This window comes from Notolabrus celidotus, chromosome 3, assembly GCF_009762535.1.
Source record: "Notolabrus celidotus isolate fNotCel1 chromosome 3, fNotCel1.pri, whole genome shotgun sequence".
In the NCBI taxonomy this organism is placed as follows: domain Eukaryota; kingdom Metazoa; phylum Chordata; class Actinopteri; order Labriformes; family Labridae; genus Notolabrus; species Notolabrus celidotus.
The window spans coordinates 36,112,848-36,257,026 of NC_048274.1; the positions used below are offsets into that span (position 1 = coordinate 36,112,848).

At 40.7% G+C, this 144,179-nt stretch overlaps 1 protein-coding gene across 1 annotated transcript; it reads left to right on the top strand.

Annotated features, from left to right (window-relative positions):
* The first annotated feature begins 4,175 nt into the window (after positions 1 to 4,175).
* Positions 4,176 to 117,527, top strand: mtss1lb (MTSS I-BAR domain containing 2b). Its single transcript, XM_034681033.1, has 16 exons — positions 4,176 to 4,484; positions 34,776 to 34,837; positions 35,750 to 35,823; positions 84,084 to 84,168; positions 88,500 to 88,591; positions 91,241 to 91,315; positions 92,331 to 92,339; positions 95,372 to 95,529; positions 95,780 to 95,887; positions 97,595 to 97,692; positions 99,416 to 99,698; positions 99,972 to 100,046; positions 103,739 to 103,894; positions 104,423 to 104,608; positions 105,017 to 105,179; positions 106,518 to 117,527. The coding sequence occupies exons 1-16, from the start codon at positions 4,398 to 4,400 to the stop codon at positions 107,402 to 107,404; spliced, it is 2,598 nt and encodes an 865-aa protein (XP_034536924.1). The 5' UTR covers positions 4,176 to 4,397; the 3' UTR covers positions 107,405 to 117,527.
* Positions 117,528 to 144,179: the final 26,652 nt, after the last annotated feature.

Below are 144,179 nucleotides of genomic sequence, written 5' to 3' on the forward strand. Positions count from 1 at the left end.
TGTTGCTGAAAAAGATGACATGTGGAAGTGCATGCAGGTGAACACGTCAGCACTTGCTCCTAACTAAACAAAGTAGTACATTCTTGTGTTATAAAATAACAACAAAAACAATAAAACAGTCTATCAATAATTAAACTTGAGTCCTCTCCGTCCTCCAAGTCAAAATGCAGACTATGCTTGAGTCCGAGACAAGTCTTGAGTCCTGAAATGTAGGACTTGAGATGGACTTGAGTCCAAGTTCTGGACTCCAGTACTAGTGTAGATGAGGAGCCGTATGTTTGTGCAGGAATGTGCAAGATGGTCATTAGTGCAAAAATCTAGCATGATAAAATGAGATACAGCATGTGATGTAAACACACATCAAGACATTTCTGATGGATTCATGTTCACCTTGAGGAATGTAGGTAAACAAAGTATAAATCAAAAGGCCTTTAGCTGTAGCTTTTCAACTTCTGTGGAAAATTCAGACACTATGTTAAGTGGCACTCTTTCTGAGGTTCTCTCAGGTCGACAAAGAGGCAGTTCCAATGAAAATAAAGCAGTAGTATGTCAACATGTTCTGAAGTCATCATGAGGTTATCATGTGACAACAACATCTCACTGCCTGAAACTGATACAAGGAGAAATATCCCAGCTGCTGCTCACTATGACTGTCACATTTCCAAGAACTAAGAGCAGGAATACCCAGGGAACTGTGACCTTTGACCTCTGAACCATAATTCTGGCTTCTTACAGTATCATGTTACTAATACAAGTACATCACAGTTTGCACAAGGACATAAAGTCATTGCTACTTTGTTCCATGCTTGTAAAAATATCAGTATTTCCTCTCCTTCACCCCCAACTTCAATTTATTTATTTAAAGCAGCTGCTTTGTTTATGTCAATGAAATAACTTTACAACATGCTCCCAAGGAAAGGATTTATACCCAAACAGGAAATGCCCCAGGAAACATTTTATGGTTAATTGTGGCATTAACAGAACTACAGAGCTGTACATTCATCAGTATATGTATGTATTTCTCCAGGATAAAGCACTACAGGAAGCAAGACCTAAAAGCATACATTAATGTAAACTGTCAAAGTTAATGTCATGTTTTTGTAGAGTGTCTTTGAGTCCATCACATAGAGTGTTAAATGAGGTAAAATAGTGAGCTGGTTGTTATAGTGGAATGGAACCCTTCCAGATGGAGACGGACCTGAACACACTGCAGAGGGTCCTGCCTACCCTGGAGGAGTTTGCTATACCAAATATTGATTTGGAAATATATTATTGGTTTAAAAATGTTAGTTATCTCTTCTGTTGAAAAGTCTTACAGTCTGATCTGCATCCACAACGCAGTTAAGTCTGCAGCCTTCCTAAATAGAGCCAACTTAGCTGTTGTTACATTTCACTGAACATTTCCACTGATGGTGAAGTAAATCAATGTGAACAGGACCGCATAAATCAGAGCAGCACCTGGATGAGTTTTTCTGCCTCATCACTGTCAGATGAACCCCAACACTGCTGTGTCCTACAATGTGTTCAGCGAAGTGTTTACTCCCTGCGTCATCTTCATAGTTGTAGATGTCTCTGTTGAAGCCTCCAGTTTTTAGGTCCTCACCTTTCTTTGCTGTTTCACTTTTCTCATCAACATCAAAGTAACCAGACTTCTTTCAATCAGTAAGTTGATTTGATTGCAGTTTTTCCTACCAGATTCTGTGTTTAAAGCCATATCTACAGCAACATACTGCTATTACAAAATAACAGACTGTTGGTTTGAAGTATTGACCAATCAGAATCAAGTATCAAAGAGGGATATATAATAAATCGTTTTGACACTGCAGGAAACTAGCTGTGTTGAGTTGAAATTGAACACTTTTCTTACATTAACAATGATCCTACTGACTCTTTTACCTCTTTTCGACCAATGCAAACCCGGTTGTATTTCCGGGCTGGTGCTCGCGCTGGCGAGCAACGGCAGCTTGTCTCCTCAGCTGACCACTGCTTTGCCTTGGAATCCATTAGTCTCTTTTATTTTTTCACTGCAGGGCAATGGCAGAAACACGTTTGGATTGTGTTTTTGATCTGGAACCCGTTTTCCCGGTCGGGAGCTGTTTCACTCAAAGTCAAAACACGAGAAACCGGTTCCCAATTGAGTGCCAGTTCCGAACCGGCCCTGAAACTGCCTCGGCCAAAAAGGGGTATCTTGTGAACCAGCCTCCATCAGCACTACTTTCACATTTAACAATAAAGGCTGATTTATACTTCTGCGTTGAATCAACGGCGTACCCTACGCCGGGGGTCTGCGTAGCTCCCGTACCTACGCCGAGGCCTACGCACGTAGCTGACGTGCACCTCCTCCAAAATGTAACTCCCCGTAGAGCCGACGCGGACCGCAAGCTCTGTGATTGGACCGCTCGGCGGCTTTGTCTTTCCCATATTTACAGCACTTCCGGGATCCCGGACATCGGCCGCAAATCGTCCGTGTATTTCATCTCCTCCTCTCTATTCTTCATGTAATCATGTCTGTATGATAAACAGCAACATGTATCAGCTGTAGATTAACATAACACGCTCTGAATCTCTGTGGAAGGGTAAACAGAGATCGTAACGGGACTGGAAGCAGGCAGTCGGCTATCAGAGAGACCACACTGCCCTCAGGCGTTTCGGCGGAGAATTGCTGCACGACACGGACACACCGACGCACAAGTATGTGGTGCTCATGTCTGCGTCAGCCCCTGCTGCGTAGGGGAGACGCAGAAGTATAAATCAGCCTTAACTCTCTCACAGTTACATTTGATTAACTAAGGATGAAAAACAAGAGGTAAAGGAAGCAATGCTAAAAAAAAAGTACCCGAAAGCAAGATTGTACAGTCATAGACACTGCATTGTTCGGAATGAAGGTGCATCTTCAAACTGATTCACCTAATGAACAATCACCTGATTACTATTCCCTCAAAATGTATATGAGGCTAGTTTGAGTTTTGGTTGTAGGAACAAAATTAAGTCGATGTCCAAAGACACATGAGTAATTTGTGGTAGAATTTCATGTTTCTCTGTGTCATGTTGAGAGACTGAACCAATCAGCACTCTGGTCACAGCGGGATTAGGAGTTTAACAGTCTGAGTTAAAAAATCATAAATTACAAATCATCATAATCCATCATGATGGCACAACTGACACTGTGGAACCATGTTTTATAACCATTTCTTAAAACTATAGATATCTGCCAAACCAGAGTCAACATTAGACACAGAATCACAATCATGAAGTGATTAATGACACAAAAGGCTCTCCTCGGTTTGCTGTTTACACCCTGACTGACTTGCATGTAACTGAAGTCATTCTTTCTTTATATAGAAAGGTCAATTTGATGCTCTATAATCAACAACACAACTCTGTTTTTAGCTTGTAATGTTACCTCAAATAACAGTCCTTGTAGATGACTCTCAGGGTCATTACAGTGATATTAAAAACAAAAGTGCTTATTCAGGGTCATTATTCAGGAAGGACGCGCGCGCACACACACACACACACACACACACACGCACACACACACACACACACACACACTGGTAGCTGAATGTTTTTGACATTTACCCCCTGCTCCCTGCTCATTCTTCCTCCGGTGGTCGACACTGTGTATGTATGGTATGCATGCATGTGTGTCTGGGCGCGCGTGTGGCCATGTGACAGGCCGTGCAGGGTTGTCCTGCCTCCTTTTTTTGACTCCCTTGCAGTTGCATGGATCGTATTACTGGCTTGCTCTCCCCGCACCGCTGAGCCCACCGCCTCTGCACCAATCACAGCCTGCCTTTACCTCCGCGCACATGCATGCACGTACGCACTGACAGACACTCATACACACAAACACACACAGCGAACCACCGCTCCGGTTCTCCGCTGCCTTCACATGCGTCCCCAACGACTCCGCGTAGCGCTGGCTGCGCCAAGATGAGCGGTGTCCCCGGAACCATCTGAACGACTCAGCGCCTGACCGACCCGGAGCAGCGGAGATAGAGAGAGAGACAGAGAGAGAAAGAGAGAGAGAGTGTGTGAAAAAGAGAGAGAGAGAGAAAGAGAGAGAGAGAGAGAGAGAAAGAGAGAGAGAGAGAGAGAGAGAGAGAGAGAGAGAGAGAGAGAGAGAGAGAGAGAGAGAGAGAGAGACCATCTTTCTTCTCTTTCAACGCATCTTCCGTTCGTTTGGAAGAGACCGCAGCGCGAGCCGTTTCTGTCTGCATCTTTCTTTTCTTCACCCCTCCTTATCTCGCTGCATCCATCCCTAAAAACCGCTCTCCAGGTTCAGAGGAGAAACCGGAGAGCAGGGTCGTGATTTTGTGGAAATACATTTTTGCATTTTTCCCTGCTGGGTGTTGGTAGCGCGCAGTTGGTGCGCGCTTTGTAAATTCCGGTGAATGGTGGATTTGGCAAACATGGAGACCGTGGAGAAGGAATGCGGGGCCCTCGGGGGTCTATTCCAGGCGATTGTCAACGACATGAAGGTAAATAAAAGCTAGATTTTTTTACGTTTCACTGGGCTGATCGTTATTCTAAACATGTGCTTCTCATCATCATGGAGCAGCAGTCTCGCTTTGAAATACGCGTTTTTAACGTCTACACGCATCTTCTCATAAGCTGAGGGTGATTTTTGGTTTGATTCTACATGGGAATGAAGTGATGTTTCACGGTTTCAATGACACTGGTGCGGCGGCCCGGTGGGTTGCCGGTGCGATACCCTCCTCATCATCCCTCACCCCTTGAATAGTGGCTGCGCATGTAAATGTCTCATGCATCCGTTCTCGGACATGCTTGAGATGATGCTCACCTACCTTCTCCCTGCATAAGTGGGGGAACAAAAAACAACAACAGCCCGCTGTGTTCTCACTGGTTCAGCAGTGCTTCTGGCAGATTCAGCGATGATACGCACTTTGGTTTGGATGGCCTGCACGCTTGGTACCCAAATTATCCAGCAACTACATTCATCTCCATGGGTTTATTATTCAGGCCTCTGAAATTAAAGCAGACTGTTTGTGTTAGGATCCATGCGCCACAGCTTTGATACATTCCGTTACATGGGCTTCACGTGAACCTTGCTGGATAAGTGCTTGGGAAGCTTCACCATCACCATCACCATCATCATGATGTTCGTCATCGTCTTAACTTGTCCCCACAGCTGTGAGAGGACATGCAGACATGACTGATGCACATTGAGCCTCGCTGTATTGTCCTCTTTCATGGTTACTGTGCGTCTCCATAAGAGTGCAGCGTCATTGATTTTCTGTCAGGCTCATCAGGCAGCAAAACATGAAGGCGTGAGAAGCCGAGCAGCCGTCAGACGCCCAGTCTCCCTGCCTGTCTGTCTGCCCCCTCCATCCGCCTGTCTGTCCGCCTGTATGTCTGTCAGTCAGTGTTTCTGCGGCTCGATTGCTCCAACAATGGCTTCTACCGGGGTTTAGTGGACCAGTATACCCACCCATGTTAAACGCAGTGTTCAGTCTGCTGCTGTGAGATGCTCTGGGTGTAAGCATCCATCAAATTCTCTCTGTCAATATGTCTGCCTGTCAGACGCCCATGTAGCTCTGCAGCCTCTCAGTCTGCTGGCCAGTCCTCTCCCTTTTCTCGTTCTCCATCCTGTTGTGCATACTGTATTTTGTGCCTTTTTTTAATCCATTATATCAATGCTATAACATGGGAAGCACCAGCTTGGGAGTGTTGTCGAAGAGTTCCCCTCTTTTCATAAAACATAACCTTTTACCTTTCAAACTGCATTATGTTTAATATCACCTGTGTGCAACTTTAGTGTGGAGGTCATTATCAGTGTTTTAAGCTTATTGTTTTCTAAAGACAGATTACTGGCTTTTTTGTTGTGACTGTGGGACTAGTGGGAGGAAGAGACAAGTATAATCCTAGACATTAAATTAATTCTAATCCAACACAAGACATGAGTCAAAGAATATTTCATGTATGGACAGAAATATACTGTATGGAGTAATTTCTGCTAAATGTAGCATTTAAGTTCATACAAGGGTTAGTGTAAAACAATAAAATTGAAGATTATGTCAATTTAGAGTTAAAGCTGTATTGTTTTGAAGACATCCTGACTGTAAGTCCTGGGTGACACTGAATCCTCCACTTCCCATAACACACCCTGATAACATCTTTTATCAGACCTCCACTGCCTGTAAAATGTCCTCATCTTTCAAACTCTACTGCTCCAGTTTATAAAACAGGCCTTCTGTTGGGTCTGCAACCCAAGGCCAAGATGTAATTATCGGATAAAACTGATGATAGACAATTTTTAGAAATGACTCAAGACATTAAAGTACTGTTCTTACAGGCTGGGTACAGATAAGTAAGATGTTCATCTCCATGTTTTAAGTTTACATGAAAGGGCAAAAATGTCAAGTTTAAATACAGAGTAATTAGACTTGAAAATACTTAGCGATGTATCATCATATCATAGGCTTATTCATAACACAGTTTTCTGGGTTCAGCTTCTAGTTCAGTTGATTTGCAGCTTTTCTCTGTCGTCTGTGACAATCAACAAAACATCTAGATTCTGTCTCACAGACACAGAAAGCAACTTCCCTCCTACATGTATATTTCATTCTTTTCTTCAGCTTTCCTGTCCTATGGTGACACAATAATCAAAATATGACATGAAATATAAGTTCAACTTAAATAAAACTAAATGAATGATTATTTTGGATTGGAACAAGTTCAACTCTCTGAGCTGGGAACTGAAGTGGCATGTGTGTCATACAAACTGTCAGTAGTGCATCAGGGCTTTGTATGCAATAATCTGGTCAGTCCCACTACACTGGTTATGAGTTAGTATAATGAAATAAACTGTGATACCATAAGCAAGGAGGTCTATAGAGTGTCTTTCTCTAGCTTAAGGATAAAAGACAGAGTATGAAGAAAGATCACACCCCTTCACGTCTGACCCTTAAACATCTTAACACCTCACACTGCATTGACTGATTGAAAGTCAGCATAAAGTGAACACACACAAGTTTCCTCATAGAACTGTATCATGAAATTATCCTGCCATGGAGATCACTTATCATGAGAAATCAGCATGCTAGCAAAGACAACCATTCTCTGTCAGTAACAGATTTATAAAAATGTCCATCCTTATGAACACCATTCAGGTTGGTTGCATAGCAACATCATCACCTACGACACAGCAGCTGCAAGGCACCTTAATGGAAAAAAGGATGAATGTGTAAGTTGAGGTAGACAGAGGTTCTGTGGCACTGTGAAAGGAGTTGTTCATACTACGTGTGTTTTGTCAAATGAAACATTCATACGAGACCTGGTATTAACTGTAGCAGTGGTTTAAGAGGAACAAAACGTTGCTGATTTGCCCACTGGACAGAATCATTGTCACAATATCCCCAAAGCTCCTGGACTGAGATTACATATTGTTATAAACATTTCAGTCTTCTACATGGTACTCTTCCTCATCTCTCTCTGGCATTGATGCTCAAATATAAACACTCAGTGAGCAGAATAAAATGTGGTAATCAGTTTCAGAGGAAAACCACTTTAAAGACAGCTCCCTGCATCTCCTTCTCTTACACTGTCTCTGTTTTCATCTATTATTCATGTAGTTTTTAATGGTCCTCATGTTTATGTTATCCAGCACTCTCTGATATATGTGGGTCACTACAACCTGGGCCAAAAAACACTACTGCCCTAGTCTGGGTGGATGAATTCCTGAGTCCCCGAGGAGGTCTTGAGTGAACGTCAGTGAGTGGATGAGACGCATTGAGTCATCCGCCTTAGAAAGACTCTTTGACTAAACAGGAAACAATGTGGCTTTAATCAGTGTTTATAGCTTACAAAGAAGAAGCCATTTGTCTGAAGAAACGAATGGATTAATAGTTTTTCTCTAATGGTTCTCAGAAACAGGCTGATAGCTTTGCTTATTAAGTGGTTGAAAGACCTTTGCAAACACAGTTAGTGCAGAGGAGACATCTTAAAAACACAAATACACAATTTCTGCACAACTGCTGCAGCTTTCATGACACATCTGAAATAATCTGTGCTCACAGCAAGGCTTCAAAATGAAAAGTGAAACCTATGAATGTTTGGTTCAAGTATACTAACCAATCCAGGATCAATTGAGGCATCGAAATAAAGAAACAAAACTGAACAATGGAGGTCTTACTTTTATATTTTCTTCAATTTAAGAATTTATCTAAAAATATGTCTAATTTCTTTCTAAATTGAATGCAAATAAAAAAAAACACTGATTATATTTTCAATGGCGAGTTTACTGGCAGAAGTGACACATTAAAAACAAAGTTTAAAAGGTCTCAATTTGGCCGCGCGGTTGCAGCACGTGTCCCACAGAGGCTACAGCTCTCTTCTGTTGTTGAATAATGCCTTTAAAGACACTGAACTGACTTCAAAATGTACACACTAAATACTTACACAAACACAACATTTCCTGTATTTTTATTTTCTTTTTTGTAAGAGTTAGAGCAACATCTATTTGTCTAAAGTAATGAGTAGTTTTGCTCTGTAAGGCATGGACTGGACTTGTTGGTATGTCTACCTTTTTCCATTTAGCTTTCAACAACCTCTGAAGACACCAGTGTTGGGCGAGTCACTGAAAATGTATAAGTACCAACAACTACTGTACATGTACTACTTTCAGTAAGTAACTGAATTACTAACTGAGTTATTGCAGTATGAATGTAATTACTTGGGAAAGTAACTTTAACGTTACTTCTCTCTGCTTCAGTACTCTGATATTGATGCACCCTGCACCTCATCTCATTGGTATTTTGCTAATGAGTTCTCTGAAAGCAGCTGACTTAACAGTTGATATGGGAAGCATGTCTTCAACAACATACCTTACAATCAGTCTGTTTAGTCCTCCCTGGTTTACAGATTATGGAGCTGCCAGTGATTTAAACTCAAGCCTTTGCTGTTTGTATGGAGTGGCTCCATGCTGAGCTAACATGAGCTGGACTTGGGTCACTGGTGTTTGCGGCACTGAGCTCTCTGGCAACCACCTTAGTAGAAGTGTAATGTTTGGTTAGGTGGTTCGTGAGGTTAGAAGTACCAGTCCTGGTGGTGGACAAAGTTTCCCTTCATGCACAATGACTGCAGGGAACATAATGCTGGTATTCCCAAGACAGAAAGCTCACTCCTGAGTGATCATCAGCAATTGTGTGTTTTCAATAGATATTCTTTCTCCATGGATGCTACTGTGTTGAAGTAGACTTAACCATGCTGAGTTGGATGATTAATCTTAGTTGTTGGCTATTTGACATACAATAACATGAACTGAGTCATCTTCTCGTGTATATCAATAATTCCAATGGTGTTATTGAATTTGAAAATAGCTAGATACACTAAAAGTTACTGCAAATAGTGGAGGAGTTAACACGTTATTCACAACACTGGTAGCCAACATGCTACCTTGCCATCATACATTTATTGCATGATCTCATCTGCACTGGTTGACACTGTTCTCGGTGGACTTAGGTGTCCTGCATGTCTGTGTTTCAAGGAAGAATAACGAAACTCTGCCGTCTGCCAGTGTCAGCAGATTGAATTCATGCTGTTTAGAAAGCACTTTTTCTTCCTCTTTCCCCATCATCTTCCCCCTGCTCCTCCCTTCCTCTTTCTCTCCTCTGAGCACCCTCCACAGAGTTCAACCCAGTGTGTCTGCTTCATGTGTGTGATCTGTATCTGAATCCGTGCACATTAAACACAGTTGTTAATAAGGGTCCACAGTGGGAGTTGCAAAAAAGGTCTAATAGCAATGATGGGAAGACATTGTTGTTGTGATTCTTCCTGCTGTTTTCATGAGTACGGATGTTTGATGCTTGAATAGATGTCCAGTATAAAATGCTCCCATATGCTCATACAATACTTAATGTGTGTGTGTGTGTGTGTGTGTGTGTGTGTGTGTGTGTGTGTGTGTGTGTGTGTGTGTGTGTGTGTCTGTGGGTGTATGTGTGTTTGTGTATTTGTGTATTTGTGTGTGTAAGTGTGCAGGCATTATGTAGTTGTCTGCCAATGTGTACCGCTGGAGGCTATGTCTCACTACTTTCTAGTGAATTACACACACCCACACACACACTCACAGGTCACTGAGGGGTAATATGAATAGACACAGAGGTCATGTTCACGGTCAGCTGGCTGTATGGACCAATGGTTTGTGTGTTGACAGCAGCAGTCAGATGGTTCAGAAGAATATGATTTCTGGTTTCTTGAACAGCAGCGAGAGAAAGGCTGTTATTTATTCTGATGATTCATGTTTTATCCCAGATAGAATAACAATCATTTTTATCTTCTACAAAAGAAGGTTATGTCATTAAAATCAAATGTGCAGTAATTATGCTCCAAACATTTGCTGTGTAAGATTTAGCTTTACATAAAGGGAAAAAAAAATAAAGACCAAAATATTGACATCATCTAGTGTGCATACACGTTTACTCTCAGAAGCATATTCCTTTATTATGTTGGTATGTTCCTTGCATGTATGGGTTTTCTCTAGGTACTCTGGCTTCCTCCCACAGTCCAAAAACATGATCGTCAGGTTGATCGGTGACTCTAAATCACCCGTAGGTGTGAGTGTGTGGTTGTTTGTCTCTACATGTTAGCCCTGTGATGGACTGGAAACCTGTCCAGGGGCTGTCCCTCTATCGCCCTTGACCCCCAATGGGATTAGTGGTGAAAGATAACGGATGGATGGATGGATGGATGGATGGATAGATTTTCTTAAAAATATGTTTGAATGCAAGGCCAGTTTAGGGGGTGGCTGTGGCTCTAAGGTAGAGTGGGTTGTCCCTCAATTGAAAGGTTGGCAGTTGGATCCCAGTACCTGCTGTCACAAGCTGTGTGTCCTTAGGCAAGACACTGAACCCTAAATTACTCCCAGTAACATGGATAGATGGATAGATGGATAGATGGATAGATGGATAGATGGATAGATGGATAGATGGATAGATGGATAGATGGATAGATGGATAGATGGATCTTTAATGTCCTTAGCAAGAAAATGTGTTAATGTGGTGCACGTGAGAATGTGACATGTAGCCTGTATTCTTTGACAAGTGAAGGCGCCATGTAAGTTGAGTCCATTTACCGTTTACCATGAAGCTGCCTCTGTTACAGTATTGAACAATTAGTTCTGGTTTGTGAGTCCTCTATAGCAACAGTCTGTTGTTTATAACACATTGTAGCTTTGAAGAACACAGGGTAGTAAGGGATGCAGCTCTGATTACAACTATGGCGGACCGACTGTGATGACATCAATCCTGCAAAAGAAGTTCAGATAACGGATACAGCAATGTTTAAGGTCCAGTAGATGGCAAAGAAGAAGTCCCAGAGCCTTACAGTGACGAGGCAGAAGTACTCAACCACGCGCTGCAGTGATTTCAGCTTGTTTTACGTCACTGTCAGTGGAAATATAACGTTTAATATGAGTAATAACAGCTGAGTAACCCAGTTTTAAGAAGGCTACACAGTTAGCTGTTCCAATGGACATGGCTCAAACTGTGAGTGAGACAGACTGGCATCAACAAAGACGTGTAACCATTTTCAGCCAATAAGGTCAAGGTTTCTAAATCAATATGTGGTGTGAAAAATGTTTATTCTTCAGTAATTAACCTTGAAAAAAAGAAATGATGTATAGCAGAAGAACTGCTCACCAGCGGCTGATGTATCTGCTACAAAAACCCACTTACTCTACATTATCCCTTACATATTAACTTGTGCTAAACTAGCTTGTGCTTAGCTAGTTTTGTGTTGCCGTATGTTTGGGTAAATGGGTAACAAAAAGTGTATGTGAAGAAATTGTATAACATTTCAATCCTGAGTAGTTCATTCAATAACCAGTTAGATTTTCCACATCTTGAACATTTCATAGAGTTTATATGCCAGGCACAATAAGTACATAAATAACAGTTTGGTATCAACATTGTTTGTCATGCCGACTAGTGGCTAAGACATCCTACCAGATCTTTTCAGGCTTACTGATAAAAATATCAAAAGTTGAGAATCAGTCACACTGTTTGAATTTGTAGATCCCTGTTCAGACTCAACACAAAGTGTAAGACATTATTTTTAGCTCCTGGAGTGATGCACATTTGGCATGAGTAGACTAGATCAGTGAATCATTTAAAAATAATCAGACGCAGCCCAGGTTTCAGGCATTACATGAGAATATTTTCAAAACTTACGGACAGAGAGGGTCTTCCAAGATCCAAAATCAACAGCTGAGTCTTTGCACAGGAGTCCAGAAGAATGACTGTATGATATTAGTCATGTTTATTCAGTGACTCATAGCAATGGCTGCTTCTTATGTATGCATTTGTGCTGAAACGCTGGCCAAGTATATGAAGCTGTCCCATCTGAGATCCAGGGAGAGAACACAGTTTGTGTTAGCCATTCACATGTGCTGTGCTTATACTCTCTGGCTATTTTAACTCTGTGTAACCTACTACCTAACACACACACAGCCTCATATATGCATGTCGGTTATTGTCCTCCCAGTTCCTCTGTGTCAGTGAATGTTTCATCTCGGCTAATGTTATCATGCAGATCACTGCTCTGTGGCGTTAAGACACTCATGCATGCTAAACGTTGGCTTTTCACCAGCTATACATGTGTTTTCTGTTTTACTGCTTCTGCTTTATGTATTATCATACATAATAATCATACATCTAATGTCTGCTTTCAAGCCAATACATATAATCTCAATGAATACAGAGTAGGATATGTCAGGTCAAGTCAAATCAAGTCAGCTTTATTTATATAGCACATTTAAAAACAACCAGTGTTGGCCAAAGTGGTAAAAAGCAGATGAAGACAACAATAAACAACACAACATATCAGGATATTAATGTCCTCTTCACGAGGAGAAGGCCAAAGAGAAGAGATGGGTCTTCAACAAAGATTTAAAACATTCAACAGTGGGGGCCGATCGTAAATGGAGTGGCAAGCCATTCCAGAGCTCGGGGGCCCCTCCTGCGAAGGCTTGATCGCCCCTGGTTTTAAGCTGAGTTTTAGGCACATCCAGGAGCAGCTGGTTTGTTGACCTCAGTGCTCGAGCTGGGTTGTGAACATACAGGATATAAGCCAAGTAGGATGGTGCCAATCCATTTAGGGCCTTGTGTGTTAAAAGTGCAATTTTAAAATCAATCCTGTGACAGATGGGGAGCCAGTGGCACACAGCACAGGTGTGATGTGCTCCCTCTTTTTCCTGCCAGTCAGGAGGGGAGCAGCAGCGTTTTGAGCAAGCTGCAGGTGCTGAAAAGACGACACGTCTAAGCCCACATACAAGGAATTACAATAGTCAAGCCTAGAAGTAATAAAGGCATGTACCACTCTCTAAATCTTTGGGAGGGAGATAGGCTTTTACCTTAGCTATAAGTCTCAGCTGGAAGAAGCTGGACTTGACAACAGAAGAGATTTGTTTTTCAAATTTAAAGGCACTGTCGAAATAAACACCAAGGCTCTTTACAGAGGAGTGAGTATTTGCTGTGAGAGGGCAGAGAGTGCTCCCATCGAACTGTTGGGGCTGTCCAAACACAATGACCTCAGTCTTTTTCTCATTTAGGTGCAGAAAGTTTAGGCTCAGCCATAACTTGACATCGTTCAAACAGTTGAACAAGGACTGCAGGGATCCGTTCCTTTTTAAGCTCAACGGCATATACATTTGCACATTATCAGCAAAACAATGAAATGACACGCCATATTTCTGGAAAATAGATCCCAGGGGCAGCATATAGAGAGAACAGGATAGGGCCCAAAACAGACCCCTGAGGAACACCACAAGTAAGAGGGGCTGTCTCAGAGAAAATGAGAAAATATGTTGTCTTCTTTAAAATTCTTGCGTCGTTTAATTTTCTGTATAAGTGAACTGATCGTTCATCTCTGCATTGCATTGAAATCTCAAGGTCTCATCAAAAGACAACTGAGGAATAAAGCTACTACTATGCCTCATGGTTACATTTTTCTAGGTTAGTACAGTGATTACTCAAACTCTTACTAATGAAAGCTGAGCAACAAAATAAAGGCTTAATGCCAAAATGTGCAGTTCATTAAGTGTCCAGTTGAGGCTGGCTCTAAAAGTGAGTCCTCCTTGTAGGTTAACATCCTCTTACCTGAGCTAGTTATGTGTTTTTGCTTAACCAGACACAGTCTACATACAACTTTATCTCTTTTATCTAGAGCTAAATACTGATAAACCGCCTTGTGCTGCAAGATGCGATCTTTCATCCTCTTCACATCTGGGTAGTGGAGCATTATAGCATTTTAGCAGTGCTATAGCCCCAGCTAGCTGCAGGTGGCTGTGCTACAGCTTAGAAACAAAGTATAACCAGACTTTCGAGCCAACAGTGATCAAAAATATGAATCATTTGTTTAATCTCCTTGTAATTCTGGTGCCGACTAGTGAGGAGAAAGACGTTTAATCGTTTAGTTGACTAAACCCACACATCCTTAATCCACAGATCAACAGAAGAAAGTTGGAATTGTAGGGATTTTCTTTCAAATTGGGAAGAATATACCAGGAAAATATATTAATTAGGTTCAGTGGAAACCCTGGAAGCTCTTCTGCCTCCTCATTAAAGCAGCAAACTGGAAAAATGACAACACCAACAAACCAAGAGACCTGGAAGTAAAGTGGTCAGTGTCCTCACAGAGACTGTCCATTGTTGTCCAGCCCTTTAAAGGCCTGAGACAATTATGTCCTCTGACTGTTGGCCATGCTGCAGAACTGGAGAAGCTCTGTGGGAGTGTTTCATTAGTCCACTCTATGGTGTGATTGTGTCTGTGTGGTCCAGGGGGCTTTCAACCACAACATTGTTGTTTTAAACAGAGGGAAGCCATGACCACAGCAGTGAGCCAGCATGCACAACACCAAGGCAGTAAAATGTAATCAAAGCATCTTTAGCTTTATTATGAGAACCTGCTCTTTCCCCATTGTGTTTATGACAGCTGATTCAATAGACACTTTTAGAGCCTAATAGAAAACATACTTTAAGATGCTTGTTCAAAGCTACTGTGAGGAACTTAAGTTGATGGATTGTGACATTTTGTATGCCATAGTGGCCTACTTTTTGCAGACGATGTGCTTCTGTTGGTTCCAAATAACTTTGACCCCACAGCAGGCCCTTGGGCAGTTTGGATGAGTGCTAGCACCTCCAAGTAAGAGGCCACGTATCTTTAACTGGAAACAGAGGATTACTTTCTTTTGTTTGTTAGTGAGTAACTGTTTCGGGTGATTAATTCAAAGTTTTTTGATGTGTAGATCAGAAGTTCTGGTGAACTGGATCATGAGATTAATGGATTGGTTGCTGCAGTGTCAGCAGTGAGGCCGGTGTTGAACTAGACCTTTGGTCATAATGCTTTAGATAGTGACAGACAGAGTGAGATTGTGAACTGAAGTGGCTTAATGAGTCTCCCCTGCAGGGTTGCCGGGCCCAGCCTCAAAGATAGGGGAAGATGGGTGTGTGAAATTGTCTAACCGCAAGAAGAAGTACACCCAGAGCTCTCTTAAGGAAATATTCATCTCCTGAGGCCTTAGGACACTTGGGATCCCCAGGTGGAGAGCGTTGCAGGGAAGTGGGACTGACTTGCTGCTGATGTGACACGACCCCAAATAAACATAAAAACATTAATGGATGTTGTAGTCATCTTGTTAGCACCAACTCTAATTTGAGTGTCTACTGTGAATACATATTATACCATCCAGTGATTGATGTCCTCTCTAAGGCCCAGACATATGTGTCCTCTAGAATGAAGATAGGTCAAGGCTTGGTTAGATTTTCAATCAAGTTTGCAGGTACTGTGGCTGACCGACTAACCAGTTACATGCTGACTTCCCAATTACATCCTTGATCTATTTAGAGTTTTTGATTAGTATTCACTTTTGTCAGATAACAGAGTATTTTCCGGCCGAGTAGCTTGAAGTCTTACAGACACCTGTATGTGGTTTCATGGTTGATATGATGGCTTCAGTCTCTGGCTTATTGTGTCCTCATTGTTGAACTTTGAGGCAGTTTGCAATGGTCAAAATTTCAGGCAATATCCATTAAATTTAACTTATTATAATTCTACCCCCTCAAGCACCAACATGCAGTGGCGGCGAGGCCCTATGGAGACCCTAAGGATTATTATTCTTTCTTGTATTTATAATATTTCTTAAAGTTTCTACAAACAAAATACTTTTTAGCCCGTTCATTTGAAGGTGAAAGTTGTATATAAATGTGCTAGACAAGGGGAAGAAGCAATCAAGTTTAGAGAGAAGGTGTTTTTTAAAAGTCAGTGAGCTGGGGGCAGGTTGTGTGTCTTACAGCTTAAGGGCAATTATCCTCATTGACATGCATGGTTTTGTTTTGAAAGGAATCAGAGGATTATGACCTTGAAACTTCTTCCTTACAAAAACAACCATGCAGAATCAGTTCAGCTCATGAGGAGAAGGTGCCAACGTGCCAGCTGAATCGTTGGACGCTTAAAGGAGTGCTCCCTCGTTAGAGCTCGTTAAAATCTTTGAGGTCGTCAGGGCCCCGGGGCTCGTTAGGGCCGGTAGTGATGAATGGGGAGGACCAGTGGTGGGAGGCGTGGAGGCTGCTGGGAGTGAGCCAAGACAGCCTCTCTCACTGAAGCTTTTGTCAGACCTGTCAAAGCCTTCTCATCACACTCAGCTGTTCACTGTAAAACACACTGATCATTATGAACAGGCCAGAGACACAGAATGACAATGAGTGTGGCAAATCAATATTCTCTTGTTCATCTCAAAAAGAAAGCTCTGAATAAGCAGAAAATTCTGTTCATGCTCTATATATCTTGATTGTAATAAGATTTCTTTGGATTGGATTTAACACTATGTGTCTACAGACAGAACAAGTGATAACTTATTATTATTATATGACAGTAAATACTTGTCTCTTCTTCCAGCAGAAGATGTAGAATTGAGGAGAATGGTACAGCTGTGGAGGAAAATAGATCACAATGCAGCATCTGCATTCAGCCATAAAGAAACCCCGCCCCTCCTCTCTATCACCACTGACAGCCTCTGTGCCTCACAGCAGAGCTACTGTGGAGCTTTGCAGCCTGCAGTGCTTCATGTCATGTGATTACATATCTTTAATTTAGCACATCTGCAAATTTGTACAGAGTGGTCAAGGTCATCCCAAAGATGAAAGTCAGGAAAGTTCATATTTTGATTATGAAACAGAACATTTTATAGAAAGGGGTTTTTGAAAAGTGCTCTAACCAGGCAGTATTAGATTTCTATAGCCTTATTGATAAGCAGGCCTATAATGTATACTGGTCAGCATGCTAAATGAGCAAAGCTGATATGACCCAAATAAATAGAATATGCTGACTGGAGTCAGCACTGAAGCGTCCTTCAGGCACCCTCAATGATTGAGTTTAAGACACAGTCTTTAAAGTAGGGCAAATCTTGTAAATAAAGAACTTTAAAGGTCCAGTGAGGGGGCACTGGTTGGCCGTGTGGTTTAGTTGTGTGCCCTATGCATGGTCTTCCTTGCAGTGGTTGCTGGCTCGACTGTCGGCCACAGTCCTTTGCTGCATGTCTTCCCCCACTCTCTTCTCCCTACATTTCCTGTCTCTCTTCAGCTGTCCTGTCATTAAAGGCAAACATGCCCAAAAATATAACTTCAGCATAGCATTGACAAGTATTTGACAGTCATTCATTGTGAATATTTCATGTGATGTATGTATTTAAAGGACTGTCTCCTCAGCTGCCCAGCTGACACCAACCCTCTAGCATTGGTTTCAGGCATTAACAATTGTTATGCAGAAATGATAAATCTTGTTGCTGATAGACATCATTGTTAACTTCAGCCAGTTTTATAACCAGCTAGAAACTCCTCACAGGATCTTAAAGTAGAGAAGAAAACAATGGCTGGGTTCTACTCACACTGGGCTCTTTTTTTGAGCATTGCTTGGAAGAGTTATTGAACTGTTGTTTTTACCATACCCCAGCTGGAGTTACCACTTAAATCCCCTTGAGCACCGAGTGTCTTCTGTTTCTTAGTTTTGAAGAAGAGTTATGAAGTTTTCCCATCTAACCTCGAACCCATGATGTTTTTACATGATGTCGGTGATTAGGTCAGATTTATTGTTCAAGCTGGATTAAACAATTGATTCGCAGTGCAAAGGCTAACAACACAAGATGAACACAAACCTTTCTCATAAGCTGTTATTGTTGATTACACTGTTAGGAAACGGATTACTTTCTACTCATTCAGTTGATTTGGAGCAACCTCAGTCATCATAGGTGTTGTGATCCTCATTGTGATGAATGTCAAGTCCAGTAGAGTCTCCTTTCAGCTCAGTTTGATCTTCCCATTATGTTCATTCAAAGCCAGGTTGTTTCAAATTTTGACTTTGCAGCTGCTTTACAGGAGCTGTGATGGAAACCAGCCTTAAAGAGTTGTTACTGAATCAAATTAGTTATGTTGCCACTTGATACCATAGACTGTATAATACATGAATGCAGTATCCATAACATTTCCCATTGGTTCTGAAACAGAGTTTTAAAGCCTATTGTCGCCATATTGAAAATGCTGACTCACCCTAACTTTCGGCAGGCTTTAAGCCTCTTCGCTAAAAGCTACAGTGCGCCTGCTTGTCAGTCAAGTCAGCCATGCCTCTGATTATGATAAACTCTACTTGCTTAATGCCAAAAGAGATAAAGTTGCTAGAATGCTCCATAGAGCTGAGGGGAACCGCAGTCTGATGACAGATTTGATCTATTGGTAACATTAAAACATTAAGGATCACAGCTTAATGTCAGAAATGCTTTGATGCCTTTGATTTAAGTAGCCTCTGGCCAATCTTTGGAGCTAATACCATCACCACTTAAGCCACAAGTTGATGATATTAGTCTCATAGTCTCGTAAAGTCTCAGATCTTACTTTTTTGAGTTGCTTTCCTTCTCATATGTTTGGGTTTCTTACAGCTCAAACTGAAGTTCCTCTTCTCCAGAGCTCTGCATACATTTTCCATAAGTGCTGGGGGTCACAGTAACAGTTGCCGTCACTTACTCTAAGTGGTCTGATGGACGCACCTTCAGGCTACATCAACACCCTTTCCCCGGATTGGAGGAGTGCAGATAATAACGACTTCAGCCCAGCAGACAAGAGGAAAGGAGCCGCTAAATGACACCTTTATACCTATAAAAGCCTCAATGATTGATGGCTGCTGGGAAACATAGCACCCAATGAAAGATTGCACTGATGGTCTCGCCTCAGTCTCATCTTTTATCTCTCTGCTGTCTGTTCAGTGTGTAAATCTCTCTCTATATGTTTCATAATTCATGACTGAATATTTATATTCATGTATGAAACAGTCCTTTGTCCTGAAATCAGCAGAGCTTCTTTGAATGGTGATCAGGCTTTTGGAAATTGTTCTTTGAGATAACAAACAATGATTTCTTAAGGTTGTCTAGCCCTGGAAAATTGAAGATGAAAGCCTGCCACACAAACCGGAGGCATTGGGTTTCAAATTTAAATTTATTTGGTATCACAGTTGGTCACAACATTCATTCATTTTGTGGTTGAACTCACCGGTCTGGATGGCTTTCTGTGGGCCTTGTGCAACAGATAACACCTCCATGGTTAACTTGGGGATCAGTTTATCTGCTCATGTTCCCTCAGAGCATTAAATTCACTGAACTCTTCTTTTCCACTGAGCTTCAGATAGTTTACAAACACTGAACTGTTTGCTCTCACATGCCTCACAGAAGGTAGACATTCATCAGTGACTGCAGAAGTGACTTGAAAGATTGTTTCTTTTTGTTGGACTTAGCTTGAACCAGAATCCTGTGTGAGATTAATTTTGTTCTCTTATGCTGAATACATACATGCGCTAAACTCCTGAAAAGTTCCCTGAAATTTCCGGGGTGATCGATACATGTACATGCTATACCCAACTTGAACCAGACTTTTTTTCTGCCGGCTCTCTAGTGACATCTCTGCAAAAATGTAAGAGTAGATGTGTTGATATCACAGGACCAGTGTGTGAGCAGTGATCTTCTCTGACTCTGACTCTTGGCCTGCCATTTTATCTTGTAAACACAAGGGAAACTTCAGGCTGTGAGGGATGTGTGGAAATCAACATTTCCTGAAAATGTTCAGGTGTGTGTGATAGCAAAAAGGTTTAAGTGTTTTCACTGATTGTTTTAATAAAACATCAAACACTCAGGGAACATACCACTTTTTTAAGCTGTGCCAAGATAGCATGATGCTTTTGATAATCATCCCCTATAATGATGTCACCCTAGATTTCATTGCATTATGTTTTTACTTTTAAAGTATAGGGAGAGGTGCAGCAGAACTCCTGCTTCTCCCTGACACTCACCAGGTTAACATACTATAAGCCTTAAACATAGAGGTTGTCCTCTGCTTCAGCTTTTGATCTGACTCATTATTTGTGTGAAGTGTCATACAATTCATCAGGAGTTTTTTTTTAAAGTTAATTAGGTTGTGCAATGGAAAGGATTTGAAATTAGGCAAAGAAATATACTTGAGATAAAAAGAAGTCCTCATCATTCCTGGGAGGAGTTTTGAGCTTGTTATGAAACAGACTAATATAAATGAAGAGTTCATTTGCAAAAACAGATAACTCTGTTTTTGTAAATGTTTAAAGAACCTATTTCTTTTTGACATAGATTCCTTATAAAGTTACATTTTCAAGATATCTCTGATTAGTAAAGACATTTTGACTTAGTCAAAGCCACCCAACCTCAATTGATTGATAATACCAAAAGCTAGTAATAGAAAAACTATGTTTTTTGAAACATATTATTAATCTTATAATAGTGAGTTAACTGTTTTTGCAAATGAACTCTTCAAATACTGTTGCCTTTTTAAGACCTACAAAAGCAATTCAGACTATCACTAATGGTATTTATTGTTTATATTAGGGCTGTCAAACTATACATTATTTGGATGGCGATTAATGGAATGATTGTCCATACTTAATGATTAATCAAAAATGAATATCCCATGTTTTATCTCTTCTGCATGAACCTTAATGGGATATTTTTCATGTTTGTATTACTCTTATCAACAAAGCAGTAGACAAATATGCTCACTTTCTTATATTAATTTGAATATTTGCATTGAAAATCTTGGCATCAGTAGTTTTGATGATGTATTTCAAGCTCATTAAAGCTGGGGTTGGTAATCAGATTTAGATACACTTTTTGTTATACTGGTTAAAATGATCTTTATGTCCTGATGGTAATCAATACATTATGTGTTCTTAAAAAAGAGTGAAAAAAAACTGCTATCTACAGCCGGAGTAAACCTGGGAAAACACCAACCAATCAGCGTTTTTTGGCTCCCCAAATTTTAAACCAATCAAATCCCGTCCAGCCGTTCTGCCCTCCTCCTGCGCGTTCATTTCCCCGGCGTGCACTCCTCCGAGTCCCCGTCTCCTGCCTCTACTTCCCCTGACTCTATTTACTGCCCCTCTCGCTCGTCCTCGGGCCTGTCCCCTCTGACCTGATGAGGTGCTTTGCTCAGGACTGTAGTCCGGATCAGAGTCTAAAAAGCTCTCACCAACAAGCAGAATAATTAATGACGTTCAGTAAGTCCTACAGAAAATATAGATTTATTGTAGTGTCTGTCCGGACGCTGTAGGGATGACGAGCTGATTCGTGAACACGTTGAGTTTTAATAACCGGTCACTGTCCGCCGTGATCACGCCAACCAACAAAACAACAATCAATGTTTGAATGAATGAAAAACTTCTCCTCTCCTCTCTCCCACTCGCACACTCTACACATCTCCTGATGCCTTCACTGACCGTCAACACTGTAGGAATTAAGAACATCTACACTGAACAGGTTTAACAAACAGTAGAGCTGTTACAGTATTATATATGTGTTATAACTTTTCTCCTGATATCGTGTCACCGGTACAACTGGATAATGCTAGCATGACAGTTGTGAGTACTAACAGCAGCCATGTTTGTTTGTGTTTTTAACTTTGACTATGATAATGTTTTGGTGAGGACCGGTTTTGAATCAGTCACGATCATATGGTCGAGAATCAGCGGCGCTCGTGCATGTGAGCGGGGGGGCGTCGTTTTGGAGGAGCTCCGAGGGAGGAGGGGAGGGGTTAGACGGAGTCATGAGGAAAAGCTACATTTAAATTCGTGCTGGTTTTCCGAGACTACCAACCCTAGCTTTAAAGTTCATGTTAGGAAGTTAAACAGATTGTATCTACTAATATCTCCTTCAAACAAACAGTATCATTCAAGTTTCTCTTGAAAACATGAATTATCATGTTGTTGACACAACATTTAAACGTATTATCCTGCCCCAAAATGTCTTTTTAAAAAACTTTGCATCAAAAATCTCCCTGAGAGTCAATTTGAATGGTAAAAGGAAGCAGACGGTGGTTCCGGTATGCATTTGCCCCATGTACAGAGTTCCTGGAGCAGGCCGCCCTGGTACGATTCCAGCTGGCAGCCCTTTGCTGCATTTTATTTCTTACTCACTCTGTCCAGTGTCATACTTTCATACACCCACTTTCCTATCCTCTGAATAAAAGGCATGTACTCCCAAAAAGAAACTTTTAAAAAATCTAAATATTTCACCCTGTCTGAAAGCAAATCTGCCATCCCTCCGTCTTCCCCTCTCATTTTCATACTCTTGCTGTGACTCAGTAGCATGAGATTCAATAACTCATTATCTCTGTCCATTAATTCCCAAGTCCATCATCTTACATGACATTAGAGTGTATTGCTTTTGCAGACATCCTACTAGGCAGATGTTTCACTGACAGTGAATCTATGATCCCTGGCCTTGCAGCTGTGTCTCGCGGCCGGGGCTGTTGTGTCTCGCAGCTCAGAGACAGCAACACACAGATGGTTTGATTTTTCCCCCCTCGTCACTTTGTTCAGATTGGAGTTATTTGCTACTCTTCATCAATTATGCAGCGCCGTAGCTTCTGTCTCCTCATCTGCATGCTTTCATATTCCCTTTGAAAAAAAGTGATTTACTCAGCATGATGGGGGAAATCACAAGTGCAGTTTCTTTGTGCTCCGTGAGGCTTTGTTTTATTATGTAAAACGTCCATATAAACCTACACAATAATGATAAAAGAGTATACAAAGCAAATTCCATCATGTTAATTTTTCTGTTGCACAAATCCTCTAATCAAAACCACAAAGAGCATATGCCCACGACAAACACATTGTTGTTCTGGAAGTCTTTCATCTATGACCTCTGTGGTCAAAGTTTGGGGACATTTAGGAAAGAGAAACTGCTTTGCTGAGGTTAGAGAAATATGTGGTCCTGGTCAGAGGAAACAAAAGTTGTGTTCAAGCCCTACCCAACCGCCTTCATATTAAGTTTTATCGAGGCTTCAATTTTTATGACTTTTGCTCTCTGCAAAGTGAACATCCATCCGTCCATTATCCATGCTGTTTATCTCATTTACAGTTGCAGGGGGCTTGACCCGATCTCAGCAGTCATTGGGCCAGAGGCAGGCTTCACCCTGAACAGGTCCCCAGCCTATCACAGGGCTGACACAAATGGACAAACAGGCAGTCACACTCACACTTTCACCCGAGGGCAATTTAGAGTCACCAATTAACTGAAATGTTTTTGGACTATAGACAGAGAACTCAATGAGAACCTCCAAATGCAAGAGAACATGCAAACATGAAATGGTCCCCAATCACGGCCGAGGATTCAAACTTTCCTGCCATGAGATAACGGCACTAACCACTGCAACACCATGCTGCCCCAAACTGGATATAGATTCATTAATAGCTAATGGATCACCTGTCTATCTGAACTAAAGAGACACTGAAACATCTCACCTGTGTAATGGAAATGGCATTACATGTCGAATATGGGGCCTTTTCTATGATATGGAGCACTGCTGCCATGTGTACATTAAGCTGAAAAAACAAATCAACCAGTCATTATTAGGGATGGGCATTTCATTATGTCATATTTATATATTCATATAATCATATATTTGAATTATTCAAATAATCCCCCCCTCCCCCAATCTTTCCCATTAACAGCCCGTTTGTGTGGCAGTCACGTTAACCAGCAGCAGGACGAGGTGCTGCTAGTAGTGGACACTGGCATCGTCTGTCCCAACCTTTATGTCAGTGTTTCTGTGATGCAACGTGGCGTGTGTGTTTACATGTTACAGCCATGCTCAGTCTCTGGAGATACGTGTTAGTAGTGTGAGATTCAGAAACGGTGATAATTGCCGCAACTGTCGCTCATGTTATCTTCTTTTGCTATTTAATGCAGTTAGAATTCTTCTTCTTCTGTAACTTAATGCAGTTAGCAAACAGCTTTAAGACGCTCTATAGCCACCGTCTGGTAGGAATACTGTATTACAACCAGGAACGGGTGAAAATGATGAAAAATTATACTTTTAAAATGAGAAAATATTCAAAGTAACTCTTTGATTTTTACTAAGTGAACGCATATTCGAATATTCGAAAATCATTGCCCATCCCTTGTCATTATCCATCTTGAAATCATAATCATAGCCTTTTGATGAATAACTGAGGGTAGCAGGTTTTAATAGTAGTCAAGCTGATTATATGTGACATAGCTGTGACACTAAATCTGTGACACTAAAATTAAAGATGTTTTAAATAAATGTTTCACTTCCTCGAACTGACTCTGATTCTTGAGAATTCAGCGTGAGGTTTTTGACTCGTGTTTTCAGGCAATACAGAGCACCAGTCCTGAGCTAACGTAGAGCTAACTGCTGTGTGTGTTCAACACAGTAGTGTGTAGAGCAGCTGACTGTATGTGTGTGTTAGGAACAGTGGATCACACATTGCATAACGTATGTGTTTAAACTATTTATATACAGCCAAATAAAACACTGCAACACAAAGTCTTTAGTTTATGGGTATTGAATCAGGCTCAGGTCAGGTGTGAACATGTTTCAATATCTACCGGGCTGAAGGGAAGCATGGCTAAATCAGTCCTACAGGTAACGTAGCAGTCACTCATTATCTGTCCAGCACCTGCAATCAAGCCAATGGGGGCATGAAGTAGGGCTGTCAACGAATATTCTAAATTCGAATATAAAAAAAAAAACGGAGATTCGATTGTGAAAATGAATATTCGACTGTGGAAAAAAACACATCAGCGGCTGCTTTGCGAGTGGGCGCACTGCATGACGGGTCAGGGACAGGTCACAGGAATCACACATGCACAGCGTGAAGCAGACGACAGAGAGAAATTCTTCCGTCCCCGGATCGTCAGTGCACTCTAAACGCGTCTTTTCCTCCGCTGGGAATACAGTGAATAAAAAGAGATCTGGCCTCTTCACATGTGGACTGTCTCGTGTTTTTGGCAAATAACCTGTCAGGCCTAAGACCCTACATTGACAGTGGACTAAAAGAGCCCGACAATCAGTGACACTGGGATAAAATGCAGTTTTTCCTCTCTTTTTTTTATACTAGCGCCAAGAATGTAAGTGGACTACTTTTTCGTTTTTAACTTCAATTAATGTGAATAATATTTGCTTCAATCACTGAATGAAGCCTGCCTATATTAGGGACAAGAGTGGGGACCTTTAATTGCTCGCACAAGTCTTGTTCAGCACTCACTCAGCGCATTACGCACAGAGTGGGGAGGGGGACGAGCGAGAGGTCTACGGTCTTAAAGGTGTTACGGTATAGACAATTAGGTCATTTAATTGTTTTTTAATGTGTAGGTATGTTTTAGGCATGTTATATCTTAAATAAAAACACATATACAAGTAGTTATGTCTCCTGGTATTAGTTTGTCCACCTGTTATTGACATAGTGCGCAAATATAGATATTCGAATGGTTCGAACCTATGGTTTTTTTTAGAGCGAATATTCAAACGTCATTTTGGAGCAATTTTGACAGCCCTAGCATGAAGGTGTCACTGCCCTAACCCTAACCCTAACCCTAACCCTAACCCTAGTGGGGGTAGGGTAGGGTTAGGGCAGTACTCTACAATGAGTAGATGGTTCTTCATTTTAAGTTAGGAAAATTAGTTCAACTGATTTTAAGGGGATGTTACTCTGCCAATTGGCGACCCAATAAAAACTGGCAGGTGGCCAATTTAGGTTGTGACCCTTAGTTTGGGAAAGGCTTTTTTTAAGGTATGTAATGTTTGTCTCAGAGGCTTTCTCAAAACTGGTCTTGGAATTTAAACAGCTTGTCACATCTTAAGTGACAGGACTAGTTCCATGTGTGAAACTGCAAAATTTCTCTATGTGAATCATTTTGACAAAGCCAGTTTGAAGGCCCAGCTCTGTGTATTTATCTCTTATGTGTCATTATTTAAAGCCAGTATGTACCAGGACAGTAAGCTCTACCTATGTACGTGAATGTGAATCATTGTCGCTGTGAAATTGACAACAGAGCAGACAATAGACAGCACCATTCTGCCTGTGTGAAGTGGAGACAGATAAAATAGCATTACTCTCTGAGGGTTATACATCCATCCTCCATGTTGATAAAAATGAGTTTGATCCTCTTTATGAAAACTTCAGTCCAGTCGATTACACATATGAAGCACTGTGAAATTAGCCCCTTTTGTTTGCTCCTTGCATTTCTCTTTTATCGTGTGAATTGGCTCGATTATACAACAAAAAAAATCGGGCTAATCCTCACATCCCTCCCTCCTGCCTCCACCCGTTCGCTCGCTCCCTCTGTCTCTCTTGCTGGATTTCCTCTGTTTTTCTGTCTTGCTGTGGGGGAAACAAAGGGAACAAAAGAGTGAGAGGAGACAGTAAGCTTCTCATCCACTGTAGTGAGTGCTGGAGAGCAGCTCCCAATGAAGTGCTAGACAGACTGGGTGGACTGGTGGTGCTCTGAGAACTGGGACAGAGGACTGTTGACAGTCACCCCGTGTCCAGAGTCAGGACCACATGAAACTGAGGATGACTGGAAGAAATAGAGTGGAAAAGAGGAAGAAAATACTCAATATATTTCTGGGTAGAAGTAATGAGGGATTATTATTGAAAGAGTAGTGGAAGATTGAAAGTTCACTGTACTCCACTGGATTAAAAACAGGATGGCAAAGCACAGTTTACCCACCACTTTGCAGGGCTGTCATAATATCAGATTTGCACCTCACAGTTATCGTTGCCAACATTATATTAGTATATTTATAGAAAACATAAGAAAAAAACAAAACATGCTATCAGTCAAATTGAGGGAAGTTCATGACCAGGGTGAAATGACATGTAACCTCATCAACTTTACAAATAAACTCATCCTCTTCTCATGTAATTCTGCATCCTTGTGCAAAAGCACCACGTCTTTTTCATGAGACTCACAAATTGGTGAGGAAACTTTTTTGAGTGTGCGTAGAGAACTTTGCTTTCGTCTGATAAATCCTCGATATGGGCTGCATAGGGATGGGTACCTTTCACATTTGAACCGGTATGGTACCGATACCCGGTACCTGGGAATCGGTACCGGTACCCAACGGTACCAATTTTTGGTACTTTTGTGTGTTTATGTGGTAATAAATGTTAATTTAAAAAAAAATTATAATCTCACATTTGTTTAATGTAGCATATTTATTTCATTTAACATGAAATGAACAGAAACAGGATTATATAGGTGATAATACATATTAGCTGACACGTGCTTGTGGCGTCTAATTGCTCTTTTGGGAGTTTGTCAATTAACGCACATGAATGTCTGCGGACGGGAAACAGTCAGTTCTCCGTCTCTTTATAATAACAGGACACACAACTTACTTGTTGGGCATTCACGCACACAGGAACGGTTATAAACAGGGCAGGTAGTCGGAGCAGGAGAGTCCTTCTCAACCATAGACTGTATAAAATAAACTGCGGTGAGTGCGCGCGCCCGTCAGCTGCAGGCTCCGTTTGGCGCGCTCCCGCGGAGATGCAGAGAGCAGAGAGCAGAGACGTCCACCCGATCAGTCTCTGACTTTATTACAGGGTGAAAGTATGGAAAATCGCCTCAACTTCCACTCCCTCACAGTCACAAGGATGCGTTCAGGTACCGAAACATGGTACCGTTTGATTTCATGTGAATCAGTACTCGGTAGTACCGATGGAATTCGGTCGGTACCTATAAAAGTACCGAATTCGGCACCCATCCCTAGGGCTGCAGTAGTAGCCCACACTGAATAAAGTCTAGCTAGCTGGTTACTGAGTCTTCTTCTTCTGCTGCTGCTGCTTCTTCTTTGGCCTCCCGTTGTTTTATGGGGTGTGACAACCATCCTTAAGAACCACTACCGTCCCCTACAATCAACCAATCACTGTATGCTTGCTTTTAGCACAATAACAATGTTCCTTCTTTTTTTTCAAAAGTTATCGTCAATACAGGTTTATTTCAGAAGCCTTTTTAAAACTGAAAAGGTTAACTTTTAAAGTGATTGACAAAAATGTCATTACATTACATTATACAGTATTTATACAAATTAATTATACACACAGATGGAAGACCAACAGCATCAAATCTGCTTTAAAATCTACTTTGATGCTGCTGGTGACTATCCTCGTAACACAGATCTCAAAAGTGATCCAATTGTTGTTTTCTGCACATCCTTTGCTTCTCTCCAAACACAAACTGACACAAGCAGACTGGTCTGCAGATGAATTCATCAAAATAGAAACAAATATAGGCAAAAACATGTTGATTCTGCTTCTTTATTTTACTCTGACACTTTGTTCATGTTATAAGATTTTTTGTTGTGGTAGGATGTTTATTTGTTGCCATTCTCCCTACACATCTCTGGGGAGTGATGCATTTTTTTTTATGGTTTTAGGGGTAATTGAATTAATTGGTTTTCACATGCTTGTCTCCTTAATTTTTGTAAATGATATGATATTTTTGTAACATAATATTTTTTCAATCTTGCGCATACTTGTTCTAAATATCTCCTGCCGTTCTCACTGATTTTGCTTGTGGGGGGTCATTTAATATCCTAACCTTATCAACCTTCTAATTTATGTACACAGCTAAGGAAAGATGGAGGTAGAGAGAGAGAGAAAGGATGGAGTAGTGGCGAGTCAAAAATGGGATGGAGGAACTGAAATAAAACATTGGAGATGTTACTGAGAGGAAGAAAGACTGAGAGGAGCTTTACCATAAACAGTTTCTGGAGTTAGGAGTTACAGCAGGACTGACAGTCGAATCTGCCAACCATAACAGTAACCATAGTGTTATTATTTTATTGTGATAGTGATCTAAATGTTATTATTAATTCCTTGTCCTAGCTGATACAATTTGACACACGTGTTTGCTTCATATTAGTCATCGTTCATCATAAAATACTTTTTCCCCTGAGTATAAATACCAACTTTCTCAAAATCCAAACAGCCTGAATATTTAATTTAATGCTTTTCATGCTACCAGTGCAGTTTTTAGGATCAAGTGAATTTTACAAATTAAGAGCATGTAAACAAATAAATGGTGCTTTGATTGAGCAATTTGATCAGTTAACAATGTTTACTCATCTCTTAAAAGTAGGCCACCTGCGAGCAATACATTGTTCTTCAGTGAATAAGACTGGGAGGGGGCAGCACTAGCTGGCCAGTGAGGATTTATACTGACTACAAAAGAAGGAGGAAGTAAGGGAGGGTGTGAAGGAAGTAGAAAAGGTGGGATATCAAGGTGAATAGTGCAAAGTTTACTAATTTTAGCTCCTAAATGGATGATGAAATGTTTTGAATTGGTAATTGTGATACACCACACTAGATGCTTGACTGATATTGAAATGAATAGGGTGTGTTTACACAGGGTTGCAGCAGTGGTTTGTGTGTTTGAATCTATATGTGTGTGTCTGTGTCTCAGTGTGTTAGAGGCGGTCATGCATGCCCTGCTGAGGTTTTCAGTGACACAGGAAGTGGTGATGTAATTGTACACAATCCAAAAGCTTTTTCACACACTCACTGTCTCCTGCTCCGTGTCTCTCACACAATGACGTCTCTGCCCCTCGGCCATCGTGATGTTCCCACTCCCACAATCATGTGAGCGCAGAGGTTATGGTCACGCTCTTTCAGCTGAAACACTCAAGCTATAGACACATTTTTTTGTGCAGCAAGATGCTTGCAGGCTGAGAGCTTTGTAACCTCTTTTACTGCACCATTTCAGTTTTCCAGTCGTGCCTTAAAGCAGCAGTTATCAAGCAGCAGACATGACTATTTAAGACAAGCTGTCCTTTTGTTAACGCTATTAAAGCTGCTAAAAGACGGCGGTCTGAGTCATCTGTCCAGAAGACCCCAGTTGACTCCCAGTTCATGAGTGCTTCACATTGATTTTTGCTGCGTCATCATTCACAGAGCAGTGCAGGGGAGCCAATGAGCTGGGCTGTTTGTATAAGGATTTTACAGTGACATGAATTATACACAGAGCTCTTCTCTTCTAAGAGAGAGAAAAAAATATATATAAAAATTTAAAAAAAAAAAAATCTGAACAAAGCATTTTTAACTTTGGGGGCTGAGCTGCTTCAAGCTTTAGCTCAGCATTCCGCTTTGATAACCTAAGATCCTGACATAGTTTCACCAGATTTCCTCCCTTGGTTAAATAATATTGTCAAAACAGTAGCATTGCCTGAAATAAAAAAGTAACCGCATGGACACAACTAGCTGTCATAGAAAGTGATAAGAGTGTGAAAGATGAAACTAAAACTGAAACTTTAGTGAGGTGCTAAATAGGGTTGCAAAATTCCGGGAATTTTCAAAGTTGGAAACTTTCCATGGGAATTAACGTGAATGTATGGGAATAAACGGGAATAAACCAGGACTTTACTAAATTGAAGGTTGGCTCTTAATATGGAACTTAAATATAGTTGGGGAAAATATATTTTAGCATAATCCTGAATAAACAACCAGATTTCATGCAAGTACAATTGAATATCTATGCTATTTCTCAATCACATGCACATAGCACACTGCTTACTGCAGGGCTATTGAAACCATGCCCCCTACATGCACTGTGCATTCCTCCATCACATGCACAGATGATTTCTAGAATGATTTCTAGCTTGAGGGAAGATGCCTTTTCATTTAACATTTTGAATGGGACTTTGTTGGGATTGCAAATATTTGTGCTTGGATATGATACCTTTCCATTAAAATACCCTCAATTCCCAGTTAATTCCCATAAATTCCCATGGAAAGTTTCCAATTTGGAATATTTCCAAAATTCCCCAGCTTAACTTCCCGTGGAAATTTACCGGAAATTTTCCACCCCTTTGCAACCCTAGTGCAAAACAGAAAGAAACAAATAGTTCAAGCTTTGTGTGAACAAGCCAAATCTGTGATTCCTGATTTCTCTAAATACCCTAATACTGAGAGCTAATGTCATGATGCTTGTTTCTTGACCTAGCTACCTTCATCCACTGACATCTGTAGCTAGGTGAAATTTATCAGTATCTACTTCACTATTAGTGATACTCTTTCTGCTTTAGTACTTTGTATGACACCCGGATTAATGATTTCATTTTATTGACTGATGTCATTTCACAACAAAGGCCATGTTATGTTGTATAGCTTGTAAGGTGTCGATTTGACCTACATTCCTTGTTTTCTAACTACTGGATATGTGAAAGTGCCTCAAAGGGTTGATGAACATAAGGGAGGCTGCGGCGGTTAGTGCAGTTGCCAACTGCAAGGTTCCTGGTTCCCAGCTGGAGCCTGTTTGTGTGGAGCTTGCATATGTGGGTTTTCTCTGGGCGGTAGGTTGTTGGACTACTCACCTAAGCCTACTCTGAACTGTCTGTAGGTGTGAGTGTGTCTGGTCATCTTTCTATACAGTATGTTGGCCATGTGTTTGGCTCCAGATTGTACCCTGCCTCTCGCCCAAAGACAGCTGGGACAGTCATTGTGATCCAAAACAAGATAACCATCATGAGTAAGGGGCATTTTTTTTGTCGGTGAGATAAAATATGTGATCAAATGTGCTTTTTGAGTTTTCTTGGTCGTTGTTACGAAGTTAGAGATGGGTGCAATTTACCTTTTGCAAGTCCAAATCAAGTTTCAAGTCTCTTAGGGGCAAGTCTCAAGTTTCTTATAGTTTCAGTTAATACCAAAAACAAACAAAAAACAGTCATAACATGGGGAGCACCCCTAGCTATCCCTTGATCCACTGTTGACACGTGCACCTCTGCACATCTCTTTTAGCGTGTCCTGCCAGCTTCCCCCTGTTCCTTTAACTTTGTCTGCTTTTTTGACTTATCAGCAGCACGTTTGATAAAGACGCCTTGATAAATATGTCATTGTTCAGATCACTCCTGATCCGTGTGTGAATGATGCTCTTGAATGCATGGTTTAAAACTAGTAGTGCAGCAACCAGCTACCCAACACTGTTGAAACAGGGTTATGATAAGCCTTATACTGAACACAAGACACTGACCTCAATCATTGCATTAACAGCAGCAATGTACTGAAAGATGATCTGAAAGAGGTGTCTTTCTGTCTCTTGGGTCACCTGCAATGTAGACATGATAAATCAGATTGAGCATCCTGCCCAGTTATGGTCTGTGAGTGGGAAACAATTTATTCTTGCAGCTACATGTGATGTGTTTGTCATCGTGTCAGCTGTGTCTGTTTGCATACCAGATGCAGAAGTTTACGCATCACAGAAGGGGATGATATTCAGCTCCTAACATTGATGAGACAGTCAGAGTCGAGTATCGAACCTTTAAGGATCAAGTCTAAGTTATGTTAGTGTGCAACTTTAGTGTGACTTGAGTCCAAGTCTGCACCGATAGTGTTCCCCACACATCGAGCAGACCTGAGTGGCCTGTTAAGGGTATTTGCTGATCATTTCAGTGTTTCTATTGTTTGTCCATATAAGATAGGTGTCTGCTATTAATAAGAACATTGATGATATTTCTCTCTCTCTATTCCTTACATACATTATAAAAGTGTAGTGTCTCTTCACCTGTTCTGGAGGCAACAGAGAAAGAGATACAACAGACAAAGTTAGGACAGCTTATGTCTCTTCAGTGCTAACTAGAAGTTGGAAAAAATATCCATACAGCAATATATCATTGTGAGACATGAGATATTGGATTTACATGTTTAATGTTATTACACCAATGTGTCTAAGATTTACATTTACATGTACAGCACATCCTGCAGGATTACTACCGTGTTCATCATGCTGTACATGTTCACACTCCTGCTCCATTTCCTTGGTTCTCCTTCATATGAAAGTGAGTTTGGTCAAAGGTTAAAATGTTTCAGGTCGTCCTTAGATGCCTAAGGTAATCCTCAGAGTGTGTGTGGGAACAGCCTGCATGGTTAGTATCATTTTTCACACACGCACTCACACCCTCAATCATCACTCGGTCACTTGCCACCAGCGTCTTTACTGGATTGAAATGCCTGAAATATGCTAATGAGATGCGGGGTGCTCATATTTTTCATTTCGTGGGTGTGTGTGAGTGTGTGTGTGTTGGGGGTGTGTGTGTACAAGGAGGAGGGTTGCACTTTGCGTTATCTCCTATCCACACTACTTAAGCTGCATGGGGCACTTCAAACAGCCTGCAAAGGAAGGGAGCAGGGTGAGAGCGCGAGTGTGTGTGTGTGTGTGTGTGTGTGGTGCGTGGTGGGGGTAGCTTTCTGTACCAAGGGGAAATGGGACTGTGATTTCAGACCAAATTAAACCACATCAAACAGGCCAGATCAAAGAGTGCACAGCCCTCACTGTCTGTGCCAGTCTGACATCACGACAGGATGCCCCACCCCCAGCACACACGCACAAAAACACACAGAACACACACATTTCCTTCTTTCTTGCCCCTGGTTTGCCTCCTTTAAAAACTCTTTGTGTTTCCTTAAGTCCCTCTTTCAGTATTTATTAGTAAAAATCAACTTCTGGTTGCTGTAGAAGATATTTTGGAGTCAAGATATTTTAGTCACTCACCCCCCCCCATACACACAATTATCAAGCATGTAACAGGGTTAAAAGTTAAACTGGATCAAGTGTAATGTAATATGAGTGAGGTGTGTGTGTGTGTGTGCTTGTGTGCATGTGTGTGTGTGTGTGTGTGTGTGGGATGAGATATATGAGTCTGTATAAAGGTGGGATGATGGGGGAGCAGCATCCATTAGAGACACAGATCTGAATTGTGTTCCTGGCTGCTCCAGTTGAACCCTTTGATGCTGCCTGATGCCAGCAGATGTCAAGTGTTCTGTATATACAGTATATGTGTGTGCGTGCGTGTGCGTGCGTGTGTGTGTGTGTGTGTGTTTTGGTAGATACAGTCAGCTTCATAAGGAGGAGAGGGGGTGCTGCAGTTTTGGGGGATAAGGGGAGAGGTTGAAAAAGGGTGATAAAGGAGGGTATGGGGTGTGAAGCAGGGAGTGGGATGAAGGGGTGTGTGGGTGGAGTTTAGTACAAAGAGAATTCTGAATTCATGACAGAAGTTGATAAAAGGTGGAGAGGTTCAGAGGAGGACAAAGAGTGTAGGGCTTGGTAAAATATTTGACTTTATTGTTTTTGGCATACCTTTATTGATAGGATAGGACAGAGGATGATGATGATGATGATGATGATGAGGAGGAGGAAGAGGAGGAGGAGGAGGAGGAGGAGGAGGAGGAGGAGGAGGAGGAGGAAACTGGCGAGAGAGGGTCAGATATGAGCCAGGGGTCTGCCTTCTCCGAGGGGCCTAGCCTCAGACTATATCTAAAAAAAACGCTTCCACTTCAAAGTCTGGAGTGAAGTTTGTTAGAATAGAATATACATTTTTGTTGAAATGTTGTATCAGTGAATGTGTTTTATCTGTCAGTACTAATGTGTATTGTTGTCTGTGTGTCCTCAGTGCTCCTATCCTGTGTGGGAGGACTTCAGCGCCAAGGCCACCAAGCTGCATTCCCAGCTCCGGTGAGTTTCTCTTACAACACCACATAAAAAAACAGTCAAACAAACAAGATGTATCAATATTCTTTTGATATTTTTTTCAGTTATGGGTAAAATAAACAGACAATATACTGTATAATGAAATATGACTTCAGACCTGCTGTACTGTTTTCTTTATTTCTCTTATACTGGTGACAGATTTTCTTTTTGTTCACAAGAACTCATTCTTTTACAGTGATTTGCATAAATGTACTTTAAAAATCATTCAGACTACTATTTGATGTCATGCACATTTAGTAATATCATTGGATATTAATCTTTACTTTAAATAATATCTGAATGGATGAATAAATGCCTCTGCTGTAAGGGTTTTAGCTTATTTCCAGTAAAAAAAATACCATCATCATGATATCAGCAACAAATAACTGACAAGTCCAATTAAACATACTTTTTCATGATGTTGTAAGCAAAAGTAAAGACCTGAATTACTTGTAGTGAGAAAGAAAACTAACCATGGTGTGAGCAAAATGTACATGTTCAGTTTTTTTGAGTTAAGACATCCTTCTTTTTTCAAGAACAGAAGATACTGAGTAGACTTTTCCAAGATCAGTTTATAGGAAACAGAACTGAACATTACAATTGTCTATGATTTTTAAGTATGTATGTATAAATAAAGCATGCTACTGTTTTTATGTAGCTGTGGACAGGGAGCATAAAGCTGTAGAGGTTGAAAATAATGGTATCACTTCAATACAGCATCACTTTTTTTTTTAATTCACCCCTATCAAAGTCATTGATTCAGTCACTAAATCAATATTATACTGGTGGTAAACCTGCCCACTGAACATACAAACCAGTCAGTAGTGGATGCTTATGAAGAAAACCTGAACCATCAGACTCTTGATGTGAAGTAATGAGTGTTTTCTGTTGACGTAGAACCACTGTGCTGGCTGCTGTGGCCTTCCTGGATGCCTTTCAGAAGGTGGCAGACATGGCTACTAATACTAGAGGTAAGGCAACACCTGTGTGTGTCTGTGTGTGTGTGTGTGTGTGTGTGCGTGTGTGTGTGTGTGTGTGTGTGTGTGTGTGTGTGTCAGAAAATATACACAGCTGTGTTCTCCGGTATTGCTCCTCTGGAGCAGCCTCCACATGGCGGCACTGTCAGGAATGTGGTTGCGATATCATCAAGCTGTCGACTAAATTCCCCGCTGACTGATGAAAGTGTTTCCAGCAGCCTCCAGATACACTTTGTTCACAAACTTCAAAGCATCCGCACTGCACTATTTACTCAGACAAACACGATGAAGAAGTCAACACAAGGAATCTCTGCAGTAGCAGGAGAAACATTTTTAGACTTCTTAATGCAATAGATCAGTTTGGGGTTCAAGTGGGTAGCGGACAGGATGAGTTTTTTGGATGGCGGGGCTTTTTGCTGGAAGATGTTGTTGTTGACAGTTTATGCAAGGTCATCATATCTGTTAATGAGACTAAACATCATGAGTGCAGTCATTTAGCAACACGTTCTCACGTCCAGTTCATCAATTTCAGAAGCTTTGTTCCCTGACACCTCAGTTTCAGATTTGCACGCACAGGACACCATCAAGACAGCAGTGATGGATATTCAACTTCCAGACTGCACCTTTTATGAGTTTTGGACTTGCAGCATTAACAAACACCCTGTGGGGTGCTGGTGCCATATATGAACATCCCTTTGGTAGCTGAAGGGCATGATGTAATTTAAATGTTATATCAAAGGAGAGTGAATGAATACTGATGCTCCTGACCTACAAAAGCAAACCAGACCATCAGCAACATGACTGAATATGCGGTCATTTTTAACGCTCGTGACTACAGCTGCTGGGTCAATGTCAGATGAAGTTTTAAACAGTATGATGCTGAATCAGCCTTTATTTATTATTACACTATCCACAGCAAAGATTCACTATGGCTTTGCTCAAAAACACTTACTACTCACCATACAGTGTGCTGTAAGGGGAATTTGCTAATTTGTGATGGTGTGTGAATTATGGGTCAACATAACTTTTCCCTACAGTGGACTCATTGTGTCCCACAATGCATAGTGAAAAGTATGGCCGATGGTCACTAACCTAGCAATATGTACCATCATGTGATCAAAGATTGTGAGGATCGCAGCCAGAAAAGTACATTTCTGTACGCATTTTGTCTGAAATGAAGCTGTTTTGCCACAGATGTGTCACTTTCTCCTTATGATGATGATGGTGATGATGATGATGATGATGATGATGATGAAAGGAGACTGTAATCAGCGTGCATGAGACGAATAAATGTGTTGTGGCCCAAAATCAGGGTTACGGTATATTTAAAAAATCTATTAATTCATAAGCTTAAATTATTTGTAAAATCCACTCAGTATTTTATAAGTGATCACTAAAGTTCATGCCATAGTTTTATTGATCTTGGACAGTGCTACTTTACTCCTTTCAATTATGTGATAGCAATGATGTCATTATCGGCGTCCAGAAAGATGGCAAGTGGTTTGTGAAAGTTGTTTGAGCTCACGAATTAGTCTACTACATGAAACTCAGCAGGAAGGTAGTGAGGAAAAGTGAGTGGCTTTGTGATTTCAGATATAGCCCAGGAGTTTAATGATTGACTGTTAATCAAGAGCAGGATGAAACTTTTTATCAGACAAACCCTTAGCACTGATCTTGCCCTGGACATGTGTAAGGACTGGAGTGTTGTCTGAAAACTGCTATAGCTCCCTAAGGAAACTTTCAGTTTGCATCAAATTTGGATCGGTCCACAGGCGATGCCGAATTTGATACAAACTGAAAGTTTCCTACAGGAGCTCTAGCATAATGAACGAATAATACACCAAAATAATGCACTTAGTTATATTCAAAAGACGTCATACTTTTATAAATGAAGTTGACACTGATAGGTTTACACCCAGGAATTCAACCCCATCCTGGGTACAAGCTTCATTTTTGTTTGACTCATCACTCCAGTCACCCCTAGCTGCCACTTTTCAGACTTCAGCCTTCTGCTGTTTAACCTGAGTTCAATATTTAATCATATCAGTAAACACTTTCATGTTTGAAAGTGTTGGACCACTAAATGAGCTGCTGGATTTGACTTGCTGGGAGTGAGAACGGGCTGCAGATGGATTGGATTTTCAGCTTTTTCTTGACGCTCTTGATATCCACTGTGTGGGCTTAAAGCTGGGCTCCGGTTCTGATGTGTGTGGGCTGAGAGCTGAGAAGGTCAGACAAACACTCTGCGCCCACTGAGGGCAATCTGAACGCTGTGGCAAACTGAGGGAAGAGACGGCTGAGGCTGTGATAGAGGGAACTTCTCCTCCTGTTGTATATTATTAGATGCAGCTGCCAGACAGTGTGTGTGTGTGTGTGCGTGTGTGCGTGTGTGTGTGTGTTTGCAGCCCCAGGTGGGATCTTACAGAGGAGGATGCAGGAAGAGACTCGTGCTGCTTTTACAGGCCAGACAGGAAATCACTGAGCTCTGTCAGCTCATTACATATGCTGCTACCCCTGCCACACACACACAGACACACGCACACACGCACACACACACACACACACACACACACACACACACACAGAGTCTAAAATAAAACATAAATGAAGTTTGCACGAAGATGCAGCGTGTGCATCAGAGGCTCTTTGTACTTTCTGTACTGATGAGTCACTCCTGCTCGAGTCCATTTGTCACATTGCTGCACAGTGCTCTGCTCTTTCTCAGTCTGTGATGTTCTCTAATAGATTCGTTAAATGGATGGAGGCAGAAGACGGCAGCAATAATGATGCTCTCTGTCTTCCTGCCATTCTCTATATCAATGTGCTACTTATTACAGCATGTGTGTGTGTGTGTGTGTGTGTGTGTGTGTGTGTGTGTGTGTGTGTAAGGCAAGCCCAAAGGGTACTGATGATCCTGCGCTCTGCTTTTGTACTGACTCTCCTCTTTATGTGCCTGTGCTGGCTGTTTCCATTTAGCGTGACAACCACATTTTATTTTCACTGAGGAATATTCATCAGCTGCGTAAACAAAATAAAAATAAAGCTTGCTGATGATCATACTCAGAACATTTCTGGGAGTCATAATGGCCACGCTTTTGAAGTCTAAAGGCATTGCAGAGCTATTAAATATATTGACACTGAATCAAGATGAACACTTTAAGTCTGTGGCTGATCTTTACAGAGACTTCTCTCAGGAGTCTGGTTGAGAGATTAGTTAGCAGGAATTATTATGCACTATGGAGAGTCACAGAAGTATTGGAAAGGCTGTTTCTGATATGAAACAAGTGTAAAAGTTGCTGTATAATATATAATGCAGAAGACTTTGCTATATTCTAACTGCTTAAGAAAGCAACCTTCTGAGAACCTCTACGTTTTCATTTTCTTATTAGTTCAGCTTTGAAGGAAGATCTGGGCTGAAATGATCCATCTACAATATTCACTCTATTAGCTGCCATATTGGTGATCAAATATGTCCCTCCAAAATTGACAACAGTCTAAAACATCGGATATCTGTCAGGATCTTCTCTTTGCTGTGGAGGCATTGCCCTTTAGATAGCACTGTTCATTTGTCCAGCATTTCTACAGAGACGGAAATACCAACACACCTGTCTTAGCTGATGCACCAACATGCTCTGGTTCTATCATTGAGGTCAACACTCTGGATGACAGAGCTTTTGTGGTGGCTGTTCCCATCCTGTGGAACACTCTAGCTTTTGACATTAGAACTGCACAGACCTTTGAGAACTTTGAATCTCTGTTACCTCTTTGTGTTGGCTTTTGACTCCAGTTGAGCTAGTCATCCTGACATAAATGTAACTATATTTTTCTCTAATCTATTGTTTATTTATTGTGTAAGTTATTGCACTTTTATTGTTCATGTTTACCCCAAAACTATTAACATGTATTATTTTATTTAATACTGTGGCAACTGGTTGCTCTAAATGTGCCGTATAAATAAACTTTGACTTGACTCGACTTGAAATATTGTGTGACTACAAATTCAATCAGATACAAGAGATTATTACAGATATTCTATAACCAAAACACTGATTGTATGAATCGTTTTCTGGCTCCATGAAAAGTTTTTTGTTCCCAATATTACTGCCATCTGTGTTTGAAATAGCAGCTGTCTTCTTCATATCAAAATGATCCAGTGGAGGTGGTTCTGGCATCTGAACCACCAAGGGATGTCTAGGTCTACTTGCTTAGCCTGTTGCCATTGTGACCCTGGATAAGTGGGATTAAAAGGATGGATGGATGGACTATGGAGTAAGAGACAAAGGCATGATCCTTGCAACCTAACAGACATACAGGAAATAACTTTCAGTAGGCCATCTCCTTGGAGTGACTCTGATTGTACATTGTAAACATGTTAGCATCATCATGTGAGGATATTAGCATCGTATTATTAGCATTTAGCTCAAAGCATTGCAGAGCTCAGTGAGGAGCTAGACTTGGTGCAACCTACAAACTTGCGCCAGCCTATTCTTTTTTACATTTTCTGAAAGGTCCTATGACGAAGTGGATCTGAGCAATGAAATAACATTTTCTGCAGAAGTTAGGAAACATGAGCTCCTTTGACTTTCAGAAAAAATACCCATGAGCTCCAGAAATGTTGGGAACAGGGAACGTAAATCTAGATTATCCACAGTCATGTGCCATGTAATTTTTAATACTCTATTTCTGTTGGATTATTTAAAATTCTTCACAGTAAAGGGACTTGTGTTTGTTCCTGCTGGATCAGAGCCAGGCCTTGTTTTCAGCTGATGTAAAGACACCAAGTACATTCAGTTTCCCTATAAAGCCGTTGAAGTTGGAAGAGGAAGTTAAGTGGGTGACAGAAACAGTTTTTCCTGTGAGTGATGGTGTGTGTGTGTGAAACACAGATTTAGCAAGTAGGTGAAATCCAGCAGGAGGAAATGTGTGAATGTGTGTGAGTCCCCTGGTGTGGGGTGAACCTGAGTTCACTCTCAGATGTGCTCTCCTCTCCCCTCATGTGACCCACACAGTCATTCTCCCCTGGGCACACAACTGCATGTGAGTGTGTGTGTGTGAGTGTGGTTAGTGTGTCCCATATTAATGACCTATTTATCTGTCGCTTTTTTTAACAACTCCTCTTCATCACTCTCTCAGTATAACACAGTCACAGATGTCCAGTCTAGACAAACAGTTTGTACTCAGTTTTAGGATTTTGAATATGACTGATTTTGTGTCTCTTTCCTCTTGGCTGGAAAAGTGTGACTTTTTTTTGGTAAAAATGCTGAAAATTAGCACATTGAAGATTGAGTGTCCAAATTCGGCTGCTCCTCCATCTGTGTTTTAAAGCTGCCAGGTTCATTGATCTCATTGGCCGTTCTGGTGCAGAGTTGGACCACAGACTCTGTCTCTCAGTACAGATAATGATAATACAACTGCTTAATACATGCACACTAACAAACAGAGACATTTACAACTTTTGTTTACTCACTTATCTTTTTAAGTATTTTGATCATTGAAGAACTCAGATCTGTGTGTGAGATCTTTTAGTGTCTCGTTTCTTTTCAAACCAGCCTCAGATTGTTTGAATTGAAGCTTCACATCTGTGATAAAACTAAAGTAGAGGGCCCATAAATAGATTGCTGCAGACTTAATTGCTGATAATTCATTTCTTAGATCATGCAGAAATATTTCCAGGAGAACCACACTTGGTGAAAACCCTTTTCTTTTTGAAGTAACTCTTTGTGAGATTTTGAATCTGTGCCTTTCTTGACTTTGTTGTGCATTCTTTTGTCTGATAATAGCCGCATCTTTGTGCCACTACTCTCGTCATAAACTGGTGCAATTTCAAATATATCCATCTAATTTACTAAAGATTTACTAAAATGTGTGAAATAAAAAAAATCACCACATTATAACACTTCACTTCAGTTGTACCATATTTTCACAAAACCCTTGAAGTGGACTCTTTATTCTAACATTCATCATCTAAATAGCACTCAAACATTTTTCATTTCCAGTGTGCACAAAGGTTAAATGGAAATAGTAGAAGAATATAATTTCAAAAGCTCTCATTTAAAGCTGGGGTTGGTAATCAGATTTAGATCCACTTTTTGTTATACTGGTTAAAATGATCTTTCTGTCCTGATGGTAATCAATACATAATGTGTTCTTAAAAAAAGAGGTAAAAAAAAGCTGCTATCTACAGCCGGAGTAAACCTGGGAAAACACCAACCAATCCCTGCCATCAGGAGCTAAATGATGAAACCAATCAAATCCCATCCTGCCGTTCTGCCCGCCTCCTGCGCATACATTACATGTTTGTTTGTGTTTTTAACTTTCACTATGAGAATGTTTTGGTGTTTTCTTACATGAGTTCGACGTAGTGCAAAACACAAACCATGTGCTGAGGACCGGTTTTGAATCAGTCACCATCATATGGTCGTGAATCAGTGGCGCTCGTGCATGTGAGCTGGGGCGCCGTTTTGGAGAAGCTCCAAGGGGAGGGGGGGAGGGGTTAGACTGAGTCCTGAGGAAATGCTACATTCAGATTCATGCTAGTTTTCCATGACTACCAACCTTTAAGAATACAAATTGTAATACTAAGACAGCATAATACACAGCTCTGTCTCTAAGGTCTTACTATCACTACCCGTTGATATATTTACATTGAACCCTATAATAATAATTGTGTCACATCATGTTACATTTCACATATCATTACAGTGTAGTGGAAGCATGAGAGGCACAAGACCTTGACAAACAGCACAATCCTCACATACAGACACACTTATCTACATACAAAGTACACAGCAGTGTTCTGTACTGGCAGCTCTGATGTTTAAAGTGACTGTTTCACCTTTCTGACTCACTGTGATGTCAATTCAGTGGCAGAATGACTTCACCCCTCCATCCCGCCTCCATGCGTTTTACATGACAGACAAAGCTTAACAGAGTTGTAGTAGACCCGTCTTGAACATGAAACCTTGTTGCTGTTAAGTAATGTTTTGGGAGACATAAAAATAAGTGTCTGAAAAACTCATGTAACTTGAGAGTTGGTCACTGGTGATTTGGCACATGACTCTGAGAAGTCTTTAACACTAAAGGGAAACAGTTGTGTACCTTTTTTCTATTTTTACTGTGTCTGTCTTTATTCTCCTGGTGGCATTAATATTTTTAGTGTGTGTGTCTGTCTGACTCTGTCTCCCTCTCTTTATATTCTGCACACTCTCTCTCTGCAGCAGCAGCAGCAGCAGCAGCAGTAAAACTGGGGTCATTCCCAGGACTCTCACTATGCACAGTTGGCACACGGAACAGCAGTAAAGTGCCACTGTGTGTGTGTGTGTGTGTGTGTGTGTGTGTGAGAGAGAGAGAGGGAGACAGAGACAGAGAGGGAGAGAGAGAGAGATGATGAGGATGATGATCTGATGGTACAGAATGTCTTGTGGTTTTATTGCCAGACTGCCTGCCTGCATCTTATTACAAGGTTTCGGAATGAATATCATAAATCTTATTAATACCCACACACATACACACACACACACACACACACACAAACACACACACATATATACACTTATAAGCATGCATGCTGTCATGCATGCAAATACAGAGCTGCATCCACTTCATCCTTCAGCCTGTGAAATAGTGAGATAACCAAGTCTGCACTCTGACATCAGGTTCAGCTGCATTTTCAATGTGGATTAACCGAAGTGTAATTTAAGGACCATATTTAGTACATGTTCAAAATATACTTAGACAAGAACACGACCATGACTGCTAAAATGAACCATCTCTTCATTTCTTGGATGTTCCCACATTAAGAAAGAAGAAGGTGGAGGCATGTTAAAGGCTTCATTCTGTTAGCTGTTTCTGTTGCTGTTCCAGCTCACGCCTTTTTTTCATAACACTTTATAGAAATGCTTGCTATTAAAAAAACTACATCACAGGTGACATGAAAGTGGATCTTCTTCTTTTCCTCCAAACAAATCAAGGAAATGAAGCAGCCATATGCTCAGCTCAGTTAAAGTACTTTAAATCATGCAAGCTTAAGGTGCCTCAAAACATCAAAAGACACAAGTCACAAGCTCTTTAGGTGCAGAGAGACTATAAGCTACAATCCTTCATTGAGACAGATGAATAAACACATAAAAATGACATTAGGGGGAAGATTAAAAAAACATGTATTTATATCTAGCTGTTGTTTTTCCATTAAAAGACAAAATAAAATGAAAAAAAGCTAAATATGTACTTCATACACTTAATGATGTTGCAATGATTTTAAAGGGCTCAGTCACACTATCTGTTAGCAAGATGCCCTGTAATGTTTATGAGATCACTACTCAATGATTGCTGAGTCATGTGGTTACAAGGTCAAGGTCAATAAGGTAAATTAAGAATCCCTTAACCTTCCACATGTATGTAGACATTCTTGAAAGCATAGTCTTTGCTTGTTGTTCTTCTGTCCTCATGTAAACAGATTAATTGAACTGAATATGGAGGTTTTGGGAAAACACCTTCCAAGGTGGCGATTTTTACAAACTCCTTTTTTGATATTCATGTGGAGAGCTGAAAAATGAGGTTTGTGGAATGCTGACTTTAATACATCATTGCACATGGCAGAATTTTCTATGTATTGTGCATGCACCATAAATCCAAGATAGAGGGCTACCAGATTGTTGATGTCTGCTTGGTACTGTTTGGTTTCATTGAATGTTTACATAGAAACCTAGCTGCTCTTAATCATTATACTGCAGCATGGAGGACTTTTAGAACCTCAATATGAAACGTTACCATGTGGCTGTCCATCTAAACATTTAAATCTCCTTTCTATTTCAATGTCACTCACGGCCAAATTCCACCAGATCCGTGTCCAGTCCGTCTCCGATCCGTCACAGCCCCGGATCTGATTGGTTTCTATTCTAGTCAATGCGTTAACTCCCACTTGATCCGCTCCGTTGCGTTCCGGCTGCGTGTCTGATCCGGCACGCCGTAAAGCAACGCTTCAGATACGCAAGACTTCTATTTTTGCTTAATGCCGGAGCACAATGCATCAATCTCAACAGAGCAGATGGAGTGGGACAGGAAGTCAGACACCAAAACAAAATGAAAACATCCGGTGAATTTTCAGAATAAAACACTCTGTGTTATCACCAGATCGTATTTCACTTAACTACAACAACAAACCGTCATGATGAGCGAAGCCAGGCCTGGAGTCAACAGGTCAGAGGTTTTCAGAGGACCAGAAAGACAACATGGATAAGGAGAGGAGGAGGAGAATCCTTGATTCAGTGATTACCCCGGGAAAACCTCGGTCACATGACTCCAGCTGTCCGGCGGTCCTGCTCCATGCTGCATTCTGAAAACCCAACCGGTGCGTGTTGACGTACGAGAGAGCACAGAGCCGGACCACAACGGATTGAACACAGATCTGGTTGAAGTCCTGTGTCACTCATTAATAAGCATGTGCACAATGTTCTTCACATCGTCGAGGGCAAACATGCTAGACTCCTGGGGAGTCCATGATTGTTGTTCACTTTGACACACTATGCAGCATAAAAGGGATTTCCGAGGCTGAAGGGTCCCCAAACCTTACATCTGCCAGATCGATCTATATACTTGTGTCAAAAACGTGTAGTCTGACCTTGGCATTACATGCACCCTCTTTGCTCAGTGTCTTAACAGCTTTCTGTCTGATGAACACTGCACTGATGCTTTTTTGACTACACCCCAGTCCCTTGATCATAGAAACGTTCTCCTTGTATAATAGGATGGATTGTATTCTACCAAAAAAGCAGTGTACAGAGACAGTGCTAAAGTTTATCCAGGGTGCAGATGGGGGAAAGTGGAGAAAAGAGGCTGGAGAACTCATTTCCAACATGTTTATCTTCCTCTGTAAAGCCAGAGGAAGTGAGCTGGGGGGCAGGAAGCTATGAAGTTTATGAGAAATGTGGTCTTGATTTTGGGAAAAACACTACCACTAATAATACCACTGGTGTGACATAGAGGCTGCTGGTGATCGTGAGCGTGCTCGCAGGCCTTCATGGTCATTTCACCAAGGTAGGAATGTAAATTTGAGGTTTATTGGTGTTTAAATCTGCAACAGAGAGCACATTTAAAACCTGGCACAAAGAAGAAGACCACATTGACTTGCTGTAAAAAGGAAACCCCAGATTCAAGGCACAGTGGCAGATTGTGGATGAGCTGTAGTAAAGGCTTTAAATGGTAATGAAATAATGCAGAGCAACAGTTGAGGATTGTTTAGGACCATAGAGGAATGGAGGGATGACTGTATGGAAAGACAGAGAGGTCCATGTTTGTGAGACTATGAAGTCAAACAAGTAATAAAGACATAAAATGGACAGAGGAGGGTTGTAGTGAACTGTGAGGAAGTGTTCAGCAGCAGCACAGCTAGAGCTGCGGCAGAGGACCCAAACTTCAGCACAGTTGAAGGCTCACAGCGGTACCACTATCAATGTCTTACTGCATTTAGCAAAAGCTGAATTTGAGGTCCTGGATGGATGATTCTGAGTCTGATTTACAAAGATGATAAGCAGATTTCTGGGTCTCACATCAATTGGTTCTTTTAATAAATTGTTGTTGCTTGTTTCATTTTTGTTATACATTTCCTTATTTGGGAATAAGGATTTAGTAACTAATTTAGTCACAAAAACAAGCTTTTATTTAACCTCATTAAGAGAATCTCAAATAGGGGAAAAAAGGCTTAGTTGTCTTAAATTGGGGTTTGCCATCATTTCACCGTACAACTGATGAGACACAACAGATATATAGTGGCTGCAATTGATAAATGCCTAATATTAGATGAAGACAAATTAGACCCTGAGAGAAAATTATCTGAGTGACCTTGTAGAGAGACAAACGACAGATAAAGTCCTTGTTGGTTTGCAGTAGAGGGCAAAAGATGCATCAAATGACTCAGCATATAAAAGATGACCACTGTAAGAGTCATCTGTGTCATCAGGTCATACTTGCCTTTTACCCACACATAAAACCTAAACCTGTTAAGATTCATGAAAAATGGGTCATATATCATTAACCATCCTCTCTAGCAATGGTCTGTTATTCATAGCAACAGATTGTTATCAAGGAATAACAAACCAGTGCTAAGATATGGTGCTTATAAAGTACTGATCTAGGTGCTCAAACAGGAAGTGTCTCTGTATGTGATCATTGAAATGAGAGAGAAGAAAATGCAGAAGTTGCTCTGACATATGTATATGCATTTCAATTGAAGAGATAAAAAAGTGGAGGGTATACAAATGTGACAGAAAGGTTGCAAAAAACACACAGCATTACCACAGTATCAGAAATGAAAGATGCTGCTTGTTTGGTTTTGCCTCATAACTCTTTTGCTAAATGTGTGTGCGTGGCTATGTGTGTGTGTGTGTACGTGCTCATTCAGTTTAATAAAAAGTACTCAGCACTCCCTCATTAACGAGCAGGCTGCCTGGCAGAGCACCCCATGCTGGCTGCACTGATGACTCCCTCTGTGGGAGGAAGAGCGGTTACACTCACATGTGAGGCCACTTAAGTTAATACAGCTACACACACACACACGTACACACTGTACATACAAATATACACTCACAAACACATGCAACTCAGCAAGAGTGGTTTCCCTTATTCAGCTTGCAGTGTGGCACCCCCCTGCAAAATCACCTGCTACTTAATTCCACTACTCCCACAAAACACACACACACACACACAGAGGCAATTCTGACATGCATATTAGCTCAAAGGCATGTGTGTGTAAACACGGAGGCCCTGAACAGAACATGCCAAGCAATTGTGACCACACATGCATAAACACACATGAATGGTTCATCATGTTGAGAAGACACGAAACGTGGACAGTGATCCGTGTTGTCACCTTAAAACAGCACGCACAAGATTAACTGTAACAAAAACTACCCCTAACATTTCAGTCCTCTGATATTCTTCATGCGTGTACCTCCTTTGTGTGTGTGGTCTGTGTGTCTGTGTGTTACATTTGTGTCTCCCCTTTTCCCTGCTCTGACTCTGACATGGATCTGCCTCCTCTTTAGCCAATCACAGGCAAGCGGGATCACATTTACGAGCATGGTTGCCTGGCAACAAGGGGAGAGAGAGAGTGTGTGAGAATGAGCTGGAAGTGGTGGCAGAGAAAAAATAGCCATGTTGTTGCCAAGAGGAGAGGAGAAATCTGAGCGAGATGGCTTAATTGTGTTTCACAGATAGCATGCTTTCACGGTCAGATGGAGATTCTTTTGATTCGACTCGGCTCATCGAGCAACCAGAGTGGTTAAACTGGGGTTTCTTACCATACATGACTGGGTTAGCACGAGGATTAGTCAGCTACTGACCTTACTTTAACCCCACAGAGCATGGTATGACCTATAATCACAATCCAATCATATGCCCATTAGTTAGAAGTTAGCTCCCATTGAAAATATGCAGTACACCTGTTCAATACAGATTATGTTTGTGGGTGTGCAGGATTTGAGTGTTTTCATGTGAGGTTGTAGGGCCATATGAAATCCATTTGGGATTATAAAATTCAGTTTTTTCCATTTTAAGATTTTAGAATTCAGTTTTTTCCCTTTATTTATTACCACTTATTCTACCACCATATAGTGTGTGCTTTTTGTGTCAGTGAATAAAATGGCTGTTAATGAAATGCAAAAATCCTTCCCTCCTTATTGATGCAACACATCATTGCACTATTTTGCCCAGTATTTCAAGTCAAAACATAATGTTGCAACATAACACTGGCTACGTTTACATGAGACTTTTAATTCCGAATTAAGATTAATTCCTCTTTAAAAAGATTTAAAATGACCATGTAAACACCTAATTCCGAATGAAAATGATAATTCCGAATTAAACTTAAATCCGATGTAAGTGTCGGGTTTATTCTGATTTTAAATCCGAATTGAATAATTCCTCTATCATGTATACGTTCATTCCGCTTTAAATTAATTCCGGTCGTTCTGCACATGCTCGTTCCCTTGTCCTGTCGCGATGACGCACATACTCCGCGCTGGCGGGCACATATTTCAGGCTGAGGTAGAGCAGCCGTTGCACTAACCAGCTTTGAATCGCCACAGTCCGGTCTTCCTCCTCCCTGCTCCGGTCGTCTATCTCTCTTCTCCTCTTCAGCTGACGAAAGTGAAGCAGTACGTTTGTGTCGAGCTGCTTTTTAACAACTATAGTCAAAATCAAAGCGACATTTGAACTTATTGTGTGGTCTTCCATGTTGTAACCAAAAATGAAAGAAGCAGGAACTGGAGTCTGTTTTCTTCCGGTAAACGTAAATACATCACGCCCGCCCCTGTCCAATCAGAACCCTTCCCAACCCCCAGACTTTTAGAGGAATTGAATACAAACAATTAAACGTGTTTTCCATGTAAACCTCAATTCGGAATTACTATTTCCATGTAAACACGAAGGAGAAAACTTTAATTCGGAATTATTTAATTCGGAATTATTTAATTCAGAATTAAAAAAACATCATGTAACCGTACCCAATGTACCAATAAGTGCTATAAGTACAAAGTGCTTATAATTTTACAGGGTTTCAAGTAAAAGCAATAACTGAATGTAAACACAAGTCCATTTCAGTTGTTTTTTTTAAAAAAAGAAAACACAAAGTGCTCAATAAGCTTTTTGTTTCTGTAAACACAGACTGTGAACACAACACTTCATTTAGTCTGTGTTTCTGGTGGACGCTTTGACATGTTGTTTATTTCGGGAGGGGGGCCGGTGAGTGTTTGTGAGGAAATGCACGGGTGGTGCCACGAATGAACGGTCCCCGGAGTCATTTCCCCAGACAAACGTTCCTTCTCATTCTCTGCATTTAACAGTAGATTCCGTTTTTATCTGTCAGTTCCAGGATGCCGTCCGTGATTCCGTGAACGTGGAAATCATGATCTCAAAGGTTGCATCTCTGTTTGTTTTTGTGTTTAATTGTTCAATTGATGACTCTAGTTTTCTGGCAAAGGTCTTTAAAGAAATGTGAAATTATGTTTTAAATTAACGACAGATGCATAGATTGTGCCGATTCATGAAGTAATAAACACCGGGCTGTTGTCTGCACTTACAAGGAGATGTCACCATCATCTTGTCGAAATTATCACACATTTTCCCCCATCCTTAAAGGGGACATATCACGCTTTTTTCATCAATATATATTGGTCTAAGAGGTCCCCAAAACATGTCTTTAAAGTTTATGCTCAAAAAAACACTTTGAAATCAGATTTTGGCATGCCTGAAAAGTCCTCTTCTTCAGTCCTCCTCAGAACACCCTGTTTTCCCTCTGACCACGCCCCCTCAGGAAGTGGACGTGCCTCGGCTGTCCAGCACGTTGATCTAATGTTTACATGATTGGTCATAGATTTAGTGTTTCTTGTTGTTTTATTTATCAGTATGTAGACGTGTGTCTTGGTACACAGCTACGAACATGTAGCTATGTGGCTATGCTAACTAGCGCTAGCACTTATCCATGATAAATAAAAATTATCCACTAGATCTTCAAATCTGCAGACGTGGGGAGTAAAACCGACCTCTGCCAGAAAGGCAGCAGGACCTTTTCTGAAGGATTGGTCACAGATTCTGTGTTTCTTGTTGTTTTATTTGTCAGTATGTCGACGTGTGTCTTGGTACACAGCTACAGCTACGACATGTAGCTATGTAGCTATGCTAACTAGCGCTAGCACTTATCCATGATAAATAAAAATCATCCACTAGATCTTCAAATCTGCAGACGTGGGGAGTAAAACCGACCTTTGTGTTTATTAAGACAGCCTACAACTAGCATGCCTCCCTCCTAAGCTCCTTGTTAGCACACATTTGTGCAGGTAATGAAAAACGGAGGAGGGATTCAGTATTATTTTATACAGTCTATGGGCTGAATAAGCTCCAAGCTCTGACTCCGTGACAGACCGGATATTGTTGTGACGTAACAAAAACACGGAAGTCTGAAACGGCTCGTTTCACACACATTTACAGAAAGGTGGAAAAATCAAAACAGGGGCAGAATGGATTTTTTTCATTCTCGGGGGGTTTGTAGACATGCCAGGGAAACATATTTCAGGTAAAGAACCATTAAAAAGTCAATTTTGCATGATATGTCACCTTTAATGAAAGCATATCAAATCTAGAACAATCACCAGCTTGTTTTCAACATAAAGTATGTTATGATGTAGGGAATAGTGAACTCTTACATTGGTCTTTTCATAAATATCAGTCATGTTCTGAAATCTAGAGCATTACCCAGTGTGTTTTATATTTTCCAGGAGTGACTGAATGATCTATCTAAAACCTGTTACTGTCTGAGATAACCATGTTTATGAGATCATAATGTGTGGTTCATGTTAGTAGTCAACCCGCAATACACTATTAAACTAGCCTTTTCTCATCAAACAGTCCTGAGATCCTCAGGTTACCTCCAACAATACACCACAGGAATACAAACATTTGAGAAGTTTTGGACGAATGTGTAAAGAATATTGACTTTTGGCCAAAGTTATAAAATAAACCTGTAACTTGGATTGTTTGATGTACATATTTAAAAAGAGGAACCATAAAAAAAATCTTAGAATGCATAGTTTGTCTGGATTAAATGGGGTTTACTGGTAATTCTGTTGATGACACACACATGATTGAATTACACCCAGTGATGATTATTGTGAAGTAATGGGCTTCATGTTGATGTTTTTTTTATTGTCTTCCTTTCTCTCTGTTTTTTTGATTCTCTTTCTTTTTCTTTCTTTTTTCTTTCTTTCAGTTATTATTTTATCTGCCTCTCTATCTGTCTTTCCCTTCTCTTTCTTCATTTTTTATTGTCTCTCTTTCTAGTTTTTCCTCCTTTGTCTTTCTTTTTGTATATCTCTGTCTTCTTTCTTGTCTATCTTTTTCCTAACCTCCTTCTCCTCCATTTCCCTCTGATTGTCGTATTTTCATCCTTTCCTTTTTTAATGCCTTTCATTGCCTATCTTTTTTGTCTCTTTGCTTTTTCTTACATCATCATCTCATTCCTTCCTCCTTTTCTTTTCTTGTCTTTATTAATTTCCCTATCGTAGATCCTTCCTTGTTTCTATTCCCTATTTTGTCTATTCTTTGTCCTTTATTCTTTCTTTTGGTGAATGTCTCTTTTTCCTTTTCCTCTTTTTTTAAGTTTTCCCACCCTCAGCTCCTCTCTAACTGGGCCAGGATCTGAGGGGCCTAATGTTGTGAAGGGATACAAACAACATTATTGTCTTTAATTAAGCCTCAGCCACAGTTTGCATTTTACCCTCCCTACAGACCCCCTCTCTCTCTCTCTCCTCTTCTTCCACCATAGAGCTTCCCTCTCAGTCCTCCAGCTCTTCAGCTCCTCCTCTCTCCTCATCACTCACCCTAATCGCTGCTCCTCTCCTCCCCCCTCTGCTCCTTCTCACCTCCCAACACGTTTCTCTCATCAGATCCTGCCTCCCATCATCCTCTCTGCTCCCTTGCTCTCCTCCTCCTCTCCATCCCTCTCTCCATCTCTGGCAGCTCTCTAAGGACATTTCCTGATGTCACAGTGCAGCATTGTCCCAGAGGTCAACAACACAGGACATGCTCTGTTGCACACACACCCGCACACACACACACAAACACACTCACACACACATGCAGTGCACACACTCAGTAAGCATGGGAAGCTGAGCTCGGAGTCCTGCTGCTCTGAGGCCAAGTCCTGTTTAATGAGACAAGAGGCTCGACCGAGGAGTGGTATGCAAGTAACAGTGTGTGTGTGTGCATGTGTGCGTGTGTGAGTGTGTTATGGTGGGCAGTTGAGGGTATCTTTCTGACTACAGAAGCTCCTTTTAAAGTTTAAATTAGGTATTTTCTGTACTTTTTTTAGGTCTGTCCAGAGACTTGTAAGTCTCTTGTAAATATTTCAGAATGTTAAAACAACCAGTGTTTATGAGTGTGTGCTTGTGAGTGCGTGTTTGGGAGGGGGGGGGGGGATTCTGTGTGCATGTAAGGGCCAGTGAGTTAGGTTAGGTGTTAATCCGCAGCATTAACAGCCATCAGCCAGGCGTGATGACTGGTGAGGCTGCTGCTGGCTCAGCTGTACACACACACACAAACACACACACACACACACGCACGCGCACACACACACACACACACACACACACACACACACACACACACACACACACACACACACACACACACACACATCCTTCCACTGCACGACTAACAGCAGCTGACTACAGAGACCTGATCAGACACAAATTGCTAATCTCATCCTTTTCTGCTTCCCAACATCTTTTCTGCTTGTTTCATGGATCCCTAACACTCATATGCTCCAAAGGAAAGTCATTTTGGGCTTTGTTGGTCAGTGCATGTTGTGTCAGGCACCTGAGAGAAAACTAATTACAACCCATGAAGTCCTGTTTGAGCAACACATTCACAAGTTTGAAAGTTAATGGTAAAATAAGGTTGAAAAGTTTTGGGGGATTTGTTGGTCTGGAAAATACTCTGATTTTACATAAGGACTGTGGTGAGGAGAGCAGTATTTCCCAGATACATGCACACTCTGGTGTTGGGCTGCATTGCTTACCACTGACCAAGCGGCAATCTCCGGTCTAAAAATATGAGTCCAATGTGGAAGTGCTAAAAACTGCAGTTCATCGAGGATCCGCTTGAGGCTGGCTCTGGAAGTACCAGAAGCCACATACACACCAATTCAAAGAAGCCGATCTTTACAGCAGAAATAAACATGTTTAAGATATAAGATATTCCGTTATTGGTTCAACAACAGGGAAATTGAAAGTGTTACAGCAGCAAAGATAGTGGAAAACAGTATAAAGTAAACAAGAGCATATATAGCAATTATTAAATAGTTATTAGCAATTAAAATTAGTGAGGACTTTTTATGCTTTACAAAGCATTCATTAATGAGATTTAAGACCAGCAGCACCTTAAAACACAGAATCCAAGTTATTGTTCAGTTTTGCAGCTGCATTTTAACTTGTGTTTACAAATGGTTTTATACAGCCAGAGTTTAAATGTTACTGTCTTTTTGTATATTTGATATGTCATATTTTATTTGAGTTTTTCCAAGGTGAGTACTTTAAGTTTGAGAGATTTTCTTTTTCAGTTGCAGAGTATTTTAAGTTCATATGAAGAGTTATTTTATAGACGCGGTTTTATACAGAAGTTGTTTCCTTTTAATAAACACAAGTTTAAGTCCATGTGTTGTGTCTGTTTCCTTATTCTGTTGAATCAATATCTGTGACTTTATCTGTGTTTTAAGGTGCTGCTGGTCTTAAATTTCATTAATGAATGCTTTGTAAAGCATAAAAAGTCCTCACTTTAGATCAGCTCACAAAACCATGAACAAGCAGCTTATAAGTCCTTTGTGACTACATTGATTAATCAGAATTTGCTATGTAATAAGGTGTTCACTAACCCTTACTAAATGTTAGAATCATAACCTGTAAATGTGTTTATAACTGGTTTATTATTACCATAATAGCTCATTTATAAAGTATGAACAAAGAGTTAGTTAACACATTATAGAGAGTCATATTCATGAATAATAAAACATTTATAACTGTGTTTGTACATGATATATAAATGAGTATTAATGTATGAACAATGCTTTACAGATGATGAGTTAAGTATTAATTAATGCTTAATAATGCTGAAAAGTGTGTAGTTAATATAAAGTGTTACCAAAATGGGAAACAAATGTAAGAAGAGAGGGATGAGTAATTACAGCCTGGTACAAAAGACGAGTGTAGTCTGGATAGCTCATGTTCTCGATCGGCACACACTGTACGGGGTGGGGGGGGTCGTTTTTTCTAAGGCTGCAATTTCGGAGCTATTGAGATTACATGTCTTCCAATGAGAGGCACAGCTGACTTGATTGACAGGCGGGAACACTGTAGCTGTTGGCTACATCACAATCATCACAATCGGCTGCTGTCGCAAAACAGCGCTTCAGGACCAGATGGGTGACGTCTATTCCTCTGTTTTTTGAAGTTGTCTGTCAAAGCAGTTCAAAGTTTCAACTGTCTCTGCAATTACAACTATAACTTTTGAATATTGTCCCCCCTTTGTGGACCAATCAAATGTCTTTTTGCAATGATAAGATAAGAAATTAAAGAAAACAATCTTACACAATCCCTGGAATCATATAGATAAACAGGATTGTTGTTCCTAACATCCACACAACTAAAGGTGAACCTGCATTTGAATGGAGAAGCATTAATTTGACATGTTAACAGTGTAATATCTCTCATATATGCAAAATATGCCACGGTGCTTCCCTCAGTCCTTCATGATGCACATGCACGTGCGTCTGTGTGTGTACAGTTAGGTTTGTTTTTGCTTCCCCTTGATCCATTCACTTTGTTTTCTACCCTTCATCACAATCTCTCTGCTCTGCGGCTTTGCCTCTGGGTGGGTTGCCATGGAAACAGTGGCACTCACTTACACACACATGAACACAGAAAGCAGTGTGAGTGTTTTGTTTTCGGGATCTCTGTCCTCTCTCTTACCCCCTCCCCCCCCTCCTCACACTTTCTTATATGTCCTTCACAACAGAAATGTTTGAGTCTTCTTGACATTGTGTGCAGCAGCATGTCCAGATCTGTGGTGTGGACCACCTTGAAATCTGATTGGCCACCCCTGGACCCAACCTAAAATGTTAAACTCTGATTGGCTTTTTGCCTTGTCAGAGGCGGTACTTGTGTTTGAATCAACTACTCATGCTAATAGGCTGCTTGTAGCTTCTTTGCACTTTGATGTAGTATTTTTTATTTTGTTAGCACTCTGAATTGTGACAAAGAACACACTATGCATCACAGTTTGCTGTGTATGGGGCTGTTTGGCTGCAGATAAGTCAGGGTGTCCATGCTTACACCTGTCCACTGCTGAAAGGGTCCACAATGAGCATGTGAGCATCAGAACTGCACCGTAGATCAATAGAAGAAGATGGCAGGGAGGAAGAAGAAGAAGAAGGAAGAAGAAACGTACTTTATTAATCCCCATGGGGGAAATTCAATTTCTCCACTCGTGTTTGTCATGCTACACACACAGTTTGGTATACAGTATACATACAGTTTTATGCACAAACATGCAGTGCACTTAGGGAGAGATGCCAGAGTGAGGATGCTGCCATCAACCAGCACACCCCGAGCAGTTGGGGGTTTGGTGCCTTGCTCAAGGGCACCTCGGCAGTGTCCAGGCAAGTGAACCAGTACCTCTCCAGCTACCAGTCCACTTGCCAAACTTCGTCCATGCTGGGACGAAGAACCGGCAACCCTCCGGTTTCCAAGCCAAGTCCCTATGGACTGAGCTACTGCCGCCCCAAACAATGAGTGTTGGTCGCCAGATTCCCCAGATCTCAATCCAGTCGAGCGTCTGTGGGATGTGCACCATCTCTAAACCTCTGGAACTTAAAGGATCTGCTGCTCACCTCTTGGTGCCAGATACCACCGCACACCTTTAGAGGTCTAGTACAGTCCATGCCTTCTCAGGTCAGGGATGTTTTGTCTGACCTGAGAAGAGAAAATAGTCTATACAATCTTAAGTATGTGGTCATAATGTAATGTTAAAACATGAAACATAGAAATACTTTAATGTTGGTAAAAGCACAAGTAAATTATTTTCATTTATGAGTGTATAGCCTCTGTCTGGCCACCCCGGTTAATAGAAAAAAAAGTCTGGACATGCCCCTGTTGGTGTGGCGAGAAACACTTCCCACAAGGTCATCTCTTAGTAAACAGTTAAAGGCTGAGAAAAAGGGGACTTGATTTATTATTACTTCTGATACAAACATCCTGCATGTAATCTCTGGTAGCTGTATCCTGTGCAGAAGCAAAGGCTCATTCATGGTAAAGCCAAATATGATGTTATTTGTTGCTCTGAGAGGTGCTGTATGCAAGGTGGAAGCATTGTGTGTGTGAGAGAGAGAGAGAGAGAGAGAGAGAGAGAGACATTTGCAGTTCTAGCAGAGAAATGTTGCCCACAGCTATCTCAGCACCAGCCAGTCAGACGGCAAAGGACGTGACTGTTCTTGGAGAAACACTGAAACACCCTCTGAAGTGTGTGTGAGTTAAGCACAGACAGAGGGCTGATATGACGTTTATCTGACTTCTCTCTCTCTCTCTGTGTTTGTATGCCAAACCACATGTCTTTAAAAACTGGAGGTACTACGTGAGGTGGATCCAGCATTCTCTCATTCTTCCTCTTCTCCTGCAGTCTGGTGCTCTGTAATGATTTATCACTGGGGGTCAGGAGTGCGCATGAAGGGAGAGGAGCATACATGATGCCCAGACTACATTACCCATAATGCTATATTTAGACCACTGCAGTGTGTGACTCAGCACAACCTAATGTAGCTCTGGTCTGACAGCACAGCTTTCACTGGTTATGTTGAGACACTACGTACATGTTTATGTTTATTCAATTCATTAACTTGGACGAAATGAAGGATAACATTGAAGAGAGGTTGCAGTAAGCTGTAATAACAGGTTTGTATCTACATGTACATCTAAATGATACACAGAAGGGCATAATGGTGTAAGATTAAACAGGTATTATAATAACACCGAAGGTTAACATTCACTCACAAGCATTTCTGTTATCATGACACAGATGCACAGACCTCCTCCCTGCCCTGAAGCAGCTCATATGATCCCTCCATGCAGATGGGATGCTGCATGTTACAGTGGATACCATCTGTACACGGCTACCATTGTGCATGTTAACATGCGAATGCTATTAGGACGGTGTGAGAATGTGTCCCATATTTTAAATGCATGTTAGCATCTTTAAATCTGCAGCTCACCCTGGAGGTTTGTAAGTGTGCTCTGTGTGTAATTGGTGCAAATGTGAAGTGAATTTCAAACACTTCTCCTTGCAGGGTTTGGCCATGTATGTTAGTCGTGTTTTCAGACCTCTCTATGTACTTTACATGCAAACCACTGTGTAAGGAAGCCATGATGAGCAGTCACCCTCAGGGCTGTGTGTGATGTGTGTTTCTCTCCTAGTTGCCCTTCACCTCACAGAGAGCTTGTTGAGAAAAACAGTTGACTTGACTGTTGCATCTTCATTCTTTCCCTCACAGCTATAACATTCTGTAAATACAATCATGTTTTTCTGTTAAAACAGAGTAAGCCATCCTGAAAAAGCATTGTCTCTGCTGACCAGCAGGTGGCGGCTTCAAACAAGTGGCAGCCTCCAATTTTGAAAAATGAAGCCAATGCAGAAGTGCTAAAAACTGCAGTTTCTTCAGCTTGAGAATGGCTGCAAAAGCACAGGAGAGCCCATTAACACCCATATACAATGCTCAGCAGAAATAAACATGTTTACTGCGTGGTGCAGAATGGTCTGAATGGGCCATTTCTCTATTCCTACACACTGCATGTTGGGTGAATTTTATTTACGTAGTCATTTTCATTCAATATAACTTTCATTCCTTCTGAAGATATTCAAGTTACAAGTATTAAAGGTGACATATCACGCTTTTTTCATCAATATGTATTGGTCTAAGAGGTCCCCAAAACATGTCTTTAAAGTTTATGCTCAAAAAAACACTTTGAAATCAGATTTTGGCATGCCTGAAAAGCCCTCTTCTTCAGTCCTCCTCAGAACACTCTGTTTTCTCTCTGACCATGCCCCCTCAGGAAGTGGATGTGGCCTCGGCTCTCCAGCACGTTGATGTAATGTTTACATGTTGGCTGAATATACACGGCTGCTCAGAGATCACGTTGCTTCAACCCTCTGAATCTGATCCAGAATCGCATCCTGACGGAGAGGCGCCTGTAGCAGGACCTTTCTGAACCATTGGGCACAGATTTAGTGTTTCTTGTTGTTTTATTTGTCAGTATGTAGACGTGTGTCTTGGTACACAGCTACGAACATGTAGCTATGTGGCTATGCTAACTAGCGCTAGCACTTATCCATGATAAATAAAAATCATCCACTAGATCTTCAAATCTGTAGACGTGGGGAGTAAAACCGACCTCTACCAGAAAGGCAGCATGACCTTTCTGAAGGATTGGTCACAGATTCTGTGTTACTTGTTGTTTTATTTGTCAGTTTGTCGACGTGTGTCTTGGTACACAGCTACAGCTACAGCTACGACATGTAGCTACGAACTTGTAGCTATGTAGCTATGCTAACTAGCACTTTTCCATGAAAAATAAAAATCATCCACTAGATCTTCAAATCTGCAGACGTGGGGAGTAAAACCGACCTTTGTGTTTATTAAGACAGCCTACAACTAGCATGCCTCCCTCCTAAGCTCCTTGTTAGCACACATTTGTGAAGGTAATGAAAAACAGAGGAGGAGTTGAGTTGTATTTTATACAGTCTATGGGCTGAACAAGCTCCGAGCTCTGACTCCGTGACAGACCGGATATTGTTGTGACGTAACAAAAACACGGAACACACATTTACAGAAAGGTGGAGAAATCAGAACAGGGGCAGAATGGATTTTTTTCATTCTCGAGGGGTCTTTAGACATGCCAGGGACACATATTTCAGGTAGAGAACCATTAAATAGTCGATTTTGCATGATATGTCACCTTTAAGTCATAATTAGGGCCGTGGCTGACTTAACTGACAGGTAGGCAAATTGTAGCTGTTTGCCAGAGGGCTGAAAGCCGCTCCACTCTTTGTAGAAAGTCTTCATTTTCAAGATTCAAGATCAAGATTCACTTTATTGTCATTTCCATTTGTATTTTCGTACTTAGTGCAACAAAATGCTGTTTCTCACCAGCTTGACAGTGCAAAATAGAAGACACTAAAGACAGGCTGAAACATTTAAAACAAGATAAAGAAACTTTAAAAAAAACACATAAAACATAGTATTAGCAGCATGATAGCAGCATTATTTTGAACAGTAGCAGCTAATATCCCCAGGGAGCATGTTCCAACAGTGCCACAGTATTTCTCTGTGCAACCATGCACCCTGCTTCACCGGCTGAAACATAGTTTACTGAAGTGCAGCCTACCAAAGCTCGACCCAGTATTCAAAGAATAAAATACTAAGAACAGGTTACTATGTAGTGCTTTAGAACATTAGTTATTTTGGACTTCTTGAATTGCTCAGGAGGTCATTTTAGAATTGGACAGGTACTTAATTCTACCTGGAATGGAGCTTGTTTATGGGCAACCAAAATGTTTTTTGCATTATTCTCTGGAGCACCAAGTTGTCTTGTTACAGCTGCCAAATCACAATCATACATAATACACTGAAAAAGTGGTATCAACTGTTTTTCTACTTACAAAAATGGATTTCAAATAAATACAGGCACATTGATGTACCTTGTTTCAGAATATTTTGGAGATTCTCTTTTAGTAGAATCAAAGAGAGTACAAGACCAATTAAAGCCGCAAGCGGCGATGTGCGGGCCCTCGTTCAAGCACCGCCTGATGTGCGCGAGTCCCAGATGTGCACGACCGCCTGATTTAAGCCACCGCCTGATGTGCTGCAGGTGTTGCTGTGCTTTCTAGGTTGACACTGTGAGCTTACCTGTGCAGTTATCAGCATAGTGTACATTGCAGTACCGCCTGTCACCAGTAGGTGCTGCTGTGTCTTGAATTATGTTCTGAAGGATTGTTCATCACAGATCATTATAGAAAGAGTTGTGATCACAAGCATGTTACAAACATGTTCTGAGAGTAAATACTGCCTGTGTCCATTAGGTGGCGCTATTCATATGACAAACATGTGTATGTATATGAGTTCAGGCTGGGTCCATGATGAAACATGTCAAATTTGGAAGAGATCGGAGATTGTATGTAAATGTCAGTACCATGTATTTCCTTAGGGTGGCGCTATGGCTGTAGTAGATAAATGAGTCCATAGGTGTGTTGAGGGATGGACCCTGATCATGTGTATGTAAGATCAAACAAATTGAACACTGTATGAAGGAGCTATAAGTACTTCCTGTTTCATGGCGAGACATCAGAGTTTGAGGCGTGGCCACGCCCACATCCATTGACTTAGGAGGTACCCTTTGACAAATGTTCATCTCCAGTGTGACAACTACATTGGGTGCGAAGCAGGAGTTGATTGGACATAAACTGTAGGACATGGTATTTTCTGCTGCCAGTAGGGGGCGCTCTATGATATTGGTGAATATTTGCCTATAGAGGCGTTCAGGCTGGGGCACTTATCATGCATGACCGGTCTGGGCCTGATCCATTATTGCATATGAGAGATATAACTTTTTAGAGTTTTTCAAAATGTCCTCCAGATGTAGCGAGGTGCCACGCCCACACCGATTGACTTAGAGAAATTCTGTCTGATGACTTTTGATCGTCAATGTGTCTGCTTCAAAATGTGCGTGGTTGGGAGTTGATCGGAGCAAAATTGTAGGAGCTATTTACATAAATACATACTTTAGCGGTTGAAAAAATGTCCTCCCAGTTTAGCGAAGTGCCACGCCCACAAAAATTGACGTAGAGAAATTCTGTCTGATATCGTTTGATCGTTAATCTGTCCACTCCAAAATGTGCGTGGTTGGGAGTTGGTGGGACCAAAATTGTAGGAGGAGTTTACACAAATACATACCCAAAATTATGGGGTCAAAAACAGAAAAATCAAAATGGCCGACTTCCTGTTGGGATTTCACCACGACGTTAAGAGGCTTTTTTGTAGATCTTGGCATGACACCTTACCAAAAAAAATTTCATGCATGTATGTTGAACCGTCGTGAGGGGCTGGCCCCCCAAAATTTTCAAATTCAAGGGGGCGCCGTTTAGCCATTTTGGGGAATTTTTTTTCGGGACCACAAAAATGTCGAAATTTTCACCAGGCCTGGTGCATGTGCAACGGTTGGGGACTTTTGCACCGCGTTAAGGCAAGCACATTTGGTTTGAAAAGTCAGACGAAACAATCCTTAGGGTTACAAGAGGGCCTTCGCCGACATTGTCGGTGCTCGGGCCCTAATGACTACTGGCTAAAGCTATTTGTTGTCTGTGAAGGTCCCCAGTCATCCAGGTCAGGATCATTTATAGCTTGATCTGAAAAGGCATCTTGACTTGGTAGAAATTATTGAAGATGATTCACATCTCCTCCAAAAGGCTTCTTTACTTTCTTTACTTCTTTACTGAGGAAGAGCTAGAAAATGTTAGCCTCTACTACGACCTCTTTCACCCACGACTGTTAGAGGCTTATATTCTCTAGCTCTTCCACAGCTATCAGATATTTGAACATTTAATGAACATGTTTCCTTCCATCCTGAACCTTTTCTTTGTGCATGAAGGCTTCGTCATGTTGAATTGGTAGAGTTCAAGTTAGGAAGCATCCCACTGACCATTTGACACATAATACTGAAGCATTCACACATGAACATACCAATAGAGACCAAAATATGCTGCAGAGATAACCTTTCACTTGAACATAATACAGAGAGGCTGCGTAAGTATTTGCCGGAGTAGCGAGAGCTCTTTAGGATCATGTGTCATGGAGCCTCCAAGGGTCAGGAAGTGCAGACAGCTCAGAAAATCAGCCACTCAACAGAAACATGGTCGCCCACACCGCTATCAAACAGCAGCTTTGTTTGAACAGGAGTGTTTACAGTTAAACATTCTTCAGATTACCATCCATGGACACGACTTTCTGCTCTGAATGTATGATTTCAGATGTTCCTCTGGTGTTACAAAGGATGTACTGGCAGTAGATAACACACTGACATTCAAACTTCAACTTTTAAAGTGATGAGAGGAAAGCTGGTGGATCGATATGAGATTGCAAAGGTGCACAAATGTATTTTCAATTGATTTACTTTTCCATTGATCCTGGTTCAGTGTCAGGTTGCTGGATTAAGGTGAAGGGATTTTGAAACACTAATGTACTGTACCATGATGTGGTTATTGCTTTTCCATGTTAAAGGACAGGATGTTTTGAAATGCATTCAAAGGTCAACAACCCTTCAGTTTCTTCATCAAGATTACAGCAGGGTGGTTTCCTGAGCTGCACAACAGCCTCCATTTACTCTATGAAGCCCCAAGAGAGACAATGTGGAGGAAGAGTCATCAGAAAAGTAAAAACAACAAGTGGTTACGTCAATAAGTACGGTTATTTAAATCATTACGGTGATGAGTAAGACAGCTCTGCTCTGCACACATGCTGTGCTTACCTTGTTTGGTTTCTAATTTGTATAACCACTTCCTTATTGTACATTGACAGAGTTATTACCCAGCTACCAAATAAAGCTGTAAATAATCTGACAAAAAATATTGATTTAAAGATCATTTTATTGATCTAAGAAATATTTATGCACACAGCTTAAAGAAATACGCTGATACCTCAGACAGTTGCACTTCCACAGCAATGGATAGTTATCACCGTGCCTTCAGCATGAACTAGAATTAGACTGAACATTTGAATTAATGGTAAAGCTAAAACATTAGCTTGTTTGCTGAATTCACATTAAACAGGACTTCTGCAGGAACACTCGTGTTGACATTTATGTCCTTATGGACCTCTCATTCTTCTTTGAGCTTTGCAGTTGACACACTTTTAAATAGAAATGAGGCAAATGTCACATCTGTTAACATTGTTGCTGTATTACTACCACTCCAGGTTCAAGTGGCTTTGTAGTGATGTGTAACTTAAAGATGCACTAACCAGCTCTGGTGATGTCGCCTGGATTGCAGGACAGGATCTGCTATAAAAAATCTCCTCCATGGTGACCAGCCTCCTGATTTAGAATACTATTTGACTCTGTGGATTGGTTTGACATGACATGTGTGATATGGTTGTCCCCAATGTCACTTATGCTGCTGAGAATGAATCACCATTGTTATGAGGTTTTGACCAATCAGAATCAAGAATCTAACTCAGCCAGGTAATTGAATTATATACATTTTTTCATTGTTTTCATCTTTTTGTTTTCAGTTCCTAAGAATTTATCTCTACACATGCAGATGATATTTACCATTATCCTCATCTCATTTGCTGTTTTCTTAATGCTTATATAATAAAGAGGCAGGCATGTCCATGGTTGTTGAAGCCCATGACTGCCCCGACTTTTCATTTGAGTAAAAGTTGTTGAAAAATGTATGCAAGCTATCCCAGCTTAAAAGAAAAATAATACTGAAAGCTATAAACCCTCAAACATGAAGCTACAGTTTGTAGAAATGGGAAGTGATATCTATAGCAGTCAGATTAAAACACGCCCTTGCTCACCCCTCCAATCAGTAAAGCAACAGTGGCATTCAAGGACAAGAAACTCCTATGATGTATGGAAAGTATGATCCTCCATTTGTCAAGTTTTTACCATCAAAAACATGCATGTATATACAGTTGTATATCTTAATACATGTAACACATGTTGTATCAACTGTTGGACCAGGTTATTTTTAGTGCATCTGATAAAGTAGACCTTATTTAGTGTTTTGGGTTTTGTAGATTTCAGCCAGCTGTGAGGTAGAAGAACAAATATTACTATCTGAACAGCACCTCCATCAAAGACACAATCTCTATCTGGGAAAATAAATCTGCACACTTCCCAGTACCTCAACTTTTATCCACACATTGATGCCAAAGATTTGTTCTAATCATTAGTGGCTACAAAAGGTAAAACAAGGCTGAATCACTCTCATGTCTATGAACTTGCCTTTCCTTCAGCAGAAGTTTCCTACTTTACAGTAAAAAACAGACACTAAGACAGATCTGAGGATGTGGTAAAGCCCTCTTCTGAACCTTACTTTCCCCTTTTCTCCCTCTCTTTTAACATTTTTCCCTTTCCCTGAGTTATGACTATATACTCTGGCCAGGCCGTTTTCACTTTCAGTGTATTTTTAGCAGCAGAAACTGGCCCTTGCCTACAACCCCCATTTTTCAGTAAATATGCCCTGTCTGGAGGCCTGTTGTACAGCCCTGTGTGTGTCTCAGGGGAGAGAGTGTGTATCTGAACTTCAGTTTGTATATTCCTGTGTGTCTTTGTGTGTGTATGTGTGTGTAAAAGAGATTTAAAGCCTCTGTAATCAAAGCCAGAGAATGTGCATGCTTTCCCAGGCCCAGCTGACTCCACTCTGAACCACTGCACCAACACACTGACTGGAACACAGTATCCTGCATCTTTAATGGGCCCAAAGGCCCTGAGCTTTGTAGTAGCATGTGTGTGAAGCATGTTCCTTTGTGCATGTGTGTTTAGATTCAGAAGTTGTCTAGCAGTGGATTTCCTCAGTGATGTAAAAGCTGTGTTCCTGCTGGTTTCTGTGAACCAGGAGCAGTGATGAACAGTTACATGCAGCTTTCAGAAGAGTGTGGATTTTCAGGATGACATAATGATGGAAAAGAAACATGATAAGACCAAGACTAATGAACCAAAGTAATTTTCTCCAGCTGACTTAATGCAGGGCAAAAAAAACATGTGAACATCATACCTTGATCTACCTTAAATCCTCAGATATAAATTGGAGCCTCTATTTGCTTTTACTTTTACTACCAGGCCTTTGTATGAATCAGGCTTATATTAAAGACAGGCCTCATCATTGTTCATATTTTAGTACAAAGTGAGGGCCTGATTCACGTAACATTTTCACAGCTTTTGCGCCCTCTTAACCTGTGCAAACGAGTCAGAAAGACATTGTCTAATTCACAAAGCATGCACAAAGCATGCAATGGACTACAAACTGCACTGCCAAGCAAATAATGACTATGGGCCCGATCTACTAAAGGTTTGCATGTATAAAAACACGTGCAAACTTGATAGCGCGCGCAAAGCTGACGTACTAACCGGGAGCACCGAGGATTGCGTCTGTCAAATGAGCAAAATAGCACTCGCAAATCATTTAGGCAAGCGTGTTTGCCTTCATGAATATGCAGAATACATGCAGATCATCAGGACGTGCAAAATACTGGGAGGAGGAGATGCAAATGTAATCATTTAGCACACGCAATGTGATCTATCAAACCTGAAGCAGATAGCGCGCGCTGTATTTGCGTCTATATTTAGCACGTTTGAAAGGCAGGTGCAAACTGGCACAGCGTTACGCACACACGGCTGCGGTCACTGTAAAGCTCATCATAACATCGCTTTACAACATGCCCGCAAAAGCTGGGCTTACAAGCATTACTAAATGTTTTAGTCAATCAAACCAAGAGAACAAAATAATAATAATAAAACAACACAAATTCAAAGCAGTTCAGCACCACGGATAGCGACCGCATCATTCTGACACCCACTTTAACTTTTTCATATAATGAGAGCACAGTAGGTCACTGTATCAACAGATATAAAGTTTAGTCAAATTGGCACAGCGGCCCACATGTTCACATACAAACAAAAAATCAATATGAAGTACTCGGCCTACTCACCACTGTTTGGACGAGCTTAAGCTCCACGGACTTGTCCACGATGCACTGTATGTCCATTTTCTTTGATCTGTCATTCTCAATAAATAACATGACATGTCCACTCAGTCTCTCCTGTCCCATCGTGCTCATCAAGGGGTTTTTAGTTAGTTTTAACTTGGAGAATGAGCGCTCACTGAGCTGCGCCAGGCAGCTCTGCGTAACTCCTCATCTCGTACTTGCAGCAGTGTGTTGGGGTGAATTGACTCAAACATGTTCCCAGTTCCATTTAAGCTGGTGAATCTTTGGGACAGTTGCTGGATGATGATATCAGGCATTGAAAACGTTCACCCGAAAGTTGCTCTCTGCGTCAGTGAGGCGACTGTCTTCATCCAAGTGACGCCTAACTTTTCTAGAGCAAGAGTGGCAGACTTCAAGCCTCATCAAATCGCTCTCTGAACTCCACCAAAACACTGACTGTGTTTTGGAGTAGAGTAGATGCGTTTATTTAATCGGCAGATCTTCTGTTTTTTCTCACATCATTCACCTTTTCACAGATGGCCTCCCAAATCACGTTTCTAACGCTGAGATGTCTCTGCTGGAGTTCACCGATGTGTTTATTTCCCTCCTCCACTAAAACCTCCAACTTCAAACTTCATTTATCGCTTAAGACCACTCTGTTCTCTCAAACTCTCCGTGGTGACAGCCGATAGCACACGCAAAATCCTCATTAAAATAGGGCGGTCCGCACCACTTTTGCACTCATTATCATTTGCGCACGCAGTCTTAGTAGATCACCCGCAACACGCCCAGAAATAACACGTGCAAAATTATTACTTGCACACGCAAATTAGCGCTCGTTATTTGGGATCTTAGTAGATGTGTGCAAAGAGGGGTTGATTTTTTTGAAACTCTCCTGTTTAAAAGTATAGGTTTAAAATAATGCAAAGTGCTGGTGGGATGTGGTTATGTTCCTTGGAGCCGCTGGCTTTCTGCAACGTCACCTCAGCTGAACCCAACCTTTTGGCAATGTTTTTGGTGTCTGTGTGAATTGGAAATTTGTTTGATAGTTTGTTTGAGCAGTATTAGGTTAATAATGTGGCTTGCTGTGAAGTTCATTGTACTTAAAGACGATACAATATGTCTGCACTCTTGCTCCACAGTGTGTAATATCTACCATAATTGACATGTTAGCACTTATAGCCTGTGTATGTGTGTATGCACTGACTTTTTCAGTATTTTTCATACACTGATCTATTTGTAGGAGTAAGTGTATTGTTGATTATTCCTGGCTTCCTCCCACAAAGAAGACAGCCCACTGTAGTGATGAGGAGACAGGTGCTTTTCAGTAACCTGTGTTTTTTTTCCTTTTCTTTCAACCACAGCTTCATTTCCTGGCAAAGATGTGGGTTGCCAGCAGCTAGCAAGAGGACTGTCCCGAAATTTCTCTTAGCTTTGTACCTTGATTAATAGCAAATCTGCCCGTTGACCACCACAAACGGATTCACATATTGTGGGAGACACTGTATTTAACTACCTTTTTGTTCAGCTAATTGAGCCTGAAGCGTAGACTTGATAACTGTATCACAGTAGGAGTAAGATTCAGATAAAAACAAAGGCACAGAGCTGGCAGAAATTAAACAAGGCATTCACACCAATGGAGTCACACATGTCCTTTTACATTAGAGCTAAACCTTCTGGCTCTGACCTTTGACCTCTTACTGTCAGACACAGAGACACTTTGGCTTTCATTCTTCTTTTATCTCACCGCACAGAAGCTTTCCTCCTCTCTGGGGTTATCAGTCTGCATCTCTGAGAATCAATTTGATTTATTCTCTCTACTCCTGTAAAAGCAGATAATACATTAGTTTTTTCACATGCATGTTGATTATTCATTTATAGCACAATTAACTTCAAATTTGATCCAGTACAATTTGTAAAATAATTGATACAGATCATTAATTTCATGATAACCAAATACAATGTGAGGAGAAAATGTGTTAGCCTGCTTAATATCAGGGTTATTCAAGTTCAGTTGAGCAGTCATTGTCTAAATAGTCAGTGTTATGTTGATTTAAGAATTTGGGATGATTTGATGTGTGACATTCAACCCTCAAGCTGAATCAGTAGTAATAAAATCAATAGCTTGTTCTTCTCGTGATGCTTTTCTGCTGTATCTATATTTTACCGTTTTATTGATCACTGGTAGACGTTTCTTATTGTTATTAGTCAAATATGTGCAACCCCTGGTACAGGGGCGTCAAACTCATTTCATTTCAGGGGCCACATACAGCCCAAGTTGATGTGAAGAGGGCCGGACCAGTAAAATCATAACATGATAACCTATAAATAATGAAAACTCCAAATGTTTCCTTTGTTTTAGCGCAAAAAAGTACAAGTACATTCTGAAAATGTTCACATTTAATGAACTATCTTTCTACAAAAAGAGCTGTTGTATTTTTTGCTATGATGAGTCTCATAGTGGGCCGAATATTTCCCTCTTTAACCCTGAAACCTGCTGCCAACACACCAAACACACAAGTTTCCCAGTCACCTGACACAGACTGTAATGTTAACATCAAAAGAACACGGATTATAATAATGAAGATGGTAAAGTTGATTATTCTGGACCCCTCAGCTCCAGCATGAACAGTTTGCTTGCTGGACAGTGTTGTATGCAGGGGTGTAGTGCTAGTGTTAGTAGTTAGTGGATCATTTTAGTGCTCTAAAAAGTCTTTATGAATCTCATCCAGATTATGCAAACAGCAAGTAATCTATTTTCTTACTTTGGATAAAAAGTCCTGTAAAAAAGCGCCATGACAGGTGCGCTCCGTCAGCGCTATGATTTTATGCGACCCCCAGAGAACAAATTTAAAAAAGTACAGTTCTCTGTAATTTTTTCACACATGTATTCTTGACTGCACTCATTCATTGTGAACATAAAACACAGTTTTTATATGTTTAAGCAGTTTGGAAACTGAAGTGTTTTTGGAAGCAAGTCCTCCAGTACTTAATCTCATGTAATAATTTGACTCAGCAAATTTCACTTGTATTGGAGTAATATTTGATCAGCAGGATCTATGCATTGAATCACGTGATGAAGCTTTGCCCACTGCTGCTGATCACACAGGTCATATCAAATCAATCTGTGGAAAGGAGTCCAGCACATTTCCCCTCTGGCTGTGACACTGTGGCAAAAACATTAGTTTCCAGTTTCCTATTTGATCTATATATTTTTTTCAAGTTTAAGCTGAAAGAACTAGCTTCTTACACATCTGATGAAATAAAAGCAGGAAGTGCTGATTACCATACAGAGTATTTTGGATACTCTGAGGCATTAATAGTAGATAATCAGGATGAGGTGCAATCACTGCACATTTCCAGAAGTTCAGTTTAAGCTTCAGTACACTAAATGATGAGACGTTTTGGCTCAGCTCCTATGAAACTAATGAACAGAAAGTGTCATAAAGCTTTAGTCAAAGCAGGTTCCTCTGTTATGTAACACACACACACACACACACACACACACACACACACACACACACACACACACACACACACACACACACACACATTTAAATAACATGTCATGGTTGAATTTCACTTAATTTTCCAATTCGCAGAGCATGTGACTCGGGGGATTTGTTCTGAGAATAGAGTCAGATTTCCTGTAAAGAGGAGGACCAGCTTCTTTAGTTCTGGATGAATCAGTGGGTCGCTTTCTGACTTTTCTGTCATTCAAACATCAGGAATGTCAGCAAGACAGAAATGTTGATGACCAACTTACATGGTCTGTTTTTTCCTCTCCATAACTGAACATAACTGAAATCTGTGCAATATTTGAAGGCAGTAAATATACATGTTATGAGAGCAGAAGGTTACCCCTATAGGCTAAACACATTCACTCCATAAATAAGAACAGATTTATCTGATGAAGAGGTTCTGGTTTCTTGGTCTTTTAATTGTTGTTCAAGTTTATAAATGTCTTGTTCTGTTTGAGGTGAGTGGGGACTGAACTGACTCACCGTGCAAATCATAGAGACTGGACCAGAACATTGATTGTTCAGGTTCATCACAGCAGACTCAAGTGGGTCAAACTCAGCAGTGTGATGTGTTGCTGAGGGTTAACTGTCTGTTAAAAAGCAGCAGGGCTTAATGTCAATAATTTAAATGGAAAAATTGAATTAAATGCAAATAAACAGTGCAGGGCTAGCTGCTGGTTAAACATTGTGCGCTGAGCTACAAGTTACTCAAGGTTGAATTGAGCATAACTACACACATGCTAAAGAAACAACTGTCATTTGCCTCATGATAGTGTAAGTTGAACCACTGGCTGCTATATATGCTCAGCTGCACGCGTCAGGTCAACGTTCCCTCAGACTTTGCTATGTTAGCCAGATTGGGTGTTCAACTCTGCTGTGAAACAATGGAGCTTGCGTAGATGCTGCTACACTACCAGATCAATACAACAGCTAAGCTCCTGATACTATCACAAGGTTACCGAGAATTGCAGTTAAACTAATGCTACTATTTGTCATCCTGTTATTAGCCAACATTGCAAATAATTACAATTCTCCTACCCTCCAAACGCCTATAGTATCTCTATGCAACCCTGAAAATGGGAATTTAGATATTAAACTACATTCCCATTAAGTTCACAGGAAACAGGGATAAAAGAGACAACAGGAACAGTCTTCTAAAACATGATGAATATTAAAACATGGCAGTGAAATATGGGACTTGAAATGAACAGTGATCCAGTTGACAGCTCTAAGGAATCAAATAATGTGCGTCAGTTCAGCTGTCATTGGCAATCATATGCCCCTGTTACCATGGCAACAGCAGTAGGGGCGGAGAGGCATGTTTTGACAGGATGTGACCTTGCCATGACCTTCTGATGTCATGGGGCTGGGGTCAAAGCTGGCATGTCGTGTGTGTGTGCGTGTGTGTGTGCGAGTGTGTGTGCGTGTGTGTGCGCGTGTGTGTGCGTGTGTGTGCACGTGTGTGTCTAGATCGTAGTGTTTTTTTGCTGCTCAAAATATTGGATTTGAATGTTTTAGTTCATCACTTAAAAAATACTGTTTGGAAAAAATAAGGAGGTGGAAATTCTTTGCTCTTTGCCAGAGTCATGTGCCAATCTGCTCACAATTCACAATGTTTGTAACCAGCTGAGACAGATTCAGAATGATTGTGCACTGATATCAAATGTGTGGGCATTTTGTAATCCATGGGAACAAATTTCAAACTTTGGCACATGGATTGGCAAACCCTGTGCACAGTTTCAAATCCAATCCTTGGACATGGTTTGCCGTGGGCATGGATAACAAATCTGTTCCCACAGATTAATAATCTGTCCCCATAGATTATGAATCCATACCCATGGGTAAGAAATCTGTATATATATATTATTTGTTTTGGTTTTTTTAAGTTATATTTTATGGGCATTTTTGCCTTTATGGATAGGACAGCTGAAGAGAGACAGGAAATGTGGGGAGCATGATAGAGGGGGAGGACATACAGCAAACGGTCAAGGCTGGAATCGAACCTACGACCTCTACGACGAGGACTATAGCCTCTGTATGTGGAGCGCTTAGACCGCTAGGCCACCAGCGCCCTGACTGTTTGTTTTTTTATTACAAATAAAAATGATATATACAGTTTAGTGTTCTGAATGAATATGTGAATAAAATTGTTTAAAATAAAAACAGAATCCACCCTGAGTGAGGGTGTAGGGAAGAGTTGTGGCAATTTTGATTTGGTGTTTTTAACTGTTTTGTCAGTAAAATGTCCTCTATTAATATTTTTAGGCCTCCATGCTAACAATAGCTGTAGCTGAACTGGGTTGCCTTTCCTTCTTTCAATCCTGTCACTCAGATTTGGCGTTATCATCCATTACAGTTCAAGGATGATAAGATGTATGTTCAAAAGTCAAAGTCAGCCTCTTAAAATGAAAGCATGATTCATCTCCCTTACTCATCATCTTACTCCTTACTTTTCCTCTTGCATACTTGTTGTACTAACAATCACATGTTCAGCAGAGAAGCACAGTAATAGAGACATCCTGTCGTGTAAAGTCTCTTTAATTCATTGTGCACCTAAAGGAGCGACCCCTGCGAGCTAGTTCAGGCAGACAACTCGAGCTGCAATGCCATACACGTCACATGTCCCACTCTCATAACCATCATCCAATCCTGCCCTCTGCCTCTCAAATTGGCGGTCTATTTAAACTGGGGAAAATCTCCCATCTCTCCCTCTGCCTGTCAACGCCTCTGCTGCTGCATGCCATTGCTGATATTTTCTTCTTCCCCGCCTCCTCCCCAGCTTCCACCTGCAGGCTCCGGGGGTGTTTAGTATGTTTTGCTCATCACTCCTCAAAGTCTGCATGTAAACTTATCTGCAGGGAGTGATGAGGCCGGAGCCTGGGCGCCAAACATGAATATGTATTTGCTGCTACAATAAACAATTTAAACGTGAGTTGTCTGACTGAAATGTCATTGTGTTTGTTATGTGTAATATATTATTTCAAATATGTGAAATATACCAATAAATAATCTGTCCCAGCCAAGTACTGACATACAACAAAGATGTGAAGTCGTATTAGGAACTAGCTAACAACAGATAACCAAAATGAAATGATTGTAGGTTCCATTGGTCCCTCAGAAGAGGAATAATCTGTAAAGCCCAACAAATGTTAAATGTAGCTGAATGTAATTGAAAAATGCTTGAATTTTGGGTCTAAGTGTAATGCTTGAAATTGCGGGGTGTTGCTCGGGGCAAGTCATCGCATGACCCCGGTCTGTCGGCGACAAGTCTTGTCTAAAAACACCTGTCATGCCTTAGCCGGCGGCGTGGGAGTGGGAGGCTCTCCTGCTGGATATGAAGGCACGACACGGTGTGTCTCATCGAGACCCGTCACTGACCGACAGCGGTCATGCGACGACCGGCCCCGAGCTACAACACCCTGCGAGTGACAGCAGTGCTGCCGCTGCTTGTGTCTGAACATTGAAGGCTTATTAACAACAGTATCAATAAAAATATCAATTATAACAGAAGAAAAGATGAAAAAATGAAACGATTGCTTCTTAAAAAAGCATGAGGCTGATGTGCCCGGTAATGTCTTAAAATGACTACAGCTGATATCACCTGATAAGACCTTAAAGGTCCTTGAAAAGTACTTAAATTTGACCATGAAAAAAGTGTACGAACCCTGTTAATGTCGAACATACATTATAAAACAGTGTAATATGTCATGGAATAACCACAAACACCTACAGTATGGCCTCTCATGTGATCATACACTTGTTTATTGTGAGTGTACCCTGGCCTGTCTACTCTCCTCCTCCTGCGTGTGATCTGAGGGCAGACAGGTAAACACACTCCCCATGAGCTCATCTAAAATGAATGTCAGTTATTGCTTTGTGAAGCTGTGATATGTCGCACCAGGGTCCAGGATCGCTGTGTTAACTGTACATGTCTGATGTTTCTTTTTCTGCACTCTGATTGGCTCAGACTTGTCAAGCTACATTTTAGTTGACCTAGTGAAGCATTACAGTGTTACCACCAGCTCTCTCCTCGATTAGAATCCCTCCAAACCACGTCCTCCTGTGGCTTTAATGCTTAAGTATAGTGTTTCATGCTGTAATGCATTCCTGCAGCATGTGGTGTTTGAGGTCTGCTGTGCACGATTTACCCAGTAACACACTCCAGTGTGTGTGGCTCCTGGTTTATCAGAGAGTGGTGGCTTGTTTTGGTCAGGATGACTGTCTGCCTGGTTGTCTGGGAGGCTCAGTCTCACACTCGGTTTCATAGTGGGAAGAGAATCTAGGCCTCATGAATTATTCTCCTTTATCTGGCGCTGCTACTACTGCAGCCTCTGTTTCTGCCCGTCTTCCTCTCTTTAATCTGTCTCCTCATCACCTCTTTTTCTGCCCCTCTTTGTCTCCCTCTTTCTTTTGGTCCGACTCTCTCCCCTCCTCTTATTGTTGCTGTGTCACCGCAGAGATGCTTGTGTCAGGGGAACAGATGGGCGTTTGCTGCAGACGTCTGTAACCTTGGCAACCGCAGCCTCACCTGCTCTGGCATTGAGCCTCCCTCCTTGTTCTGCCACTCGAGACACAAAAGCACCGTCATCCCTGACTCTGTGCTGCTTTTTCCCTTTTATCACTTACTTTATCTTCCTCCACTGTCTTGACTCTTTCCTCATCCTTCCGTTCTTCCACAGATTCGTTAACACTACGTCACTGTCATTGCCGTATTTGTGTGTGCGTGTGGCTTGCCATTATAGTGACCCCTGCATGGGCCACCGTAACTTGCAATGACACTGAATATTAATAAACATCTGCTAATGCACTGAGCCTCTAGGAGGATATAAAACAACATTAGGAAACAGCATCTCAGCAGGGTTAAGGTAAAGGGCAGACTGCCCATCTCGTGTCTTCCAACCACTCAGAGATTAAAAAAAAGAACACAACGAGGAATCTCAGGCTGATGTTCTGAGCTGTTGCTGTATGTTCAAACTAAAAGCATAAAGGGAAATACAGCATGCAGTTGAGCAGATAGTTAAGGACATAATAGGTCATACATTAAAAAATCAGTGTTTATAACTCTTCTGCATCATGTACCAAAAACTTAATGAAAGGGAATAAAACAAGTGTGGAACAAAGCAAAGCTGAACATATCTTGTTATGTAATGAGATCCTGGTTTTCAATGGAGAGTGAACAACTGAACAATTTACCACGTGTGGCCTATTTGTTGAATTTCTAGTCAAAATATGTAATTACACTTGATATAAGCCAGTGACCGGTGATGTCCTGATTAAGTGGATACAGTCACCTTTGAGAGTAAGAGTGAATAAACATGTGGGTTGTGTCTCCATGATATAACTATGCAGCTGTCTTTTTGATGCATTCTCAAACCTTGCAGCTAATAGATCGTAGTGAGAGGGCTAATGAATGGTGATGGGGCACAGGTTATCTGTGACAGGTCAGTGAGGTTAAAGAAGAAAGTACAAGTGCTTGAAAAGTTCTGCTTTGTTGTTGCAGTCATTTGCAGTCGTCACATTTGGGTCTCATTAACCTTCCATCAAAGTAACCTGGCCCAAACACAGAAACAGATGTGATGCTGCAGTTATGATGTGGGAAACAGAGTGTGGGGCAAATGAAGTAGAGTTTTACAGGAGTTCTGTGGTTTGAAGCATGTGTTTCATTGAATTACACAGAGACACACAGCGCTGATGCCCAACGGCCCAAAGGTTCTTGATTCGCTTCACTGACTGGACAGAAGCCTTTCTGCGTGGTGTTTGCATGTTCTCCCTGTTCTCTCTGAGTGCTCTGATCGAAAAACATGCTTGTTAGTTTAATTAGTCACTCCAAACAGTCCATAGGTTTGAGTCTGTGTTTGTCTCTACATGAAAGACCTGTGATAGGCTGGCAACTTGTCCAGGGTGTACCTGCCTCTCGCCCAATAACAGCTGGGATAGGCTCCAGCCCCCTGCCACCCTGATTGGGGAAAAAGCAGTATGGATAATGGATGGATGGAATACAGCCATCATCACAAATAGATGTCACGTTAGGTCATGTTTCAGAGGAGAGAATATCTCACTTCTTTTGAAACATGTTTTATTGTCATACCTTCTTTCCTCTCATGCATATACATCTCTTGATGTATTTCTTGTTGGAAGGATAAAGATGTCGTTTTACATTGATGGTTCTTTTAACATATCCAACAATGTGCACCGTGTTTGTTGGCATTAACTATAAAATCTGCCAAAGTAAAGCACATGATGTGTGGCACCTCTTTAGGCATCTTGGTAGGAGCTGTTGCTGAACGAGATGACACATGGAAGTGAGTGCAGGGGATCACATGTGTGTCACAAACTTCATCCCAGCTGAATACATTATTTGGGTTTTATACAAAATTTACAACAAAAACACTGATAGAGCTTTTATTAATAACTAATTCAGTTAGTACTTCTGAGTCCTCCTCTCCATCTTCTGTCCTACACTGCTGTCAACTCTCCAGTCCAAGTGTCCAAGTCTGAGTCATCAGTGCTTGAGCCCAAGTCGAGTCACAAGTCCTGGTAATCAGCACTCTGATGGGACAGTCTAAATCTTGGACTACAAAACTACTTGGGATGTACCCAATGTCTACTCTGTGTGTGTGTACTCTGTGTGTACTCTGTGTGTGTGTGTGTGTGTGTGTGTGTGTGTGTGTGTGTGTGTGTGTGTGTGTGTGTGTGTGTGTGTGTGTGTGTGGTATTCCCTCTCTTCAGCCTCCTTCTTTCTCTCCCAGTGAAGCTCACTCAGACACTTGTTTCCGTAGCAGCAGACAATTTGACCTTAGCAACAAACATCCTGATTCTCACTTAGCAACAGGCCAGGATCTGCACTGCCATGGAAACCGTAACAAACCTGTCAGTTCAGTCAGTTGCTAAGTGACGAGGAAGAAAAGCTATGCAACCATTCATGAGGCTGACTAACACATAGCCTACTCTGAAACCTGATATTGACTTTAACCAGAGATATGTGTTACACCATCATACAGAGCCTGGATGATGGGACATGATTTTACTCATTCTACTGCCTTCACCTGGATTAACATACAGTAGAAATATATAGATCCACAGAGGTAGAGCCGTTAATTTGGGCAAACCTTCAGAGGTTATCATCATCCTTCCCCGTATGTGTCTGCCTCATAACCCCAGTATTACCAAGTACTGTTACTGCTCTCTATACACTCCTTTAGGTCTGACAAATACTGAGTAAGTCATTCATGATACAAAAACATCAGTAATGCAAAACTACAGTAAAAGCTCATCATTTTCAGGACCTTATGTCTAACTAAAACACATACAAATACATTCATTCAAACCCAGGAGAGAGCATGCATGCTAACACACAAAGTCCTGAAGGAGCACATTTACATTAACACAAACACACACATATTTTCAGGGAGCTTTACAGACAGGAAGTAGATCAAATGCAGGACAGAGAGAGAGAGAGGAAGGAAAAAGACTGAAGATCTGAAAGATAAACAGAGAGGGAGTTGGTAGAGGGGGTTTTCCATGCAGTGCTAGCTCTCTTTATTGAGTGAATAAAAAAAAGTGAAAACCATGAAATGTGATTTTGTGCTCTGGCATTGTTAAGTTTCATAATTTTACCTTTTGGCCCAAGCTTGATTTCTGCATCCATTTTCCACTGGAAACAGAAATATTGGGGAAATGCTGCTTTAAGCTGAAATAGTATACAAATCTTAGGCTGTAAATGTTCCCCATGCTTTCATTTGATTTGCATAACCAAATAAGAAGACTGTGGAGACATTTTTACAAAAGACACAATTTATGATTCAGCACATAGATATATTAAAAACCAGCTGCATCAAGTTACCTTTGATAGAATAATACAGTGATACTCAGTCATGTTATATATGTAAGACAATATTAATGGTGATAATGGTGATATCTCTCTGAGCAACACAGAGAGACTAATCCACTCTTTTATAACCGGCAGGCTAGACTACTGTAACGCTCTCCTTTCTGGTCCTCCAAAGAACACAAAACACAAACTGCAACTAATACAAAATGCAGCAGCAACAGTTTTAACGAAGACCAGAAGGAGAGCATACATAACGCCTATTTTAAAATCTTTACATTGGCTGCTTGTTTCTTTTCATGTTGATTTAAAAATTATTTTACTAGTTTTTAAAGCGCTGCACGGCCTCGCACCAGACTACATCTCAGAGAAGCTTTTAGTGTGTAAACCGGGAAGGCCTCTCAGATCCTCCAGCTCCTCTCTTTTAGCTGTTCCTCAGAGGAGAACAGAAACTTTCAGTGACGCTGCTTTCAGCCACGACACTCCTAAACTATGGACCAGCCTGTTGGAGGATCTGAGAGGAGCTGATAGAGATATTGAGACTTTTAAATGTAAACTAAAAACTTATTTATTCAGTCTGGCTTTTATATAGGGTTAAACAATTCTAGTACTTACCTTTTACTGTAATACTGATTTAAATGTTGCTTTATTATTTTAGTAAATTTAACTGTTATCTTATATTATTTTAATTTATTTATTCATTAATTAATTTATTTGTATTTATCTACTCAGTTTTATTGATATTTTAAGCCTTAGTTTTATTTTCAACTCTTATCCTTACCCTTTTTAAATCTATTTGAACTATTTGTATTCTTAATTAATTTTGATGCTTTAACTTATTTTAATAACACATATTTTTATTGTTGGTGTGAATTAGTCTCTATTTTAGTCTCTATTATATTCTATTTTTATTTTTATTTTCATTAGTACTATTATTATTATTTGTATTATTATTATTATTATCTTCCCCTAATATGTCTTGCAATTGTTTTACTTTTGCTTCTTTCTTGTTTTTTAATCGCTGTAAAGCACCTTGGGTTGCTTTTGATTTGTATGAAAGGTGCTCTATAAATAAAGCTTGATTGATTGATTGATAATCTGTACCAGCTGTACCCTCCTGCCTCTCCCTGTGGCCACTTAGCGCCTTGAGGTGCTTAAGTCCCATGGAGAAAAACGTCTTCCCTTTCTGTTCTTGTCTTTTTGTGTGTTACTGTTATTGTACGTCATGTAGGTTGTTGCTATCAGTGTCTTTCTTGTTATCTGGAAAATAAAAATCTAAACGGTCAGATTGGTTTCATTGTGGAATATTACCTTTTAAAAACATATATATGATATATTGTCTGTTTGTTTGAGATGAAGCAGCATTAAAAATTGGGAACTCAACACTGGCAGTTTGTTGAAATAGCCTCTATATACATCAGGCTCCGGAACTGCTAAGTGCTCGCTTGCTGAACTCCAGAAAACTTCTCAAGATAGACAGTTTGGTTGAGACAAGAGCTGACACCTGGAATATGTGCAGAGTAATGTCAGTGTTAAGTCTATTCACTGCAAACTTCAACAAAATCAGAAATTTGCGTCCTAACTTGCAGCCTCTCTGGGTAACACCATGACAAGTTCAGGAGTTCATGCGTTAAATGGGCTTCTGTCTACTGTTGTGCCAGACAAGTACAGGAACCTTACCTGCTTTGAGACAGGCATCAGTAAACATATGTTTCCCCTTTTAGGACTTGTGATATGAAAAATGTTATGAGCTGGGAGGATTGATGAATGAATAAAGGGTTGTAGGGACTTTATTCTTCTCTTGGAGTGCCCCAGATTCAAAATCAAGACAGCTTTTAAGATGAGAAGACTGCAAATAGTGTTACAGTGCATATGCATTTTTCCAACACTGTCTCTTTCCTCAAATTTTAAAACCAACACCCCTGCCTTAGAATATGTGATCAACGTATTTCACATTCAGCAGAACTAAATAAGAATGCTGTCCTACTTGTGTGGGAAATATCTGAAGGGACAAACATGGTCTCAGCCTGTGCTGGGCCTCTTTTAGCTCAGATAAAGACCAGAAACATGTTGATTTGTTCAAGAAGCAAATAAACGCTGACTCTCACACACGTACACACACACAAACACACACTCTCTGCACACACAGTAGCCATACTCCAGATGTGGGTGCTGTGTGTTGTGTGCCGCCCCTCATCTAGCTGTTGATTTCCTATGGAGTCTGAGGGGCCGGGTAATAACAGACAAACAGGAAGAGGACCATCATAAATGTAGAGATCAAACACACACACACACACACACACACACACACACACACACACACACACACACACACACACACACACACACACACACACACACACACACACTTGGCTCTGACTCCAGTCCCATGGTTCTCTGGCCAGCAGTGAGCTCATTAAAATGTGCGAAGCGACCCCTCTCGTCTGCATGCTCTCTTCTCTCTCCTCCATCTCTTCCTCTCACGCTCCTTTCCCAATCTTCATCTTCCTCTTATAGAAAAATATCACACTCTCCCTCCCTCCTTCTCTCTCTTTCTCTCTTTATCATGACTCTGTACTTCACTCTCGTAACTCAAGTGTGATCAGATCACACTCCAAACAACACACAGCTCAAATACAGGTTCAGATGCACAACTGATCGGCATGCATGGTGTATACTTGAAGCGTGTGTGTGAATGTGTGCATGTGTGTATGTGTGTGCACGTTGTGTGTGTTTGGGGGAGGGTGTCTCTGCTTTAATGAATGGTTGCCGGGTAGAACAGGAGGCGTGAGGGAGGAATTTGTTAATTATGAATGGAGCACTTCTCTCTAGATGTGAACGACACACAAGTGTATGAGTGTGTGTGTTTGTTTGTGTGTGGTTTAACATTTGAAAGTGTATTGGTATTGGGTAATATGTGTGAGAATGTGCTTTGTGGTTGTTTCAGTCTGAGGGTTGCTGGTTTGAATCTGCAGGATGTCTGGTTATACAGATTATAACTGAGTGAGGCATGCAAGCAGACCAGTGCTTGGCATCAGAGGGTTTTATTTTCATATCAATAAGTTTAGCCTCTTGAAGTATGATGTGGGCTATAATGCAATGTATCACACAGCTGATGAACCCATGGCCATCCAGAACCACCTGATATAGGGTTATGTTGTATGAGTTTAAATTTCCCAGCAGATAAAGTATTACTGCTGTACATCATGACCATAAAAGAAGAAAAATGAGTCCTACATTAAAAAGGTCTCTATCAGATTCTGTAGTTGCCTTCATAAATGAACATGTTTGTACTAAACAGTGCAGGCATTAAATGTTGTGTTTGAAAAGCCTTGCTCCAAATATTTGCTGTAAATATTGTTTATTGCCATAAGTATAATAATTCCTTGATCGCAAAGTTGTTAAAGCTGCTGTTGGTAGTCGTGATATAAACATCAGTTCAGAGAGAGATTTCGAATGTCAACACTACCCCTCCCCACCAGATTTCCTCTCACTCACCTCCCCCTCCCCTCTCTGCTCCCGTAACCCCACCCACAAAAGATTGTTGTGCGCGTTCTATGAGGAAGAAGTGGCTTCCCAGCCAATCAGGGCGACAGAGGGTCAGGGAGTAGCTCTGATTGGTCCATCATAACGGGAAAGAGGGGAATAATAACATTGATTGATACAAAGGCAACTGAAAACACAAAGATTTCGCCATAATCTCAAATTACTTCACTTTCAGATGAGTACCAATTGGTATTATGACCTTTTCTCCAAACCTAGCAGAAAAAAAGTTACGTTTTTTAACAGCATTCCTACCAACAGCAGCTTTAAGATGAATTATTTGAAATTTAAGAACCCAATCTTTGAATCTGGGTTAATAACATTTCCATGATAAGGGTGGCGATGAGCCTAGATACTGTTTCCTGTATTCCTACAGCAATCACACAGAGACAGACTGAGCATGCTAGCGTCTCAGTGTAGCGAGTGCTTTCAGCTTATATAAATGCAACGGTGACAGTGCTAAGATATGGTACTCTGAGCAGGAGAACAATAACAATGTTCCTCACACTGATGATCATGTGCAAATTTATATGCCATTTAGCTTAAAGAGGAATGGATCCCTGCAGTCCTTGTTCAACTGTTTGAAAGATGTAAAGTTATGGCTGAGCCTAAATTTTCTGCACCTTAATGAGGAAAAGACTGAGGTCATTTTATTTGGACAGCCCCAACAGTTCGATGGGAGCACTCTCGGCCCTCTCGCAGCAAATGTTCACTCCTCTGTAAAGAGCCTTGGAGTTAATTTTGACAGTGCCTTCAAATTTGGAAAACTTCTGTGGTTCAGTCCAGCTTCTTCCAGCTGTGACTCATAGCGAAGGTGAAGGCATATCTCCCTCCTAAGGATCTAAAGAGAGTTGTACATGCCTTAGTTACGGCTGGGCTTGATTATTGTAATTCTTTGTATGTGGGCTTAGACATGGCGTCTATTCAGCGCCTGCAGCTTGTACAAAATGCGGCAGCTCGCCTCCTGACTGGCAGGAAAAAGAGGGAGCACATCACACCTGTGCTGCATGCTCTCCACAAAGTTGCACTTTTAACGTACAAGGCCCTAAATGGATTGGCACCATCCTACTTGGCTGATCTTCTCCATGTTCACAACCCAACTCGAGCACTGAGGTCAACAAACCAGCTGCTCCTGGATGTGCCTAAAAGTCGCCTTAAAACCCGGGGCGATCGAGCCTTTGCAGCAGCAGCCCCCAAGCTCTGGAATGGCTTGCCACTCCAATTAAGATCGGCCTCAACTGTTGAATGTTTTAAATCTTTGTTGAAGACCCATCTCTTCTCTTTGGCCTTCTCCTCGTGAGGAGGACATTAATATCCTGTTATGTTGTTGTTTATTGTTGTCTTCATGTCATTTTTACTTTTGACCTTGTAAAGCACTTTGGCCGACACTGGTTGTTTTTAAATGTGCTATATAAATAAATAGATAAAGTTGACTTGACACTCTTGCATGCAGGCAGGATGTTCAGGATAAAATGTTATCATTGTTAGTCGCCTATCAGGAAGGAATAACACTGTTTGATTTGAAAAATGAAGCCATTGTGGGAATGTAGATAACTGCAGTTCCTTGATCATCCACTTGCTCATTTTAAACTCTCAATATCTGATTTCCTTATTCATACAAACTGTACCGGGGGTTTTTATTACTTATATGTTTTTACTAATATTTCAGCCTAGGGTTATGCTAATAATTAGGGATAATTGGGGCTGGTTAGACTTACTTAGGCAGGAACATAGTTGTCTGCCTGGCGGCTAAAAGCCTACCTAAACTTTACTTCTTCACCGGTCTCATGAGAAGTCCAAAGTAGGCTTCATCTGACCAGTAAACTCAGAATAATCCTGTGGTGACTGAAAATCCCTGAATTTTAAGACCAAACTTTTTGTCAATCCATCATGAAGTGTCTCTGTTGACATATGAACAGAGAAAAGCAAAGTGGATCAGTGTGTTAAAGAACAAGCTCACTGCTGGATCATCCAACACAAGTCCTGCTAGCATGATGCTAATGTAACTACCAATCATCTGTGTGTGTGTGTGTGTGTGTTGTGAAAAAAAAGGTCCAGTTGTAGAGTTTGGCGTATTGTTTTCAGTAGTGAAATATCAATATTGTTGGACAGCTCATGTGAGCATGCAGAACATTGTCATCTCAGTTATGGAGCATATTTGCTGGATTCCTTTTGTTCACAGGATATTTATGCTGCCACAGAGAAGGTAGAATCACACTCAGTCTGACTATTTGATTGAATCCTTTGGACACGTATCACATCCAGATTTGTATGTTTTTTTCAAACACAGATATTTTCTCAGTCTTGAAAATATTAATGTGTTGCACTTCCTCTGCTCTCTTTGCGTTCTACTGTAAGCCTGTCTAAGCCCTCATGATAAACATTGTCTGTGCAGGAAATCCCATTCGGCTGCTGTTTAATCTGAATTTTCCAGTGTGTACATTTCTGTGGCAGCAGTGATTATGGTATTCTCCCGGCACCGTATACACTATAAGCCTTACGTCTGCTGCAAAGTCTTTAAGCACACAGCATTAGAGAGGAGCTGTGATCATGTTTCTGTTGTTGGCTCGTCCACCTGTACGGCAGCAGCAGCAGCAGCAGCTCTCAGTGCCTTGTTTGGAAGTTAGCCGTGTCTGCCATCATTTAAACTGACTTAAACTCCGGGGTCAGCTTTTTCCACTGGGACCTACTTTGTCTTAAAATAGACCTGTGTTTACAGTTGCAGGTTAGCCGCTCACAAATCTGGGTCCCTGAGCGGCTGGCTCTCACTCAAACACACACTCACGAGACACTTCTTTATTTGGACGAAACAGCAGTGTGTAGACTAGGAGAGGAAGATCGGTACCTTGTGTAAACACTGGCTGAATGTAAAAGGATATTAAAGCTGTTTGATTGTTCGTCATGTTTAAAGAATAAAACGCTTTACTGTGCTAACTAATAGCTGTAACCTAAATATTGATCACAGCTCTGTGGTTTTCTGTGGAATAAAAAAGAGCCTCTCGGACTCTTTGGAAGCACCTGTTTGTATTTCATCATATGAACCTGACTGTTTTTGTGTTTCCAGGAGCAACCAGAGACATCGGTTCGGCTCTGACCAGGATGTGCATGAGGCATCGCAGCATTGAGGCCAAACTTCGCCAGTTCACAAAGTAAGATGCATAACCTTCCCTCTCTCCTTCCCTGCTTCAGTCTTTCTTAACTTCCTTTTGTATTCCCTTTGTTGATCTCACTTACACAGTTGCTCATTTTCTTTCACCAATAAGTCAAACCCTTATGTGCATTTGTGGCAAAGCACACACACTCTCTTCAAATAAAAGATGCATTTGTAATCAAGAGCTCAGTAGAAGTGTGACACTTAACGAAGGATTTCTGAATTGTGTTGGTTGTGGAGAATGAAGCTGTGACACCAGGATTCCTCACAGTTAACCACAGTGTATTGCATGATAATAAAACATAAACTGGACTACAGTGGTGGACAGTAACAAAGAAAATGTACTTGAGTACAGTACTTAAACAATTTTTTGAGTATCTGTGCTTTACATGAGTATTATTTTTTGAGGAAACGTATTACTTTTACTCCACTAATTTCCTTCTCTTTTCTGAAATCTGATCCTAAGACAGTAAACTGTGTTTGTGTAGTTCTGTTTGTCTCAGTGGTTTAGTTGTACCTGTATATCATGCGTCTACACGGTTGAATGTGGATCAAACAGAGGAAATTTCACTCAGATCAGGCAGTTCATGTAGAGGTGGTAATGATGGCTATAATTCTCCACCTGAACACTAATGGTCATATCTTCAGCCCGTGTTAGAGGTTTTTAAAATGAAGAATGATACGTATCATTTGGAATGTTCTCCCTGTTTCCCACTCTGCTCAAACATACAAACATTCACTGTCCAACCAGAGACAGCGTGTTGAGCTCATAGACTGTAAATAAAAATGGACAGTGTTGCTCCGCCTCTTCCCGTTGTACGGTTCTGAAGCCAAAAAATCCCTCTCCTGGGCGCCGCCATTGTGCAGCCAGAGCCTGTGAAGCCACTGTAATAAGCTCCGCCCTACAGCGTGACGTCACAAGACGCTGTGTGTGCTTTGAAGTTTCACTCCACGGCGGCTATGAATCAAAGGAAACCCGGAAGTAAAACCCTGTTTTTTAAACTCTAATAACTAACGAAAAAGAAACTTTTCAGAAAAAAGAGGCCTTGGACACAAAACAGTCAAATACTAACTACATATCACCACAGCATACGGATGTGAGAAACATTCGTACGACGTGTATTCATTTTTTAAAGTTTGACTGCTCCCCCATTCAAATGAATGGGGGAGACAGATTTTTTGACCTATACTGCAGCCAGCCACCAGGGGGCAGTCACACTGCTGAAAGCCTCACCACCAGCCACCGGAACCTCTCCCTTGGTTGAGCTACGTAACATTTGTTTCATTCCAGATGAACATTTCAAACGACGTTGTCTGTGCTTGGAGTAACTTAGTTTCTGTTTTTATTCCATGGTATAGTTTTTAGAGATTTCAATATGATATCATGATAAACATGATATAACCAAATGTACTTCTATGTTTTCTTGACTGCACTCATGCTTTGTGAAAATACAATGTTTGGGATTTTTTAAGAAGTACTTTGAATACCTAAGTATATTTAAAAGCAAGTACTCCAGGACTTAAACTCAAGTAATAATTTGACAGAGCAACTTTCACTTGTATTGGAGTAATATTTGACCAGGAGGATCTATACTTTGACTTAAGTAATAAAGCTGTGTACTTTGTCCAACACTGCTGGACTCCACTGTTAGTTCTGCTGCTCACTCCAGCCACTACACTAAGAAATATAAATAATTTGCACTTGATTAGTTTGTTGTAACTTTAGCTTGCAGCAGTTAATGTTATAACAACTATTTTCTGACACTCCAGTGAAATCAGTTTACTAACAGCAGGGCTGAAGGATATTGGAAAAAAAACAGCTTGGCTAAGTTTAGATGGACCACTAATAATTGGAATAATGGTCTGATCAGAATAAGAAAGCTCTGTGTCAGCACCTCAGTCGAATGGATTGATTGAGAGTGTTGGTTTGTTCTGTTTATTATTCATTCATTTAAACACTTTCAGATCCGGTCTGATTGTTCCTCTCTGGTTCAAATAATTAAATAAGTCTTACTGTGCATGTCTGCCACATGTAACATGACAAATTTCCACTTCTGTCATAACTGGTGTGCAGTGGTGGCTGGTGAGAAACATTTTTTGAGGGGTCGCAGTTGTTGGATGGTCGAACTGCTGAGGCACTTCATAGCTCAGCAAAAAGAGTGAGATAAAGTGTTGTCTAGATAGACACGGCTACTTTCATGCTGTTGCATTGTCAGAGGGATGTTTTTTAGGTCTTGCCCCCTTTGTTATTCCCAATGTTTCAGTCCCGATGGAAAGTGGTAAAGGACTTTACTCACACCGCATTTTGTTAGCCAGCTATGTTTCTCATAGCAGGAGCTCGTCTTCTGTCACCTGCCTGCTGCTGAATTTGTAAATCTGGTCGGTCAGGTCCAAGCCTCTTTATCCTCTTTAGTTCTTCTAGTGTACACCTTTTGAAAGGGTGAGGAACTGGATTTTCAGCAGGTGCACTTGAAGTTGCCATACCTGTGGTCAGCTGTGCCTCTGTGTATGGTCCTCAGGCCTGTTTTTTCACCAGGGAGCTGCACCCTGAGGTAAAACTAAAGGCAGCCACTGAGAGAGAAACCTTAGCTCAGCTGACTGGCATACATTTTCAGAACAGGATATGCACTGATGGATGCATCAAATATGTCTTTGCGTTATCATCTGTCTATTTAGGTGTAAATAGGTTGATGGCAGAAGGCAGCAGCTCCTGAGAGTTTTCATTTCAAGCTGACCTTATTTTAAGGTTATAATGGGGCAAATGTTTGCTGAGGTTTTCTCTCAGCTGTATGGATTCCATTAGGAACATTTCTGTGTCTGTACATGTTTAAACGACTGTAAATGAATACCAGTGTTGGCACGCAACACAGACCACTCTAGAAAACTCACCATGCGTCTGTCTTTAACTATTGTTTTACTTTCCTACATTCTCTATACTCTATGATGACTTTTCCACAGCGAATGTCATCACAATGATGTTGAAGATAATGATAATGATGATGATGATCTATGTTGGTAATGGCAGTGGCAGGCTTTGTGTCTGTGCATGTCTTTCCCATATTCCACATCTCCTTTATGCTCTCTGTGCATTTGTACTCCATATGTGTGCATGTGTAGAAAGAGGGGGGTGCAGTGTTCCAGATACTATAATTATGAAGTAGAACAACACGTGGAGGGAATTTATATGAGGGTCTTGTTCCAGGAATACACCATACACCATACACACACTGTCTTATTTTAACCGGGCTTGGTTTTCTACTGTCAGATCTGTCCTATTGAGAGGATTAATTGTTAGTTTTCAGTGGAAAGAATGGAGGTTACTACTATTCACAGAAATAGAGATGTACTACCTCATCAAAGAAGTGTGATAGGCGTTCTGTCTAAGGTGGAGTCTAAGTCTGGAAGCCATGCTTTTACAGTAGTGAAGGCACACATGTCATACCATACAATGACTATGGTAAAAGCAAAAGCCACTCTGGTGAATGTGTTATAGATTCTTAAATCTACTGTACTTAAGAATCAACATTAGTTCTTTCTGATGTTAATATTCTGTGATTAATTTCAGCATTGAAAGAAAAAGTAGCAAGTGCTAACATTTTACCTCCATCATGCATAGAGTATGACTGTCTTATATAGATGGGCAATATGACAAAACTGTCACATCACCTTTTTTTCTGCTAGGTAATATTAACACTGCTCTTTTTCATATTTATATTCAGTTATAATACACATGGACCGAGGTGACTTTTGAAACAGACTTAAAATGTTAAATTGTGCACCGTCAAGTTGTGTTTACATGTCTAGCAAAACCACAGGTGTGAAATCCTATGTCTATCATACTTGATTGATTGATAGACACTTGATTTCCCTTTGATCATCATCTTCTTCTTCTTCTTCTTCTTCTTCTTCTTCTTCTTCTTCTTCTTCTTCTTCTTCTTCTTCTTCTTCTTCTTCTTCTTCTGTGAGGATTTTAAAGCAGCTTGAATCCATGATGATTCATTACCACCACCCTCAGTTTTGAACCTCCCAACTTCCATTCATTGAACATTGAACAATATCAGTTAAAACATCTAAAACTATCAGACCACCAAATTACTCCTGGTTTTATAATTAGTGACGTATATTAATTTGTAAATATATCAGAGTGGGAGTTAACACTTTGGGAATTAAAGAGATACAAGTGAAAATTGACAGAAATATAAAAAGTAAGGTGAAGTAGATTCCACAGAAAATATGTCACCACTGTAATGAAGTGTGTTTGTTACATACACCACTGCTGAGCTCTGTCTTCATGTATCACTTATTCTTGTGTCTCTGTTCCTCCCACAGCGCTCTGATGGAGAGTCTGATCACTCCTCTTCAGGACAAAATTGAGGACTGGAAGAAAACTGCCAACCAGCTGGATAAAGATCATGCCAAAGGTACAAACACGTTACAGTGTATGATGCTACTTCATGAAAGGACTGCATTACTAAACTCTGGCTCCTCATCATTACTGCTGGTAGAGTTATAAATGAAGTGTTTTCTGCTTTGTAAGGTTTCTTTTCTGCAGCTCAGAGACAAATGTGAAGTGGAGATTTAAGAAAAGAGATATATGCAGGGAAATAGAAGATCCTTGAATATGGAATTATTAATTTAAAAGCAGCAGTACAAATTGAACTTAAACTAGTTTGATAATGAAGCCATCCAAGATCCAGAGTCCTCAATATGATGATATTATTTAAGAAGTTCTGACAAAAACTCTGCACAGCTTTGAATTATTTATGAAGTCATCAAAAGTTGTCTTTTAACAAACCCAACATGAACTTTTTAATTGTACCATTCACAAAACAAAGTTATCAGACAGAACAATGTTTTCAGTCTATCCTAGAAACAGGATAGTCTCCTCTCACAGTAAAAACTCAGCCGAGACAAACTCTCCTTACATGTATCATTGAGTCCTTTGTGTCCGGTCTACCATCAGGAAAACCTGCTCCTATAAGTGATCAGTACAACTGTTTTAATGAAGTGCTCTTAGTCTTATCATGGACTGAAGCTGCAGAGGACAAACCAAAATCTGCAGGCATGAACTGTCATGAACTGAAGGACTGTCATCCTGTGCCGTCATCTTTGTATGAACCTCAGCAGAGAAAAGTCAAGTTAAATGCACTTGATAAGTTTCTTGGAAGATGAAACATATTTTAAGTTCATTTTAACTAGGTCTATTATTTTTACTTGCCGCCCTGGCAGCTATTTTCAGCTGCGCTAAGATCGAAAAGTGACCAATGGCATTCCGCAAAGTGGCCATGCCATATGCTCGTGGTTCTGCAGCATGTGGTTAGCCAGCAGTATGCCATTAGGGGACCAGCAGCATGCAGCGACTGCTAGACCAATGTGCTAGTCCTCTCAGTGGTAAGCCACCAGTATAAATTATGTTGCCTGTATTGACGACATAAATGCAACATAGTGATGTAAATACAAAGGCACTGTGAGCAGTTTTTAACTGGTTGAGAAATGGACTGAAAGTGACACTGTTACCTCTGTGCAAGAGTCAAGAGCAAACAACACCGTCAGCTAGTGATGTGCAAATGAAGCTTCGCAAACCACTAGTTGTATTTTTTTACTCCTATAGATGGCGCTCTTGGTTTAAAAATAAAGGCTCAATGAATGGCAACTCAGTGTGCTTTCAACCCTTTGTTGAACAGAGAGCGCCATCTAGAGGAGTCAAAAATTACAACTAGTGATTCGCGAAGCCTCATTTGCCCATCACTACCGTCAGCTACAAGGCTGGTAGTTTCTCTGTTGTCATTTTTAATGCCTGAAACCTCTGTGGGGGGAGAAGGTGTCAGACCAGAGGCTATAGAAACAACCTTATTACTCACAGTGAGTGATAAATTTCACTGTTCAAAGACAACAGGATGACTTATTTGTCTTAAAACATTACTTTCACAATCACAGGACAATATATAAGTGGTATCACTTTGTCCACAGGGGGTGCCAAAATCAATATAAACCAAAAGTTCCTCGCAGCAGCTCTACTGTATGTCTCTTGTTTCTGTCTGTCATGTATATTATAGGCGTGGCTGTTTGGTGTAACAACCATCATGACAGCAAAAAGTAGTATAGCCTTTGTCGGTTGCTAGCCTGTTAGCCTCAACACCGAAGCCAATCGGAGTAATTAATGACAGATCCCAGAAACCTTTGCTTTATGGAAATACTTTGATTGGTTAACCTGTTGCTGTCATTGTGGAGTTAGCTGTTTTTACCAGCATATGGATGATTAGCATGTCATTATGAACTGTTGCCTCATTGTGGCATGTCATTGGCCACTTTTTGATTTAGCTGTCACTCATTTTGTCCCTCATTTTCCTTATTACAAGAAACTCAGGCCTCACTTTTTTTCTTGGAATATCTTAAAAAATGATGTCATACCTTGGCTTGTCAGTTAAATGTGGCTTTTTATGTGCAACAAGATATTTTGACGAGAAATTAGACAAATCCTACAACTTTACTAATTGTTGTGTGTCACAAAAGTCTTCTGAAAAACCACAGATGATAGGTTTTATACGTCATTGTAGTAACTAATTCTTGTATGTTCTAAAAAGGGACAAAGAGACCCACACAGGACACCAATGAGCCACCGAAGGCTCTATTATTTCAATGAGGTTGTTATATGTTTTCACTCTTCAGCAAGGAACAGCAAGAAACATATGGGAGCAAACACTACAAAGTTTTGATACAATTCCTTTGTTCTGTCTGCTCAATCAGGTGAAATGCTCCTTCATGAGCTGATGGTTACATGTTATCTTAGATGTGAAGATCCATTAGATTGCCTGGAAAGTCTCTCTCTGAGGCCTGTTTGCTGCTTTTATAGTATTCTCTTATGTTTCCATAAAAGTCTTCTGGGCTGCCAAATATCAAAGCTATGGATTAATGCTGACTCAGTTTTTCTCTACTCAGTGTGAAGTTTGATCATTGAGCGCTTGAAGCGTTTCTGTCTAAGTAACCATGGGGAATGTGAGATAGAATGAGGTCACACAGAGGGCTTTACATTCCTGTAACTAAAGCATCTCTGTTCATCCTGTGTCCAGAGTACAAGAGGTCACGCCACGAGATCAAGAAGAAGTCATCTGACACCATGAAGCTGCAGAAGAAGGCTCGCAAAGGTAAGAGTCAGCAGTCCAGCACACCAGCTCTCATACGGTAGAGGTCACATAGCTTTGTGCAGGGACGCTCGGACAACGTCAGATCTTATGTTCTTCAGAGCTCACGTGGTTTAGCTTTGGATAAATCAGGACATTCAGTTTATATCTCTGTGATCTCACCACTGTCCTTAGAGGAACAGTGGATGGTGAGTGAACACCAACAACAATACTCTGCCGGCCAACACCGGATCAGAAGTTGATTCATGGTTTGTATCTGATGATTAAAGCATTACAAAACAGACTCATAAATACAGCGGTTACATCCAATGCCAAAACACACACAGAGTCGAGTCGTTCACTGAGGTCAGGAGCCGCAGAGTTTATACAGAGAGGAAGACAAAACTGAAGGCTTTTGGTACCATCTCGTGGTGATCAGCCGTATTGCAGGTCTTTTCTCATTTGTCCTGAAACACTCCATTCAGTGATGTAGCAACCAATAATTAGAGCTTCCTTTCTGAAGCAGTTTCCTTTCAGTTGCCAGGCAGATAAATACATAAATGCAACATGACTGCAAAGTAAAATTCTAAATTACACGTCAAATTTAATCATTTCTGAAATCAAATATGTTGACACCTTTCTTGAGAGCATTTCTGTCTGTCACTCTGACATCATGTGTTTTTACGTATTATGTGAATGACTGAATAAATGTTACACTTACTTTGATATCAGCCAGTGCAGTTCTTTGTCTCTTAGCGTCTGGTCTCGTCGGTGCAGATGTTCAGTGGTATTATTATTCCTTCTTGTATTTTTGGTTGCAGCTGTGTTATTTTGCTCTAACCTGTGGCACTGTGGCTGTCTTGTGATGGCTTCCTTGTACTAACCTTAACAATGAGTTCTGCTATTTCTGCTTTCTCCCCCACTCTCTCTCTCTCTGTCCCCTCTTTTCTTATTTTGCTTCCTATTTGCTGTCTCCCCCTTCTCTCTGATACTGTCTCTCTGTCACCCCCTCGCCGTGGTATTTGCCCCCCTGTTATAGAGATGCAGGGTAAGTATCAGCCTGTCGCTCGCTACAACTCTGCCACATCATCTCATTTGTTTTTCTTTCATTTGCAACTTCTCGTGTAGATTTTAGCACCAGCATGTACAGTATGTAGTGAAGACTCAACTCAACTCATTGTATCCAGTTGCTGTGCCTGGAGACACACTCAATGTTATACATTTAAGTTAGCTTGTTACTGGGGGTTGATAAACCTAACAGGAGCAGCTGTCATACTACTTTCCAAACTCTCTGTGCATGCACGACAGTTGTTAGTAGTCTGTAGTAATTTAATTTGCATGCACCAATCAGCCCTGACGTTATGACCACTGACAGGTGAAGTGGATCATGATTGTCTCTTTACAATGGCACCAGTGGGCAGTGAATGGGATATGTCTCGCAGCAAGTGAACATTTGTCCTTTAAGTTGATGTGTATAAAGCAGGAAAAATGGGCGAATGTGAGGATGTGAGTGACTTTGAAAAAGACTAAATTATGACAGTTAGATGACTGATTCACAGCATCTCAGAGACTTCACCTTGTGTTGGGTGTTCCCAGTCTGCTATGGTCAATACCTGCCAAAAGTGGTCTAAATATACAATGGTGAACCAGTGACTAGGTCATGGACAGCCAAGGTGCTCCTAGAAGACTTGATCATGCAGTCCAATGTTATCGAAGAGCTACTGGAGCTCAAACTGCTGAAAAACAGAATGCTATTCCTGATAGAAAGGTATCAGAACTCACAGAGCATATGTTACATTTGTTGTGTATGGTGCTGCACAGCCGCATACTGGTCAGGGTGTCCATTCTGACCCCTGACCCCTGCTTAAAGTGCATACAATGAGCATATTAGCACCAGAACTGGACCACAGAGCAATGGAAGAAGGTGCCCTGGAGGAGCATGAGAGTGTTAACTTGACCTTTGAATTCCACGGATCTCAATCCAATGGAGCATCTGTGAGATGTGCTGGACAACCAAGTCAGATCCATAATGGCCCCACCTAAAAACCATCTGTCGCTAACTTCTTGGTGACAGATAGATGAGCAACACCTTCAGAGGTCTAGTGGAGTCCATGTCTCCATGTATTTATTATGTGAAATACACTACAGTGTAAACCAAGTAACTAAAGCCTAAGTACTTGCTATAATCCCCGTGCCTCTCTTCAAGAAGGGGCCTTAAAATCAAGCAGCCAGTTGCTCTATTGAGTCTTTTATGCCAACTGTCAAAACCCCTGTCCTTGGTCTTCAGAAACCACAGCATTACATCTGTTTCCTTCTTTATTTTTAATTTACATCTTAATCACTATCACTAAGTTTACACCGTCTCTAAGACTGTAACTAAGTAGAGATGTACGCAGGTTCCTCAAATCATCAGTAAACCCAGTGTTTTCCTGGAGGGCCTCATTTTTATCACTCTTCTTGTGTGTTCATGCACACAGAAGATGAAGACATTTCTTTATATTGGCTTGATGCTGCATCATTGTGTCAGGTTAACTACAGGGCAGCACTATTTTCCTGTGTTTTCATTCAATGTACTCAGAAACGGAAGACACGGATGAAGTAACTGGTGCAAAGAATAATATTTATGCGCCAAGTGATCAGTCAGAGATGTCAGACGTACAGTGCAATGCCAGCATAAGTAGGAAAACTGAAGCATGGCTGTGTCACTTAAGGACAGCGTGTCTTAGACTAGAGAGATGATTGGCAATTTTTAAAGTTTGCAAAACTTTAAAAGTTTTGAAAGTTCATAAGAGTCAAATGTGTTATTGTGATGCAAACAAGAAACAAACAAGACATATAGCCTGTTGCATTATGTAAAATGCTGGATTATGACACTACAGTTCCTAAAGTTCCTCTTATTAGATGACAGATTAAAGCTCAGTATATAAAGATTTTTAGTTGTGTAAGTTGTTGTTGTTGTCACAAAGTTTCAGCTCTGACAGTGCATGCTGTAATTAAACTTCTTGCTCTTTGACTCCTGCATGACTTATGGAGCCTTGTTAGCTTTATAGTCACACTGTAGGCTTTATTTCTGTTCTCACGCCTCCCCCCCTTTTGCTCTCTCTTTTTTATTTTCTCTCTCTGTAACTGCGGGCGTCTTTGCCCGCTTTATGTGCATGCGGAAACAATACAAATAGTTACTTCATATAGCTTTCCATTCAGTGCATTTCATGTTATTTCCGTGCTAACAGGTCATAGCACTTAGATTTCCCAGTCATTTACACACCTACAGTACCTATGTGTCTTTTCCTTTTGCAATCACTCACAGCAAACATTGACGTTTTAACACCCTAGCTGTGTTTTGGCTCCGCACAGTCAGTGTTTGTGATGTGGGCACAGATGGAAGAGTAGGCTCACACACTGTGATCAACTTTTTAAAGAAAGCTTTTAGCCAAGGCTATGACAACACAAGGAAAACAGAAGAGTAACAGCCTTTAAATCGATGGCTCATTCCTCCAAAGTTGGCAATGGGTTAAGTAAAACGAATAATGTGCTGTTAAACTCATTGGAGTTAACTTTCTCACACTTAGGTTTGACTGGGATTTGCTTATTCTCAAAAAAAATATGTATTCTTTTGTTTTTGACAAAGCCATCTCACTACTTTATTACTGAAAGCTGCTTTAATTGATATGCTGATATTAACAGGGCAGAACATATGTGAAAAAAGGTGTGAGTTGATAATGCCAGCACTAACATACAGATAATAGAAATACAAAATAAAAAATACAGAGCTTAAAGAATGAACAAAGTGTTTCTGCTAACTTTGTCTCCCTCAGTTTACCTTGAATACATGAAAGTGATATCAGAAAGCAGAGTATTATGGGAAGCTGGTGGAGAAACATCCTTTCAAACAATGTGTCTACCGTCATGAATATTCTCTCTTGTTCTCCATTTAACCTTCTGCACCTCCATCTTCACTTCCTCCTTTTCCATCCTCCTCTGATGAACCCCTCTCCTCTCATCCACCACCTCAGAACCTCATTCTCCTTTACCTCAAACATATTTTTTCTCTAACCGTCTGTTTTTACCCTTCCACCTCAGGGCGAGGAGACCTGCAGCCTCAGCTGGACAGTGCCATGCAGGACGTGACGGACATGTGCCTGTTGATGGAGGAGACGGAGAAGCAGGCGGTGCGACGGGCCCTAGTGGAGGAGAGGGGACGCTTCTGCACCTTCATTGGCTTCCTGCAGCCTGTCGTGGTGAGGAGAGGGAGTTGGATGGATGCAGACTGGGTGGTGTGAGGGAAGGATAGAAAGATGGGCAACGGTTTAAAGACATTTCAATAATAAAACGTAACGTTTAAAGTGCAGCTCTCCAAAGTCACTTTCTGCAGCATGTGATATGTGCTACAGGTGCAGCAGCTCATGTCACCTAACATGCTCTTGACTGCAGATCTAAGGGGGGAAATGAAAATCATGATTGAGTGTTTGTTGTACCTTCTTTCTTTAGAACGGAGAGATCGCCATGCTGGGAGAGATTACTCACCTCCAGGCCATCATTGATGACCTCACTGTGCTCACAACCGATCCTCACAAACTGCCCCCAGCTAGTGAACAGGTAAGACATGGAAAGACACACACATACACCCCCCCCCCACACACACACACACACACACATACTTACTTATGTCCACTTTGGGGGCGCATATTTCAACACCCCCCCTTAGAGGACACCACTTTCTGAACGGTTTAGAGAGATGCTGGAAAGTGGAATACATTGCTGGAAGTCTCCAGATTATGAAAATCACTACACACACTCACACACACACACACACACACACACACGAGCAGTGTTGGAATGTAAAAGCACTTGAGAGCAGAATTTAATGGACTTGCTTTTCTAAGGATAGGGTTTATTTTAGCTGACACTGATAACAGATATTAACCTCCTCTCATTGGTTCATACCCATGAGGTAACCTTTACACTAGTTATTTTTTATTATAATTTTGCATCCTTACTCTCTAACCTATCTTGCCTATCTGACCTCTGTAGTCTTTTAATTTCATGCTGATTCTTATTTTGATGCAACAAGGTTTTAGCAGGGAGTATTTAAAGTACTTTTTTTTTTACTTTACAGGCAATTACATTCCATAAAATGTTATATACATATGTATTTTAGCAGGTCTGTATGATCTGATGTGTAAAGTGATTTAAAAAAAGGGTTGTAGGCTCCTTCCTCAGATTTCTTTAATGGCTTTGAACTTGGATATTCACACTGAAGAACATATATGCTTCCATACACAAGAGGGAGTTTGTTTTAACTTGAAGAAACTAAAATGGACTGTGAGTACAGCTACAACTTATGGTAGATTCATCACCTTGACTTATTCATTGGAAACTTCTAGCTTTGTGTAGTTTTGCTGCTTTTCTTTATTGTCTATTTTTCGTGATTTTAAATAAATCTTTATTATTTTATCTTTGGTTGTACAAAACAAGCAGGATGTTCTCTTCATTTTGAGCTCAGTGATCACTTTTACAAACCAAACAATCATTTGATGTATATTAAGCATTTTCTTCACCCCGTGATGTAAATCATTTTTAGTTTCAGGGTTTCAGCTGAACCAGCTAACACAGTGGATACCTGAATCAAATGAATGCAAGACTGATCATGATTAATAATTCAAAATAAAATATAAAAGTCACAGACTTTTTTTTACTTTTGATATTTACATTTTCTTGAACATACAAACAGACTTATACTTAAAGGCACTGTGAGGAGTTTGGAACTGGCTGAGAAACAGACTGAAAATGATACTGATGCTTCTTTATAACCTTCAATAGCAAACAAGTCCATCAGCAGCAACACTGGCACCTTCTCTGTTGTCATTTTGAATGCCTGAAACTGTCCTGGGGGGTAGGTTTCAGACCAGATGATGGACATCTTGCTTCAGAAACAGCCTTTATTTGACTGTTTTCATGGTAAATAATCACATTGCCTGATAAAGCTGACTGTTGAACACAACAGGATGAGGCTTCTGTTGAAAACACTACTTTTGCATGTATAGGACAAGAGATAAGAGGTATCACTTTGTCCACAAGGGGGCGCCATAATCGATACAAAACAAAAGTTCCTCACAGCACCTTTAAAATATATTTGTAATGCAGAACTTTTTTTCTACCAACACATGGTTTATTAAGTGAGATGTGCTTTTACTTAATTATCCTAACTTATTCCACCACTGCTCTCAACATGCAGATCTCTTATAAAGAGAGAAACAATAATGCACAGACCTCTGAGCCTCGTTCTCTTTGCCTTCCTCTCAGGTGATTAAGGACCTGAAGGGTTCAGATTACAGCTGGTCCTATCAGACGCCTCCGTCATCCCCCAGCAGCTCTGGCTCCCGCAAGAGCAGCATGTGCAGGTACACACACATTAACAACCACACCCACGTGCACACAGACATAAACAGCAGCTTGTATTATAAACTGTGTGAGCATCAGAAAGAGGAGCCAACTGTGGTGTTAATGTCTCACTGTGACTGTCAGTCTTTCTGTCAGTGTGTGTTTGTCCATCTTTGCTGTTTGTCCACTCATCCCAGGGTTGAAATGGATGCAGCTGCCTGAGAAAAGAGAAATAAGAAGAGTGAAAGAGCAGAATTAAATACACAAAACAATTGACCAGTCAAAAACGACCATAGTTAAAGTCATGTATACCCGATCTCTGCTTTCCTAACACTTTGGACCTGGGGAATCAGATACAGAAAACTCAGTACAGCTGGAGACTGAAGAGTTATTAGATCTTTTTATTAAATCTTTTTGCAGCTGTAAGTTTAGGCTTCTGAATTTTGCTTCAACACATTTCATATGATGATGATGTCATTATGATACACACATGTAGTGTAAAAGTAGGTGACATAGGGCAGGTGGCAGGGGGTGAAATCTCATTCCGTTTTTGCATAGTCCTATATCATTCAACCTAAATAAAGCATAATTGGCAGAACATACATAGTCTTTTATTCATTTAAGGAATATGAAGCATTAATGATGCACCAAGAAATGAGCTCACTACATGCACCGTACTGATGTGGGCACTGTTTTATGATTTGCAAAAGCCAAACAAATCGCTCTGCAATCATAAAAACGACTGTGTCATTTAGCATTTATAACTTCTAGTCTGTTTTCTCTTGTTTTGTATCTTTTTATGTTATGGTATATCATTTTTGAAGGTAGGTAGTTTAGCCAGTTGTTACTGTATCATGAATTGTCTAACCTTTTAGCTTATTTTGTACACATTCTAGGAGTATAAGGCATTTGATTTTTAAAGAAACAACAATCAGTTATTCCATCATTCCTACAGCAGAGTTTGTCGAGTAGAGCTGTGAATGCTTTCAATCTATGAGATACAAAATGAAATCTCCAAGAACTTAAACATGCATTTCCATAGCTCTTTGTCTGAGAGAAACCTCTCTGTGTATTTGTGTGAATCAGTCTCAGTCACTGTTTGCATGTTCTGTTGTAGCTGTTCCCCTCAAGGCAAAGCTCAAAGCATGCGAGTTCACATCCTTTTGCCTGCAGTGTTTACTGAGAGTGCACTTGTTCCTCATAAGCTCACACACTCTTTGTCTACCCCCCTCCTCCCACCTTCTTATTCCTCTCCCCCTTTTTCCCTCACCCCACACACTCATCCTCCTCTGTGCTTGTCTCTTCCTTCACTTCTCTACCTCCTGTCTGTCACTTGTTTGTGTGCACTCGTGTTGTTCGCCCTCTTTCTCTCCTGCGGGGTGTTTATGTGCTTACCTGGATTTCCTTTCATCTCTGGGTCTCTTTAACGCTTTGAACTGTGACTGTCACATCGCCGGATGAACCCACATGAACCTCCACTATTCCTAAACTTCACTCCATTATAAAACCACTCAAAAAATGGATCCAATGCATCCTCACATCTTTAATATATCACCTCCAATGACCAACATCTCAATCCTGCAAAACTGTATTCCTAATCTTCCCCAAATCATGCTCTCTCTCCCTAAATACTGTCCTGACTTTACATATATCACCTTCACCATCATCCTCCTCTCACCTTTCCATCACTCCACTCTCCCCCTCCTCCTCTGCACCTCCCCCTTCCCCCCCGCCCCCCTGCAGCAGCGTCAACAGCGCCCACAGTAGCGCCTCCCGCTCTTCAGGGGGAGGCGGTAGTGTTGGTTTTGGTGGTGGGGGTGGAGGCTCCCAGCCTCACTCACCCACCTCATCCTCCTCCTCCTCCGTTCGCTACCGCAGCAGCCTGCCGCACCAGCCTCTGCCACCAGGGGGCATCGCCGCCCACCGCCTCAGCAGCGTGTCCTCCCATGATTCAGGCTTTGTGTCCCAGGATGCAAACATTTACTCCAAGCCGCCCTCACCCATGCCCTCAGACATCACAAGCCAGGTATGACTGCCTTAAATGCACACTCTGAAAATCACAAATACTCAAAGCAAGAGTGGGAATGAGCTGTAAATTGTCTGTGTTTGCAATGCTCCTGAAAATCAACATGATCAATTTCTGGATTGATTTGCCTCAGAAAACCAGAAGTGTCTGACTTCTCCTGCATCTTTCGCCTGATCTTTTACGGATGTTATGAATTATTAAACTTATACAAACACAAGATGAACAAGCCATAGTAGAGATGTCTGTTTTTTTTTCTCTGTTTATCGTCTGCAGAAGTCCTCCAGCTCAGCATCGTCAGAGGCCTCAGAAACGTGCCAGTCAGTCAGTGAATGCAGCTCCCCAACCACTGTGAGTATTCCACTTTTAACTGTTACCTTGAAATGACGGTCAAATTCAAACTTTTACAAAAGAAAATGAAGCTTATATTTGTTACTTTATGAAAAAGACAGTAAATATTAATAGCACAAATTTTCAAAATCTCAAACACTATACAATAATTATTGAAGTAATCCTGTAGACCAGGGGTTCCCAAAGTGTGGGTCGGGACCCCTGGGGGGGTCACGAGACACAAATGGGGGTTCGTGAGGTGTCTTCCAGAATGTTTTTTTTTAGTTATCTATAGATATTTATTATTATTATTATTATTATTTTATTTTTTTTATTTAATTTAATTTAATGTATTTATTTATTTATTTTTTGTAATTATTATTATCAATCATTTTTGTTTATTTACCTTGTTTTCTCCTATTTATCTTCCTTTTTGTTTGATCTGTTAATTATTACTATTTGTTTATTATTATCATTATTTTTGTAGTTTTTTGTATTTATTTATTTTTTCTTCTCTTTGTTGTTTTGTTCGTTACTTAAATATAATTTGTTAACTTGCGGTGAACAAAGAAATACTGAAAAAATGCAATAAAAAAAAGGTGAATGACAAAAGTGATCTAAAAATAGTACATTTCAGCCATTCTAGTAAAAAATATGCACAAAAATATTAGATAAACTTGAAATAAAACCTTGAAAATAGAAAATGTAATCAGTTTTCTGCCTTTCTTTGTTGCCAGATGACTCCTAACTTTAGGGTTAGTGAACAGTGAGTTATCAGAAGCATCAGTAGCAGCAGGTTAATTCATAACACCACAGGAGACACAGACACATGCTCATATAAGTAGCGTAATTTTCTGCAGACCAGCTAAATGAAGCCACATTAAATCACTTTGAAGGACAGTGGGGGTAAAAACAAAAATCTAGTTGTAAAATCTGCTCACTTCGTTACCTCGAGGTTTCTGCATCTATCAGGGTACTTAAACCTCTCATTTACAGTGGATATACTAATGTCTGTTTTCCAGTTAGTGCGCTCATCTACATGAGACATGTCTCTTTCCCAATAGCTAAGTACACTTCATCTCTCGTGAGCTACATGTAAAACCAGCTGTGATAATTGTGGTGGTATAAAGTCATTATACAAAGACACATGCTGTTTTATATGGAATTATATGTTACATCTATCAGGGTAGCAGGAGTTTCATTTTAAGACTTTAATGGATTTTTGACTCAGTGTGAGACAAGGATCGCTGCAGCAGAGCTAACCGTAGTAGCTCTGTAGAGGCTGAGTGGGCTCTCTGGCAGAAAGTGATTTTTATTGTGGTGAGCACAAAATAATTACCAGCCACACGATAGGAGAGAACAGCTTAGTCAAAAAGGTAGCTAAAATGTACCTGAAGCATGAGGTGTATGTTCAATACCTGCATTAACAAGCTTTAAACGGCTCCCTGTTTTTGCTAGCATAGTGTCATGAGGTGTTGTTGTTTTGAGGCACGCTGCATGACAGAGAAAGCTCAGAGCAGTGTCAAGTTTTATTTTTACAGTAGGTCTTTCTCTGATTCTTGCTGTTTTCACTAAATGTTGAAGAATAATTCCCACAAATCTCTTAAACACAACACATGAGGTCATTTTCTTTATGATTCTGACAGTGCGTCTCTTCCACTCACATTTTACAGTCCTTAACTACTCTGCACATCTGTCAGCAGAAAAAAAAAAAAAAGTTCCAATAATGCTCGTGAGACGGAGTAAATTCTCATGCCTGATTCTTAAGCACCGTTTATCATACACAACAGCTTGCATATATGACTGCCTTCCCCTTCTGGTGATTAACACCCTCTGCAGCCATCTGACGGCAATAAGTGTGTGATTCATCTCTAATTTGAGAGGCATACATTACCTTGATTAAATCCTGCACACTCACAATGAAGTGTGAAACAATCATACAGACTTCAGGTTTGTTTTGCACATCACACTTGTTTGTTCACTTATTATAAGAGTATTTTTTTCAGAAAGTTTAAGGAAGCACAGAGACACATTGAAAACCCTCACTGCTTTCACTCAGTGGGGAATTGCAACTTCTTGTTTTCATAACGCTGTGTCAGCTACATCAAAATTAAGCTTCAATTAACAGCAGCGAAATAATAGACAGAGCTGTATAGTGGCTGGTATGTGATTTTATGTTGTAACAGTATCAGAAAAACTACTTCAGTAATACTTTAGCTTCATAGTTAGACAGCACTAACTCCAGCTCAAAAGGCCTTGAAGATTTAGGCTGCAGAAAAACATTGAAAGTTATTGAAATTCCAGGACACAATTTACACTTGCATCCACAACATTACCATGCGTGCACTGTCAAACACTTTGCCCTTAAGCACTTTTATTTAACTGTGTTTGGTGCACCTTCATTCAGAAGAAGGATCACCAAACACAGTTATTTTTCATGGTTGTGTTTGGTACAAAAACAGTGAATATAGAGGTATAATAAGGAAAAGGGTATAAAGCTATGAAACAGAAATACTCCTTCTGTCAAAGAACTGAAATAGAATGAAACAAAAACACAATGGCTGTTAACATTAATGAATTATTAGCAATGCAATTAAGTTCAAGAATTTTCAGTGATATTTGCACATAGTGTACAAATTTTCATTCATTGGGCTTCATGGAGTTTTATCCCCTGTCCTTTGAGGAGCACACTGGTGCTGCCATGACACATCCGTCTAAAGTAAGACCCAAGGTGATTTAAACGAGAGTCACTACTGTCACGTTGGGGTAAAGAAGGTATTAATAAACAAAAAGGTACAAACAAAGACTAACAACAAAAACTAAATCCAAAAGGAAACCCTTGGGAAACACAGGGACACAGAAACACACAGAATACAGGAGAGGCGAGCAATGATCCAAAACAGGACAGGGGAAACAGATGAACTAAATACACAGAGTAATCAACACAGGTGTGAACACAGGACACAAGTGAAACTAATCAGGGTTATTAAACATGGAGGGAAACACACAAGGACAGGAAGTCAAACTAACCTGAAACACAGGGGTCAAGAACTACAAAATAAAACAGGAAACACAATTAAATACAACAAGAGACATGGATCACTAAACACACAAGGGAGCAAAAAGAATAATTAACACAGAAAAAACACAGGGAGGAACCAATGCAAGAAACACAAGACAAAACTAAACTAAACATCAACTCATGACACACTACTGTCTTTATTCTGGGCTACAGACATGCAGAGTCACTGCACCACAGTGGAAATGCATGCTTGGGGCTGCTTTAATAAATCACCTGACCTTTCTAACACAAACATGTAAATATCAGTGACATGTAGTTTTTCATGCATCACCCTGGCACCATAGCTCTTAGACTAACTAAACTTAGTGCCTTTAGAGAATCTTTTAATCCACATACAGTAGTTACTAAGTTAGTTTTACAGGTTTTTCCTACCGTCAGATCTGTTCCTGCTTTCCGTGTCATCTTGTTGTGTGAGTGTCCTCATAGTTATATGAATGACTGTACATGTGCTGCCTGTGTCTTGTTGTGTTTGGCCCTGGGGTCCCTCCCCACAGCTGACTCTCTCACCTCTCTCTGTCTCTTGCTCTCCCTCTCTCTCACCTCTCTGATATCTCTCTCTCTGTCTCTGTTGGAGTTTAAGTCTTTGTCGTTTTCGTCTTTTGATGACGTGACTGTGTCTCTCATCCCGCAGTTTGGCACGTCCTTCGCTACCTTCCGCCCCGCTCTCTCTCACCCTGGCTCCACCAGGCCTCTCTCTGTCATTCTTCCTGTTCCTGCGTCCCCACCTTATAACTGCCCCCCTGGATCCAGCTCCTCCTCTCCCACATCAAAGGTTCCTATCTGGAAGGTTTGTTCTCCATCTGCTTCCATCTGCTTCAGTTGCACCTTTTCTTCTGTTTCAGTTAATGCATACATTTTCTTTTTCTTTTAATTTTTATCACCAAATTGACTCATCCATAACCACATTGCTTTGCTTCCTGAGAGTGTACATCCCCACTTGCTGTGTGTGCATGCATTTTATTTTCTGCCCCCCCCCCCCCCCTGTCTCACTCACCAGTTTTTCCAATCTGCCCACTGGGGATTGGTAAAAATTAAGCAGGGTGTGGCGCGCTAACCAGTCGACTTCATCATCATCATCAACAATTTCAAATACTCAAAAAGGCCCCAGCCCTCACACACCCACTCTCACACAAACTTCCACGCACACAAACACAACCCCCCCCCCCCCCCCCCCCCCCCCCCCCACACACACACACACACAGGCCCCCTCTCTCTGCACTCAGAAGAAGGGCTTCAAACTGCTGGAAGGCGGACAAGTCTCTCGTGTCAATGCTATCTGCTACTTTATGTTCACTAACTTCACTCGCTTCCTCAGGATTGGTCCAAAGCAGGTCAGTACGAGCAGCCGGCGGCGGCAACAGTAGTTCAGAGGAGGAAGGAGCCTCTGGATAGACTGAGGGAGAGTGAGGGGTCCCCCAGCGCACAGGGATACGCTGGTCCATCTGCACATCCTGATGACCCTCAGAGATCCAGGATGACTCCGGCTAACCTTGCTGCCAAGGTAATGCTGGATGATGCTGATGAGATGAATGTGACGTTATAAGAGCTGCATTTAAAAAGCTTTGCTTTTCACTGCGGTCAGTCAATAACAGGAGCATTGAAGCTACAACTAACTGTTTTACACTGTAGTTTTACATTAAGAGATACTCATGAACAAGCAAAAGCCGAACTTTGGCCCAACATTTAGTCCACTGTTTTATTGCTTGAGTATTACTATTTTGGTTGTAAAGCTATCTTTAAATGTGAGATGTGAGACAATCTGCAGCCCATGCTGCTACAGCCTTCAGTGTAAGGTTAAGATTCTGAATCAAGTTTAAAAACAACTTCCTGCTGAAACATCTCTCTCTCTCTCTCTCTCTCTCTCTCTCTCTCTCTCTCTCTCTCTCTCTCTCCTTCTCACCATCGTCAGCATGGAGAGGAGGTCTCTCCAGCAGCCAGTGACCTGGCCATGGTACTGACCAGAGGACTCAGTATGGAGCAGAAGAGCAACAGAGACTCCCTGCAGTACTCCAGCGGCTACAGCACAGAGACCACCACCCCGTCCTGCTCTGAGGACACCATCCCCTCACAAGGTGAAACTCAAACATACACCTTCACTTCTCTAAATACTCTTCCCTTTACTTTATCCTTTTAACTTTAGCTTTAGTGTTTCTTTGGGAAAACTTGTTTTGCCAGGTAAAACCTTCAAACATTCAGAAAATATAGGCTCATCAGCTACACACAATAGACACATGAATACAAGTTTAAATCCAGTGGTGACAGGAGTGGATTTAACCTTCATTAAAATCATCAGCAGACATATCTGCATTAGGGGAGTACAGGATCTCAAAAATCTCCAGAAGGAGGATGATGAGGACACCAAGGGATGTCTCAAGCCTTAGATGTTGCTCTCCTGAAGGTGTGAGACAGATCAAGAAGTGTGATGCCAATGATTATACAGGCAACTTTAAAGATATGTTGTGATCAAGCGGCCACTGCTATGCTGAAAAGTGAAGCGGATGCAGACAGCCTGGTGTACAAAATGTTCTTTTTTGAGCCAGCATTTCCAATATTGTGACAATGATATTCGTCCTTCATGAAGCCTCTTCAGAAACCAAAAGCTAATGTTACTACATCCACAAAGAACTCACTCTACAATGGAGTTTTAGGATCTGTATTTTTGATCAAATGTGAGCTTATCAATTATACTCCTGGCATTGAATTTGCTCTAAAGTTTAATCCTTGATTATATTACAAATGGGTGAACAGGACTGCCTTTCAAAATCGATGCACGTCTTCGGTTTAAATTTTGAAAGAGTCAGCAAACCATTTGATGAAATGAGACCACTGAGCCAAGTGCAGTGTCCACCCTGCAACAGTCTAACAATGACTGTATTATCTGCAAAATTTAGAGAGTATCTTCCTGGTTGGGAACTTTGAAAACAGAACAGAAATAAATTAGTGTCTGCATAAAACTTTAAGGGGACTCACCTGTCAAAAGGTTTTGTTCAGAAATTCTTAAAGTAAAATACTGACTTTGAATAGCTCTGCATAATTCTTCTTTAACTTGGACCTCTGTCTTCAGAGGGAAGTGTCACCAAACTAAACAAAGCAGTTCATCCATTTAATCATCTCAGCAGCAGGATCAGGATGTGACAGGTATTCTCTGACAGTTTCCTTGACAGCAGCAGGGTGATGAAAATATGAAGACTGCATTGAATAATATTTAATCAGCTTCTGTTATAGTGCTATGTGTCAGGTTCTGGCTATCTTTATCTCAGCACACCAACCGAATAATGTGTTAATCCAATTATATGATCACAGTTTGTTGCCTTTGTGATGAAATCTCTCCTTTCAGTATTTTCTCTTAAATTCAAACAGATCCTGTCAATCATGGCCTCAAATTGAACCTCCTTCTCCCCTCTCATCAGGTTCAGATTATGACTGCTACTCTGTGAACGGAGACACTGAGGTTCCTGATGGGCAGACAGAGTTTGACAAGTCCTCCACCATCCCTCGCCACTCCAACATCGCACAGAACTACAGGCGTATGATCCAGACCAAGAGGCCTGCCAGCACAGCCGGGCTACCCAGCGGGGTTCTGGGTCCGGGGGGTCATGTGATACCTGGACAACCAGGTGGAGCTGGTGGAGGAGGAGCAGGCACTCCAGGCACTGCCACCATCCGCAGAACCCCGTCTACCAAACCGGGCGTGAGACGCACAATGTCCAATGCAGGGCCCATCCCAATCCGACCACCCATTGTGCCTGTAAAGACCCCCACTGTTCCTGGAGACTCACACTCACTTGGTGCAGGTGGAGGTGGGTATGCAGGTGGGGGGCATGTGGGTGGTGTGCCTGTGCGTGTGGGCAGTGAGGAATGTGTGTTCTTCACTGGAGTGGACGATGCACAGGGAGCGCTTGATTATGTGAAGGCGTCACCAAAGCGCCTCAGCCTTCCTAACACTGCCTGGGGCTCAGGGGCGGCGTTGGAGGTCTACGCCCAGCAGCATGGGGGCCTCCTACTGGGAGCCGGCTCAGGGGCAGGATCAGTGGAGGAGCAGATGATTGCAGCCAATCGGCACAGCCTAGTTGAGAAGATTGGGGAGTTGGTAGCCAGTGCACATGCTCTTGGAGAGGGTCAGTTTCCTTTCCCTGCCCTCCCTGATGACCCCGCCCTGCAGGCAACCGGCTCAGCCGATTCTGAGACAGGGACAGAGGGAGTGGAGGGGTCTGGTGACATGTTGACCACCATCAGGAGAGGAGTCCGCCTCCGCAAGACCGTCTCAAATGACCGATCGGCCCCACGCATCTTGTGATTGGAGGAAAAGCAGGAAGAGGATGAAGTTCGTCAGCCAATAGGGAGTCAGGTGTTGGTGTGGTGCAACCCAACCGCCTAGTACACAAAAAACTTAACCATGTAGGGAGAGCTCTAATATAACAGAAGATGAATGAAAACAAAAACATACACAAAAAATAAGTGTAAAGACATCATTAGAGTAAAAGATATATAATATAATGATAATAATAACATTAATAATGTTAACCAATGCTGACAAGTAAGAGTTAAATACTGAATATTGACAGGCTCCTAGACAGCCACTATAACTAGTGTGTGTTGGACGCATGTTTGTCTTCTCTACACCTTCACCCAGGGACGGAAAGACTCGCAGGAAAAACAGATATGATAAAAAAAAGGCAAAGAAAGAGAGAAAGACTGGGTTCTGTTTGCCAACTTACACCCTTCCCCATCCTCTTCTCCAACTAACCCGACTGTGGAACGCCAGAGGATGGACTGATGACTGAAGGACGGCCGAGAGAGAGAGGGGCCAGAGTGCCATGTGACCAGCTGGATTTGAACCCAGGCTGTCTCAGCAGCGACATACTGTACTTATTCGCCCACTGAACTGAAGCTTTGGTATTAGCATGGGGAGCTAACAAGCCAGAGGGCTCCTCTGGATCATTCTAATGTAAAAGAGTCTTTAAAAAATACTGTTGGCATTGAACCGTGCTAGTGCCCCCTTCCCCTCTCTCTCTCTCTGTGTGTAGTGTGTGCGTGCTCATTGTGAATGCATGTGGGTGACTAAGAAAAGTGAGTGTGTGAACATGTGAATGAGTGTGAGTGTGTGTGAGGGGGGTGGGTAGAGCTCTGCTGCAGGACAGCTGGTTACCCAATGAGGGCAGGGCTTTTCTCCTGTGTGTTGTGCGTGTATTTTCTTGTTTATATCGTGACGTCATTTACCTTGTTACCACTGTCGAAGAAGTTACGAGAAGTAATCCAGGCGTATAGATATATTCATATATATTTTCTAGAACCAGAGAGAAAATGTTAAATCAGAAATGGAGCAATAAATGTGTTTTATTTTCTTGTTTCTGAGGAGAGCATCAGTGGGGGATTGTAGGTTCCTCCTGTGTCACATTCAGGCTATCATCAGGAATGCTAAATTACACATCGACTGTGAATTCATGCCTAGCCTAGTGTTGGTGAGTCTCTCTCTGTCCCTGTCTCTTTCTGGAGGAGGACATGGGTTACAAAATTGTTGAAACATGAATACTTGAAGCACTTTGATAGGTTTTTAGAGTATGAACAATAGCCACTGGGTGTCGCTGTAGTCATACTATATGAGAAGGAGAGTGGAAGTGAGAGAGATGGCTGCCATAGGATTGCTTTCTGAGGAATAATTATTTAATTTGTAGAAGAAGAAGAAGATGAGAAAGGTACGAAGAGGAAGTGATTAAGTCTGGTAGATTTGGAGTGATTGGTGAAATGAAAGATTGGATAAGAAAGTAGATGATATTCAACTTCATAAGGATTGGATGATAGTGCTCGTCGTGTCCTACAAGCCATCACTGTGGAGTACTGGAGATTTTCACTGGTTTGGTTGCATTAGTGTCTGATGGTCTGAACACATCATGCAAAAATAAAACTCTGCAAGGACAGGTCACACTGCTGTTTGGATTCAGGCTTTAAAATGTTTGCTGTGCTGTGAACAGGTTACTTGTCTGGGATGAGATACCTGCTCACAAGGCTTCTTCCTCTAATCCCTGGGAATAGCAGCGAAGGTCATTTTGTTTTTCAGCACCTAAAAGTTACATAAAAAAACTAACAGATAGAAGTCTCTCAAGAAACAAACGGTCCAGTGTAGAGGATAAGATAATAACCCTGGCTTGCCCCAGTTAGAATGATTTCTACCCTAACGGCAGTCCATTAAACAATGCTGACAGCACTTTGGGGTATTTTCTAATGAAACCTGGACAGTTTCTAAAGAACCCTGGACAGTGTTTCAGAAAAGATAAATTACTGTTCTATAATTTCTATACAATTGTTCAAAACTGTGAGCACAGCAAAAACACTCTAGCTTGCATTGTGTGAAGTAGGAGGCAGAAATGTAGAAATCTGGACAAGTAAAAAAAAATGTAAATTGTACTGAATTAAATATGGTAATTAGAAATTTGGAGTCAAGAATACATGAAAATATTGATGATGTTGGTTGGAAATAGGGTTGCAAAGGGGCGGAAAATTTCCGGAAACTTTCCATGGGAAGTTAAGCTGGGGAATTTTGGAAATATTCCAAATTGGAAACTTAAACTTAACAAACTGTATCATATACGAACATAATACATGTAAATATTTTTGTTTCGTTATAAGCAAACATCCATGTAAAATAATACAATTAAAAAACATGACATTTCAACAGATTTATTTGAGTAGAACTTTAGTTTTTATTCCTGAACAATGAACAATCAATTTTTTTAATGAACAACAAAAACATGAACATGAACTCCCCCACCCAATCAAAAAGTAAAATGCCCCCCACCCCCCAAAACAAGTCCCATTAAAATTTTTAAATGAAAGGAGTCCCCCCCCCCCCCCCCCCCCCCCCCCCCCTCCAAAAAAGTGCCATTCAACATGTAAAACAAAAACCTTGCAAGCCTAGTTTCTGCATGTTCTGCATTTTTGCCAAAACCTTTCAGGCAATGGCCTCTTCCTGGGCCTCATCAACATCCTCCATGTTCACCTCCTCAACATCCGCCGCCTCCTCCTCCTCCTCCTCAGTGTCACTTGCTCAATTTCAACAGAAATATAGTTGGCTAAACAACTGGAATGGTCTTCAAAATATTTTTCAATTGAAGTATAAATTCTTGTATGGTTACAGAAAACCGTCTTGCAGGAGTCAGAAGAAACAGCATCACATTTGAGGTAGCTATAATAAGCTAGCCTCTTAAATGGTCAATGAAATGAAAAATAGCTTACATTTAGCACTTAACTTACCAGCTAGCTATCTACTGTATGAATACATATTTATTTAATTTTTGCAAGTTAAACAGTAATCCCGTTATAGATCAAATATATTTACCCCATAATATTATAAAAAACTTACTTGACTTTACATAATCCACAGGCTCAACTGTGTGGCTTCAATAGTCTTGTGCTTTGGGCTCAAAAGTGTGGCCTCCAGGGTTTAAGCAATCATCTGTGCATGTGATGGAGGAGTGCACAGTGCATGCAGGGGGCGTGGCCTCAATAGCCCTGCAGTAAGCAGTGCTGTGTGCATGTGATTGAGGAGTGTACTTGCATTAAATCTGGTTGTTTTGGCCAAGATTATGCTACAATATATTTTCCTCCAACTATATTTAAGTTCCCTGTTGAGGGCCAACCTTCAATTTTGTAAATTTCTTTATTATTCCCATAAATTCCCGTTAATTCCCATAAGTTAATTCCCATAAATTCCCGTTAATTCCCATAAGTTAATTCCCATAAATTCCCGTTAATTCCCATGGAAAGTTTCCAACTTTGAAAATTCCTGGAATTTTGCAACCCTAGTTGGAAATAACACTTAAGAGGCAGAAATGTACTCAATATTGAACCCTACACACTTAAATATGAAGTATTATTTAGTAATTCACAATCATGCTGACATTCATAATAGCAAATCTGTTCTTTCCTTTAAAATGTTGTTTATTTTTGCATTAAATGAAGGCAAAGTAAAGTCTCAAACAAAGTGGGACAACAAAAGATACTTCAAATATCTTTGAATTAAGGTCAATTTACGGAGTAGATGGTGACTGGTGACTGAGTGCCTTCAGAACTCAGTCACCATGAAGTGAAGTTTTCAGGCTCTTCAATGTTGATTTGGTGTAGCTGGTGTTGCTGGCTGTAAAGTCATGACGGAACCCTTTTCACAGAGCCTGGCAAGTACTAAAGGTTATTTAAAGGTATTGAAACTATCTCCTTTTGCTGCTGTATTTTTGAGATTTTCTTGAAGTTACTCGCCCAACACTGGTAACCAAAGAGCAGCGTCGACAATAACATTACATTTCTACACCAGTATGTGTTCAGACACAGATATTAAATGTGTACCAGGTCCTTGTGTAGTTTGGCCTGCAAACAACATTTTGCTGTCCAAACTAAAATATTCTCCCAAGAGTAGTTCAGCACGGTTCAGAAGAAATAGGCCAGTGCAGCTCAGGACTCAGCTGTGTCAGAGGATTATTTATGGACATTAAAGGTGTGAGAGAAGGTGAATCCTGTTTGATTGGCTAGCTGGTGACAGAGAAGCAGGAGGACTTGAATTAGACTATAAAAACGGACTGAGGGGAAAATACATGTGGAATGAGCATTTCACTGCCTGTTCAAACAATATGTACTCCATGTGCTGTACTTGTAAATGAGAATCAGGCGCACAGATTTGGTAAAAACAAAAAGAAAAAAAAAAAGTTTGTCAGAGAAATTCATGGAATATTGAGTTTGTCTTATTTTCATTTCACAGTACTGTTTAATATTTAGTCTTACTTTGGATTTATGTAAATGAAGAAAAACTCGAAACACAAACTACTCAGCTGTGTAACATATGGTTGTAGGATGAGTGGACTGAGAGTGAGTGTGTCCCCGTCTGGCTGTTGAACTGTAGGATAGTGAACTCTTCATCACACTCTTCGTCTGTACACTCTCTAGCAGTGACCTGAACATAGCTGGTGACTTCAGTGCTCCAACATTTTATTGACTTGTTTCTTTATTTCTCTTGAGTAGAGCACTGTTTAAACTTAATCGTGGCTTAAGAGGAAAATTATGATTTATTTGAAGAGATAGAGAGGACAATGTTTGCAGTTTTTTTAACATTGTGTCCTTCTGCAGGTGCACTTTTCTTTTTGTTTCTCTTTAATTTCAAACAGTGCTTTAGCAAAGGGATGTTGTATTTCTTTGTCTCTGGCAGAACTGCTGTATGTGTGTTGTCACATATGGATGCGGTGTGAGGTATCAGCTGATTCTGGCAGGGTGAGAGGGTGGAAGGGGAGAGCAGGGGGGCTCAGACTTCATCCTCCCATTAAAAGAAAAAAAACACTTTGTGGGTGTGAAAATGCTCACGTTAGGAGTTACTGTAAGACCGCCTGTTGAAGTCACACTGTACATGAATATACGAGTGTCTACTAAATGTGCTGCAGCTTAAGGCAACATCAAACAGTACATGTTTGACTTGCTACAACTATTGCAATGTCAGGACTTTGTTCTTGTGCAACTGAATGAAGTTTAGGAAAGCAATACAGAGACAGTGTTCATGTACGTGCATCCACAATGATGTTCCAGTGCGGGTTTGTTAGAGGAAAATACCACTGTTTTGTCCACTTAGAGTACTTGTGACTCCAATATTCAAACTATTTGGTATTGCATTGCTTTCATGGTAAGATCTGGAGTTAAGTGACCCTTAATCAAATGTGCAACCAGTGTTGCTCCACTGCTCTGAATGTGAATGTGCTTAATGTTCATTACTTCTAGTACAAGATAAAACAAATGAATCCACTGCCAGCTATCCACAGTAAGTAATGGCTCTATGAAAAGGTGTTTATTATCCCTGCTTAGAGCATACTGCTTATTTCAAAATGACAGACAACAACTCAGGACAAGACAAGGATACTAAAAGTGTAAGGGTTACCAAACTGAATGAAATCAGGACATAAAACTGCACACACCCTGTGATCAGATAAGTGGAGGAAACAACACTGGTATTTTCCTATACAAAACCCAGTTATCAGCACAAAAAGTTATCTAATGAAACAATAATGTCTGTTTTAACATGCTGAATTAACTGTGTACTAAACTAACTGTCTGAACAAGCTGAAATAACCAATCTGCTGCAGATGTGTCAATATACCTGTGAGTGTATGTGTATGTGGGTAGAAGTAGGCTTACAGGCACATGGGGGCAATACAGGAGCTATAATAGAAACAGCACACTCTGTAGGAACATACACAGGTTACATGCGTGCAGGCATGCGTGCATATACACATGCAAACACAAACTAGGATACACACACTGAACAACTGTCTTTCTTCTTCTGAAAGAACTATATCATGTCCGAAAGGACCTAGCACTGTAAAAAAACATCATTTTAACATTATGTTCAAGATTTGTTAGAGTTCAAAGGTTGAAAATATCCCATCAGTAACTTCACTTCCTCAGCTTTTCGTTTGCCAGTTGCTCACTTGTTGTCTCACACGTGAGCTAGATTACAACCCACATTTAACGGTGCATTTCTGTCATGTCACAGCTAGTTACATACAATGTGCACAGTATGCTCATTGAAGTACTGTGTTTTTGTTCATGCAGGTAGATTGACAGACCATGGTGCTGCTGAGTTTCAGGTAATGTCATCTGAAGGAGTATAACTGACGTTGAGTTGAGTGTTGAAGGAGTTGTTAAACGTTTGTGGAAATATCACTTCTCCCTCCTTAGCTGGGAGTCAAATGATGACACTAATGCCACTCATATCTAAAGAAGACAGTCAGCAGATCGTTAGGTTAGCATAGCATAAACACTGGAAGCACAAGGACACAGCCAGTCTTGCTTTGTCCACAGTTTGTTGCTTTAGTTCTCTGATTGTAACTGTTCATCTTGTGTGTTGAACTGGTGGGAGTGTGTTGGGCCATTTCTTTGCCAGGCTGAATGACTTCCAAGAGTCTCTGACAAGACTTACAGAAGACAGAAAACACACAGCTCTGGCTAGAAAGCCAACATTACAAGGAGTTGAGATATTCTCTTTAAGTTAAACTAACACTTCATGGGTTAGTTTGTGGATTCATTATTTGAGATGGTCAATGACTATTGGGAAACTCAACAGCATCATCGTCTGCAGTGTGTAAGGTGTACCTAAACGCCAACTCAAACACAAGGGATTTGGTTTTCAACATTCACAACTTTAACAAACTAGTCCTGAGTTTGGAGGAGGCAAAGAAAATTGATTTACATGTTACTCTGTTTTATGCATCCTACACTCTTTCTCCTCTCTTCTACACCATGACGCCCCGATACCTCCATCCACTGATCGGCCTAGCACACACAAAGGTGCCGCTTAGCTGACAAGTTAGAAACAACACTTGTCACAATGAGAGTCCCATCGGCTGAGCGCAGTCTCTTTGTGCCTCTCAGCCCATCAGAGCTAATGAAAAATAATTCTGATGAGGTCTTTATTTTCTCAACAGTCCACAGTGAATAAGAGCCCAGCTGTGTCTCCCTCCCCCCCTCCCCTCTTCATGTATGTGTCTGTGTGCATGATTCGGATGGAGGAGTGTGGTAATGGCTAATGAGTTGTATCATCATGGCGTCTGGTTGTGTTGCATTAGCTGGGGACACTTCTCCATGCACAGTAACGCGAGCTGCTTTCAAGGAGAGCAACTTGACGTCTGGTGGTTGGTATTAGAAGATTGCATTTTTATTAATTTTAATCAAGTGTTTGAAGACACATCACTTGACAGGTATCTTATAGACTTTTTTTTTTCAGGCTTGCTTGTCTTAATTGATAGGACAGCTGATGAGAGACTGGGAATGTGGGGCGTAGAGGGTGAGGAAAGACATGCAGCAGAGGGCTACGGCCAGGAGTCAAACCAGAAACCGCTCTGACACGGACTATAGCCTCCCTACATGGGGCAGGTGCTTAAACTGCTAGGCTAACGGACATCCCCTGATAGGCATCTTCACTTCTGATACTTAGTTGGTTTCATGTGAGCTTCTGTCCGAAAAAAAGGATGTAGGTATATGTAGTTAACAAGCATGTTTGCCCATATCTGGCACCACAAGAACTCTGCAGGTGTAAAGCCCAGAGTTGATGAGACCACCAAACGGTGACACTCAACCAATGGAATTAGATTTTCCTCTGTCTTGACTGAAGTACAAAAAAAGTGTAAATTCAGAAAAACAAGGCAGCTATATTTGAAAACAGCAACATCAGTCAATGAGAAGTGAATGTAATGTAACATGAGTAAAACAAAATCTGATGACAAACTGACTTCATAATGTCTTTGAAACAGGAACATTAATCACAATCAGCTGGCATTTGCTGCAGTTCATTTATTGTCAAACCTGAGAAATGTTAAATAATCCAAAGAGCTAAAACAAGCAAAGTCACATTTTATTGAGAGGAAAAAAAGTAAATCAATTTCAAAAGTTGCAAAGCCTCAGTTCAAGAGGAGTTTGGAAAAAGAAAAAAACCCGTCTGAGGCTTAAAGTTTTAACTATACATTACAGAAGAGTTACTAAAACAAAGTTTGTAGGTGTAGAAAGTACTTGAAGGAGCTCTCTGCTCCAAACACATCAGTTAACTTTCATTTGATGCCTCTGTTCTCCGCTCTCTTTGGCGTGCATATTTAGTACTACATTTTGCAAATACTCAAGAACTAAAATTCCTTGCAGGCAAACAAAAACACTCCGTAACTGCAATATTAATCAGCGGTACACAGACTGGTTGAGATATTCCTTCTGTGGAGTTAACAATTACATCATAAAGATAAAGGAGGGCTTGAACATGATGTTATTTTCACGTTGCCAGCTGTGACACAAATAAAAGTAGGGCAGAAACAGAAGCTCAGGCTGCCTGTTGATGGTTGAAGATCATAAATCATGTATTCTAACCAACTTCTCTCACAGTAAACTTGTAGACTGTCTGCACCACGGCTGAGTTTCCGTGGTTACTTGCATTTACAGGAAATTGGCAGAGCTCCACTTTGAGCATTTGCTCGCAGCATGAACACATCGTTAGGAACCTATGTGGACATTTTTAGGACAACAGCCATATTGGTATTTTTATTACTTTAACGCAGATTGAAAAGTGTTTCCCATTTGAAAAGTTGAAATGAACATGCTGAACTTCTTCCTGTGTTAGAGGATACATTGTGTTGCTTAAGATCAAACAAAAGTAAGTTTGTGCACTGGTGTGTGTGCAGCCAATGAGCAGCCATTAGTTTGTGAACATAGACTGTATGAAATATAGACATAGTTTCAGAGGCGTCACTCGTTGAGTTCTGAAGTGGCATTATGAAGCACAACAGAGCCAGCCTCATGGCACTGAGAACTCAGGCTCAACAGAACCAGCTCACCCTCTAGTCTGTCTTCCCAGAGGCCACTGGGTTTTTCTGTGACGCCCCAATTTACACTTTTAGTTTGGCATTTTGACCATTGCTATCTTAGTTTTCTGTAGAATGAAAGTGACAACAACTTTGTACCATCAGTGGAGTCGCCCTCTGCTGACCATTTCCAAGAGTGCAGGTTTAAGTCGCCTCTTGTTACGCTTCACTTTTGTTACCAACAGTCATCACCACTTCCTAGACACTCTCCATGATACAACCCGCTCCTTTAGCCATCTGCCGAGGTTATAATGAACGTGTACTGTGTGTGCGTGTGTATGTTTGTGTGAGCTGCATAAGGACACGTGGTTAAGACCCCTACTGTTCCTCCCTCCCACCTCCCACACACAATCTGTCAATCCTTCCTGCTGTCTAAAACTGAAAATGAAAACACCTCCAAAACCCACTCTGACACATTTACACACAGGTTTCTGAAGTGAACATGACTAAGGTACAGTTGACTCTCAAAAGCGGGATCATGGTCTGCTGAAAATGTCCTGGGGATCGTGATGAAACATGTTGTAAGTTCCTGTCACACAGCCATGCAGAACAGAGAGGTCAAAGTGGCCTCCCGCTACTACAACTAAACTGAATGTGTTACTGTCAGCACTCCAGCTCAAAGTACCGTCTCTCTCGCTCTCTCCCTTCTTCTTCTACTACTACAGCTTCCTTGTATGAACTCTACAATGAAATCTCTCCACAATTCACATTACAGGCATAGGCATAATTTCTCTGGGGCTATTTTGGTCAGATTATAACATTGTGTCAGAATCAACATCTGCGTTATCTTCTGTACAAACTGATCTCCTCTCCTCCCTCTCTGCAGACACTGTGCTCTCGTCTGTCTCTCTTCTTCTGCTCTTCTTCTTTAATTTATTGTGAGTTGATTTCTAAGGTTGTTTGCCTCTGTCGCTGATGATAAGGTTTTTCTTTTTTCGTCTTCCTTTTTGTAAAATTGACCCTCTTTTTGTTAACTTTAGTCACTGCTAATGTAACAAAACGCACTGTGATGATTCCAGTATTAATAAAAGTTGTACTTAAACTGTGCTCTGCTGTGTGGAGTGGGTGTTTTTATTCTGGAATACATGAAATCAGGGTCCTCAACCTTACTAGCTAGTTAGTCAAGCACTTTCTGTTGTTGATGAAAAAAAAAATCAAAACAAAATTTGATGATAAAACTTTCACAGTCAAGGTTTTTTGAATGAAATTGGTGAGAAAGAGATTACTTTTTTTTAGGATGGCTGTAATATCATGTGTAATGATACTCAGGACAGAAAAGTCTGCAACAGGATGGCCAGGGTTTTCACAGTTGGGTCACAGTCAAGCGGCAACCTCTGGTGTCAAAACATGAAGCCAATGTAGAAGTGCTAAAAACTGTAGTTCATCAAGCGTCCACTTGAGGCTGGTTGTAGAACCAGTGGGTTCTACAGCCAGCAGGGGCTGACGCGAACATGAGCACCACATACTTGTGAGTCGATGTGTCCGTGTCACGCAGCGTTTCGGCGGACAAACGCAGAAACGCTTGAGGGCAGTGCGGTCTCTCTGATAGCCGGTCGCCTGCTTCAAGCCCCGCTACGATCACTGTTTACTTTTCCACAGAGATTCAGAGCGTGTTATGTTAATCTACAGCTGATACATGTTGCTGTTTATCATACAGACATGATTACATGAAGAATAGAGAGGAGGAGATGAAATACACAGCTGATGTGCGGCTGATGACCGGGGATCCTGGAAGTGCTGTAAATGTGGGAAACACAATGCTGCCGAGTGGACCAATCACAGGGCTTGCAGTCTGTGTTGATTCTATGGTTAAATACATTTTGGAGGAGGTGCACGTCAGCTACGTGTGTAAACCTCTGTGTAGGTACAGGAGCAATGTGGACTCCCCCATCGAGGCTACGCCATCGATTCGATGCAGAAGTATAAATCAGCCTTTAAAGCTGGGGTTGGCAGTCTCGGAAAACTAGCATGAATTTGAATGTAGCATATCCTCAGGACTCCGTCTAACCCCTCCCCTCCTCCCTCAGAGCTCCTCCAAAACGACGCCCCCCCCCCGCTCACATGAACGAGCGCCGCTGACTTGCGACCATATGATGGTGACTGATTCAAAACCGGTCCTCACCAAAACATTATCATAGTGAAAGTTAAATAATACATATAATACTGTGACAGCTCTCCTGTTTGTTAAACGTGTTCAGTGTAGATGCTCTTAGAGCGAGAGGGGCAGTCAATAGAGTCAGGGGAAGCAGCGGCAGGAGACGGAGACTCAGGGAAATGTACGCGCAGAACAGCAGGACGGGATTTGAATGGTTTAAAAATTTGGCACCCAAAAAACGGTGATTGGTTGGTGTTTTCCCAGGTTTACTCCAGCTGTAGATAGCAGCTTTTTTTAGCTCTTTTTTAAGAACACATTATGTATTGATTGCCATCAGGACATGCAGATCATTTTAACCAGTATAACAAAAAGTGTATCTAAATCTGACTACCAACCCCAGCTTTAATGTGATGCAGAAATGAAACGCAGAAATCAGAAGAGTATAAGATTTTTAGGACCAGTTACAAAACACAAAACAAGAGGAGGAAGATATTTTTTTCATTATGCACTTCCAGAAAAAAGTTGGAAAGCCAAGAATAAAATAACATCTAGAGAATCTACTTGAACTACAATTATGTGAATAAAGTCAAAATATTGAGGTAATATCAAAAATTTAATTTCAAGACCAAAGTGGTGATGTCACACTTCTAAATAAAACTGTTTCTGGGTCAAAGCTGACACCTCTCAACATATGCTCAGTGTACTGTAGTGATGTGTTCATCACTGCTTTTAACAGATCAGTCTCATATTATCAGTCTATCTTTTTATCAATGCATGTGATTGTGATGGAATTCAGCAACAAACTGGACACTGGACACAGAAGACTCAGGAGACTCTGATGGCTTACGTTGAAATAGTTTATGTAGAACTTGATCAAGGAGAAATAACATAACAGTACACAGGCAGGAGAGTGCAGTGCAATGCCAAGTCAGTTCTGCCAGACAAATCCTCAGGCATGGTATTTATTCCCTCCGAATACGACACTAAAGTTAGATAACCATGTTTGGACAATAGAAACACAACAAGTAGGAAGAAGACCTGTGCTCTAGTTCTGGAGACAGTAAGTCGGCCATAACACATAAATAAAGACGGGAGCAGCGGGAGAGACCTTGACTACTACCCTGACACTGTCTCGCCCGTCACAGACGACATAGGAATCAAGTTACTCTAAACTTGACACTTAGACTGAAAGAATACAACAGTTAAACATTCTTACATACACATATATAAGACTATGAAAATTCCACGACAGTGATGAGAGAAGAAAAAAGCACTGAGGGCAATCATTTCAGTTCAATAGTAAAATGACTGAAACAGAAACTTCTGTTAAGTTCCCTTAAGTAACGATGACAACATGGGTTAATCTGTAAACATGCTGGTTACATATCATACACTGAGATGAGTAACATTGAAGTGGTAAACAATAATCTAGACATTTACACATAACGTTACAAATAGCCACTGTAAGGTACACAGTGGAGGTGTAAATGATCACAGATCACACAGTCTGTGTCCAGTCCTCCTCCCTCTGCTAAGGTGAGTCACTGCATGCAGGTACTGTTACAGAGGAGGGGCTGCTATACCTCAGCCAGCTGCTCAGTTTATACAAATTAACACAAAAACAAAGCCAAGAAGGACAGACTCAATAAAGACAACTTTTGATTAACATGTTTGATAACAATATTAGCTCAGATGGTAACAGCGCCTTGTGCTAGTTTAAATCTTAACAGTGTTGGATGAGCAGATGACATGATTCTTTTCTGCATGCTTACCATGTGGTTAGATCATTAATTGGCTGTTTAATCACAAATAAACAGACACAAGAGCAAGAGAGAGTTTACAAGTGTGTTAAGGAGCGTTTTGACCCAGAAACAGTTTTATGTGGAGAAGCGTGACGTCCCTGTATCTTTCAAATTAAACGGTGACCTTTTTTTTTTTTTGCAAAACTTGATGCAACTTTGTTCCTGAAATTTTTGCTTATTCTTGATATCTTAAGTGACTTTTTTAAAGTGTATAATGAAAAATAATATTTCTCCTCTCATGCTGTTTTCTCTCATCCCTCTCATAGTGATAACTCAAATATTTACAGTACTTCAGTCAATACTTGGTTAAATGGTTGAATGTTTTAGAATTTTGTGATTGATAAGGGAGCCCAAGTAGACCATGACTAAGGCTAATCACTGATGATGCTACATTAAAACAGGCACTGCAACTTTCTTACACAGTGTTATTAATGTAGCAGTAAACACAGATGTGACACAAACTGACTCTGAGCCCAAAATAAAATAAATGAATGATCAAAACTGAACCTGGTTTGCACCTCCATGATCATTTCAAGGTCAGAAAAGGTCACTTAAGGTTAACCTTCCACTGTTTGGGTAGATACAGTGTGGACTACAGAAATGAACAGAAGTATTCAGTCCTCTCTCTATTTCCATAAACCGCTGTCAAATATACATCAAAAACACACACACACATGAAGAGCACTTCCTAATGCCCTAAATATTGACACACACACACCACACACTTATACATACTTGGACTACATTTGGGGTTGCATGACAGAACACCCCACCTTTAAGGACACCACTTTCTGAATGGTTTGAAGAGAAGCACACACACAGACATACACACACACACACACACCTACACACACACACACACACACACGTAAATATATACTTCTTTATGCAAGATGATGTCTCAGACACACACCAAACAACAATGATATCAGCTTACACAAACATACTTCTGGAAACTGTGCTCTGAGCAACAATTACAAAAACAGATTTACATAATAAATCAAGCTCTGATTCGTCTGCAGCGTTTTCAGCTGTTAATGCATTCAAAAAAGGGAAGATGTGGATAATGGTGGCTTAATGAAATATTAAATTGTGCCAAATATAGTTGGCACATTTCTAATGCAATACAATATTTCATTTTTATAAACAAGATATCTCAAGAGAGTCAGGAAACAAAGGGAGGAGAGAGTGGGGGTTTGACACGCTGAACTGGGTCGAGGGTCGGAGTCAAGCCTTTGGCTACATTGAGGACTCTGACCTCTTTATATCTGACACATGCTCTAAGTGCTGAGGGAAACCCACTCCCCCACAAACTGCTTTCTTATTGACATTTAGTTTTAAGTTGTTTGAGTTAAAATGTAAAGTAGTTCCAAATCTGTAAACCTGAGGAGATGTCCAACAACAGAGTAAATACAGGGAAACCATGTCTGCTCTCCATGTTAAATTGTTTTCCTTCAACTTTTCTGTAGCCTTGTCTTTTTTAAATGAACCACTTCACATTTTTGCACTTTTAGTTCATTTTTATGTCATCATAACCTTTAGACAAACTGCAGACATTTGCAATAAGACACTGTTTGATGGGGGCTTAACCATGGACAGTGGAACTGCTGGGGCCTGGAGGGAGTGACTGATTAACCTAGTGAGGATGTTTTTGGACTGTGGGAGGAAGCCAGAGTACCCGGAGAGAACCCATGCATGCACAGGGAGAACATGCAAACTCCACACAGAAAGGCACCTGCCAGACCGGGGTCCCGAACCAGTAACCTTCTTGCTGTGAGGCAACAGTGCTACCCACTGCACCTGACTCACTTTTCAATATACAAATACTAGAAGAAAACTAACAAGCCATGTAACTGTATCATGCAATGTAAACAGAATTTAGTGAAACCTCACTTTCATTTGTGGTCATCTCAGTCTGTGTTTGTCATTTTAAAAAGCTGTTCTTCATTTACATCCCTTCTGTAGTTAATAAGTATGTAAGCCATTGTTTTATTGTAGTTTTTGATATAAGTATAGTTCAAATTCAAATAAGAAAAACTTAGGTCTAGGTTTAAAGGGTATATAGGACCAGTCTGGCACACTGGGGGCATATCTGGCTGCTCAGGGGTTTAGGTACACATAGCTTGTCTCTGGGGCGATACTGGAGAGACTTGCATGTTGCCACTGACCTGAAACACCTGATTATGTGTGAAGTATCTGATATTCAACCACATAGGATTAAGTATATGTTGCTAGTCTGTGTTGTTTAAAATAAGTCCAGGGGCCCACAAGAATGAGTTACAATAGTAGGCTCCAGAAGTCTCTAGGAATGGCCTTAAAAAAAGATCACCTTTGACCTATATGCAAATGTATGGTTGACAGTAAACAGCTGATGTCCTTGTAAATACTCAGAACAAGGAGTTCATAAAAAGGAGTCAAATAGCAGCTAACTTGAAACTTGTGTTGAAGAGCCCATATATGTGTATGTTTGGAGGACACCCTCATTCTAATTTGAGTACACCTTCATAGTATTTAAGCCAGAACGTGGAGATAGAAGGGAGGTGACTTCATCTGGCCCGGTCGTCCTCCAAGCAGTCGCGATGCTTGTTACTGATGCTGATGCTGTTTGATTGTAATAAATCTGATTACTATCCAAGATGGCCAGTGTCACGAAGTTCATTCTACATCTACACATCACGGGCTGTTAAGATACGACATGTGTGCAGCACAAAGTGAGATGCTCAGTTTTTCATCTTCCACACTGGCTGTCTGTGAGAGGAATTTCAGACACCTGTGGATGAAGAGGGCCTAAAACCTTCATCAGTTTCCTCAGCTCTGCGTAACCTCAAAACATTTTATTTAATTCTATTTATTTATTTATCTAGTTTATTTTATTGGGACAATGTTAATTACAAAGAACAATTTCCACCTTTTACAAACAATCAGCAGTAACTGATGTGTCATATAGATTATAGCTCATTTATAACTCCTGTCCTTAGGCCTTTAGTAGAGTGAAGGGAATGTGATTATTATGACACAAGAAGGATACGTAATCCCCGTCCTGCTGAGACCTTAGTGAACTTTGCAGTTTCTCTAAGTCAATGTTGTGGTTTATTTGCATGCATTTAAAGCCATAACCCAGCACAATCAGATATAGATCACACCTGAGAGGTGGACAAGAGAAAAAAAAAAAGAGGATAAAGAGTAACTGTTGCATCATTAGCTGGTAGGGGGCGCCAAAGATCTGTAACTGACCCCTGCAGAAGCCTCTCTGACGCACACAGAGCATTGATAATAAACACGGGACAGCTCCTATCAAAAATGTCAGACACCTGAGCTACACCTTCTTCAGCCAGCAGGTCAGTTGATGTCCTCAGGTTCCCTGAGTGTCTGGTTTCTCAGAAATGAAAGGATTTTTTTTCTATAAGCTTATGGTGGGAACACAATATTCAGAGGATAAATAAAGCCTCCTCTATACAAAAGGAATTAGAAAGCCAATAAATTCCCAGGCACGAAGCAGCTCTTAATCCATAAAAACTGACAAAACACTTTTTATTATATTGTACTCTATATCTACTTCTCTTTCACTTTCCAACAAAAACTGACAAAAGCTGCTGCTGCTGCAGGCCAGCGTCTGCTCGGAGAATCAGTGAATAGACTACTGGCTAACTCGACCAAATCTTGTCAGCTCGTGTTGATTAAAGCACAGTGACGGAACAAGGACAGACTCCTTTTACTTAACACCTACTCCCACGTTACCAGCACGGAACCACACAAAGAAACTTTAATTAAAAATAAGTGGGCCACAAATTAATCTGAGGGAGAAACGCTTCATTCAAACTCACAGCAGCTTGAGACTGTATGCCTGCTGCACAATCTCCTCTGGTGAGTGTGTGTGTGGGTTACACTGTAGAAAAGTGAGTGTGTGTGTCTCTACTGCTCTGTCCTTCTCATGTTGAGACTCTAATTAAATCTCTAAATGGTGTGGTTCAGTGAGAATGACACCATATGAATATACTGCAAATACTCACTGTTTTATTTTGTCAACAGACAGACACGGTCTTGAAACAGGCACCATACTGATGAGATTTAAACAGTACCTCCAGCCTCCCTCTTTTGAAAGAGAAGATTTGAAGACCTTCTTTTTGTCTTTATAAATAAAGATAAATAAATCAAATTGCGTTTTAATATCTTTGAGATTACGGTGGCACATTTAAATGTGATTAAAATGTAATCACATGGGTAAATGAAGCCCTTGTGGTAACAGTAGCAACCATTAATACCATAAAAATGAAAATAACCTGTTGTTTATTTGTTATTCAGCCACCTGCCCCAGTTAAAAAAAACAACCACATTTAAAGACCACAGTAAGATTTACTCTGTCAGCATTTTTAAGCTAGTACTTTATCAGAGTCTTTGAACATTACACTGAGTGACACTTTATTTATTAGCTGTTTGTTTCACCTCTCTGCTGAACTGATAAACATTATCTTAAAATCTGCATCATAACTCTGCCTCAGCTGTCAAATACCTTTGCCTGTTTTCATGCCACTTTGCTCCTGATGATCACTGTGTCTCTCCAGCTTTCAACCGCCTGGTGCTGTAGTTGTGAGTGACAGCTGGCCTCAGTTATGAGGGGAACACTCACTTTACAAATAAGCGGTACTGACCACTATTGTGAACAAATATAAGCATCCAAATCTATCTCAAAGCAATCACTTTTTTACATGTACTTAAAGGAAAGTATAGCATGTCTTGTATTTTTGTCATCACAGTAACTCGATAACTTATGGAAGTAAACAGGAAGCTTGGTTTGTAAACGCTTGAACGCAGCTTTATATCTCTTTCTTGTGTCCATTTGCAGAAAAATATAAAACCATAAAACAACTTGAGTGACGGATTGAGTTCCCTAGAGTTTTTTGCATACAAGTTTTGCAGAGGAAAAAAAAGTTACCTTCTCCTGCCAATCCTAATAACACTTGAAAAACCTGTCAGAAAGGAAGTAATACATGGCAGAGTACAGAAATTGTCCTCTAACTAAAGGTAGATGAACTTGTGATGAATGTGTTTGGCACTGAAGAAAGGCTTGGCACGTGTGAATAAATGTTCTTCTCCTAACTGTTTTTCAAATCATCTTTAATTATAAATCTTCCAGTCTCAGATCCTCCTGGCTATCATCTGACGACAGTAAAGTATGCCTCTGGAAACAATTGCCAACTCCTCCGTGCATCAGGTAGCCAGCGGTAGGTGGTGAACAACTTCCAGCTTAGACTTCCTTTTTCTGTGTGCTGCAGTGCTCACAGTCCAGTTTGACACTTTGGAAACAACTGTGTGTTCAGATCATGACACATTCCCTCCAGATACATCTGGATGTTGTCATGTCACACTTCATTACATCACCTGAAGTAATGCCAGTATAACATTTACTTAAGAGTCTCAGTTTAACTGTTAACATTCAGTTACTCAGAGCGTTCTCTCTGGCTTACTGTCCAACAAAAACAGATTTTCTTGTGATTTTCTCACAATTATGGGTCTTAAATAAATGACTGCATGATTGTAAAAGATTAAAATACGGCGTTTTTTTTTCCATCCTCGAGAAGTGGATAAAACAACTTTCTAAACTTATTAAAGTTTAAAGGCAGTCAGATCAATCCTCCCTGTTGCATCCCAGGAAGTCAGGAAGTCCATCTAACCTTTGTGACAAAGGATACAAGGTCAAGCAGGGTCACATAGGGCCAAGCAGAGTTGAACTTAGTGAATTAGAAGATTATCAGCTGCATTTACATGCAGGTAACTGTTTTATAAATAGGAATAAACTGGAGTCAAATTGCTGCTGATGGAAGAATCATTCAGCATCCACTGATGCTGCTGATACATGATTGGTTGACTTTGTTCTGACTGCAGATGTACAACAAACGGAAATGAGAGCACTTCTCAACTCAAAGTCTGGTCCTGTTTGTTTTAGGTTTGGGGGGACATAGCAGCTTATATTTAGTTTCCCATGTATTAAAACACAGGGGATTCATGAGTTGTAGATGTAGTGGAAGTGTATGGTTTTGAAGCTTAGTAAAATGCCCTTATCCCCAAGTTACAATGGACATGATCTGAGTAAATTGTGTTTCTAAGATACTCTTAGCATTTTACTTGAGTTGTTTTTTTTCTTGTTTTATATATTGATGTCATGTTTTGTCTCACACTAAGCTAACTAAGCTTGTTAACTGTTGTCTTTGATGAACATACCACTTAAGATTCTGTTGCTAGTTCTATTTCAGAGTACAATATCAGGCTGCTGTTGAGGTCTATGTGATGTAAATGATCAGTGGTTTCTTTTGTTTTTCCAGGAGTTTCATACAGTAAGTCTGTTTTTTTTTTTTTGCCTGCTGTCTTGGGGTCATATTAGTTTCATCTGCAGGGACTTTGATAGGAAATCAGAGGATTGTAGGGTCAAGCCAAGGTACGGACCAAAGCATGGAAGTTGGAACTAGTGTCCAGAGAGGCAGCTTTTCACTTATACGCAACATAAGGTGCCTTGGAGCAAGCCATTGGCCCTCCAACAGTCATCTCTCCATTAGTACATGTCCACAGGATCCTGTTGGCAATGTGTTTGTATTTCTGGCCTATGTGTGTGTGTGTGTAGCCTGCTCAATGACAGAGTGAACAAGTTGAATTTCCTCTGAATGACTAATGAAGTATGTCTTCTCCTGTGCACATGCAATGTATCTGTACTAACTTCAACAAGTATCTAACTATGGCTACTCCAGGAACTGGTCTTGCCCCTTCAAATGTGCACACAGGACCTCATCACTATGGCAAGTTTTACAAGAGTCCATTCCATAAATATGAACACATGCATTGTTGGGGACGATCTGCAAACACAGGCAGGGGAAATGTCACAGGGGGTGCAACAACAAGCTTTAAAGTTAGAACAAGTCGGCAGGAAAAGTGACTGATTCAGGTCTTCTCACTCAGCTCACTGACAGTAAAATATTGTATGGCCTACAAGTCCTTGAAAACCATAAAGTATTCATCCCTTTTCAACAGAAACTTTCTGCTTTTCCTCCCTCTCAGGTTCCTCCAAAAAGCCTGTTGACAGCCTCAGCTCATGAAAGCTGAGCACAGGCCTCCAGTTGTGCTTTCATTGTGTCACTGAACTGCAGTGCAGCTCATTTACCCACATGTTGAGGGTAAAAATAAATCTCATACCTGCATGTACAATAAGACGCTCTGAGTCAAACGCCGGCTCGTTTGCTCTGAGATAAAAAGTGATTAATGAGAGTTTGGTTAGATGTGGCTGCAATAAAAAAGTGATACCTGATATTCCTGTAACTCGTGCTACTTTTAAACCATGGCTGTTGAATTTTACATTTACTGTCACATTTTCTTGAACATTTGGCTGATTTGTTTACTCATTGGCTTCCTTCTTCTCTGCTTTTATCTCGCCTCATTGTTTTCTCCTGTTTTTGATTCTGCACTTTGAAATGAACAGTGAGTGAAATATGTATGTAATTAACTTGCCTCCCCTTCTGCCTCTTTCATACACACTCCATTGTTCATGAGATGCTAAGTAGCATGCAGTAGGTGCGTGTGTGATGTCTATTTAGTCTCCTTGAAGATCAAAGAGGGCTTAAAGGGGGCCCTTTATCTGACACAACACACAGTGACAGTGAGGATGCAACTGCACAAAGGACTCGTGGCTCAGTTAAGAACAATGCTTCAGTGTAAAGCTTTCTGGATTCTCAAGGTTTATTTATTTTTTTATTCAATAACACAGGATCGTAACACGCGTTGAATGTTCAGTTCCTTTTGTGCTGCACACAAAAATATAGTTTTTTCATATATACATATACACACAGTATATATGTATTTACATCATTATGTATTGTATAGATTAGTACAATCAACTTTCAAAGCCTTGAAACTCGGCATCATCATTCAGCATTATTCACTGGCAAGGACAATGCCACACAGGGATGAGTTTAAACATCTAATGAACTATTTGTGTGTAATGATGTCCAGCAGAAGGAGACTCAGGATGAGGGTTCTGTCTCAGAGTTATCCTGCCAGAGCTGATCTTGACTCAGGCTGCACCTAGAATTAGACAAGGGCATAATTGAAGTGGAGTCATATCTGGCTGACAGGAGTATAAGTGTAAGCCTTGGAAATTCAGAGTCCAGCTCTGCCCCGCTGCTGTATGGGGGTTCCACAGGGGTCGATTTTAGGCCCCCTGCTTTTCTCTTTGTATTTACTGCCCCTGGGTTCCATCCTGAGGAAGCATGGCATCTCCTTTCATTGTTATGCTGACGACAGTCAGATATATGTGCCGTTAAAAAAGAATAATGTTTCCCCCCTCGCACCACTTCTGGCATGTCTTGAGGACATCAAAGCCTGGATGGCTTTAAACTTTTTAAATTTCAATGAAAAGAAAACAGAAGTGATGGTGTTTGGTCCCAGTGGCCCATGTGAACCTCCTGTTGACTTGGGCCCTTTGGCAGATTATTTGAGGCCAACAGTCTCAAAGTTGGGTTTTAAGATGGACAGTGATTTTAAATTGGATCGTCAAATTAGCTCTGTAGTGAAGTCCAGCTTTTTTCAGCTTAGGCAGCTGGCAAAGGTGAAGCCTTTTCTTGCACAGCAGCAATTTGAGACAGTAATCCATGCTTTTATTACTTCTCGGCTGGATTACTGTAACGCACTTTATATTGGAGTAAGTCAGTCCTCCCTCGCACGTCTCCAGTTGGTGCAAAATGCAGCTCCCCGCCTCTTAACTGGAGTTCGTAAGAGGGAGCACATTACTCCGATCCCGGCCTCCCTCCACTGGCTACCTGTGCACTTTAGAGTCCACTGTAAGATTCTGTTATTTGTTTTTAAATCTTTAAATGGTCTGGCCCCGCCTTACCTCTCTGAGCTCCTTCACCCCTACGCTCCTGCTCGGTGCCTCAGGTCAGCTGATCTGCTGCTCCTGGAGGTACCGAGGGCAAAACGGAAGCTGAGAGGGGATAGAGCTTTTTCTGTTGCTGCTCCAAAATTATGGAATGAGCTTCCCCTCCACATTAGACAAGCCTCCTCACTGTCCATTTTTAAAACTCATCTTAAAACCCATTTTTATTCCTTGGCTTTCAACCCAGCATGAGACTCTGCTCCTGTTTTAGTGTTTTATGGCTTGTTTTTATTTATTGTTTTATTGTTTTTATTGTACAGCACTTTGTTCCGGCTGTGGTCGTTTTAAAGTGCTTTATAAATAAAGTTGAGTTGAGTTGAGTTGAGTTGAGTGAGGTGAGGGAGGGTGGGTTGAAGAATCACAGACAAACGGTGATTGAGGGTGAGGTCCTGCTCCCGAATTTAGTGAACACCTTAACTTAATTTATCATCACATAGCTCCATACGCTGAAACTTATATGATAACATGACAGTTGGAGCAAGCTCTTACTTGACTACAGCATACATATAACTGTATTAAAATAGACCTTTTAGGAGAAAAGTTACAGTTCAATACTTTCTTTTCTACAGCTTTTATAGCAGTATGAGGGCATATCCAAAGTCTTCATATACACTTCTCATTTGGAGAATCATGGTACGTTATTGTGAAAGCTGCACAAATAGTATGTTCTATAACTCAGAGTCATGTGTTTTACAGTGTGAGTCGTATATATGTTGTAAAGTGCATGGAGCTACAGTACACCAAACTATTCAGAAACCTAATGTTAGTGCACAAATGAAGTGATTAACTGTTAATTTAAAAAGAATGGTAAACATACTCGTATAGCCCCGGTGTTATAGAAAGTAAGGCCATGTAATTAATGAAACACTGCACATCCACAGGTGTTTTAAATTAACCTACTGATTAGGCCCAGTCAGGTGGAAGCATGTTCAGCTTTGTTTAGAATTATTAACTGGCTGTGTTCAATACTCGATTCTGATTGGTCACAAGGAGGATGATAAGAATCGGTTGCCATGGATTACCATGGAATCAGTGAGGTTATGTATTAGTTGTATAAATAAGTAATTAAATTACACTGGGTGAGACTCTGTCATGTGTCGAAGGTCATCTTTACCCTGTCAGGTTTTAATTTACATAACTTCTTGTTCACTGTACATTATCCCCTACCTACGAGGAAATACAAAACAAAAAAAACATGGTGGATTATAAAATACAACAGAAAATTATTGAGCCGCAAGGTTTCAAAGTTAATGTGTGGTGCTGCTGCTGCTGCTGCTGGGAAGACTGAATTTTGAACTTTATTAGCTTAGGTTTGGTCTCAACAGTTTTTTACAGACAGATAGGTCGTCTGATTTTATCTAAGCACTATTTTTTCGAGATGCCAGAAGTAGATTGGTTTGGCTTTTGATAAGATAGCTAATAGTTAGTTGTTGCTTCTTAACATAGTCTGTATAAAACTGACTCCTTACTCACATGCAGCAGGTTCAAATCATCCAGTGACAATATAAAAAGATGCACAGAGACGGTGCAAAAACTCAAAATCTTACCAAGTGAAAAAGAAAAGTTGTTGTTTTTAAGGGTGGGTTTTAGTTTTCAGGCACAGTTTCTTCTAAATCAGATCAAAATATTCATCCTCAAACTACATGCACACAATGAAACACCTACTTTAGAGCATAGCTGGCTTATCCTAAAAAACAACATGACTGAATATTAGTATATCCAGCTCACTATGAGAGGACATTATATCTCAAAATGCTCAAATTAAACTTTGTCATCTTATTTCAAGTACAACATGGTCTTAAACCTAGAGAAGTGCTGCTATAATGCATCTCAAATCAAGGTGAATATATCTCAAATGAAGAAGTTGACATGACATGTATTAGTGCAGAAATCCTTTTTTGAGTGGAAAAATACTAATTGTTATCATCCCTGTTTTATTCTGAGACACTGAGCTTTAAAATACTGGTCAAATATTGCTTCAAATAAGTTTTCCCCCATTAATTTTAAGGTCACAGTTTTCTAAATATTACATCTTATTTTAAGAAATCTTACCAAGCAAATTTTCACATGTTCTATAGGCAGATTGTTTTGCTTATTTCAAGGTAAAAGTACCTTGAAATAAGTGATTTTTACTTGTTTTTGAGGAGCATTTTTTCAAAAGTTAAACAAACAGTGATGTCACTGGTTGTCCACCCAAACTAAGCTGACTGTTTCATCTCATCACTGTTCGTCAGAGCATTCTGAAGAGGGATTTCACCACACTGTTGTCAGTTTATTAACCAACAACGTCCATAGTCACGAGAAACAAGTACGTTAATGAATACTGATCCTGAACATTTTCTTTGAAAAAAATGTACACTTAGGGCCTGATCTACTAAGATCCCAAATAACGAGCGCTAATTTGCGTGTGCAAATAATAATTTTGCACGTGTTATTTCTGGGCGTGTTGCGGGTGATCTACTAAGACTGCGTGCGCAAATGATAACGAGTGCAAAAGTGGTGCGGACCGCCCTATTTTAATGAGGATTTTGCGTGTGCTATCGGCTGTCACCATGGAGAGTTTGAGAGAACAGACTGGTCTTAAGCGATAAATGAAGTTTGAAGACATGGAGTTGGAGGTCTTTGTGGAGGAGGGAAATAAACACATCGGTGAACTCCAGCAGAGACATCTCAGCGTTAAAAACGCGATTTGGGAGGCCATCTGTGAAAAGGTGAATGATGTGAGAAAAAACAGAAGATCTGCCAATGAAATAAACACATCTACTCTACTCCAAAACGCAATCAGTGTTTTGATGGAGTTTAGAGAGCGATTTGATGAGGCTTAGTCTGCCACTCTTGCTCTAGAAAAGTTAGGCTTCAATTGGATGAAGACAGTCGCCTCACTGACGCAGAGAGCAACTTTCGGGTGAACGTTTTCAATGCCTGATATCATCATCCAGCAACTGTCCCAAAGATTCACCAGCTTAAATGGAACTGGGAAAATGTTTGAGTCAATTCACCCCAACACACTGCTGCAAACATGAGATGAGGAGTTATGCAGAGCTGCCTGGCGCAGCTCAGTGAGCGCTCATTCTCCAAGTTAAAACTAACTAAAAACCCCTTGATGAGCACGGTGGGACAGGAGAGACTGAGTGGACATGTCATGTTATTTATTGAGAATGACAGATCAAAGAAAATAGACATACAGTGCATCGTGGACAAGTCCGTGGAGCTTAAGGCTCGTCCAAACAGTGGTGAGTAGGCCGAGTACTTCATATTGATTTTGTGTTTGTATGTGAAGATGTGGGCCGCTGTGCCAATTTGACTAAACTTTCTATCTGTTGATACAGTGACCTACTGTGCTCTCATTATATGAAAAAGTTAAAGTGGGTGTCAGAATGATGCGGTCGCTATCCGTGGTGCTGAACTGCTTTGAATTTGTGTAGTTTTATTATTATTATTTTGTTCTCTTGGTTTGATTGACTAAAACATTTAGTAATGCTTGTAAGCCCAGCTTTTGCAGGCATGTTGTAAAGCGATGTTATGATGAGCTTTGCAGTGACCGCAGCCATGTGTGCATAACACTGTGCCAGTTTGCACCTGCCTTTCAAACGTGCTAAATATAGACGCAAATACAGCGCACGCTATCTGCTTCAGGTTTGATAGATCACATTGTGTGTGCTAAATGATTACATTTGCATCTTCTCCTCCCAGTATTTTGCGCGTTCTGATGATCAACATGTATTCTGCATATTCATGAAGGCAAACACGCTAAATGATTTGCGAGTGCTATTTTGCTCATTTGAAAGACGCAATCCCATGTGCTCCCAGTTAGCACGTCAGCTTTGCGTGCGCTATCAAGTTTGCACGTGTTTTTATACACGCAAACCTTTAGTAGATCGGACCCTAAATGCAGCCCACTGATTCCATTGAGTTTGTGAAACTAAAGTTACAAATTGCTTAATGTGAAGTAGTCAGGACAGGAATACAAATTTTAAAAAATATCAATAACAATGATAGTTCTTTTTTACAGGTAGACATGTGCCAGATCTGTTTTTCTACCTGCTGTCACAGTTCATAATAAGAGTCAGTCATTCAGCTTGCATCTGTTTGCTCTATCTCTTTTTAAGCAGCACCACATTCTTCCTGGTGTGACTGTAGGTTTCCTGTTTTTCTTTCTTTGAAACTCTCCCTGAAAAACTCTCACTCGGTCTGAAACATCTAAACTTGTGCTGACATAAACAAGAGACCACCTGCTTCTTAACAATATGGAGTCATTACTGATTTGAATCGCACAGTATGACTTTGAGGATTGAAGAATCTGTTGATACATTTATTGTAGTAGGTCCATGTTTACCGGGGTGCAGTCTCACAGAGAAACTGCTGAAGTGTCTGCCTCAGTTGTGTTAATTCTTCCTCATTCTGCCTCTCTGTAGCTCCACTCAGACACATCCTCTTCAAAACCCTTCATTTCCATTTACCTTCTGTTCAACATCTACCCACATACTGACTCCCATGTATCCACCAGCTCACTCCTTCTAATGTATCAACCCTCTCAGCCCATTTCCACTCATTAACTCCAATATTGTATTTGCTGTCAGCAACCTGACCAAAGACCCGTGAAGTTACAGGCTGTACCTGCTAAGCCCTGCAACCTTCAGACTAAATCCTCAACCACGAAGCTGTTAACAGTTCTCAGTGTCTCATGACGTCTGAAAGCAGCAGGTTATAGCCAGGAAAATTCATGTCTTGTATGTGGGCGGGGTTATGATGTTCACACTGAGTTGACTGCTGCTTCATACTCTTCACTCCTCACTTCAGCTGCCTTTATGTTGTTTTCCACCCTTGTGTTTGTCTTGCTGAAACATCCTTGAACAAGTTGTAGTAAAAAATAACACAAAAACAACCAATACTGAGCAGTGCCCCTTCTCTGTAAGCGTGTGCTGCATAGCCCCCTCTCACCTACACTGAACCCAATATGTCAAAGTGTATAATTGGAAGTCCAACACAGATCATCTCCCACTGTGAGCTGCATGTGTAAACCTGGAAATATCAGGGCCTACATGTCCTGAAATTATACAGGAAATGTGAGGAGTTCATGTGTGAGAGGGGCGACAGAGATGCACAAGCTCCCCTTTGGTGTCTGCATGAGATGCATTGGGCTTAAAACTACCATATAAACCCCTCAGCTGCAGTTGTAAGCCCTCAGGGTAACTGCTCTGAGGGTTGCAGTAAAAAGACAGACTAAGTCCCCTTCACCCAGGATGCTTGCATTTGAGTCCCATACATTGTTTTATTGTTTTAAAGGTGACATATCATGCAAAATGGACTTTTTAATGGTTCTCTACCTGAAATATGTGTCCCTGGCATGTCTACAAACCCCCCGAGAATGAAAAAAATCCATTCTGCCCCTGTTCTGATTTCTCCACCTTTCTGTAAATGTGTGCTGAAACGACCCGTTTCAGACTTCTGTGTTTTTGTTACGTAACAACAATATCCGGTCTGTCACGGAGTCAGAGCTCGGAGCTTGTTCAGCCCATAGACTGTATAAAATAATACTGAATCCCTCCTCCGTTTTTCATTACCTGCACAAATGTGTGCTAACAAGGAGCTTAGGAGGGAGGCATGCTAGTTGTAGGCTGTCTTAATAAACACAAAGGTCGGTTTTACTCCCCACGTCTGCAGATTTGAAGATCTAGTGGATGATTTTTATTTATTATGGATAAGTGCTAGCGCTAATTAGCATAGCTACATGTCGTAGCTGTGTACCAAGACACACGTCTACATACTGACAAATAAAACAACAAGAAACACAGAATCTGTGACCAATCCTTCTGAAAAGGTCACGCTGCCTTTCTGGCAGAGGTCGGTTTTACTCCCCACGTCTGCAGATCTGAAGATCTAGTGGATGATTTTTATTTGTCATGGATAAATGCTAGCGCTAATTAGCATAGCCACATAGCTACGTGTTCGTAGCTGTAGCTGTAGCTGTGTACCAAGACACACGTCGACATACTGACAAATAAAACAACAAGAAACACTAAATCTGTGACCAATCCTTCAGAAAAGGTCCTGCTGCCTTTCTGGTAGAGGTCGGTTTTACTCCCCAGGCCTGCAGATTTAAAGATCTAGTGGATGATTTTTACTTATCATGGATAAGTGCTAGCGCTAGTTAGCATAGCCACATAGCTACATGTTCGTAGCTGTAGCTGTGTACCAAGACACACGTCTACATACTGATAAATAAAACAACAAGAAACACTAAATCTGTGACCAATCCTTCAGAAAGGTCCTGCTACAGGCGCCTCTCCATCAGGATCAGATTCTGGATCAGATTCAGAGGGTTGAAGTAACGTGATCTCTGAGCAGCCGTGTATATTCAGCCAACATGTAAACATTAGATCAACGTGCTGGATAGCCGAGGCACATCCACTTCCTGAGGGGGCGTGGTCAGAGAGAAAACAGAGTGTTCTGAGGAGGACTGAAGAAGAGGGCTTTTCAGGCAGACCAAAATCTGATTTCAAAGTGTTTTTTTGAGCATAAACTTTAAAGACATGTTTTGGGGACCTCTTAGACCAATATATATTGATGAAAAAAGAGTGATATGTCACCTTTAACTCACCCTATATATTTTTTTGTTAACCTCATCTTCTCAATGACATTCTTTGCTGAAGCTTAATACAAATCCATGTCACGCTACTTTTTTTGTAGTACCACCTTGGTCTTCCCCTTTCCTCATTCAAACCCTTGACAGAGAGTTGTGATATGTATAGCTATGCCACATGAAACATTTTGTGACCGTTTCATGATCTTTACACGTCAAGTAAACACATCACACAGCAGCTATTATCATTTCATTTGAGTGTTGATGCTCACATCCTGACACTGCTTGGACTCTCTTGGTAATTTGATATTAAAAGACCATGTAAATCTGACTGTGAGATCATACAGCTTCACATATTATCAGTCACTTAATCCTACTTATCAGAGAACAAATCTGGCCCCTACAAACATCAAACGCTGGAGTGATTGCGTCTCTGCACTGTCTCTGACACTGCCGCTAACTTTCTTCCTTCTCTTCCTTTTGCTGTCTTTCACGTCTCTCTGTCCCCTTGTCTCTCTCTCTCTTAACATTTTGTTAAATGCTTATTTCACAGTCAATTTCTGTAATGCATACCAACAGTCAGCAGCTGAAGACCTCAACCTCTTAAAACAATCCATCAAGACACTTAATAAAAACAGGTTTTGACTTCAAAGGTGGACACAAAGTGAGGACAAATGGATAACAGACAGAGAAATGGAAAAGGAAAATAAAGAGCAATAGTTTGGATTGTGATGAAAAGAAATTCTAATCATGGAGCAACAAGGCCTCCGAGTGACATGTTTTGATTATCACACTGATAGGTGGCCTACTGTGAGAGCTCACAATGAATCAGGCAGACCTCATGTTTAAATGTATATATATTACTGAAAATAGAGGGGGCGTGGGGAGAAGAGAAGGGGAAGAATCAGGGGAGGAATAACAAAGCAAGATTGCCTGAAATAAAAAGGATGTCTGGATTCGCTTGTCTGAGAGAATGACAGAAAAATGTCGGTCTTTTCTGCATTTTTGTGCCTCTCATCATGTCCTAACAGGGCTGTCAGGCTTCAGGGAGAATGGCGGGCTCCTTCATCTGCAGCAGCTGAAAGCTAAATCAGAAATCACAGAATACCTCCGCTCACAGCGAAAACCGTCAAGAGCGTCTCTTCTGCATACGGAGTGGCCTCGAGGAGGAGCGGGGACGGGAGACGAGGAAGAGAGAAGAGGAGGCTGACAGAGGAAAGGCTGTCAGAGTAAATGACGCGCTGTGAGCTCTCACAGCATGTCCACAACAGAGTGAATGACAAAACAACACAACACATCTGTGAAAAGTGACAACCAGATGAGAGGGATGACAACAAACACACAAATATGCATAAATAATAACAGGATATCAACTGTGTACTGTTCACTGAAACTGGGATATTTAACTGAAGCCTTCACTCTGTTGTATGGTGGCCTTGATGGGACACGCTGGGGTCTGACTGTCAAACTCAACTCATTAACTGTATCACAAAGTTTCCATTTCAAAATGTATTCCATTAAAATCATTCTACCTTTACTTATTCAAGTTACTACTGTGAGATTAAATGTATTTAATCCTATAAATCCAGTAACTTTTCTTGGTAAATATGAAACATGGATATCATACTAACCAGGGCTGTAAGCATTAATGAATTAATTACTCTCCCTGCTCCTGCTCCTGCTGCTGTGATGGAAAGTAACCCCACTCCCCTTTGAATGACACTTTAGATGGCTCAGTTGATGAAGTAATTTATGTCAAACCGAATTAAAATATCACAGAAAAATGTCAAGTTTGAGCTACCACCTGCGGGCTAAACATACAGGTGCTGCTAATCAGACTAATGTCAGCAAGCAACTGCATTACAAAAGCCAGAGGAGAATTACCTGTGGATGAAACTAACATTGTTTGCTCAACGGATGGCAACTGATTGCAGGCCAGTAGTGATGGGCAAATGAGGCTTCGCGAATCACTAGTTGTATTTTTTGACTCCTCTAGATGGCGCTCTCTGTTCAACAAAGGGTTGAAAGCACACTGAGTTGCCATTCATTGAGCCTTTATTTTTAATCCAAGAGCGCCATCTATAGGAGTAAAAAAATACAACTAGTGGTTTGCGAAGCTTCATTTGCACATCACTACAGGCCAGTCAACTCTGTGGAAGACTGAGGTCCATGGGACATCCTCAGGTTGGCATATTGAGACCAACACTATGCCTTAACATTGCAGGGAACAACATTGTTGCACAAACGGCACATGTATGAAACATAGACTGTATAGATAATAGACGTAGTATCCGTGATGTCACCTATCTGTTCCTGAGCACTGTTTTGAAGCCAGTCGGCGGCAGCGATATTGGAAATGCTGAACTCAACCAGGCAGAGTGTGACGTAAAGGGGTGGAGTTTGAGCCTCCTAGCCAATAGCTATGTGTTCCCAACCTGGAGTCAAGTCAGTCATATCCTTATTTGGGCAAAGCTCATAATCTCAATATCTTCTGAACCGTTTTATTATAAAAAAAATTCACCCTCGTTCAGTGTGTGCTGATAGAGAAACTAGCTACATAGAGCCAAGACGTTTTTTGAACCAGGCTGTAAACATGTTTATTAATGCTGTAAAGGTCGTCTTTATTGAATTGGTGTGTATGTGGTTTCCTGTGTTTCTGCAGCCAGCCTCAAGTGGATGCTCGATGAACTGCAGTTTATAACACTTCTGCATAGGCCTCATATTTTGAGAGAGGAGGTTGTTGCTTGATATGAAACAGAGAAGCTATCCAAACTGCAACTCCCGAAGATTTAACCCTGAGTCACTGGACATCAGTAAGGAAACAACAATTTTAATTCACTTTTGAATTTAGTAAATAATCATGATTTCAAAAATGAATCAATGGACAGCCCAAGTAATAAGAATAACCACATAATAAAAACTAATAACTGTCCTTTATTAAAGTTAAACACAGAGGACATTATAAAAAGAGGGCAGCAGATAATTCATCTTCTACACAATCAGAATCCCAGACTCAGTTTTCAGCCAGTCCAGTAATGCTCTGTCATTTTTCAATCTTTTATTGAGCCTATCTGGTGGTTTCTCAGTCTCATTGTAAATGACAAAACCAGTCTGAACAGTATTATTCAGTCTATTCTGAGATCATTGGCATGAAACAAACAGATCTGAACTGTTTTTAAAACCAGCAGTTCCTTGAGAAAGCTGAAAATATTTTGGTTTCCTCTGGACCGGTTCTTTCAGATGAATACTCTCTGTTGCTATCAGGACATGGTTATGTATTATCTGCTTTTAAAACTAATCATGATTTAAAAACGATCAATCCCCGTGTCAATCAGATACATGAACTCTCCTTCTATTTTACATTTCTTCATGGAATTCTTATATTTTAACCGAGACAGAGTCATCATCCTTTTATTAGACTGATACTCTCACTGTTTTCAGTCAGTCACCCCTCACCTATCATCACGAGCTTTGGGTAGTGACTGAAAGAATGAGATTGTGGATAGAAGGTCCAGGATGGATGGATGGATGGATGAGTAGATAGATAACTTGTTTGTTCATTGTTGTTTTTATTTACCTTATTTCTTCCTGAATAAGTTCCTGCAAATCAGTTGTACCTGGAATTGAATTGAATTGAATGGAATTGAATTGAATTGAATTGATAGCAATCATGACATATCACATATGTGATAGTTGGTATTATTGTGGTGATATCAAGTACACCAGCAAAGTGATGTGTCCTTTTTGCTTTCCATATTCAGTTGTCCCAAACTTGAGATGGACATTGAAGAAAACCAAAGCAGATGGAAGATGGTGATGCATGACTTGAGGATATCACACTATTTCTGGTCCAAATCAAACAGACTTACAGGCAGAGTTTTACAAGGAAGCAGTTGAAAAAGTTCCTATTCGTCAGTGATGTTAGCACTGAAAGTGCCCAGGTGGAAATAAAGAATATGTTGAAAACATTAATTTTTAAAGTATGTTTTTGGTCTGTGAACCAGTCTTAAATTTTGCAGCAGGTGATGGAACTTCAACAGTTCTGATCTTGTGAGCACAGCATGAAATCAGATTGCAACTACTAAATGCATGTTGGAGAGAGATATTGACTGACTGACTGACTGACTGACTGACTAAGGTTTGTTTTGCTAATGTTTACATTAGTATTAATCTGCACTAACCAGTCACTACATTTGCTGTCAAATCAACCAGATCTCAAATCTAACATCATCCTCACACAAACAAATCATTATTGACGTTACCATCACAAATACTAGCATTAGCCCTAGCATCAGTGTGAGGTATTTGATGGCTGGAGCTCATATCTGGATCTGAAAAGTGAAAATATCCAAAAACCATGATGATACACTAGAAGTGCTTCTGGGTCTTGGTCTTACCCAAATGACCAGTACAACCCAATATACTGTAGGTGTGAAAGCCACTGCCAATAATGGCCCAGAAGAAGAACTGAGTTTGCACACTTTTTATTTTTTTCATTTTTTTATTTACCATGTAAATTAATGACATTTTATCCTTGTTCCTTTCTGGATCATATACTCAACCTGAAGTGGACAGAGCTCCTGACACATCAACAGTTGGTTTGTGCATGTGCTCAGGAGAAATTAAAGGTAAAAATGGTGCTGAGGGTGCTGCAGCAACACCCTAGAATAAGGCTTTTAAACCCCAGAGCTGATAAAAGTAACTTCAGCTCACACATTTCTCTGGGAAATAGAGGTGTATAATTCAGGAACATGTCATAGTTTGTCTGTTACTTTCACAAGCTTGTAAAAAAGTTCATCCTTCCTGCAGCAGGTCAGAGCCCACAGTTTACAGTTTCTGAAATGAAAGATGGTAATCAAAGATGTCAGGGTGCTGATCATGTTGTCTGACAGAGCAGCATAGAGGGTTCAGTCCCGTTGAAGAGGGATGGAGTTTTTCAGTTCACAGTTATTACTCAAGCTGTACACTGACACTCTGACAGGATGGCTGGTGTGGTTAAAACTCCTCTTCATACAGTTTAGCAGATCTGCCACAGAAACTAGAGGTTCATCCAATATAATAAGTTTTAGCAGATTACTTGTCTCATAACTTCAAAACAATTGACTGATATTACAACACATTTGCAAAGTAAAGGATTCCTTTCTTAACTGCTTGTATAGGCACTTTCATATTGGCGTCACTTCTGAAATTGGATGCAGCGTCCCCTTCTAACATATGTTTATTATCTGGATTGGCAAAGAAGGCAATTGTTCAGGGGCCTAGCAGAAGTGAATATATGTTTAATCAAATTCTTTAATGTTATTTGAACTCCCAAAAATGTGGCCTTGGTATTCCAGTATTTGAGTATGAATTATTACATGGTAAATATATTCTGTCCAAGGTTTAATGAAGCAGGTCGTGCTTTGTTGCTATGTGAACAGCATATTTGAAGTTGAACCTGCACAGAGAGAAAGAAAGAGTACTGGGGTTCACTGGGTTTTTACCCCTGGGCCCCCCTGAGGAAATTCCAGAGGCAAAAAACTCTGGAGAAACACTTTTTGGGTGATGTTATCATGTTCATTGATCACAACTGAACTGTTCTTCTGTAATACTTCTCCAATGGTTGAGAATGTATTTTACTGCAGCTAGGGTGTAGACTGCAAAAACTCAAAACTGAGCATAAAAAAAAGTCTTACTGGACTTAATACAAGCCATGTTCACCGGACATGTTAAGAGAAATGTCTTTTATCACAAAACTACAATCCAAAATGAAGGCCTGAATCGCTTGTAATGAGTATCTTGAAATGAAATAAGATGCTTGTCAGACACTTTCTTAGTTGAGAGTTTTTACAGTGTAAAATTCAAGAGTCTTAACTTGACCTCTGACAGTTTCTACCCTACCTGGAAGTTAGTTGATGTAAGCATTACTGATATGGGGTCTTTTCAGAAGCAGTGGGTGATATCGGTAAGATTTTTTTAATATAATTTATGAGCAAAAACTTAAGTGTATTATACTAAAATGTACTTCTCACATGTCATTCACAGTCACTAATACTGTATGTGACACTGCAGTTTTGGACCAAGCAGCAGCACTGAATTGGCCGCAGATTTTCTGCACCGTCATCAATCTGGTGGTTGTCAAATTGTCACTTTGCAAAGTTCATGTCCCAGTTTTGTAGCTCCTGGAAAATGTTATCATTGCCTTGCACTCATTTACATCTACAAACATTTGTTAATAAGACCAGACATGCAGTCAATAACTCGATCTGGAGGAAGGAAAGGTCATAAATCAGTGCAAAATGCAAAACTGTGTTTGAGAGTGTGTTCCTGAAATCGTCGATAGCGAGGAGAGTGCAGGTTTTCATTTCAGCCAATCTCTACGGAGCTGATTTCCCTGTCTGGTTATAGGTGGGCTCATCAATGTGTTGATTGCATGCGGTCGAGAGACACTACTCCCAAAATCAAATAACATAGGCCCTGGTTAATATGCAAAATAATGAAGTTCCTCTGCAACACATCAAACTGTGCCGAGGATTGATTGAGTTTCCTGAATACTGAATGAGAGAGCAAGTTTTTGTCTATGCTGTCATTCCCTCACACACACAAAAAAATACTCTCTTAAGTTCCAACTTTCTGCAGCGTCTTTTTATTTTAGAATATTTCCCCTGAACTCTTACACCCTCCTCTTCCTCCTCCTCTTCCTCCTCCTTGTCTTTTGCTCTTTATTTACATATTTTCATAATGGCTTTCACCCTCTTTGTCCTAGGCTGTTTGGAAAGCGTGTCTCCTCTCTGTTGTGGTGGTCCAGTGTTAGTGGCTGCAGTTAGCCTGAAGCCCACAGCAGCACACTAGCTAATTAAAGACAGCTAATGAACTACAGCATTAGCATATCAATAAAGGCTCCTCTTCTCTGCCTGGCTGATGCTGCGTCCATGGCCGGCCACACAGAGCCAGGCTGCTCAGACAAGGAGAAGGGCAAAGAAGAACCTTGACAAACACATCGGTTTTGTAAGACATCACAACACACATGAAACTAAGTCATCTGCTGCATAATCAGATATTCAATTCTAGTCTCTATAAAATCAGTTAAACATAGTCAAATAGCCTGCTGTGAAATCCCTTTAGGGCTTGTAATTAATGTTAGTGGGAGGTGACATGATAAATCACATGACCTTCACTAATCTTTCTCTTACATATTGGTGCTTCAAATGAGCAATATTTAAATATATCCTGGGGATCTTATCTGGTATTATTGCTGCTTCTTGTGGCCATGGTTATTAAAGAATGAAGACTGGTGTTTCATACAGATAATTTATCTCTGTTTGGCAGAACAGCACAAAGCTCAGTTAGGTAACCAGAAAAACTACTGTCATCTCAACGCCATTATCATCTGAAACACGAGAACTGTGTCTGAAATAACACCTCGGTCATGACATCTGAAAATTTAATTTTTTGCATTAACAAGCTTCTGCATATCATGATTCTACCCACATATGAATCTAATCTTGATATGTAAATAAGGAGCACTGAGCTGACAGACACAGGATGTTTCAGGGCAAGAGGGTGATGCCAATCTCAGGGGACCGCTCTGACAAGCTAGGCGGGGTTCACAACAGAGACTACAGTTTGGAGAAAGTTTTCCAGGTGAATGTTATTTATGTTACGGTGGGGGAGGGGGAGGAGGACCCAAGATGCAGACTTAAATTAAAAGGGTTTTAATTAACAAAAAGGTACAAACTTACTAAAATATAGAATAAACTAAATCCAAAAGGAGCAATTCAGACAAGAAATATACAGTAAAGAGTAATTTATTTGGTTGAAATTACTTTAGGAAAAAATTGAAGGAAACTCAGAAAAAAATGTTTTTATACATTTTGATTTGTTTAAAAAGTAAGAAACTTTGAGCAAAAAAATGTACACAAAAATGCCTGATGTATCAAATATGATGCAAATTAAAACTCATATATGGAAATTGCTATTTTATATAATTTTTTTATTTGTCAGAAGGTCCAATAAACACTCCATTTTCAAATAATTAAAATTGTCTGACAATCATTTAATGGTTCAGGCTTTACAGGGTTAAAATTAACAAGTTTATTCTCTTAAATGTCACATTTTATTTTTTATAAATATTTGATTTTAGTCTTGTTAATTTTGTGACTTTTTTCTCAGGAAATTATAAATTCATTGTTGTATTATTACTACATTATCATAGTAAATGTATGACTTTATTCATCTTTGATGTGGCTCTTAGTCTCTTGTAATTTTCAATTTCATGAACTAGGATTTTGAATTTCATCATGGAACTGAAAAGACAGCCTGC

Coding starts and splice junctions, on each gene's coding strand:
- mtss1lb (XM_034681033.1), top strand. CDS start 4,398: ATGGTGGATTTGGCAAACATGGAGACCGTGGAGAAGGAATGCGGGGCC. Junction 4,485..34,775: donor CGATTGTCAACGACATGAAG/GTAAATAAAAGC, acceptor GTGTGTCCTCAG/TGCTCCTATCCTGTGTGGGA. Junction 100,047..103,738: donor AATGCAGCTCCCCAACCACT/GTGAGTATTCCA, acceptor CTCATCCCGCAG/TTTGGCACGTCCTTCGCTAC.